Source organism: Telopea speciosissima, chromosome 11, assembly GCF_018873765.1.
Source record: "Telopea speciosissima isolate NSW1024214 ecotype Mountain lineage chromosome 11, Tspe_v1, whole genome shotgun sequence".
Lineage (NCBI taxonomy): Eukaryota > Viridiplantae > Streptophyta > Magnoliopsida > Proteales > Proteaceae > Telopea > Telopea speciosissima.
The window spans coordinates 17,372,876-17,517,054 of NC_057926.1; the positions used below are offsets into that span (position 1 = coordinate 17,372,876).

At 40.6% G+C, this 144,179-nt stretch overlaps 2 protein-coding genes across 2 annotated transcripts; both read right to left on the minus strand.

Annotated features, from left to right (window-relative positions):
* Positions 1 to 1,448: 1,448 nt before the first annotated feature.
* Positions 1,449 to 2,441, minus strand: LOC122644833. Its single transcript, XM_043838213.1, has 2 exons — positions 1,997 to 2,441; positions 1,449 to 1,924 (listed from the first exon to the last, which is right to left on the minus strand). Exons 1-2 carry the CDS (start codon positions 2,439 to 2,441, stop codon positions 1,449 to 1,451), a joined length of 921 nt encoding a protein of 306 aa, XP_043694148.1.
* A 3,100-nt stretch (positions 2,442 to 5,541) lies between these two features.
* LOC122644653 lies at positions 5,542 to 68,022 on the minus strand. The gene is made up of 8 exons (XM_043838040.1): positions 67,724 to 68,022; positions 67,540 to 67,604; positions 67,361 to 67,459; positions 65,553 to 65,600; positions 39,541 to 39,610; positions 33,536 to 33,607; positions 31,620 to 31,754; positions 5,542 to 5,895 (listed from the first exon to the last, which is right to left on the minus strand). Exons 1-8 carry the CDS (start codon positions 67,928 to 67,930, stop codon positions 5,752 to 5,754), a joined length of 840 nt encoding a protein of 279 aa, XP_043693975.1. The 5' UTR covers positions 67,931 to 68,022; the 3' UTR covers positions 5,542 to 5,751.
* Positions 68,023 to 144,179: the final 76,157 nt, after the last annotated feature.

The window sequence follows — 144,179 nt, forward strand, 5'->3', positions numbered from 1 at the left end:
TGGAGAACACATTTGTTCCAAGCCCAGAAGGCATTACCCTATCAAAGGCAGGAGCAGGAGGTATGCACCATATCTGGATCGAATGTGATTCTAATTAGGCTGTGGTTGAGAGCTTCCTTCATCCAAACATCTCATGGCAATTGCAGCAATCATTGCAGGAATTTTGTGTCTCGAGATTTCTTGGACTATTTCCCATTGCTATAGGAATCCAACTCAATATGGGACACTCAATAAAAAATATCGGCTGTTTCAAGGTGTTTGGATGAATTGATTGAGTCTCCATCTTTCATCTTTAAAGAGATAATCTGGGAGATGATCGATAGACCGAGATACAAATTCTCTTGATTTGTTTAGTGTATTTTTTTTTTTTTAGTGAATAGTATATTCATTCTGTTGATTGCATTGCCGAAGGTAGAAGAATTATTCATTTGAGCTTTACTTGTTTTGTGCCATTATGCCTGGACGTTAATCTTATATTCTTTTTATTCTTTTAGGGAGAAAGAATGCTACCTGGTCATGTGCAGTGCGCGGCCCCTGCACCTAGACACAAGTCCGCATAAAATGATCGTCATACCCCCATGGAAAGGCAAAAATGACTGAACGCACGACAGTCATTTCGTGTGGCCCTGTGCGTGGGCCCAAGGGCCATGTGTTGCACTCGACCAGATAGCGTTCTCTTTCCAATTCCTTTAATTTCATATTGCTGACCATTAGCAAAAGAAATTAATATAGTATAATACAATATCATATATTATATTATATTATTCATAATTTATAGTATAAAATATAAAAAAAAACCTTTTTATGAATATATATTATATTATATAAAATATATTGTGTATTATATTATTCATTATTTATTATATTATAATGATATTTTCACTCCCACCTTCGGCATGTCCATTAGCAAGGCGTGAATTTCAAAAGCAAAACAGGCACAATAAAAAACCCTTCATTGTGGAAAACCTATGTCTAGGTCTTAATTGGGTATCCCAACTTAAGTCCTGATTAATACAAGATGGAGCCGCATCCCAAATAAATGAAGTTCTTGTAGCTGCAGCATGCTTTGCTAAAATATCCGCCACCTCATTTGCTTCTCTGAAACAATGACTAATCTTCCATGTAATCAACGCCAAATACTGACTGTAAAACTGCCATCTCTATTGAAAGCACCATGGAATAGAGCTATTTAAGACGCAACTAACCATTGAGGCGGAATCACTTTCAATCCAAAGCCTATCCACTTCCATCAAGGAGGTATGATGCAGCCCGTTAAACAGAGCTTCAAATTCAGCCATAAAATTGCTGTCAATACCTATATAATGTGCAAAACACCGCTGAACATCTCCTTTGTCATCCCTAACAATCCAGCCAACCCCTGACCGACCTGGATTACCAAGGGAGCATCCATCAATATTTAGCTTGCACCAGCCCGGCGGAGGAGGACGCTAAACAACATCAATTATTTTCTGAATCAGGGATCTAGAGATTTTAATTGTTAACTTTCTTGAAAGCAACAACTCCGCCACAAAAGAGACATGCACAGAAACTATAGACAAAAACTCATGTAGCTCCTTGAGAACCGATTTTATAATTATAGTTGTATTGCGATGCATGTTCTCATATCTTCGTCTATTTCTTTCCATCCAAATTTGATATGGCATTAGAATCACCAACGCCGGCCAAACTTTAGGAAGAATTACCCCAGCCTTTTTCCTTTTCCACCATGAGAACAGCTCTTCTATGGAAGGAAAACCATTCCATCTCTGATCAAAAAGCGAAAGAACCGTTGTCCATACTTGACCAGCAAAGTCACATTCTAGAAAGATATGGTTGATGGTTTCCTGACTCTTAAGACATAGCTCACATCGAGAAGCAATAGGTATGGAACGCTTAGCTATTTTCTCATTAGTTGGAAAGTAGCCTAGAAATAAACGCCAACCAAAGATAGAGGAACGAGGGAGCAAACCTTTCTGCCAAACCAACCGCGTCTAACCTTGATGTTGTGAGCTAACATGCATGGTGTCCCACGCAGATACGACTGAGAAAGAACCCGACTCAGTGAGGACCCAGTCTCTAGCATCCTCGTACCTACTAGATGGGAGCCTGGTACGCATAATCTGGTTGCAAATATCCCACAGCTCAGACGATGTTACCGATGGTAAAACCCACTCCCCACTCTCAATGAAATCAGCAACTTTGGCTTTAAGATTCCTTGGTAGCGTTACCCCTGGAGGAAGAAGATCACAACTTCGTTGCCCAGTCAACCACCGGTCATACCAGAAATTTATCGAACCACCATCATCAATCACCCATCTTTCAGTAGAGTTCACAAACTCCCAGCCTTTCTGAAGGCCTGGTAATATTGAAGAAGAAATCACACTTCTTTTTAAGGAGCCATCTGTCACTACAAATCTCCCACGCAAAAAAGAAGCAAACATTGATTACTCAGATTTAATATACCACACAAACTTAGTTAGCGACGCCAAATTAGTCTCTTTCAGTCGTCAAATGCCTAAACCACCTTCCCCCTTTGGCTTGCATACCTTGCTCCAACGAACTGTAATAGCTTTAGCAGAAGATGCATCTCCACTCCAAAATAAAGTTTCAAATCCACTTTTCCATAAGAGCAACCGACGATGCAGGCCATAGAAAAATTATGAATAGGGATGTTGCACATTACAGACCTCACCAACTCCACCCTTCCAGCCAACAATAACAATCTTCCCTTCCACCCTGCTAGTCTTGCCTAAAATTTATGTACAAGAGGAAGAATGAGGTCTTTTTTAACTCTGCCTTTGAAGAGCTCCAACCCTAGGGTACCGAGTGGGAAAAGCACATTCAGGAATTCTCAGGGTATTTTTAATTCTTCACTTTCTTTGCTCCGAAATCGAACCCAAGAAAATTTTACTTTTGTCCATGTTTATTCTTTAACCCGAATAAGCCTGATAGATATCCAAAAAATTCTTTATATTCCTTACGCTTCTCACATCTGCATTAATGAAAATAAACAGATTATTTGCATACAAAAGATGAGAAGGCGTGAAAGTATTTCTAGGTCGGGGAATCCCCTTCACCAATCCTTTTGATCTCAAATCACTCAATCCACGACAAAGAACTTCTTCAGCTAAAATAAAAAGCAATGGGGACAAAGGATCCCCCTATCGAAGGCCGTGCTCCACCCCAAAAAAACCTATTGGACCTCCATTGATTGACACCGACAGCTTTGTAGACACCATCATTTGACGAATCCAATAAATCCACGTTTGGGAAAAACCAAACTTAATAAGAACATCAAACAGAAAAATCTACTCAAGCGTATCATAGGCCTTTTGTATATCCAACTTCAATCCCAAACTACCCCACAGCATTTTGAGAACATCATGTTTGTCAATTCCAAAGCAACACCAATATTGGAAAAAATTATTTTTCCTTTCTAGAAAGCACCCTGCTCTTCAGAGATCAGCTTAGGAAGAAGAGGAGAAAGACAGGTTGCCATGATACAACAACAACAACCATAACCTTATCCCAACTAAATGGGGTTGACTACATGGATCTGAAGAGACCGTGACAGTAATAGAAATAAGAGAAGTAGGAGTAAAAAAGTAAAAAAGCAACAAAAAAGTAAAAAGTAAAAAAAGATAAAATAAAGTTACTAAAGGAAAAAGTCTAAGCAATAATCAAAACAGCATCCTAGGAACATCCCCCGATAAGGGTCGGCTACAAGGGTCCTTGTCCTCCAAACAACTCTATCCACGGTCATACTAGGATCGAACCCTACCAGATGCATATCCTTTCTTCCCAGTTCTGCAATAGTCATTGTAGGCCTGCCCCTACCTCTTTTAACTCCTTTAAACTGAATTTGGCTACTCCTCCTTACTTGTGCATCCATTGGTCTCCGTTGGACATGACCATACCACCTCAAGCGGCTCTCATAGGTTACCATGATCTTAGGGATTATCTTAAAAAACAAATTCCCTAAACAAATAGGACAAAATTGGCCAACTTTCTTAGCATTATCCACCTTAGGAATCATGGTTAAAAAGTTGTTCACTCCTTTAGTAATAATACCTTCACAAAAAAAATTAGATATAGCCAGACATACCTCCGGACCCACAATGTCCTAGCAGACTCTGAAAAACGTTCCTGGAAAGCCATCATGACCAGGGGCGCTGGAAGAGTCCAAATCAAGTACTGTGGATTTTATTTCATCTAGAGAGGGAATAGCGTCAAGCATAATATTATCTTCATCTGAAACTAATTTCGGAATATAAGAAAGCATCTCCTCCGTATGCACTGAACCACCCCCCCTCCTTTAGAAGTTTTCAAAATGAGATGCCATAATGTCACCTATCACAACAGGATCTGAATGTACCACTCCATCATCCGTTTGAAGATTTCTAATAACATTTCTGCGTCTCCGAATTTTAGTAGAAAGATGGAAATAGTTTGTGCAGCGATCCCCACACTTCACCCATCTATCTCTGGACTGTTCCACCCATAACTTCTCCTGCATCGTTATAGCTTTATCAAACTCACCCTTAGCGGCAAGCTCAAGATCAAATAAGGTCCCATAAACCTTCCAATTCAATATGGCCTTGGATTTCCTCAACACACCTGTGAGTACGAGCAACCTCAACATCCACATGGGGAAACACCCCTCTTGCCCAGTCCTTTAAACGATACTTATGACGTTTAAGTTTTTTGGCCACTACAAAGATAGGCGTCCCTATCACAGGAGAGTTCCATGACTCCCGCACAACATCACAAAACTCAGAGTGCTCTGCCCAAAAACACTGCGTACGGAAAGGAACGTTTACAGGACGGGGCTTATCAAAACAAGAAATAACAATAGGCGAATGATCCGAATACCCCCGAGGAAGAGCCCGTTGAGCACTGCCTGGTAATTTAAGAAACTACTCTTATAGAGGCTGCGATCCAAAACTGCTCGGACATTACCAACACGGCTATTGTTGGACCATGTAAATTTGCACCCAGTCGACGGGATAGACCTCAACGAAGCTGAATCCATCATTGCAGCAAATTCCTCTGAAGACCCCACATTGAATCTACCTGGGCCGTGCTTTTCATGCGCGAACAAGTAAGAATTGAAATCACCAATTATCATCCAAGGGCAATGAATCCCTGAAATAGACACAAGATCACACCAAAGCTGACGGCGACACCAAAGCTGACGGCGACAAACCCGCAGACAATGAGCATGCATGCTGCACCACCATTATAAACACCTAGACCCCTCCAACAACTACATACATAGATATATGCTGATTCGACATTAAAACTATCAAAGGAGGCTGTAAATAGTCCTTCCAAAGAAACCAGAGGTTTGGGTGACCATCATCCCTCCGATTATTATGAACAAAATTTAAATTATAACCCATAGAAACGAAAAAACCTTTTAGGACACTTCCCAGGGTCTACCTTCGGTTCAGCCAAGCACAAGAAAATTGGATCATGTTCACCACCGTTAAATATTGTCATAATTAGCTTAGCACTATGCCTCTTGATAAATAATCATGGTTTGTGATTACTGCAGATTTCCCATTTGCAATTTCAATCAAAAGTTACCTAACTACAACTCAGGCTGCATTTCTTTCCCCTTTTGAGGGTTTGTCACACAATTAAGCTACCCAACGTTTTCAATGAAAAAGAAATAAATACACTGTTCTTTCATTGGAAACCTGAACTGTTAAATGTCTCCAATAGCAAAGAAAAGTCTGAAATAATTAGCTACACTGAATTCCGGTACTTTAGAACTTCATTAATATCTAAATCATATGTCTTGCAAATATCAGAAATGACACACTTACTGAGACCATCCTTAGGATCTTGGCCACGAATAAGCTTGTCGAGCTCCTCAGAGGGGTGCAAAACCTATACAAAGGGAAACACAATCTCAATTTTTTTTCCTGTTGGGGGTGGGGGGGTTGGAATAAAACTGGCTGAGGAAATGAAGGATAAGTTATAGTACAAAACACTCTCAAAGTTCTATTTGAGAATAAGAAAATAGTTTTCCTTTCTTACGAGTAGAATGGTTCTCGTGTCTAAAGTGGCATGTGAAGCAATATATGGGTAAGAGATATTGAGAAAGATTCTTGAGCAATTGATAGAGGGAGACAAGCATTAAGGCCAACTAGGGATTTGCTATCTCTCACCTACAATCTGTGTATGGTAAGCCTTTCTTTTCTGTTCTTTTTCATGATATCCCCCCCCCTCCCTCTTCCCTTTACGATAATTGCATGCTCTAGGAAGGAACATACAAGGTGTTGAGTATCAGTATTGGTCAGCGTATTGGGAGGGTGGTTTTAACTTTTAGGAGACGTATCAAAGATATGTGAAGAGACGCAAGATACCCTACAGATACGCCTGGAAACACTTAAAAATGCATGGACATGCGTAGGAAATATGCAAATACTATTTTGAAGCATCATACACCTTAATAAACAATAATTAGGTCTAACCATAGAACGTCAGGTGGTCCAATATACACCACATGGTAAATGAGTTAAGGCCTAAATTTTGTGCATAAGTATTGTCCCGTGATACTCTAATTACTTGCCAATTTTGAACTCAGTCAGAGTTGGTCATGTGGTAGTATAAAACTCATAAAATTCTTAATATTTTGAAAAACAAATGGATGGATAAAAATACAAAGGAAAGATGTCAATACATGGGTGGTAAATGACTAAATTTTACTGTGAAAATTGACATGTAACCAATCTAGACCATAGCCTTCCTATTTAACGGTTAGATATGCCAAGCCATCATTCTATGTGGCACATTAGGCGACAGTACATGGAAGCTTCCATGGGTAGTAAGGACACCATCATCTAAAAGAAAATGCCACTCAAGATCATCTGCACCATCACAATGAAATTGGTAGACCCACCATGCACCGTGATGGCCTTCTATGGAAAGTCCACATGTCATGTCTTAAACTGATTAGATTCCACTCCTCACTAAAGATCCGAGATTACATCAAGCTGGGCTCCCCTTCCCAAGGCTTCATTACAATTAATTCAGGTGGAGCTCTCGATAAGAACAGGTCTGGCCTGGGTGCTTTCTTAAGAGATTGACAGGGAGCCATCTTAGCAGGAAAAGCTACATTGGGATCTTATGTTTCTGAGTTCTGACTTACTTGCTGAGGCCTTAGCTCTAAAAGACAGTATGTTGCTAGCTTGCGTCATAGGTTTTAAGCAGCTGGTCTTCAAATTTGATGAAAGTATTCAACTTCTAAGCCCTTCTACAAAGTCGTTTTCAGATTCTACTCTCTTCCGAAGCTAAAATCAAGCAAAACAATGAAGGAAAATGCACTGTGGATAATGCAAGAATAATCAAATTAGTAACTAATATATTAGAAACTAAGCAACTAGGATTTGACAGGTCAAAGACCAGCCTTGTCAAAATCGTGGGGCAGAATCTTGGGTCTTCTAGAAGGCCTGCTGGGCTGGCTCGATCTGGTCCTGCTAGGTTGGCTCGAGCTGGTCCAGTCCTGGCCCATTAGAACCTGGTTCGATGGGCCAGGAGTTTGGTTCTTCCTCTTCCTTTGGTAATGCTGGCTAATCATGGGATCTACATTAGTGGAGCTCTCGATTTCGAGTTGTTCTGCTTTCAGCAAAAAAAAAAAGGGGCGGGGGTTTACAGGCTTTAAATTGAGACGTCTCTGTGTGTCTCGGTCTATTTAACACAACATTTTTTATTTTTCCTATTTTGTTTTGTACTGTCTTGAATCAGTACCCTATGAATGCGATACATATCAGGCTGATACATATCGATACTTAATTCCTTGGGTACATATTGTGAATTTCTGAAGCAGGTTAAAGGTTGGGATAAACTTCACAGAGTGACAATATAGGTATTCAATACTAATTTAATGATTTTTTCAATCTCCAGTATGGAGCAGGTTTTTTTTCTTTTTTTTTGGATTATTCTTTTTTTGGTGCTACCCTTGGGTGCATTGGTGCGGCAACTAGAAATCAAATGCTTAAGAGAATGGTTACTACAACAACAACAACAACAACAACAACAACAACGACAACTACTCAGCTTTATCTCAATTAAATGGGGTCGGCTACATGAATCCTTATCCTCCAATCAGTTCCATTTGAGGTCATACTTCATACAAGGCCTAAGCTATGCATGTCTTTCCTCACCACTTCTCCCACAGACATTTTAGGTCTACCCCTGGCTCTTTTAGCTCCTTTCTCTGTACTGGTGCATCTAAAGGTCTCCATTGAAGATGGCCATGACACCTCAAACGACTTTCTTGTAGCTTATCATGTATCAGAGCTACTCCCAAATCAGCTCTAATTTGCTCATTTCTTATTTTATCCTTCCCAACTTTGCCACACATTCATCTCAGCTATACTGAGTTTATCTATATGATGCTTCTTAACTGCCTAACATTCCGCACCATACATCATAGCCGGTTGTATGACTATTCTATAAAATTTTCTTTGCAAGTTTTACAAGATTGCATTGATCACACAGCACTCTAGACACACCTCTCCACTTCATCCATTCTATTTAATTATATATTTAAACATCATCCTCTAAATTACCTTATTTATTTATGATTGAGCCCATATACCTAAAATAATCACTTTGCGTAATCTCCCTCTCATCGATTTCACACCTCATTATCCACAATGCTTCTCCTTCATTCATCTAGCATTTTCCTTGTGCTCACCATCTTATTAAACAGCTTGGTTAGCCAAGATAAACCAAAGATTCCTAAAATTTTCCACACTTCTATTGGGACGCCATTTGGACCTGGTGCCTTCGCTACTTTCATCTTCCCTAAAGCTTCTTTACTTCAAACACCCTAATTTTTCATATATATCTACGACATGTGATATCTTGACGCATAATGCAGCCTTCCGGGACACTGTTACTAGAACTGTTTTTCATTTAGTAGGCTGTAGCAATAATCTTTCCATCTCCCCTTAATGTCCTCATCCCTTATTACTACTCTATCATCTTCACTTTTAATATATCTAACATGCCCAAAATCTCTACTCTTCCTTACCCTAATTTTAACTATCTTATAGATAGCTTTTTCCCCCTTCCTTTGTGCTCAGATTGTTATAAAGATCTTCATATTTCCTCACACTTGCTTTCCCACAATCTTCTTAGCTTCATTTTTTGAAAAATTTTATCTTTTTAGATTCTCTACATCTTTAGTCCTTTGCTACGTCTTCAAACTAGTTTTCTTAGCTTTAATGGCTGCTTGAACCTCATCATCCCACCACCAAGTCTCCCTAGAGGAATGACATTTTCCTTTCAATTCACCTAGGACATCTTTAGCAACCTTCTTAATACAAGCAACCATCTCGTTCCACATCATCATCATATTAGTGTGTCCATCATATTCCCACCTTCCTTGTTTGACCAATTTACCAGTAAATGATTTCAAGATAACTCCTTTTAAGCTCCACCACCTTATCCTTAGGCAAATAAGCTCACATTTCTTTTGATTCGGCGTAATGAGACTGTTAACGTGAATAAAACTAGAGCTGAATGCTTGGATAATCAAAGACTGATCCCAAGCTGTATATTTATAATAAAGAATAAAACATTACATGGACAGTATTGCCCCAACATAGCCGACTCTAATAATGAGTCGGCTGTACATAGTAAAGAGAATAATAAAAAGGGAAAAACACTTTACCACTTAGTCCCTTAGTGAACACATTGGCTAACTGATCAGCAGACTTCACAAAGGGAACACAGATGAGTCCGGCTTCGAGCTTCTCCTTGATGAAATGTCGGTCAACCTCCACATGCTTAGTATGATCATGCTGGATAGGGTTATGAGCTAATGGCTGTTTTATTATCACAATAAAGGATCATGGGAAAATGGACAGCAACACCAATATCTTGCAACAATCCTCTAAGCCATAGAAGTTCACAAATTCCTTGTGCCATCGCACGGAACTCTGCTTCAACACTAGACCTTGCCATAACATTCTGCTTCTTGCTACGCCATGTGACAAGGTTCCCACCTACAAAGGAACAATAGCTAGAAATTGACTTTCTATCAGTGGAGCCAGCTCAATCGGCATCAGTGTAAGCTTCAACCTTCAGATGACCATTGGGAGAGAGAAGGATTCCTTTTCTTGGAGCAAACTTCAAATACCACAAAATACGAAGGACTGCTTCCATGTGAGAGGAATAAGGATCATGCATAAATTGGCTCACCAAACTTACAGCAATGGCTATGTCAGGTCATGTGTGAGAGAGATAGATTAGTTTGCCCACTAGTCGTTGATAACGACCCTTGTCAATAGGTTCACCCTCTTTCTCCTTAAGTCGTGTAGTAGCTTCCATAGGAGTATCTGAAGGATGACAACCTAGCAACCCAGTCTCAAACAACAGATCTAAGATATATTTTCTTTGAGAAAGAAAGATGCCCTTCGAAGATCGAGCAACTTCTATCCCTAGAAAATATTTTAGAGTCCCCAGATCCTTTACTTCGAACTCACGGCCAAGGAAGAGCTTCAAATTCTTGATAGCATCACCATCATTACCAGTGACCACAATATCATCTACATAGACTATGAGAATAGTTACCTTGTCACCAACTCGTCTGGTGAACAAAGTGTGATCAGCATTGCTTTGCTTATAGCCTGCTGAAATCATAGCTTTGTGAAATCTGCCAAACCAGGCTCTAGGTGACTGTTTCAACCCATAAAGAGCACGCTTTAATTTACAGACCTTGCCCCTAGTCTTGTCGTCAGAGAAGACTGGTGGAATATCCACATATACCCCTTCCTCAAGCTCCCCATGGAGGAAGGCATTCTTTACATCCAACTGCAGAAGATCACACCCAAGATTTGCAGCACAAGATAATAACACCCTCAAGAGTGTTGAGTTTCGTCACTAGTACAAAGGTCTCCTGATAGTCAATTCCATAAGTTTGAGTGAACCCCTTTGTAACCAGACGTGCCTTATATCGATCCACTATACCATCAGCCTTCTGTTTGACCACAAAGATCCATTTACATCCAACTGATTTTTTCCCTGGAGGAAGAGCCACAAGATCCCACGTATTATTTTTGTGTAGTGCTCTCATTTCTTCCAAGATTGCTGCCTTTCACTTTCCATCTGTAGATGCTTCCTGCCAATTTTTAGGAATTGAAACAGAAGAAAGAGAAGATGCAAATGCACGAAAAGAAGGAGAAAGAGAACTATAATAAACAAAACGAGATATGGGATGCAGAATGCAAGTCCTAGTACCTTTGCGAGGAGCAATAGGTAGGTCGGAAGAAGAAGGCTTACCAGGAGAGGAAGGATCTGGATCTTGAGCCGGCAACTGGATGGGTATTAGTGCTATAGTGGATTGAAGCTGCCCCCCTTTGGTGCCACCCTTTTTATAGGTGATCATATTGAAGTTGTCAATCCTCTTCTGAAACTCACCAACAGTTCTCTGGACTGGAGTCAGCTCCCCCTGAATAGGAACATTAACAACACTCTTTTCCATGGTCTCCCCTTGTAAAAGATTCCCTTCGGATGAGGGGAGAACAGCCAGAGGAGGTTGAGTAGCAATCAAAGAAGGTTGGGCAGCATTTAAAGGAGGTTGGGCAGCGGCCATGGGGGGGCTGGACAGCAGCCGTAGGAGGGTGGGCAGCAGTTGTAGGTGGCTGGGCAGCAGTCGTAGGGGTTAGAAAAGGAGGAACCTCAAAAGACAACACATCTTCACTAGAACTCTCCCCCTGAAGAGGTGGTGAAGAATAATAGGAAAGGGTCTCATGAAAGACAACATCCATACTGACCAAAGTACGGCGGGAAGGGGGATGGTAACACTTATAACTCTTTTGGGTTGGAGAATAACCCAAGAAAATGCAACGTAACCCCGTAGGTTCAAGTTTACCTGGAGATTTTGTATCTCTAGTATAACACACACAACCAAACACTTTGGGAGTCACAATAAAGGAGGAATTCCCCATTAAAACATCAGTTGGGCTACGGGAGTCAGAGACCCCAGATGGTAATCTATTGATGAGATAGGCTGGAGTGAGAACAGTATCTCCCCAATATTGAGATGGAACATGCCTAGCAAACATCAAAGCCCTGGCCACTTATAACAAGTGACTGTTTTTCCTTTCTGCCACACCATTATAGGCAGGGGTGTCAACACAACTAGTTTGGTGAACAATACCATGGTCAGCTAGATATTTTTGAAAGTGGGATTCTTTATACTCAGTTCCATTATCACTTCTCAATATTTTGAGAGTAGCCTAGAATCGGGTTTGGACCATTTTATGAAAATGTTGAAAACATTCAAAAACCTGATTTTTTGTGTGTAAAAGATACACCCATGTATTCCTAGAGTGACAGTCAATAAAAGAAACAAACCATCGATGACCAGAGACGACTAGGACCCCAAACATCAGAATGCACCAATTGAAAACAAGAACTCCTTTAATTTGATAAAGAATAAGTTGAACGTGTCTGTTTGGCTAGAACACAAGCCTCACAAAAAAAGTCATCCTTATTACATTGGGTAACCAAACTAGGAAATAAATGTGCTAAAATTCCTAATGGAGGGTGACCTAATCTAGAGTGCCGTTGGTAAAGTTCAGAAGAAACCAAGGAGTTCTGGTGCAGTGGAGAAGGTATTGGTGGTAGAGAGTGACGACCATCTTCAAGCAGGTACAATCCACCATGTACTTTACCCAATCCAATCGTCTTCCCAGAGCCTAGATCTTAAAAAACACAATGGAAAGGAAAACAAGTTACTCTGCAATTAAGATCATGAGTAATACTACTAATGGAAAGAAGGTTAATAGCAAAATTAGGAATATGTAAAACAGAGGACAAAGGAAGAGAGGAAGTGCAGTTGATGATTCCTTTTCCAAATATGGAAGAAAGGGAACCATCAGCTATTTTGACCTTGTCTTTCCCAGAAGTAGGAGAATAACGATGGAACAGGCTAGAGCAACCAGTCATATGATTTGTAGCTCCAGAATCTATGATCTAAGGATGGGAAGCTACAGAAGCACAATGACCACCAAATGGAATACCTGACTGGGCAAATTGTGAACCTGAAGTACTAGAAGAGTTGGTAGTAGCAGCGGATGTAGTAGAGGCAGCAGCAGCAGAAGTCCTTAGCACACGAAGGAATGCCTGTAGATCGTCTTGGGATAGACCAGTGTCAGTGGCAGGGGCTAAGGTAATAGACTCAATATAATTGGCCTTATTCTTTGGCTTTTACTTGGCAGCCCGCTTAATCTCAAAGCCAGCCAGTTTCCCATGAAGTTTCCAACACTTTTCTTTGGTGTAGTAAGGTTAGTGACAGTGCTCACAAACAACAGTGCCAGGAGTAGAATCACTAAAAGAGGTGCCAATAGGTGCAAGAGTAGCCGGGGCAGCAAACTGGAGGGCTGATCTGTCAGTAATAGGAGGGTACAACATAGCAGCCCTACGGTTTTCCTCAGAGGAGACCAAATCATATGACTATTCAAGTGTGGGAAAAGGCTTATGGCCCAACACCTGAACACGAATCTGGTCATACTCCACATTCAGACCAGCCAGAAAATCATAAACCCGAATCTTGTCCACATGCTTCTTGTATGAAGTGATGTCAGCAGTTGTAGCCGGATGATAATCAGAGAAGTGATCCAATTGCTGCCAAAGACTACGCAAAGTAAGCATAATACTTGGAGACAAATAATTCTCTCTGTGTAGTGTGTAGAGCCTTCTTCCTGAGTTCATACACCTAGGCATCATTGCCAAGTTGCCCGTAAGTTTCCTTGCAAGCAGCCCAAATCTAAGAGGCTGTATCAAGGAGAAAAAACCCATTCGCAAGGTCTGAAGTCATGGAGCTAATGAGGTAGGACATGAGCACTCCATTGTTTGCAAGCCATCTGTCTTAAGCAGCACCAGTCTTAGTGGGCATAATACTGGTGCCATTAATATGGCCAGTAAGGCCACAGCCAGTACTGGCAAAGGAAGCAAACCAAGACCAAAGCAAGTAATTAGTGCCATCCAATTTGATTGGATTAGGAGGAAAAGTATGATAATTTGATTTACCTTGGCCATCACCAATAGAAGTAGTAGTCGAAGTAACTGAATCACCCATAATGACAGCAGAGAAACCCAAATCGCAGAGAGGGGCTGTGGACCTGTGGTGATGAGAAAGCTATAAAAGAAACTCCAATATAATGTCCAGAAATAAGAGGAGAGACTCTGTGAAAGATACTCAGATGTGTCTCCAAGGATCAGCAGCAACAGATAGGTAAATCCCTGAGATCGACTTTTTCAGGGTTTTTCTCAAAACCCTGATTATGTTGAGATCGATTGAGGGAAAAACAGCACCAAAAACCTGTTGAGAGGCTGAAATTTGGATCAAGTGGCCTCGGAGGATTGCTGAATCACCTCCCAAAAATCAGCACCAACAGAGATCAATACCCCAGAGATCGATATTTGCAAGATTTTGGGAAAACCTGGAAAAAAAAAAAATCGATCAAGGAGGAAGGCTTCAAAATTGCTGGCTGGAGATGGAGGCTTGGCTTAAAAACTGCTGCAAATCTTAATCTTCAGTCAGGTGGAGTGATTCCTTGTAGTTGAGATTGAATCAGTCCAAAAAAGAGAAGTCTTCAAATTTCGCAGGCAGGAAGCAAGCCCTTATCGATCAGATTTTAATAGCATGGAATGAGGTGAAGGAGGGCAGCAATTGGATCTATGGATCACCTCATCAGTGCTGCCCTATGTGAGAATGGAGAACAAAAGAGAAGAGAAGGAGATGAGAGAATGAAGAGAAGTGGAGAAGAGGTGAAGAGATCGAGAATGGGGCTGTGGAGAACACTAGTTTGAAACCTGCTCTGATACCATGTTAACAGGAATAAAACTAGAGCTGAATGCTGGGATGATCAAAGACTGATCCCAAGCTGTATATTTATAATAAAGAATAAAACATTACATGGACAGAATTGCCCCAACATAGCCGACTCTAATAATGAGTCGGCTTTACATAGTAAAGAGAATAATAAAAAGGGAAAAAGTCCAGAATACCCCCACGGTATTCTGGCCCATACAATCCAACAGAAACACATATCCATGACTACAACGGTTAGGCTCTCCCTCGGTATAACCTTACAATCCTTACATAACAACCTATCAGACCTTCTAGTTAGTAAGAAAACTACTTGGCTATTATGATGCCCAACTTTGAAGGTACTATATGCTCCTCTCTTTTCAAAGCATGTGTTTACAATGAATAAATCATAATCAACAACGAAATCTAAAATAGAAGTCCCCTCATTCCTTCTCCAAACCATATCCTCCATGTACACCTTCATAGCCTCTACGATCTCTCCCAACATGTTCATTCAAATCACCTCCTATAATAATCTTTTCTCCTTGACTAAAACCTTACACTAATCCATCCATGTGTTCCCAAAATTGTAACTTACTACTTTCATCCAATCCTACTTGGGGCGCATAAGGGCTAACAATATTGACAACCTCTTTCTCCAACACATGCTTGATGGATATAATCCTATCACCAATTCATTTAACATCCATCACATAGTAGAGATTTAGGTTAGGAGAGCAAGTACAAGAGGGGGAAGAAGTTGAAAGACGAAGAAGAGGAAAGAAGAAGGAGAAGAGAATATTTCGTTTGTAATGGTTGTGTGAGAGAGATCTCTCCACACCTATATTACTTCATTAATAGACTTGAGAATATTACATACACCTCCCTAGGGAGGTAAAAGATAAGAAAGGTAAGAAATAGAAAAAATACCCAATAGGGCAACTAGATATAAGACTAGTTCCCAAACTACCCTTATCACATAAGATCTAACAACTCTAACACACATCAATCTTTAAATCTGTATCCAATACTATGCCCAAACCACTTCTATTACTTTTATCCCCACTCCCCAGTGTAACAAAGTTTAAAGTCACCAACTCCTAAGCTTTTTTACCCTTCCATCTAGTCTCTTGAATACAAACTATGTTAATCCTTCTTCTCCTCATAACATCTATCAATTCGAGACTCTCACCCGTTAAAGATCCTATGTTCCAAGATGCTAATCTAATCCTATGATTATGGACAAACTTCTTTACCCGCACTCATCCACTATGCAAGAACCCTTGCCTACTTCTCACTACATCCGGGCACCGTCGCGGTGCATTGCCTACAAGGGTCGCCCTAGCTAACTTTCTCACTCACTATTCACTATAACCAAGTCAAAGTGTAGTGCATTACTTACAAGGGATGCCCTAGCATAAGGTCGAAAATATAAGGGTCTAGAATTCATGTAAAAAGGGTTTGGCTAAAGTTTTTTTTGGTGGCGGCTGCCGACCTGACGTACTAAACCTCCTCCCTTATCCGGGCTTAGGGACGTCAGAAAAATACTGGCAGAGTTTTAATCTATTTGAGAGAATAATTAACTTCTATAAAAGATGAGTTTTAATCTGTCTGGCCTTCTAGCCTTTTTCTTACCTAATTTTCTTTACTTTGGGGTAGGGGGTATCACATTGATCAAACATCTCCATGTTGGGCAACTGAGACAAATTTAGAATTGCATTGTCATTGTTGGCAACATTGTCTCTGTGTTTGGGTGTTGTGGCAGTGTTCCCAAGTGTCTGGGAAGGTCAGACAGTGGCTTAGCAGTGTGTGATAATGTTGTGTGGGTCCCACAAGTTGTTGATGATGTGGTTACATGGCCACGATGCATAGCATGTCACATGATGAAAAATACTTGAGGTCTTGAGGTGGCATAAAATGTGGAGTGGTAATTTTTAAAGTGTGGCTAAAATGGAGGCATTAAAAAAATTGCCAAATGGCGCTGCCATTGTAGCATAACAGCCAGAAATCCATGTCAGCATGTTAGCCCAACAGGATGGCATGGAGTACTGCCACATGCACAGGTTATGGGCAGCTTATTGATGTGCAGGCATAGCCAGCAGCCTCAGGGGACATGTCACCAGCCTGCCTTAAGGCAAGGCACAAGGCGCACAACAACCACAGCTGGACATGGCCAGCGTGCACAGAGGCTCTCACACAAGGGATGCTCAAGACTGGCTTGGTTTCAATTTTTTTTCTAAGTGTTGTCTCGCTCTTAAGCGGTTCAACTTATGGTCTCAAAGAGAGACCCACCATAGTAGCTCTCGGTAAGATGAGAAACCACAGGGTATTAAGTATATGATGTGTTGCTTCCAGAGTCTTCTGGAACGTCAGATGGGTATCCTCAAGCGAGATCGCGGTATCTTCCATTGGTCGAGCGATTTGAGCATTGTGCGCCGCAAATGTACTGAATCGCTATCTAAGGCCAAAGCCCTCTTTGATCCTCACTGTCAATCCTGGTTCCAATCAAGCAGCTATAAACCCATGTGGACCCATGTGGTCTGTTGTTTCAGTGTTTTGATGGAGCATGGTACACATGCATTTGATGACGTTTGGCTGCCCGGCCTATCTCCTGTTTTTAAAGTATCCATCGTCATAGAATCTATCCAGATCCAAGGGCTAAATCAAGCCTGCTTTTTAATTGATGATCCAACAGCTATAATCACAGCCGCTGGACTGTGGGAGATGTTTATGTCACGAGACTTGATTAAAAAGTCATAAATGCCCCTGGAAAGATGCCATTTTGAAGGTTCAACTTCAAATGACCATGTCTTGGCCATTTTAGGTCGAAATTGACCCCGGTTTCTTTCTATATGCTCAGAATTCGAGAACATTACTGTAGCACTTTTGGGAACTTTTGGAGCTGGAAAACAAAGTTTTCATCATTATTTCTTAATTGGGTGCTTGGTGCTACATGCTTTGGTGTTGGGACATCACCGGAGTGGATTTTTAAGCGTTGAAGCATCGCCAGAGGTTGGGATTGTCAGGGCAGTAGTAATCTAGGTTTGCAAACTCTTACTTCTATTGTCTAGGTTGTACCTTAACATATGCCTAGTAGGTGATCGATGTAATGGGGGTTTAAATTTTTTATTTCACATATCGTATTGACTGTCAAGTTGGGGTTTGACAGTGAGGAGGTTGTTGCCCTAGGTAATGTTGTAGCACTATCAGAAGCAGGAATAGAAGTTCCTGGACTGTAGGAGCAGTCAAATTGTTTTGAGTATCAAGTATTGGGTAATATATGAAGCCCAGGGTTGGGCACTACACCATGGATGTAGGCACACTACCAACAACAACAACAACAAAAACAACAAACTCAGCTTTATCCCAACTTAATGGGATCGGCTACATGGATCCAAACAAAACAAAGTATGGAGATCTGAGTTCTAACTAAAAAAGGGGAAAGAAAAGATGAGATAAGAGGGATGGGGGAAAGAGATGAGAAATGAGAAATGGAAAATGCCAAATGAAAGATGGGAAATAGATAGAATTATGAAAGATGAAAGATAGTAAGAGGAACGAGGCACAGCCCAACACGTCAGGAGAATCTCAGCTAAATGGGGTCTGCTACATGCATAGCTGTCATGGTGTCACTGTGAACCAAGTCAGTGGAGGGGTGTTACGTCGATATATCGACATGTCGCCCAATGCCATGGCAATCATGTCGACCATGTTTTATTTTTTATTTTCTCAATTTTTAATGTCATTTAGTATGCTATAATATATATCTTATAACATAAAAAATCAACATGAAAGTGTACTACTAGAAAAATATCAACTAATTATTTTAACCCCACATAAACTGATCAATGCAGCTGTTGAGAATTGAGATAAGTCCTAAGCTAGGATGGAAAACACAAAATCAAAGGACTGGTTTTTAGCAGATTAACATTAAGCTGAAGGGAAAAAAAAACTGAAATTATGGAGTTGAATATGTGCTTGCTGCTGTTGTGTACTTGTGTGTGTGTGAGACTGTGAGTGATCAGTGATGGACTACTGGCTGTCTGGCTATAATAAATCCCTCCCCCCCCCCCCCCGTCTCTCGACTCTCTCCCTGTCTCTGTGTGTGTATGTGTGGGCCGTGTGGCTGTGTGCAAGGTAAGAAGAAGAAAAAATAAAAGAAAACACCTTCTCTGTGACTGTACAAGCCTGCAACTGCAAGGGAAGAAGAAGAAAAAAGAAAAAAAAAACCCGAGAGGACTATGGCTGTAACTGAAATAAATCCCTCCCCCCCCCCTCTGTCTCTCGACTATCTCCCTGTCTCTATGACTGTACAAGCAGTTGCGAAGAAGAAAAAAGAAAAAAGAAAAAAAAACCGAGAGGACTACTAACTGAAATAAATCCCCCCCCCCCCTCTGTCTCTCAACTCTCTCCCTGTCTCTGTGTGTGTAACTGTGTATGTGTGGCTGTGCAAGGCAAGAAGAAAAAATAAAAAAAAACGATACTACTAGTACTGGCTGTAATCATTACCGGAGGCTGGGAGGAGAAGAACTGAAGAAGAAGAGGACTGCCTGGGAGGAGAAGAACTAAAGAACTGAACTGAAAGATCGAGTTACCGGAGGACTGGGAGGAGGAAGAAGAACCAAATTAAAAAATAAATAAAAAATTACTTGCCTGGAGTCCTGGAGGTTGCCGGAGGGGTTCGAACTTTGAAGGAGTGAAGAACTCTCTCTGCCGAGAGTTGCAGGAAGCCAGGAACTAAAGCCAAAGTTGCCGCTTGCCGGAGTCACGATCCTCTGTCTCACGAACTGTTCCTCTGTCTCGACTCTCTCCTTTCGACTCTCGAACTTTCTTTTGGCTTTTGCGATTTCTATTTCCCCTAAATTAGGGTATATGTTTAATGTTTTTAATTTTTTTGTTAATGTGCATTGCAGGTGTTACTTTTCAAGTTACACCTCCAATACACATTAACGAAAAAGCATCTAAGCTATTAAATGGTTTAAAAAAAAAAAGTTTAAGCCTAACTTTTATACATTCAAATGTACAAATATCGATTGATATGCCCATATATCGTGGTATGGCGTCCATGGCGACGCCATGGAGGCCATATCGGTCGATATTTACACATTAACCATGACAGAGCTCGATATATGATTTTCTCCAGCGCCAGGACGCCATGGCGGCACCATGACAACTATGGCTACATGGATCTTAGCCCTCCACCAGGCTCTATCAAAGGTCATACTTGGTACAAGACCTAGACTATGCATGCCCTTCCTCACCCCCTCTCCTATGGTCATTTTAAGCCCGCCCCTAGCTCTTTTAGCTCCTTCAATTGGAATCAAATCACTCCTCCTTACTGGGGCGTCCATAGGACTCGGTTGAGTATGACCATACCATCTTAAAGGATTCTCTTAGAGCTTGTCATTGATCGGGGAAACTTCCAAGTCTGCTCTAATACGTTCATCCGTACTCTCCTTGTTTTTCCACACATCCATCTTAACATCCTCATCTCTGCTACATATAGCTTATCAATATGGCATTTCTTAACTGCCCAACATTCCGCCCCATACATCATAGCCGGTCGGACAACAGTCCTATAGAACTTTCCCTTAAGCTTTAAAGGGATACATCGATCACACAGCACTTCAGACGCACCTCTCCACTTCAATTCTTTGAGAAATGTCATCCTCTATGTCACCTTCTTTATTTATGATTGACCCCAGATATTGAAAATAGTCACATTGCGGTATTTCACTTTCCTCAATTCGCACCATATCAGTGTCCATCATAGTGTGACTAAAATTACACATCATATACTCCGTCTTCGTTCTACTAATCTTAAAGCCTTTTGTTTCCAAGGTTGACCTCCAAAGCTCTAACTTAGAACTAATCCCTTCTTTTGTCTCATCTACCAAAATGATATCATCGGCGAAGAGCATACACCACAGGACCTCATCTTGAATGTTCATGGTTAGATCGTCCATGATAAGCACAAAAAGATAAGGGTTTAAGGCGGATCCCTGATGTGACCCAATCGTAATTGGGAATTCCTTGCCCTGGCCTCCCACAATTCTCACACTAGTCACCATGCCCTCGTACATATCTTTAATTACATCCACATATTCACTCGACACCCCTCTCCTAAACTAGAACATGCCGAATTAAATCTCTAGGGACTCGGTCATAGGCTTTTTCCAGGTCAATAAAGACAATATGGAGATCCTTCTTACTATCTCTATACCTTTCTATGAGTCTCCTCAATAAGAAAATAGCTTCCGTCGTGGGTCTACCTAACACAAAGCCAAATTGGTTCACCAAGATATGAGTCTCTCTTCTCAAACGGGCTTCAATAACCTTCTCCAAAAGTTTTATCGTGTGACTCATAAACTTTATGCTTCTATAGTTATGGAAGCATTAGATATCACCTTTATTTTTGTAAATCGGAACTACAAATATTTCTCCTCCATTCATCTGGCATCTTCCTTGTGCTCATAATCCTGTTAAACAGATTGGTTAACCAATAAATCCCACAACCTTCAAGGGTTTTCCACACTTCTATTGGAATCTGTTAGAAGCCCTGTAAAACTGAATGCTTAAGTGATCAATATGGATCACCAAGCCCCTTTATTTATATTCAAAGAGTTACAATACTCCTACTAGAAATAGGAAAGCTACCCTTGCCAATTCAGATTAGGAATACCTAAATAAGAATCGGCTAAGGGAGAATAAACATAAAAAAAGACAAGTATACCCCTATCGGGTAGAACTACTTATTCTAACACTCCCCCTCAAGTTGGAGCACACATATCAAACATGCCCAACTTGACAAGAATAGGATGAAAAACTTTTCCACTTAATCCCTTAGTGAACACATCAGCTAGTTGGTCAGCAGACTACACAAAAGGAACACAGACCAACCCTTCTTCCAACTTCTCTTAGATGAAGTGCCTATCAACCTTCACATACTTGGTACAATCATGTCGAACAGGATTGTGAGCAATGCTAATGGCAGCCTTGTTGTCACGATACAACATCATGGGAAGACGGACAGGAGCACCAAGATCTTGCAATAAGCCTTTGAGCCATAGCAATTCATAAATACCCTGTGCCATAACACAAAATTCTGCTTCGGCACTGGACCTTGCCACTACGTACTGCTTTTTACTACGCCATGTAACAAGGTTTCCACCAACGAATGAGCAATAGCCAGAGATGGACTTCCTATCAGAGGATCCAGCCAATCAGCATCAGTATATGCTTCAACACGAAGATGGCCATTCGGAAATAGAAGGATTCCTTTTCCCAGGGTTGACTTCAAGTACAGGAGAATTCGAAAAACAGCATCCATGTGAGAAGAATGAGGATCATGCATGAACTGACTTACCATACTCACAGTGACAGCTATATCTGGTCGTGTATGAGATAGATAAATAAGCTTACCGACCAATCTCTGATAAGGACCTTTGTCAACAGGTTCACCCTCTTTTTCTTTAAGCCGTGTAGTAGCTTCCATAGGTGTATCAGAAGGATGACACCCTAGCATTCTAGTCTCAGTCAACAAATCTAGGATGTACTTCCTTTGAGAAAGCAAGATGCCGTTAGAATATTGAGAAACTTCTATCCCTAGAAAGTACTTTAGGTTTCCTAGATCTTTTATTTCAAATTCTTGGCCAAGGAAAGTCTTCAACTTGCTGATCTCATTATTATCATTCCCGATGACCACAATGTCATCCACATAGACTATGAGAATGGTTATATTTTCACCATTCCTTTTTATAAACAGGGTATGATCAGCATTACTCTACTTATAACCCACAGAAACCATAGCCTTGTGAAACCGTCCAAACCATGCACGGGGTGACTGCTTCAGCCCATATAGAGCACGTTTCAATTTACACACTTTGCCGCTGGTATTATCAGATGAGAAACCTAGTGAAATATCCATATATACTTCCTTTTCAAGCTCTCCATGGAGGAAGGCATTCTTCACATCTAACAGCAATTCCCATCCCAGATTGACAACACAAGATAGTAGTACTTTGACGGTGTTTAAGCAACCAGTGCAAAGGTTTCCTAATAGTCGATCCCATAAGTCTGAGTAAATCCCTTTGCCACCAATCATGTATTGTATCGATCCACAGTGCCATCTACCTTCTGTTTCACCACAAACACCCATTTACATCCAACTGGTTTCTTTCCTGGAGGAAGAACCACAAGCTCCCACGTATCATTTCTTTGTAAAGCTTTCATTTCTTCCGTCATTACTGTCTTCCACTTTCCATCTGTAAAAGTTTCCTGCCAGTTTTGGGGAATACAGACAGAAGAAAGAGAAGAGACAAACGTACGAAAGGATGGAGAAAGGGAATTATAAGAGACAACATGAGAAATAGGATACTGAGTACAAGCCCGAATACCTTTGCGATGAGCAATAGGTAAGTCAGGAGAAGAAGGAGAAGAAATGTTACCTGGAGAATGATCTGGTTCCAAGGCCGGCAACTAGATTGGTACTGGTGCTATAGTGGATGGGAGCTGCATGTTTTTGGAATGTCCCCTGTGGATTGTTGGACTGGAGTCAACTCCCCCTAAATGGGATTTTCATCAATAGGATTTTCAGCATTATCTAAGTTCTCCCCCTGGGGAAAATCCTCTCTGTCTTCAATAGGAGGGAGGGGAGGAGCAGAAGGGTCAAGAGGAGTGGGGTCAATATTCGGCTGGTTTTCTACAGGAAGCTCAACCAACACATCTTCACTAAAATTCTCCCCCTGAAGAGGTGTAGATGGATAATAAGAGAGAGCTTCATTAAAGACAACATACATGCAGACCAAGGTACGACGGGTGGGGGGTGGTAACATTTATAATCCTTTTGGGATGGAGAATATCCCAGGAAAATACAACGAAAGCCGGGGTTCAAGTTTGCCGGAGGATTCAGTATCCCTAGCATAACAGACACAACCAAAAACTTTAGGGGGAACGACAAAGGAGGAAGAGCACTGTAATAAAGTAGCAGGGGTTTGTGAGTCAAGAACTCAGGTAGGCAGTCTATTAATGAGATAGGCTGCAGTAAGGACAGCATCTCCCCAATATTGGGAAGGAACAGAATGGGCAAACATAATAGCCCGAGCCACCTCAAGGATGTGGCGGTTTTTTCTTTTAGCCACACCATTTTGGGCTGGGGTATCAACACAACTGGTCTGATGAAGGATTCCATGGGTAGCAAGATAGTGTTGGAACCGACCATCTATATATTCCTTTCCATTGTCACTCCTCAATATCTTGAGAGTGGCAGTGTATTAGGTCTGAACCATCTTACGAAAATTTTGAAAACAGGAGAAGACATCACTTTTGTTATGCATTAAATAAACCCATGTACTCCTAAAATAACAATCAATAAAAGAAACAAACCAACGATGGCCTTTGAGGGAAGGTTTTCAGCTAGGTCCCCAAACATCAGAATGAACAAGATTAAAAGGAGAGCTTCTGTTATTAGAAATAGAATAAGTGGAATGATGTTGTTTGGCCAAAACACAGGCCTCACAAAAAAATCGTCCTTATTACATTGTTTAACTAATGCTATATATAAAAAAGATAAGAGTTCCTAAAGGGGGATGACCTACTCTTTTATGCCATTGTTGAAGTTCAGAAGATACTAATGAGCTTTGATGAATAGGAGAAGGAAGAGGTGGTGGTGAAGTAGGACTCCCATTATCAAGTAAGTACAATCCACCATGCATCTTACCACATCCAATCGTCGCCCGCGTTGCCAGATCCTGAAAAAACACAGTGTGAAGGGAAAAAAGTTACTTTGCAATTTAAATCACGGGTAAGACTACTGATGGATAGAAGATTAGTGCTAAATTTAGGGATATGTAAAACGGAGGATAAGGTTAGAGAAGGAGTGCAACTGATTGATCCTTTCCCAGAGACAGAAGAGAGAGAACCATCAGCCACTCGGACTTTATCTTTACCAGAAGTAGGAGAATAACGATGATATAGGCTGGAGGATCCAGTCATATGATCAATAGCACCAGAGTCTATGATCCAGGGAGAAGAGACTACCAATGCACAATGACCAACAAATGAAATACCTGAATGGGCAAAATTTAAACCTAGAGTGGTGGAAGAACTGGCAGGAGTCGATGTAGTAGGAGTGGAAGCATGTAACATACACCAGAAAGCCTGAAGTTCCTCCTTGGATAGTCTAGTGCCAGTGGTAGGAGTTGTAGTGACAGCCTCAGTATGATTGGCTTTGTTTTTCGATTTCCCACGAACAACACGCTTAGCTTCAAAGTCAGCTGGTTTACCATGCACCTTCCAACATGTGGCCTTAGTGTGCCATAACTTACCACAATGTTCACATTTGATGGCTGCCTTTTCAGATTGAGAAGTTTCAGCAATAGGAGGATTTGACGTAGTCCAAGTGTTTAGAGCTGACTGATCTAGAGGTGTAGTATGGAGCATAGTTGCACGGCGCCGATCTTCAATGTGGACTAAATGCATAGGACTGTTCCAGAGTAGAGAAAGGATCCTTGCTGAGAATCTGAATTCTAATCGGATCATATTCAACATTAAGGCCAGCCAAAAAATCATAAACCCTAATTTTGTCAACATGTTTCTTGTATGCAATAATATCAGTAGTAGTAGTGGGCTGATAGTCAGAGTAATGGTCAAGTTCTTGCCAGCACTTTCGGAGTTCAGCATAGTATTGAGAGACTGTCAATTCATTCTGTTTGGTATCATGAATTTTTTTTCGTAATTCATATACCAGAGCATCATTCCCAACCTGGGAATAGGTATCCTTTGCAACCTTCCATATCTGGGCAGCAGTGTCTAGGAGAAGATAACCCAGTGCAATGGAAGAATGCATTGAATGTATAAGGTATGACATTACCATAGAGTCTTGAGATAACCATCGAGCCTGGGCAGGTCCTTCTTCAACAGGTTTGGGAAGGCTACCTGTAAGGTGTCCTGTGTAGCCACGGCCAACAATGGTCAGGTAGGTAGACCTTGACCACATCAAGTAATTAGTCCCATCTAGTTTAGTGGGAGAAGCAAAAGGAAGGTACTCAGGTCGAGCAGATCCATCTGAGTCAGCAAAAGTCAGATCAGACATGATGTCCAGAGTGTAAAACAGACGGGTTTTGAAATTCCCAAAAATTTAGCCGTCAGAAAAGGCCCAAATTTGGATCGAAATCCCCTCTGGTAGTGAACAAAAAGTCTGCAAAAAATCAGCCACTTCTGATGAGAATAAAAAACCCTAGCTGGGTAGTTGTCAAAATCGAGCAGAGAACTGGGCTTGAATTTCCAGAAATTCCAGCCGTCAGACTAGGCTGAAACTGAGGTCAAGTTTTCCCTCTTGTAGTACAGAACAAGTCCTCAAAATATGAGCTGATTCTGATGAGCCAATAAGAAGCCCTAATTTCAGCAAATTGGGCCAAAAAACTGTTTGGAGAGAAATTGCAGAGCTGAATCTGTCTTTGACTTGATCCAATGCAGCAGTCTTCAAACAGGAAGGGGTGTGTACCAGGAATAGCAAGAACCAATCCAGAAAAAAACAGAAATCGATCTTCAGCTTTTGAGGGAAGAACACGATCTCCAATGGTGGAGGGATTCTGCCGACAGTAGGTCACACCAGTAATCTTCAGTCTTCAATGAGGTCAAGTTGAGGGCAGCATCTAAATCTCCATTAGATCACCTCATAGGTGCTGTCCTGAGTGAAAGAGAGGAGCCGAGAGTGGTGGAGAAGGGAGAAACCAGAAACCATGGGAGGGGGGAAGAAAAAAAACAGAAAAAAACTTTGAGAACTCCTTCCTAGATCAGATTTAGCTCTGATACCATGTTAGAAGCCCTGTAGAACTGAATGCTTGAGTGATCAATATGGATCACCAAGCCCCTTTATTTATATTCAAAGAGTTACAATACTCCTACTAGAAATAGGAAAGCTACCCCTACCGATTCAGATTAGGAATACCTACTAAATAAGAATCGGCTAAGGGAGAATAAACATTCAAAAGGATAAGTATACCCCTATCGGGTAGAACTACTTATTCTAACAGAATCTCATCTGGGCCTGGAGTCTTGCCTGTTTTCATCTTTCTCAAGGCTTCTTTAACTTCCGCCACGCTAAGCTTTCTTACATATCTATGACGTGTGCTGTCTTGCTGAATAATGTAGTCGTCCGGGCCGTTTCTACTTGATCTATCTCCATATTTTAATGGTACAAGCTACAACTTCTGGAGGATTAAAATGGGGGCTTATTTGAAGTCACTTGGGTATGCTGTATGACTAGCTAGGAAGAATGGATACACTTCCCTAACCACAGAGATTGTACTTGAAGCTGAGATGAAAAAGGCTGAAAATGATGCAAGCTTTAAATGCACTCCACAATTCCTTATCTTCAAATGAGTTTGCAAGGGTTGCAGGTTGTGTTACTTCTAAGGAGATATGGGACAAACTTCAAAGTGTGCATGAGGGTGATGACTGGATAAAGGAAGCAAAGCTACAGCACTACAAGGCTCAGTTTGAAGGCTTGATGATGACTGAGGAGGAAACAATAGATGGTTTCAGGAACAAGGGGAAGGAAATCATTAATTCCATCAGAGGTCTAGGTGAGCAGATGAAAGATGTAGTAGTGGTGAAGAAAGTACTCTGGTCCTTGCTAGAAATGTACAATGCCAAGGTCCCTACTATTGAGGAGTCTAAAGATTTAAATGACCAGTAGAGAAAGCTCCCCTTTTCTGACATAAGGGTATTTTACTGCATGATGAGGATTCTACGGCAGTGAATACAATTGTCAACACAAGAACAGAAGCCAACCTCATCTCCGCAGACCTAGTTCAAACAATTAACCTCCCGCGGAAGCAACTTGGCAAGAAAGTTTATTTTCGAGCTTTTGGGCCTAATGCTAAAGAAGAGGCCAATGAAATTGTACAAGATCATTTACAGTTTGGGCCCTTTCACTACCAGGTGCCTTGCCTAGTCAACCCCTTAGCGTATTGTGACATTCTCGTAGGATGACTTTGGCAACGAAAGGTTGGTATTCTCTATCATGTAAACAGAACATCATTAAGTGGAATAAGGAGGACGACTATATCTGATGTTGCCTCACACATTGATAGATATACCTCAACAGTGACAATTCTCTCCTCTTGTTATTCGTCAAACTATTCCCCAGTTATGGTATGGAGTTCCCCGGGATACGTGCCACCTCAGCATCCAGATCACTATGCGATTACACTCCCCTGGCTTGACTGGCTTGACCCAGTCTGGAATCCCATACCAAGAAAAACTAGGTCAAAACCTATAGCTTTTAGCCCACTAGGAATGTTTAGATTTTTTTCTTTAATTGTTTAGCAATCATGGAGTTAAGAGTTTGTTTCAAACTCCTCTTCTTGTCTAGAGTACAAATAGGACTTTGCTTTCACAAGTTGTATATGTAATTAAGGATCGATATTGAGTTTAGAGTTGAATAAATTTTTATTCTACTTTATGTGGTTGCTGTGAGAGCGTGATACCAAGTCTGATCGGTGGCTTCTCTTTCCCCAATCTGTGTCTCGTCTACTGATCTGTTGTTTATCAGGTTGAATTCCTCCCTCAATCTTTTATCTCATTCTTCCTATTGATTCTTGTTCTTCTTCATATTGGGTCTTTATTTCTATTTTGTTTTTCCTTATCTGTTAAACGACAATGCTGGTCTGAGAAGAGTTCGTCGCAACTCCATCAATAAAAATCAGAACAAGCTATGATTGTGGGTATTAGTTCACCACCTTAGGGTGACCTAATGCCTCAGTTTTCTTGATGCAGTACAAGGCCAGCATAGGAAGAGAAAAGGACCAAAAGGGCCAGCCCAATCACAACCTACTTAGGCCCAATGACTTAAGTTATAACCAGCCCACATAGGCCATCGACTTTAAGTTATAAAGAGACCCATACTAGTGTACATATGTTGGTAAAGAGACCCATACTAGTGTACATATGTTGGTAATACTTAAGTCCATCTTTAAGCCCTATTCTGCCTCCTGAGTAGCCACCAACCAACAGCTTTGAAGGAGATATTGTGGCAGATTTTGTGGGCCCATGTTGCTGCCACATATGAAGCATATTTAATTAGCAATATAGGAGTTTCTATTTGATGTGAAGCATATTTAGTTAGTTACTATTTTGTCATACTTTCTATTTCTATGTGCTAGTTTTAGTTGCTAAGCCATTAGCAATATACGAGTCTCTATTTTATGTGAAGCATATTTAGTTAGTTATTATTTTGTCATACTTTCTATTTCTTTGTGCTAGTTTTGGTTGGTAAGCCATTAGCAACATTGGAGTTTGTATTTGATGTTATGGCAACTAGATCTTATAGGAAGTTTCTATTTTCAAGTTGTGAGCTATTTAGTAACAATCACTTCCTATTTTTGTAACCCATACTTCTAATTTTATAAATACAATAGGAGGGTTACTACAGCCCACGATTTTGGCAACTAACCTATTGAGTCTCTTCAACGGAGCAGCACCCTTGTGGTGAATCAAGTGCAGGGACAACCAAGGTGGTGAAACCTTGGAATGGTGGACAGTGAAGCCAAGCCATATCCTAACTTTTCTCTGCATAGTCCTTGTTGCCATGGGAGCGCTTTCACAGTTGTAAACACTTTTGTTTGAAGACTGAGAAGTACTACAACTTGCAGATTGTTTGAAGACTGAGTACTAGAGTTTGCGGCATAGTGCTCTTCCAGTTTTGGTTTCTATTCTTGGTCTATTGTTCCGGCATCCCATCGGCTCTTAAGTTGGGTTTGATCTCTCACTCCATATTCTCCTTCATGCCCTTCCATTCTTCTTTTGTTATTTTATTATTATTCACTCACTCTTCTGCAGATTTTTTTTCTTCAGTTCTCAGCATAGTTGTCATGGCGTCTTGGCACTGGAGGTCTGTGCATATCGACCTACGCCATGGCGTCCTGTCTCTCTTTCCCTCTTCGATTTCTTCTTCCTGCCTCTCTTTCCTTCTTCGATTTCTTCTTCTTTAATTTTTTGTTTCTTCCCCAACCTTAGACCCACTCCCTGCTTCCCAAAATCTCCTATTTTAGCCTTGGTTTAGTAACCTACAACTAAGACATCCACCAGATCTGATTTCAGATCTCACCATTCGGTTGCCAGTAGAATTTTAGGGCTATCTCTCGTTGGAATCGGCAGACCTTGTGGTGTGATTTTGTTCCAGAAATTGCAGGGAGAATCGTCTTCATAAGGAGTTTCCTCTCTGGAACTACTCCAGTTCACCGCCTCTCTGCCTCTCTTTCTATCGTGTTATTGCAAGGTTGAAGAAGACATTAAGTCTTTAAAATTGCAAGTAAGGACAACTTATATTATTTATATAAAACCCCTTATATTCTCTATTGCTATTCTGTTTAACCCATTCAGTTTTCTCTTTAACTCCATTAAATTACAGTTCTGCCACTCCTTTACAACTTCAGATTAATTACAATTCTGGTCGACATGATCGCCATGGCTGGCAACGTGTCGATATATCGATCAGACACCCCTCCACTGACTTGGATTTCCATGACGCTGTGACAACTATGGTTCTCAGTTAAATGTTACCATTCTAACCTATTCTGGTTGCAGAGTTTGGGTCCATATTCCTACCAGTCCAGCCATTGGATGGGTTTCCCCTTTGGATATTGTTTTCTCCTTCATCCATACTATCTTCTACCATAATTTAGGAGGAATCTGTACAAAACAGTTTGTGAATTATTGCTTTTCTTGTGAGTTACTAAATTATGGTATTTCTTAAGTTTCTATTTTCTGTTCACACTTGTTTCTCCTAAACTAACCATCAGTTTGCCTTGATATTTAAGACACATAATCCACCTATTAGGACCTCCATTCGACCTTAGTTTGAACCCCTTCGGTTGGGTGGATTGAGAGATAATCCTGTGAATTTTCTGCCTAATGTTCTAAGTTTCGGTTCACTGCAGTTCTGGTTTTCTAATGGGTTTTCTAGTGTTAACCTCGTCCCAAAACTCATCCTCTCTTAAGTTACAATTCAGCAACTGCAGCTGGCAGCTAGAGTACCGCCAAGTTCAATTTCAACAATTAAATATTATTTTATTAATTGTTATTCTGGGTGATTATCGGTTAGAATACGCAGGAATTTGAGTTTGCAACCCTCAGGTCGTTTGGACTTCAATTGAAAGAGTTATTCCATCTGCAATCCGGCCACCATTGGCGTTTTCATAGTGAGGTTGAAGATGAATTAGATTCTGGAAATTACATGAGAGCTTTTGTTAAATTTACACAAAAGCAATACCTGCTTGAATTTTATTCTGTTTCATCCCCAGTCTTCTTTTAAAACTCCAGTTTAGTCCTTTCCTTAAATTTTATTTTCCAGTTGGCCCCATTCGGCCATTTCTGTTCAACCCTACCAAAAGGGTCCAAACTATTTCAAAATTTACAGAATTGCCACTGCTTTTTATAGTTGGAATTTATTCACTTTGGTGGGCCCAAAGTTACCTACACCAGGGCTTTGGAACCCTAATTTGCATTACCTAGCAACAGACTTATATAATAAATAGCTCACATTCTTTGGCGATTTGGCCTGCCACTTTAATAATCTTTTTCTTCATCTTCTTCCTCCAAACCCCAATGAAGACTTGTAAACAAGAAATGAAAGACATGAACTAAAAAGTAAAGAAATTCCAGCAAGAAAAAGGAAAATGAAGGGGTGAACGGAGCAGGGGTTTAATTCCTTGCACAAGTCTCCCATCTCGATGAGTTTAATTTTCTTAGGTAATTACAAGTGAAAACTCCTTACCCATGATGGACTGAGCAAACTAGGGGTTCCGCAGTCAGAATCATCATCGGAGGTTTCCTTCGTACTGTCATTTGTCAGGGCTGGATTCCCTGTTGCTGAGCCGTCCGAGACTAGTAGAAGAAGCCTTTCACTACCCTGAAAGATCATTTTGAGAAAAATATACTAATGACCTCATTCCGTTCAATAGCATAAAGAGGAACCCAACAACCACCCATTCAAAACAACACAAGAATTTGTTTTTTTTTTTGTTTTTTTTTTTTTTTTTTTTTTTTGAAAAAAAAAAAAAGATAGAGAGAGAGGAGAAGGTTTTTTTTAATTACAGTAACTATTCCGATGCCACCTGCCTCTGGTTCAAGTTCAGTTTACAACTCAACTTTTAAAAAGAGCCCAAACATTAGAGACAGGCTTCTATTTTCAGTTCTCTTATTTCTAGAAGCATAAAAACAGTTGTCATCCCTTTTTCTATAATTTGTTTTTATAGGAGAATTTAAATAGATTTGATTCAATAAGGAGCCTTTTTATGAAGTAGATGTACATTCTAACAAGGGCTATTTTTATAAAATAATCCATGTGCACTTAAGGTTTTCTTTTGGTCCAAGTACATCGGCCTATTATTCTGATAATATAAATGGCAAAAGCCAAAAATGATCAATATTATTATTGGGTACAGAATGAAAAAGTGTCCCACAAAAAAGGGCCTTAAAGTTTGGGTTTAGACTGGCAGAAACTCACAGATACAAGGTTTTAGGGTTCTGGGATCTACCCATAAATTAGGCTAAATTTTAATTGGAAAACTGAGATTAGTAAAATTCCAACCCCCCCCCCCCCCCAAAAAAAAAAAAAGAAAAAAAAAAATTCAGCCTGGTATCTGAATATAAATGGAATGAAATTTCTTCAACCACATAAATGTTTTATATGAAAACCACAATGAAGGTAATTGGACTCATGAGTCTCACAAAAGAAGTTGCAAGTTCTTCTGAAATAAGCTTGCTTGTTAACTCAGAAACATCATTTCATCTCCATTATATTTTAAAACAAGTTTGTTTGAATGTCCTACTTTGATTGAAATACCGATCATAGACTGATATCAGTCTAGTCAAATTCCGATAACATTCTCAAATCACCATACATCGACATGAACTTGGGCTCACTGGAAAGATATATAACTTTTCAAATGACACCCATATTAAACTACACCTTTCAACCCTTAAAACATACATGTGAAAGATTGATGGGGCTACAACTTGCATTTTTAGAAACAGCAAGTACTAGCTAAATAAACTTAAATGGGCTATAAGAAAACATCAATTAAAGACCACACCCATTGAATTATAGTAGCAACCAAATCAAATTCCAATCTAATTACTAATTCTCTTGCATTCAGAATCTAATGGGGTACCAAAGACAAGCACAACGACAGCAAATAAAGAGAGCTATGGGGCTTTCAGTAATACATATGGAAACCCAATATCCATACAAATAACGCCCATGTTTAGGTCCAACATTAAGTGCACAAAAACCACATCCAGACCTAAGTGGACAACATTGGGGCTCTTTGGAAGAACAAGGAAAACCATCTCTCAAAAGCACACTGAAGATCTACACCAAACTAAAAAGGGTCTACGAGCATATGCGAATAAAAGTTACTAAACCAGATGCACACTGCATGACCGCATGTAGATTGAAAAGAGGGAATATGCTGCCTGCGAACAACCAGCTCTTAAATCAATTTAAGAAAACAACTACTACTACTTGAGCAACCTGCACAACAATGCAGCCTCTTTACTTGGATGACTCTTATAACAGGATCTTCAGTTCAGCATCAACATGGGGGCCAAGATGCAATGATGACAGACATCAAGATAAAACATAAAAAAAAATCTACGACTACTTGCAACATCACATTGTTCACACACCTTGAGAGCTCTCCAGTTAGAATATGTGCGGAATAAGACCCAAAAGAATGGGATGTTAGGTAATGGCAGAACCTACGTAAGATACAAAACAAGAAAAGCAAGTAAGAATGGTAAAACATAAGAAAGAAAACCATCATTTCAGATTGTTAGATATGGGCCAGAATACCGTGGGGGGTATTCTGGACTTTTTTCCTCTTTATTTATTTAGTTGTTTGTATGTGGTTTAGTCCCACATTGCTCATGTACATATGTTTATTCTTTTATTACTCTTATAAATAAAGGAGTGCTTGGGGTGACTCAAATCATCCAAGCCTTTCCCTAATTTTAAATCTCTCTACATGGTATCAGAGCTGATTTCAAATTAGGGACCAACCCCATCGATTTTTTTTTCTCCTTCTTCTCTCCTCCATCGTTTTTCCCTTCTTCCCCTCCTTGTTTCTCCTTGGTTCTCCCTTTTTCCTAAGGGCAGTACTACAAGAGGTGGTCGTATGACCTAGTTGCTGCCCCTCCCAACCTCTTTTCAGTTTTTTATGACTTAATTACTGCTCGATAGCTGCTGGACCCTCCCTGCCGCATTGAAGTCTTCAAGGTTTTTTCTGGAGATCAGCCCCTACCATTATTAAAGGCTGTTCTTCACTTACTGAGGCTTCTTCAGCACCTTTTCCAGCACCTATTCAGCATCTCTTCTCCTTCATTGAAGACCTCCACTCCCAATCGATCTCCATCTTCAGGGTTTTTTCCAAAACCCTGACAATTGTCGACTTTGGGTGTGGGGCTGCTTGTTGCTGCTGCACTTTGGTTCTTCTTCTGCCAGGCTGATTCTATAATTACCAGGAGACACTCGGCTGCAATTTTTGGGCTTCTACAATCCAGTTTTGAAGACCTCTCTGAGATCGATACACACTTACAGGGTTTTTTCAAAACCCTGACATCTATCGATCTTGGGGCTGCTGCTGCCCATTGGACCTAAGTTTCTACAGGTTGTTTTCTTCATTATAAAGCACCAATCGACTTCAGTTGCAGCCTTTTATCTGCAGTTCTGTGCCTCACTTGTCCCTTTATCGATTTCCACAATTCAGGGTTTTCTTCAAAACCCAGACAATATCGATATAGAGGTCTCCTTGTGCTGCTGGTTCTGTTTTTTGGAGAGGTGATTCTTTTATTTTGAAGTTTATATTGGACTTATTTGCTGCCAAGTATGGGTGATTCGATCAATTCTTCAGCTACTTCAGATCAGTCACTCAATGATGGTCACAAGACAAAGTACCACAACTTCCCACCAAATCCTATTAAACTTGATGGCTCGAATTATCTTCTCTGGTCCAGATCTGCCTCGTTTGCCATTGCAGGCCGTGGTCTCACCAGTCATATTAATGGCACTTGTGTTATGCCTACTGAACAAGGGCCTGCTCAGGAAAAGTGGCTTGCCAATAATGGTGTTTTGATGTCTTATCTGATAGGCTCTATGACTTCTGATCTACAGCATAACTTTCTTCTTCTGGACACTGCCTCCCAGATTTGGGCCACCTGCAAGGAAACATATGGGCAGCTTGGCAATGATGCCCAAGTATATGAACTCCGGAAGAAGGTCCTTCACACCACTCAGAGTGAACTTTCAGTGTCCAAATACTATGCTACTCTCCGTAGTCTGTGGCAACAGTTTGACCATTTCTCAGACTTTCACCCTACTTTAGTGGCTGATATTGCTTCCTATAAGAAGCACGTGGACAAGATCAGAGTATATGATTTTTTGGCTGGTTTGAATGTGGAGTATGATCAGATCCGTGTTCAAGTGTTGGACCATAAGCCGTTTCCCACACATGAACAATCATATGCATTGGTGTCTTCTGAGGAGAACCGGAGGGCTGCTATGTTGCACTCTCCTATTACAGACAGATCAACTCTTAAGGCTGCTGCCCCGGCCACTTCTGCTCCTAGTGGCAGTGCTGCTCTTGGTGATTCTGCTACAGCGACTGTTGTTTGTGAGCACTGTCACAAACCCTATCACACCAAAGAGAAGTGCTAGAAACTTCATGGGAAACCAGCTGATTTTGAAGCTAAAAGGGCTGCCAAGAACAAGAATAAGCCAAAGACCAAGGCCCATCGGGATCGAGATCCGCATCGCAGCCCTCGCATCGACCCTGGTCTATCCCAGGATGATCTCGTGCACTCCTACGTATGCTAAGGTCTTCCGCTGCTGCTGCCTCTACTACATCAGCTACTGCCAATTCATTTGCTCCTTCAAGTTCACACTGTGCCCGGTCAGGTATTCCATTCGGAGGTCATTGTGCTTCTGTAGCTTCCCATCCTTGGATCATAGATTCTGGAGCTACAAATCATATGACCGGTTCCTCTAGTTTATTTCACAGATATTCTCCCACTTCTGGGAAAGACAAGGTCAAAGTGGCTGATGGTTATCTTTCTTCCATATCTGGAAAGGGAATCATCAACTGCACTTCCTCTCTTCCTTTGACTTCTGTTTTGCACATTCCTAATTTTACTACTAACCTTCTTTCCATTAGTAGTATTACTCGTGATCTTAACTGCAAAGTCACTTTTTTTCCTTCTCATTGTGTGTTTCAGGATCTGGAGTCTTGGAAGATGATTGGATTGGGTAAAGTGCACGATGGGCTGTATATGCTTGATGACGGTTGCTTCTCTCCACCACCATTACATTCTCCGCCACACCAGAACTCCATGGTCTCTTCTGAACTCTACTAGTGGCACTCTAGGTTAGGTCACCCCCCTTTAGGAATTTTAGCTCATTTATTTCCTAGTTTGGTCACCTTTCGTACTAGGGATGACTTTTTTTGTGAGGCTTGTGTTCTGGCCAAACAAACACTTTCAAATTATCCCATTTCAAATAAAATGAGTTCTTTTTGTTTTAATTTGGTGCATTCTGATGTTTGGGGCCCCAGTCGTAAACCATCTATTTCTGGCCATCGTTGATTTGTCTCTTTCATTGATTGTCATTCTAGGCATACTTGGGTATATCTTCTCCACACAAAAAATCAAGTTTTTTCATGTTTTCAACATTTTCATAAAATGGTCCAAACTCAGTTCCAGGCTACTCTCAAAGTATTGAGAAGTGATAATGGAACAGAGTATACAGAATCCCAATTTCAAAATTATTTAGCTGATCATGGCATCCTTCATCAAACTAGTTGTGTTGATACCCCTGCCCAGAATGGTGTGGGGGTGTGGCCGAAAGGAAAAATAGCCACTCGATAGAGATGGCCAAGGCTTTGATGTTTGCGAGGAATGTCCCATCTCAATATTGGGGGGATGCGGTTCTCACTGCGGCCTATCTCATCAATAGGTTACCTTCTAGGGTTCTTGACTCTCGCAGCCCCTCTGATATTTTAATTGGGAATTCCTCCTTTATTGTGCCTCCCAAGGTGTTTGGTTGTGTCTGTTATGCTAGGGATACTCGATCTCCTGGCAAACTTGAATCTCGGGGCCTCTGTTGTATTTTCTTGGGTTATTCTATGACCCAGAAAGGTTATAAGTGTTACCATCCCCCTTCCCACCGTACCATGGTTAGTATGGATGTTATTTTCCATGAGTCCCTTTCTTACTATTCTTCGCCACATCTTCAGGGTGAGAGTTCTAGTGAAGATGTGCCTCTTGAGATTCCTCTACCGGAGGTTCCTCAGGCTGCTGTCCAGCCTTCTTTACCACCACCCACGGCTGCTGCCCAGCCTACTTTGAATGGTCTGGCCATTCCTCCCTCACCTAATGGGAATCCTTTACAGGGGGAGACCACAGAAAATAGTGTTATTAATGTTCCTATCCAGGGGGAGCTGACTCCGGTCCAGAGAACTATTGGTGAATTTCAGAAGAGAATTGACAACTCCAACATAATCACCTATACAAGGGACAGATCCAACAGAGGGCAGCTGCAATCCACTTTAACACCAGTACCCATCCAATTGCCGGCTCCAGACCCGGATCTTTCATCTCTTGGTAACCCCTCTTCTTCTGACCTACCTATTGCTCATCGCAAAGGTACTAGGACTTGCACTTTACATCCCATATCTCGCTTTGTTTCTTATAGCTCTCTTTCTCCGTCTTTTCGTGCTTTTGTATCTTCTCTTTCTTCTTTCTCTGTTCCTAAAAATTGGCAGGAAGCATATACAGATGGAAAGTGGAAGGCTGCAATGTTGGAAGAAATGAGAGCACCACACAAAAATAATACGTGGGATCTTGTGGCTCTTCCTCCAAGGAAAAAACCAGTGGGATATAAATGGGTCTTTGTGGTCAAACAGAAGGCTGATGGTTCAGTGGATCGGTATAAGGCATGTCTGGTTGCAAAGGGGTTCACTCAGACTTATGGAGTTGACTATCAAGAGACCTTTGCACCAGTGGCAAAACTCAACACTATCAGGGTGTTATTATCTTGTGCTGTAAATCTTGGGTGGGATCTTCAGCAGTTAGATGTAAAGAATGCCTTCCTCCATGGGGAGCTTGAGGAGGAGGTATATATGGACATTCCACCAGGCTTCTCTGATGACAGGACTAAGGGCAGGGTCTGTAAGCTGAAACGTGCTCTCTTTGGGCTAAAGCAGTCACCTAGAGCCTGGTTTGGCAGATTTCATAGGGCTATGATTTCAACAAGTTATAAGCAGAGCAATGCTGATCACACTTTGTTCATCAGACGAGTTGGTGACAAGGTTACTTTTCTCATAGTCTATGTGGATGATATCGTGGTGACTGGTAATGATGGTGCTGCTATCAGGGATTTGAAGCTTCTCCTTGGCCATGAGTTTGAGGTCAAAGATCTAGGCTCTCTCAAATATTTTCTAGGGATAGAAGTTGCTCGCTCTTCAAAGGGCATCTTTCTTTCTCAAAGAAAATATGTCCTTGATCTATTAACTGAAACAGGGCTGCTAGGTTGTCATCCTTCAGATACTCCTATGGATGCTACTACAAAACTTAAGCAGAAAGAGGGTGAACCTGTTGACAAGGGTGGTTATCAGCGGTTAGTGGGCAAACTAATCTACCTTTCCCACACAAGACCTGACATAGCAGTTGCTATAAGTATGGTGAGCCAGTTCATGCATGATCCCTATTCCTCTCATATGGATGCAGTCCGTCGTATTTTGAGGTATTTGAAGTCTGCTCCAGGAAAGGGAATCCTCTTATCTCCCAATGGTCACCTCAAGATTGAAGCTTATACTGATGCCGATTGGGTTGGTTCTCCTGACAGGAAATCTATCTCTGGCTATTGTTCCTTTGTGGGTGGGAACCTTGTTACATGGCGTAGCAAAAAGCAGAATGTTGTGGCAAGGTCTAGTGCTGAAGCCGAGTTTCGTGCGATGGCCCAAGGCATTTGTGAACTTCTATGGCTTAAAGGATTATTGCAGGATATTGGTGTCGCTGTCCATCTTCCCATGATGCTTTATTATCACAATAAAGCTGCCATCAGCATTACTCATAATCCTGTCCAGCATGATCGCACTAAGCATGTAGAGGTTGACCGACATTTCATCAAAGAAAAGCTTGAAGCCGGCCTCATTTGTGTTCCCTTTGTGAGGACTACTGGTCAACTTGCTGATGTGTTTACTAAAGGACTGAATAGCAAGCTGTTTCATCCTATCTTAGTCAAGTTGGGCATGCATGATATATATGCTCCAACTTGAGGGGGAGTGTTAGATATGGGCCAGAATACCGTGGGGGGTATTCTGGACTTTTTTCCTCTTTATTTATTTAGTTGTTTGTATGTGGTTTAGTCCCACATTGCTCATGTACATATGTTTATTCTTTTATTACTCTTATAAACAAAGGAGTGCTTGGGGTGACTCAAATCATCCAAGCCTTTCCCTAATTTTAAATCTCTCTACACAGATATATAATCTAGATTGTTAACTGAAGATGAATACTCTGAATCAATAAGGAAAAGACGACAAAGGAAGGACAGATTAAAAAAAATATTTCAGAAGAATTTAAAACAAAATTCAGCAGCTAATCAAATGGTTTTGACACTAAAATTTGCATGAACTTACAGTGAAAGCAGTGGTGAAAGGAAGCAATGTAATAGAACCATAGAAGTATTTCCTGTTAATTATAGTTCCCCTGAAAACCAGATAGTGGAGTACCGCTTTTCAGTAAATTGCAGTTCACCTAAGTCACAACTTGAAGGCATCAGTGAATTGCACTTCGAAAGTCATGACGATATCATCAAATATTAGAGAGAGAGGGAGAGGGATCTAAAAATATAAATAGGATCACGCTTCAAATATTTTGCAGATTCCAAGTTTTACATAAGAAATTGTGATGCAGCTCAAGGAAGAAGACTGATCATACAGTACAGTTCACATATACCGTTCATGTGGTACTGTTCATGAAGATCATTAGTGGGCCCCATATGGACAGATGGCGTGGAAGATATTGAAGCTGCAAAGATCTTTGAGTTTCTAAATCTCTAGTTGCTAATTTCATTGGTTTCTATTTCTATGTAATGCTAATTAGTCAATAGCTAGGCTTAGTGAGAGTTTCTATTTCCAAGAACTTTCTATTTTATTGTTTAGTTTCTTTTTCAAACTTTCCTGGCAGCCAAGCTACTCCCCCACATAGGGAGTTTCTATTCTAGTAATGTCTATTAAACATTATAAATAAAGAGGAAGGGCAACAAGAGCCACAGTTTTGAGTATTGAAAAAAAGTGTCTTCTTTAATGGAGCAGCCATTTTTTTTGTGGTGAAGCAAGAGCGACCCTGATGTAGATCACAAGTCCATATGTACCCGCAGGAACAAGCCCCAAAACCAGCCCAGCAAGGTTGTGGATTCGACTGTTGTGAGAAGCAGCCTGGTTTGATGATGTGGCAAATTTTTGTTGGTTCGATGGAGCATCACCTAAGGCAGCCCCAGCCCAGAGAAGAGCATGAAGAAGGCAGACAGAATTTTCAAAAAATTAAAAAAGTTACTGTTCAGCTGTTGAACATAGGAGGAACTCCCATAACCGATGGCTAATATGGCCTGAGATTCTTTTTTTCTAAAGCTTAACTTCTCCATTAAAATATGATGCCTATTAATAGCTTAGGCAAGGTTACAATGAAATAGAAACTTTCCAAAATAGAAACTTAGGAAAATAGAAACTACTAAATCCTAACTAAAATTAGAAACTACTAGGCTTTATAGTTCAGCCTTCTAAACAAGCAAGGAAACAAAAATAGAAACAAACTAAAATTAGAAACTACCTAACAGACTTTCTAAAACTGAAAATAGAAATTAAACTATGGAAGCTTTAGGGTAAAATCTGTATTATTTTGTATCAAAGCTAAGGAGAGGCAGCTCAAGATCGACGGTTCTTGCATTCTACTTGAAGATTCATCATGCAAGTCAGATTCGACAACTCTACCAAACTCGAGGGCTAGTTTTTTTCAAGATGAGGAGAGCTGATGTAAATCATAAGTCCATATGTACTCACAGGAACAAACCCCCAAAACCAGCCCAGCAAAGTTGTGGATTCGACTGCTGTGAGAAGCAACCTGATCTGATGATGTGGCAAGTTTTTGTTGGTTCGATGGAGCATCACCAAAGGCAGCCCCAGCCCAGAGAGAAGCATGAAGAAGACAGACAGAATTTTCAAAAAAACAAATTACTGTTCATGTGAACAGTACCACGAGTTACTGTTCGCATGACACAGTTCATGTGAACAGTGATTTGGACTGATATGAACAGCTGGTGTGAAGATCTGATTTTATTCTGTTACTATTCTCTTAGTAGTACCTAGTTACTAAATCTATTAGTTTCTATGTTAGTTATTCTTGCATGGGGCTGAATTATAAAGCCTAGTAGTTTCTAATTTTAGTTACCTTCTATTTTAGTTAGGATTTAGTAGTTGCTATTTACTAAGTTTCTAATTTATATTAGTTCTTATTTTAGAAGTCTCTATTTTCTAATGTAAGCTTGCCTAAGCTATTAACAGGCCTCACATTGTAATGAAGAAATAGATTTGGAGATAAGAATTTTCAAGCCTTGTTGCCATCGGTTATGGGAGAAATTCCATGTTTCAACAGCTGGGATAGCTGTGGGTGAGAAAACCAGGGTGAGAGGCCCATTCCCCCCTACCCCCTTTCTCTTCTATCTTCTCTATGTCCCTTTCTTCTTCTTCTTCTTATCTTTTTTATGTTCTTCTACATATGTAACAGAAAGGTAGCAATACAATCAAAAGAGGAGTTGCAGTTTTAATTTGTTCTTTTCATTGTATCGATCCTGGCTGCAATCGATTTTCCCACTGGTTTCCCTGGTTCGAGGTCGATTTCTGCATTAGACCCTAGGTGGTGAATCCTAGGTTGGGTGGTGGTGAAGCCTCCCGGCTCCCACAGGCCTTGGTAGTGAAACTAGGTCATATCCCTCTTTCTTCTTCTTCCATCTTCTCTCTTCTTTCTTCTCCTTCCATCCTCTCTCTTCTTTCTTCTTCTTTTCTACTATTCCGCCAGATTAATGTAGTCCTAGGTTTGAATAGCCAAACTAGGAGCCAAACCAGGATCTAATCTCAAAGGATGAACCAATTTTGGGGTTAAACAGGGAAAAAAATATTAGGTCAGGGTAAACACCCCAATAAACAAAAAATCATATGAGGGAACCAGGAGAACAATGGGAGCTCATATATATTACGTTAGGGAAGGGGCAAGAAATCATATGAGGAAACCAAGAAAACAATGGGAACTAAATCATATGAGGAAACCAAGAGAAAAATGGGTAAAACTAGATCATATGAGGAAACCAAGAGAACAATGGGAACCTAAATATATTAGGTAAGGGATGAGGATAATAAATCATAGATTTTGTTAGCTGAAGATTACCGCCAACCACAACCATAGAGTCAATTTCATCATCAGTCCACTATCCAATGTCACAAACAAAACCTTTCAAATATGTGTTCCGAGACTTCTGTGCACGCCAAAACATTTTAAGCATACAAATACTCCAATATTTGTTGACTAGTAGATGAAGAGAACCTGGATATCAAATTGCTTGATTGTAGAACAGTAATGGAGATGCCATCAAAATGAACCACCCTGGTTTCCCACCACAAGGTGTCAATCGGATCAAACACCGATCCCACCAGCATTGATCAAATACAAGAGAAAAATCTTCAATGGGGAAGAAGAGCAGCAAAAAGCTTTTCATTAACATCAAAATTCGTGTTCAATACTTGCCCCCCCCCCCTTTTACAACCTTAAATAAAAGACTCAAAAATAGACTCCTACACTAAAAAGGAAAAGCCTAACCCAATCTTTAACCTATTAAGTAACCTAAACTGACTAGGAAACTGAAAGACTCAAAACAAAGTCCTAATCCAACCCAACTAAACACTTAATAGAAACATACTCAAGTCAATTAAATTGAACCACTGGTTCAAACCAACTTTGGACCGGTTCAATTAAACATAAAAACGTGAAAATAAAACTAAGTATAGAACTAAAACAGCTAATCTCTGGATTACTCTGCGACCTCCCTCTTCATTTTGTTCCACCAATAGACCTCGCTAAGGTTGCGGTACATCTTGGTACCACCTGGGTGCACCGCATAGGGTGAGTAATGTGTTTCTCTCAGAATAATCTGCTTTAGATTTGTACTGTCTGGCACACACAACCTACCCCAGAACTTCAAGGTTCCATCGGCAAAAACAACAAAGTCAGGCTTCTTGCCCTCTGCTACCTCTGCTCTACTCCTCATCAATGGTGGGCCACTAGTCTGTTCTGACCTGTGCTTGCCGATCAATGTCAGCTGTAATGTCAATGCCACTATCAATGATGTAGGGTATCTCTAAAAGTAACCTCGAGACCAAGTCTCCTCATATCTTCTAACAACTCTGGTTTAGTATTCAGAAATGCTATTGTAATCCCTTGGAATTTCCTACTCAATGCATCAGCTATCACGTTTGCCTTGCCTAGGTACTAACTGATGGTACAATCATAGTCTTTCATCAACTCCAACCACCTTCTCTGTCTCATATTGAGGTCTTTCTGTGAAAATACGTACTTTAGGCTCTTATGGTCGGTGAAAATCTCGCACCTCTCTCCATAGAGATAGTGCCTCCATACTTTCAAAGCAAGCACTGCTGCTGCAAGTTCCAAATCATGTGTTCTACTCATATGACTTTAACTGGCTGGAGGAGTAAGCCACAACCTTCCCAAGTTGCATAAGAACCATGGTTTGAGAACTCGCGAGGTCTCGCCGAGTTTCTCGGTTTCGTGAGATCCCGAGACGAGATGCCATACGCATTCTAAAATTACACTTTCTCGGCGAGGTCGAGATCTCGAGATCTCAGTATTGTCTTGGTACACATTTTTTCCAGGTTTTTTTTAGTTTTAAAAGTTCAATATCTCGCCGAGATCTCGGTGAGATCTCGGTATCGGGTTAGAACATGGTTTTTTACCCATTTTAATTGCCCATTTGACCCATGTGCCCATTTTTATTAAAAGAGGGCAATGGACAGAACTCAGAAATCTCAATAGTTCTGTCCATAGCTCTCTAAACAAAGGGGAAAACACTCAAACAGCTCTCTCCCTCAAATTTCTTCCTCTTTCTTTCAAATCTTGGGTGGATTGCATTGTTTGAAGTGAGATTCAAGTGCTAAAGTGAAGATTCAACTCCAACAATCCAAGAATCATCACCTATTTGTAGGATTCCAAAGTAGAACTCATATTTGGACTTGTTTTTTGGCAAATCTGGGCATGCCATTGTGTTTAAATGGCCTGAAATAGGCTGGATACCAAGTTTCAGACCCAAAATATGTGTAAAACCCACCGAGTTGGGGGTCCGAGTCAAAAAAAAAAATGCAACAACTCGCCGAGATCTCAGCTCGACTCGGTTTCTGGCTTGGCCGAGATGCCACCGAGACCCAAGTCTTAGAGCCTTGACAAGAACGCAACCTGACCCATTCTTTCACGCATCACTGAATATCACTAACCCTTCTGAGCCTAAAGGCAATGTCAATACTAGTGTTGTAGTCAATCTCTGCTTCACCTCTCTGAAGCTCTCTTCACACTCTTTAGTCCATTCGAAACGAACATTCTTCCTTGGCAACTTGGACAAAGGCAGGGCAATACTGGAAAACCCCTCTATAAACCTCCTGTAGTATCCAGCTAACCACAGGAAACTACGGATCTCTGTAACACTAGTTGGTCTACTCTAGTTAATCACAGCCTCTATCTTGCTAAATCCACTGAAATACCATCTTCTAAAATAACATGGCCCAAAAAGTGTACATGGTCCAACCAAAACTCACACTTGCTGAGCTTGGCGAACAACTGATGCTCTCTCAACCTCTGAAGTACTAACTTCAGATGTGTCTCATGCTCTTCTGTACTTTTGTAATAAACCAAGATATCATCTATAAAAACAATAACAAACTGGTCTATGAACTCATGAAAGATCCGATTCATCAAGTCCATAAATGTTGTTGTGGCATTAGTCAACCCAAATGACATCACCAGGAACTCGTAATGCCCATATCGGGTCCTGAACGAGGTCTTCGGGATATCCTCTTTCCTAAGCTTCAGTTGATGATACCCCAACCTAAAGTCAATATAGGAAAAGACCTTAGCACCCTGTAGCTAGTCAAACAGGTCATCTATCCTTGGCAATGGATACTTGTTCTTAATAGTGACCTTGTTCAATTCTCTGCAATCAATGCATAATCTCATCGACCCATCTTTCTCCTTTACAAACTAAAAAGGTGCCCCCCATAGCGATGAGCTGGACATGACAAACCCTTTACTCAGGAGCTCCTGTAACTGTTCCTTCAACTCTCTCAACTCGGCCAGTGCCATTCTGTAAGGTGCCTTGGAGATAGGCGTTGTTCCCAACACAAGCTCTATCGAGAACTCTGTCTCTCTGTCAAGTGGTAGAACCACTAGGTCATCAGGGAATACATCTGGAGAATCCCTAACAACCCCTATGTTTGATAATGCTGGTCCCCTCACCCTTTCATCTACTATGCTGACTAAAAAGCCCTGGAATCCTTGGTAAATCAATTTCCTGACTTGTATGGCCAGTATCAATGGAAACTTAGATGCCCCCAAACCCACTCCTGCATAAGCAAACTCATCACCATTTATGGGTCTGAAGACTACCTCTTTCTCGAAATAATGGATACTGGTATGGTAGGTAGCTAACCAATCCATACCCAGTATCACATCAAAATCCCTCATCTGCAGAAGTACTAAATCTGTTGTTAGGCGTCTGTCCTCTATGTAGACAAGACAACTCTCGTACATTGTGTCCGCCAACAGTACTCCACCGGATGGAGTGGCTATACACAAATGACGGCCCAATAGCGTAGGAGCTATTCTAACCCGCGCCGCAAACGAATGGGATAAAAACAAATGTGCCGACCCTGAATCAAACAACGTATACGCAGGCGGCCCTGAAATGCTTAGCATATCTGTCGTTTTTCCGGTATATAGCTCCGCGAGCTAGGAGCGCATCATCGGGGCAAAGTCCGCAAGGCGAAAACGAAAATAGGATCATCATCATGGCCCTCTTCTTGTTTCTTTTGTTTGTGTCCGGGGAGTTCTGTTTTTTTTTTTTAAGGCTTATCCAGGGAGGGTGGTCGTAGATCAAGGCTTCCCGGCCCAAAAGTCTATATGCCCTTGAATACCGAGAGGAAAGCTGAGGCATCAAGTAAGGGGAGCTAGCCGGCTCGGGCTTTCTTGATCTCAGTTATGGTCGTAGGTTCGATTGGAGATCATAGGAGGGATCCAGAAGTCGCAAAGAACAACTAGAAAGTTATGAAGAGAACCAACAGAAGAACACAATACCTTAGTAACACTTTTAATTTTGATCTACTACTCATCCATAAATTACTAGCATGCTTTAGCTTTTAAAAAATCATTAACTAAAAAGTTAACTTTAACTTAATACAACGTACCTGTCACCACAAAAGGTGAGGCCGGATGTATAGAGAAGACCCTACTCTGTCCTCCGGGCTTTTGATCACCCTGAGTACTCTGAATTATCTAGCTACTCTACTGACCCTATTGTCTCTGCTGGTTCTAATGAGGCTGGTTCTGTTGTACACCCTGACCACTCCATTGTTGTTGGACCCCCTATTGTTGTTGGCCACTCTGACTACCCCTGGACCCCCTATCTGTCAAACTTGGGGCACTGCTCCGGACCTCTCTGTTGGTCCATAGTCCTCTGATGCTTCTGCGGAGAAGCTAATGTGATGTCCTGTATAACCTGGGGGCGCTTTCCCCAACTCTTGTCCTCTACTGATGGAGAACCTCTACTACTCACGTCAAAAATACGTGCTCGTGCGAGTACTTCTTTGTAGGTACTCAAACACAAAGATGCTATGGTGGAACGGATGTGGGGCTACAAACCCTACTCGAATTGACGAGCCTTACGCTCCTCTGTAGCAAACATGTGGGGAGCAAAGATAGAAAGCCCCTCAAACCTCCTCATGTAGTCTGTTAGGGGCTGAGAACCCTGTGTCAACTAGAGGAACTCAACCTCCATCCTCTACCTCAGGCTAACTGGAAAATACTGCATCAGAAATGCCGTTGTAAATCTGGCCCAAATCAATGGCTCCGGCCCCTCTTCTAGTGTCTCGTGAGTCGCCTTCCACCAATAGGCGGCCTTACCCTATAACATGAATGTGGCACATGCCATCTTTTGTGCATCATTGAGTTCCAAGAGCCCAAAGATCCTTTCCATAGTTGTTAAGGCATCTAGACGCCTTTCTCTCGCATTGATTTCTAGTGACACATTGGTCGTCTAGGTGATGCCTTGTCACCTTGGTTCGCCTAGTCACCTTGACAACTATGATCCTCTCCGTCTTGTGTATCCATGTCGGGGGCCATAAAGGATCAGTCCCCACTCCCTCGAAGTCAAAGGGTCTCCTCTTCTGGAACTGCTCCAGTGCTCTGGTCAAATCTGTCCCCTAAGTCTGTGGAACATATTGTATAGTATAGAATACCACCAAATAACCCCGAACAACCCACCCGGTTTGGTTAAAATCGAAAATTATCATATGCCGAGATAGGTATCGATTCAAAGGTCACTACCCTCAACATCGCATGATCCAAAGCTTCCTTAAGCTCCTAGGTGTTGTTTCTAGCATTTTCAGTTAAAAAACTCAACCTATAATCATTTGGACTAAGCTAGAACTTAATGGACAGCAACATTCATAGTCACAGCGGGTGGAATAGGCTGACTAGATGCAGTCGTTGTTGCCTGGGTCTGTGCTGATGCCTGAAGGGCGCCAATCAATGCACGGATAACACCTATTATTACCTGCTGTGGCATAACTGCTGTTGGTGGCGGAGGTGGAACTATACCCTCTGCCCTAGATGTTTGGGGCCAAGTTAGCAAATTCAGATTAGAGAATTATTCGAACAAAGAATTAATTAGAATAATGCGTCTGGTAAATTTAAAGATTCAGCGAAAAAAGCAGACAAAATAAAATTCGCATTCGGATTCAAGAATTATTCGTTTATAAAAATCAAATACGGGCAAAAAGTTCGGATGTTATTTTACTATTTGTATTAAGTATTAACTATTTTAAATCAATTAGCATATTTACATAAAATGTAACTGATATAAAAATTCAAACACAATTTGGACAGAATATTAGCCATTCATCTTAATATCTTGAAATCAGTAAGGAATGTTCTAAATGATATCAAGTATGTCTCTGTATCGTAACTCTTTCAGATTGAAACTTAAAAAGAGTTACTGCTTGAACATAAGGAAATGTTTAGATAGTAACTATTTCCAAGTTTCGACCTAAAAGTTACACAGCTTAAGCCCTACCTGATTCATATTACCATCAAGGATTTAGTTCACTCATATAGTCATACATCACCTATGATGTCCAAATGTCTAGAAGTTTCATAGATCCCCACTAATTGATTCATAGCTAAGTTTAACCTTAACCCAGTCCAAAGTTGTCACCCAGTTTTGATCGAGCATACCATCATATAAAATAAACAACAATAAAAACCAAAAGGGAACATATTAATGCTTCTACAATTCAAATAAGTCAAACAAAACTGTCTAGGGGTTGAGTCTCGCTCTCTAATAAAAGTGTCAATTGCTCCAAATAACAAGTCTTCAGCAACGCATCATCTACACCATCCAACAATCTCTCTAGCTCTCTATCAATGTCCTCAACGCTCTCATCATCATTGTAGACACTTATGTTGTCAAGAATAATAGGCAACATATTTTTCTGTTCAAGTTCAGCCTTCTTTACCATCATCAATGAATTCATCCTGACATAAATTAAATCAGCTAACATCTCTGCTGACAACCTGTTACTCTTTTTTGTCTGTGCAACATCCCAAGCACTCCAATTTCTCTCACGATCTGAAGAACTACATGGTTGGCTTAAAACTCAAATAGCATACTTTTGAAAGATAAGAATATTATCACCTTAAAGAGACCACCAAACTCTTGTCAATGAGGGAAAAATACAAAAATATAAAAATATGTAATTCTAAATTACAAACAATTTTTACATAAAAAAAGAATAGGATAAAAATTTTGAATTGAAAGTTTTTATTACACTTATGAGGATGACATTTTTCATCATTATCATGGCATTTGAAGAAAAAACCATTGAGCTCTTCATTTGGTATGAAGCCAACTGTTCATAAAAATCTCTCCTCTCAGCTTGTGGAACCAATATATCACCAATGAACTTTGTTGCTTCTTTGAAATTAGGATTCTTTTTAAATCTTGGACCATAATAATAAGCAGAGTTAAGAATGGCAACTGTATAGTGAATTTAATCCTAAATGTTTTCATCCCTTCTAATATCAAAGATTTTCAAAATCTGTTCATATCAAATATCTATCTCCTCAAGTTGTTCTAGTACCCCTCTTGCTCTTTCCATTGTCTCATACAAGTACCCCGAGGTAAGCCCATCACCATCAACCAAACGAAGAACCCGAACGATTGGTTCCATAAACCTCAGAATCTCTTTTGACTCAATCCTATATGATTCCGTTTGAATAGTATTCACTACCCTACTTGCTTCAAAAAATCTACAATTTCTTAGACCCCTTCACTCCGCTGATGCAACAAGGAGTCTAAGCGTCCCTTCCACTTCAAACTGAAACATTAAGAAGTTGGAAGCAAATTTGGTCTTACAAGGATACTTCAGATCCTTGTTTGTGAATTGTCTCATCAACTGCAAGACAATGATAGATCTGTACAAGTAATCAATTAGGTCTTTTGCTTCATCAGAAATTTCCTGAATCCATATAACAGTCTCATAACTATCCTTCAACATTAAATTGCTTTCATGAGCAGCACATCGAGTCCTAAACAACCAACGGTAATTTCTTAGAACCATATCAAATGCATTCCCATAATTGGAACTATCTGAACAACATTATTTGAACCAATACTTTGAAACACACCATCCAGAATATCAAAGATAAATGGACCGGTCATTCTAGCATGAGAACACTCCTCTGACTACAAGAAAAGAGGACCACCCGGTGAATAAGCAATCACATTAATAAAAGACCGCCTTTTTAAGTCAGTCCATGGGTCAGACATATTGGTGCAACCAGTTTCCATCCAAAACAACTTTACTTCTCCAGCATATTTGTCAAAGCCCTTTCTTAGTTCAGGGATAATTCTACCACGAAGCGTAGAATAACTTGGAATAAGAAAACTAGGACCATAAAAGGCAGTACACTTCAATAAATTGATGAACGACCCCGATTGAACAACATTGAAAGGAATGTTGTTTTTAATAAATAATTCACAGAGGTTGTTCTCCCAATTTGGCTTATCCATATTAGGTATGGCTTCTTCCATTGTGGATTGCCTCTGACCATGTGAAGTTATAGAAAAGAACTGAAACCAACTCCACTCTCAATAGTATTACTCCTATGTCTTTTATTACTCGTCTCAGAATGAACAACAAGAATGACTTGTACTTGGACATCATCAGCAACTTTTTCACAAGGGGCAACATCATGGCCAGTAACCCTAGCCAAATGATACTTATGCCTAATGACCCCTCCGTAAAATTGTTTTCACAAAATTTACATTTGAAGTGACCATTATCCAACTGGTTACTCCGTAAAATTGATACTTAAGCCTAGTAACCTCTCTGTAATATTGTTTTTCACAGAATTTTGCCACAATTTTTGTTCTTTTCCTTTCAATTTTGTTCTATGGTTCTTACAAAATTTGGTTTCATGTTTTTCATCAAATAGGGAAAATGGTAAGACCAAAAGACAAGTTTTGGCAACATGCTGATCAGTTGGATAATGGTCACTTTAAATGTCAATTTGGTGAAAAACAATTTCACAGAGGGGTCACTCGGCTTAAGTATCAGTTGGCTAGGGTTAGTGGCCATAATGTTGCCCCTTATGAAAAAGTAGATGATGATGTCCAAGCACAAGTCATTCTTGTTGTTCATTCTTAGACGAGTAATAAAAGACATAGGAATAATACTATTGAGAGTGGAGTTGGTTCCAGATTTTTTTTCTATGACATCACATGGTAAGGGAAAATCCACATTGAAAGAAGCCAAACCTAATATGCATAAACCAAATTGGGAGAACATCCTCCGTGAATTCTTTATTAAAAACGACATTCCTTTCAATGTTGTTCAATCGGAGTCTTTCATCAATTTATTAAACTGTACTACCCGTTAGGGTCCTAGTGTTCTTATTCCAAGTTGTTCTACGCTTCGTGGTAGAATTATCCCTGAACCAAGAAAGGGCTTTAACAAATATGCTGGAGAAGTAAAGTTGTTTTGGATGGAAACTGGTTGCATCATTATGTCTGACTTATGGACTAACTTAAAGAGGCAGTCTTTTATTAATGTGATTGCTTATTCACCGGGTGGTCCTCTTTTCTTGCAGTCAGAGGAGTGTTCTCATGCTAGAATGACTGGTCCATTTATCTTTGATATTCTGGATGGTGTATTTCAAAGTATTGGTTCAGATAATGTTGTTCAGATAGTTTCAAACAATGCTTCCAATTATGGAAATGCATTTGATATGCTTCTAGGAAAATACCGTTGGTTGTTTAGGACTCGATGTGCCACTCATAAAAATAATTTAATGTTGAAGTATAGTTATGAGACTGTTATATGGATTCAAGAAATTTTTTATGAAGAAAAAGGCTTAATTGATTACTTGTACAGATCTATCATTGTCTTGCAGTTGATGAGACAATTCACAAACAAGGATCTGAAGTATCCTTGTAAGACCAGATTTGCTTCCAACTTCTTAATGCTTCAGTCCATTGTTGAAGTGGAAGAAAAGCTTAGACTCCTAGTTGCATCATCGGAGTGTCTGGGTCTAAGAAATTCTAGATTTTTTTAAGCAAGTAGGGTAATGAGTACTATTCCAAGGGAATCATATAGGATTGAGTCAAAAGAGGTTTGAGGTTTATGGAACCAATCGTTCGGGTTCTTCGTTTGGTTGATGGTGATGGGCTTACCTCGGGGTACTTGTATGAGACAATGGATATTCGATATGAACAGATTTTGAAAATTTTTTATGTTACAAGGGATGAAGACATTTAGGGTCAAATTCACTATGCAGTTACCATTCTTAACCCTGCTTATTATTGTGGTTCAAGATTTAAAAAGAATCCTAATTTCAAAGAAGCAACAGATTTCATTAGTGATATATTGGTTCCACAAGCTGAGAGGGGAGATTTTTATGAACAGTTGGCATCATACCAAATGAAGAGCTCAATGGTTTTTTCTTCAAATGCCATAATAATGATGGAAAAATGTCATCCTCATAAGTGTAACAAAAATTTTCAATTTAAAATTTTTATCCTATTCTTTTTTTAGGTAAAAATTGTTTGTAATTTAAAATTACATATTTTTATATGTTTGTATTTTTCCCTAATGACAAGAGTTTGGTGGTCTCTTCAAGGTGATACTATTCCTATCTTACAAAAGTATTCTAGTTGAGTTTTAAGCCAACCATGTAGTTCTTCAGCTTGTGAAAGAAATCGGAGTGCTTGGGATGCTGCACAAACAAAAAAGAGGAACAGGTTGTCAGCAGAGATCTTAGATGATTTAGTTTATGTCAAGATGAATTTTTTGATGATGGAAAAGAAGGCTGAACTTGAACAGATAAATACGTTGCCTATTATTCTTGACAACATAAGTGTCTACAATGATGATGAGAGTGTTGAGGACATTGATAGAGAGCTAGAGAGATTGTTGGATGATGTAGATGATAACGTTGCTGAAGACTTGTTATTTGGAGCAGTTGGCACTTTTACTGAGAGCGAGACTCAGCCCCTAGATAGTTTTGTTTGACTTATTTGAATTGTAGAAGCATTAGTATGTTACCTTTTGGTTTTTTATTGTTGTTTATTGTTGGATTATATGATGGTATGCTCGATCAAAATAGGGTTACAGCTTTGGACTGAGTTAAGGTTGAACTTGGCTATGAATCAAATAGTGGGGATCTATGAAACTTCTAGACATTTGCACATCACAGGTGATGTATCACTATATGAGTGAACTAAATCCTTGATGATAATGTTAATCAAGTAGGGCTCAAGCTGTGTAACTTTTAGGTTGGTAGTTACCATCTAAACATTTCCTTATGTTCAAGCAGTAACTCTAAGTTTCAATCTGAAAGAGTTACTATACAGAGACATACTTGATATTTTTTAGAACATTCCCTACTGATTTCAAGATATTAAGGTGAATATGTATTGGGTCTAATCCAATTTGTCAAATTCATTTGAATGGATAATATTCTGTCCAAAGTGTATTCGAATTTTAATATCAGTTACATTTTAGGTGCATATGCTAATTGATTTAAAACAGTTAATACTTAATACAAATATTAAAATAACATCCAAACTTTTTGCCCAAATTTGGTTTTTGTAAACGAATAATTCCCGCATCCGAACCCGAACTCGAATTTTATTTTGTCCACGCTTTTTACCAAATCTTTAAATTTACCAAACGAATTATTCGGAATAATTCTTCGCCTGAATAATTTCCAAATCCGAATTTGTTAACTAGGTTTATGCCTCACCCAGTACTTAAACCCCTACTAGAAAGGGTTGGCAGTCACGGGATCTTACTATTCTATTCTTTACCTTACTTTAAGTTCTCGAACCACTAGGGTTCCGTTTGCTATTCTTTACTTTACTCGAGCATTGATGCTCCTTTACTTTCTTTACTATACTTTACTCGAGCAGTAATGCTCCTTTACAATTCTGTAACAACCTCCACTTCAGGTTCACAATACCTGCAACAATTCCAGAATGGATAGGACAGTGATAGAATCTTTACTATCCCTAAGTGGACATTAAGGGACCCTATACTATCCCTCTCTTTCCTATTGTTGAAATAGACATTTGCAATCTTCAATTTCAGTTCTGTTCTGTATCTTATTGTTACTTATCATGTCATACTAAGGCTACGTTTGGTAACGTTCAGAACAGCGTTCTGAACAGTTCTTTTGTTCAAAAAGAACAAAAAAACATGAAAAAGTGTTTGGCTTTGAGGTTCGTTTTTTCGTTCTTTTAGAACAAACCGGAGGTCTTGAGCACCAAAAGAACGAGAACGATTAGACGGTGTAAAATCAACGAAAACCCGTGAAGTTGGAGAAGGCTACTTGCAATCAAACGTTGGGAAGAGAAGGGGAAGAGAAGGAGCAGCAGAGGGGGAGACCTCTACCTGCAACTCCGGCTTCAAGGTAAGAACTTCAAACCACACACTCTCTCTCTCTCTCTCTCTCTCTCTCTCTCTCTCTCTCTCACAGTCTCTGCAAATCATTTGGCGCATTCTCTGCAACTCTCTCGCTCTCTTCCTCTCTCTGTCTCGCTCTCTCCTTCTCTCTCTCTCTCTCTCCCTCGCAGTCTTTGCAACTCTCTCTCTCTCTCTCTCTCTCTCTCTCTCTCTCTCTCTCGTCTCTGTTTGTGAAGTTCGTTTATGGTTTTGGAAAGCCCAGATCTGACAAATATACTGTTACACACGGTTTTCAGGAATCCGATTGCGAGACCTGGAATTGAAGGGGTTTTTTATGCTTTGACGAAGATTAGAAAGCTGTTGCAGAGATTTGGGGCTTAATCGTGATCCCAAGTTGAAATCGAGGCATTCCATCCAATCGGAACGCGGTTCGCAGTTAAATTTGGGGCTTAATCGTGATTCTGTGCATACCGGACAGTTGCAACGTAATCCGACCACCAGATCTTTATCTCCTCTATTTCCCTTTGTGCCTTCATGTTTATGCGTTGCAGCCATTCTACTATTTGCTTTGTTGAGTTCAGTGATATTGAACTTCTAGTTGTTCTGTTTTGATCTGATTTTTTTTTTTTTTTGGTAATTGGGAGCTTTACATATATATAGTTGATAGAAGGGGGGGGGGGGATCAAACCAGGGAGGGGATAAGATACCAGCCAAGAGACTTGAACTCGAGACCTCTTGGTGAGCATGGGCATGAAGCGCACCACGGCTCACCAACTGAGCTAAGCAGTTGTTGGTGTTCTGATCTGATTTTTGTTTTAAGTTCTCTTCAAACCTATTTGACCAAAGCTGAAATTTGCTGTCTTTCTGGTTATCTCAACTCTCAAAAAGCAGTCGTTGGTTTTATGTCTGTTCCACATGTTTTCCATTTTCCAAAGTAGGTTTTGTTGGGGATCTTTGAATGTGTTTTAATATTTTCACTGGATAAACGGAACCATAGAAAATAAAGATTCATATATAATTTACTCAATGAACTGTGGATATGCAAAGAAACAGGTTCAGCAGTATATGTAAGTGGTGGAGATGGTGGTAGTTGTTTTGAAGGGCTTTGGTTGATGTGTGGCACAGCTCCTCCTTTGAGTTCTTATTCTTCTTCTTCACCTAATTGTTTGGATGATATTGATCTGGGTATGACAGGGGAGAATGGTTCAAACTTGAACTTTTGATTTCTGATCTGGGTACCCTAGGGGGGACTATCATATGATTGCCCTTTAAATTATAAGTTGATTCAACTTCATATCCATACCTTTTCTTCCTTTACTTTTGTCCACTCACATAGGAGAAAGGGGGTTGGGGAAGACAAAGAAATTACTGAGAAAGGAAGCAATGAATGGCAGGTAAGAGCAGGGTCCATCTATGTTATCTCTTAGGACCAATTTCAAAAGGTTCTGACATTGGCACCACCATTTTTCTGTTTGTACTAATTGCCTTTTCTTTGAAAAACAAAAAATTTCTTTACTTCTCATGTCCAAATTAGCCAAGTGCTTCAATTAAGATCATTCAGTCTATGGAATCTCTTGGCTTTCTAGAATCCACAAGAATGGAGAATATAATTTGGTTTAATCTGTTGTGTTAATTCATTGACAACTTGATGGGCCTTTAGCTCAAATTGGTAGAGCACTCGGAACATGAGCATGTTCCAAGAGGATGGTGGTTCGACTCCATCAAGGCCCTCTTTATTCAACTGTTCATAGCATAGTTAGTTATGCCACTAATCCACTCAAGAACCCAATTTTAATGGCATCTTTGAAATTTGACATCTTTTTACACTTACTTTGGTTATGTTAATGAGATATTTTAATTTTATGCTAAGATTGGTAAGAGAAAATGATTTTACAAGTCTTTTTTTGGTATAATTGACAAAGAAATGGCATTCTTGTAATTAATATCAAGTAGGGAATAACAGATTTTACCAAACACCATTTTCGTTCTGAACAGCGTTCTTGAGAACGTTACCAAACGGTCATTTTTCGGTCTCAGAACGCCGTTCTAGACCAAGAACACAAAAGAATGTTTCTAGTCAAGAACGGGCATTCTTTGTTCAGACCGTTACCAAACGTAGCCTAAGCTTTCCATCATAAAACCATACATTTTCATTTCTATAAAACAGTAGAATCATAGGGGTCATGATAAAGTAAGCAATACTGGGAAAACATGCAAGATATGAATAGAATTCCCTCCTCACCTGTCTGTGTATATGTATAATACACTCTATGTACTGTCCTCAATAGTATCTCTACGATCTCTTTGCCATCTCTGGACCAAACTAGACCCCTACACGTCATTTCATAACTATTAGGCTTCTCTTTAATACTCCTGGGATAGTGGAAATGATTTCCCACTGTCCAAACTTGGCCAAATTTATATCTACAGCCCTACTTGGGCATCTAGGCTGCACTGGTCAACTCAATAGTTGAACCAGTGGCCAAAAGTGGAAAATTTATCCCTAAAGTTAGGGTTTTCCCACTCTTTTCCATATAACTTTGTGGATAGTTAACCACTTTCTATGAAATTCATTTCTACAGCATAAAAATTGCATTACACATCTTTTTAACGGATCAAGACATCCAAAAACTACGAATAAATTCAAAAAGCACTTAGGGCTTACCTTTTCTAGGTCGAAACCCTAACTTTATCTTGAATCCTTGATCCTCTCAACACAAATGATGATCCTACGTTGTTTGTAACATGATTCAATGGCTAGACGACGCTAAAATCACTTCTCCTTCAGTTTCCCTTCGTTTTTCCTCTTTACTCTGGTTTATTCGTAAAGCACTCTTTAAAGCACTAGTTCGAGTCCTGCCGGTCGAATGATAGGCTACCGTCTCACCTACTTGCTCTTGTCGGCCAGTCCCCGGTCGACCAGCAGATCAATCGGCATGATCCAGTTGACCGGGGGATCAATTGGCAGATAGACTGGTAGGCCTCTGCCGCCAATGCCTGCTGCAGGTTTTTCTCAGTTTCTAGCCGGTATTTTGGCCATAACTTTCTCGTCCTATATCCGTTGACTCACTTCTTATATGGTAAAGTTGATAATTTAATTACCAACGTTTCTAGTGTTTTGAACTTTCCCAAATTACGACTCTAAGGTTCTCTAAAACTCATGCTTAGTTAACTTTTGACTAAAAGTGTTAAATTTCTATTCTTTGGTCTATGCTGTGGGACACTCGTAGGGTCCATACTCACTGGAGGGTCTTTCTAACTTTACTACATACATGTAAATAGTGAAAATAATCACATTTACCTTTGCTTTCAAAATTCACTCAGTTGGGCTAACTCGCAGCGGATTTCGTCAAAACGAACCCCCGAACGCCTGATAAACCATAAAACTCAATATTATATTCATTTCTGGGGATGGGGTATTACAAAGTCGGCCCTGATTGGCCCTACTTTTGCCAAGGTCGGGCTGGCCCCGATTGACCCAAGCTAGACCTATTTTTTTGTCATTTGTGTCTTGATATGCACATAAAAAAACCGGATAAAATGAGATCATCAACATCATCGTTCTTAAAAGTAATCCTAAAGGCTTAAAGCCTTGAATGTAATATGTAATAATTAATATATAGTTAGGCCCAAGGCTTCAGTTCAGGCCCGCCCTGTGGGCTAAAAACCCTAGCCCAAGCCTTGTCCGGGCTTAAAGCGGGCTCGGGCTCACAAGGCCACACTTACACCTTACCACCACCACCACCATATGGAGTTGGTCAATACGATGATTATGGAGCTGAAAGAGGGGCAAAGTTGGAAAGAGGGGCAAAGTTGGATGTCCTTGATTTTTATGGGGATAACCCAAAGTAGTACTTTAACTAGGTTCACAGTTTGGAGATCTTTTTCAGATGGTACAGATTGACTAAGGCTAGAAGGATCTTATTTGCAAAGGCAAAACTGAAAGGCACAACTTGAGTCAGGTGGATCAAGCCCCAACAACAGAATCAGACTCGAGGCATTTATTTACCATAGTTGTCACGGAGTCTAGGCGACCCAAGGTGTTGGAGGGGATCCAAACCCAAGGCAACACCAACAAGGCGACCAAGGTGCCTGGACGCCTTGGCAATGCCTTGACAACTATGTAAGTCACTACTTGGCCTGAGATGAGTGAAGCCATAAATTGGAGATTCTTGCCTACCGAATACAAGCAACGCATACACCTCAGGTTGGCACAATTGAATTAGGATATGATAGTTGAGGAGTATGTCGCCAGGTTTTTGGCACAATTCCAAAATGGATGGTACCCTCAGATCAATGTTGAATTAGCATTTCGTTGACTGCCTATGATGGAGGATGTTGTATAGGTGGCATATAAGGTAGAAGAAACTCTAAAGCGCCCATACACTCAAAAGACTTTTACAGACACTTTAAAAGTCAGCAACAGTCTTCTCCCCGGGACAAGTCATTCAGCAAACCACATGCTAGTGGTCTATGGCATCTTTACAGCCTAACCAACCATATTCACCCCTCGGCGTGGTTCTGACAAACCTCTTGTAATGCCAAAGGCTTCCATTCAATGTTTTACGTAAAAAGGATACAGAAATATCAATGCTCAGTGCCCCAACCGTTTGGTAGCTTATATTGATATTCTTTTATACATTATGTCCCAGAAGAGCAACTGAATCTTGAGACATTTAATTTAAAGGCAAAGCATAAGCTAGGTGAAGTTAATAGCAATGACAATGACGAGGAGAAAAACCCTTGTTATGTTCTTCACCCTGTTTTTTACCACTCACAAGGTCACTGCAACTGAAGATTGGCGCCGCAGTAGTATGTTCCAGACCTACGTGAAGTACAATAGCCAATTATATAACACGATGATCAATAGAGGTAGTTGTACTAATGTCATCTCTGAAGACGATGTTCTTAAGCTTGGATTGCAGACAAAGCCACATCCAAAACCCCTACAAGGTACAAAGTTACATGGACGAACAACACCAATCTCAAGATCACTGGTAGGTATTTGCTTACATACTTTATTGGTGAGTTCGTGAATATAGTACAATGTGACGTCCTCCCTCTAAAGGTGTCACGGTGTCACATTCTTCTTGTTCGACCATGGCTGTTTGATAAGAAGGCACAACATTGTGGATATGCGAATACCTACTCTTTCAAGCAAGGCAACAAAGACTAGTTGAATCTACTCTTTCAACCAGGCATTTCTTGCTCAAGGACTGATTGAACCTACAAATTCTGCATGGGCTTGCGAAGCCTTCTATGTCAATAAAAGAGCAAAGCAGAACAAAGGAAAGATGAGACTTGTTATCAATTATCAGCCACTAAATGCATTTCTTGCTGATGACAAGTTCCCCTCCCAACAAGGCCACCTCTTCTCCTCCTCCTTGCAGGCGCCACATTTTTCTCCAAGTACCCTACAGATCATCCAAAAACAGCTTCTGCATATCTGATAGTGAATGACATGTGTTGCAAACCAGAATCTGACTAATCAAACCAAAAGTAGAAGAAGAAGAGAAGAGAGGAAGAGATGCCGCAAGCAAGGGGAAGAGCGGCTTGCGAAAGAATAGAATAGTTCTCTCGCAGGCAGCATTCTATTTTAAGTACAAGAAGGTAGTGGGATTTTTTTTACTTCAACATGTTAACTCAGATGGTCACCTTGGTCCTTCTCCAAACTCAACAACAACAACAACCATAACCTTATCCCAACTAAATGGAGTCGGCTATATGGATCCGAAGAGGCTATGACAGTAAAAGAAATAAGAGAAGCAAAAGAAGTACAAGAGGTAAAAGAGAGAAGAATAGGTAAAAAAAAAAGGTCAAAACAGCATCCCAGGAACATTCCCCTACGAGGGGTCAGCTATACGGGTCCTCGTCCTCCAAACAACTCTATCTGCGGTCACACTAGGATTGAGCCCTACCGCATGCATATCCTTTCTTACCACTTCTCCAATAGTCATCTTAGGCCTGCCCTTACCTCTTTTAGCTCCGTCAAACTGAATCTAGTCACTCTTCCTTACCGGTGCATCCAAAGGTCTCCGTTGGACATGACCATACCACCTCAAGCGGCTCTCACGAAGCTTGTCCTGGATTGGTGCAACTCCCAATTTGTTTCTAATACACTCATTCCTTACTCCATCTCTCCTGGTCTTGCCACACATCCTCCTCAACACCCTCATCTCTACTACACTCATCTTATCTATATTACTCTTCCTAACTGCCCAACATTCCGCTCCATAAATCATGGCTGGTCTTATAACTGTCCTATAGAATTTTCCTTTAAGCTTAATAGGCATGCGTTTGTCACATAACACTCCCGATGCACCTCTCCACTTCATCCATCCTACTTTAATTCTGTGGGAAACATCATCCTCTATATCACCCTCTTTGTTAATGGTTGACCCCAAGTATCTAAAGCATTCACTTTGTGGTAGCTCTCGCTCCTCAAGTTTCACCACTTCATCACCTCTCCTGGTTTGACTGAAGTTACACATCAAATACTTTGTCTTTGTTCTGCTTAACTTAAAGCCTCGTGATTCCAAGTTTGATCTCCATAATTCCAGCTTTGCATTAATCCCTTCCATTGTCTCATCTATCCAAACAATATCATCAGCAAAAAGCATACACCAAGGGACCTCATCTTGAATGTGTCTGGTTAAATCATCCATTATAAGTGCAAACAAATAGGGGCTTAGAGCTGATCCTTGATGTAACCCAATTGTTATAGGGAATTCACTACTTTGGCCCTCTACAGTTTTGACACTCGTCACCACGCCCTCATACATGTCCTTGATTATATCCACATAATTACTTGAGCTCCTTCTCTTCTCTAGGACATGCCAAATGAGCTCTCTAGGGACTCTATCATAGGCCTTTTCTAAGCCAATAAAGATCATATGGAGGTTCCTTTTGTAAACTCTAAATATTTCCATAAGTCTCCTTAAAAGGTAAATAGCTTCTGTCGTGGATCTCCCTGGCATAAAACCAAATTGGTTCTCCGATATAACAGTTTCTCTTCTTAAGTGAACTTCAATGATTTTTTCCCAAAGTTTCATGGTATGACTCATTAGTTTTATGCCCCTATAGTTATTGCAGTTCTGGATAACACCTTTATTCTTATAAATTGGGACTACAATGCTTCTCCTCCACTCATCTGGCATTTTCTTTATACTCAAAATCTTGTTAAACAGCTTGGTTAGCCAAGATATCCCTCATGCTCCTAAGCTCTTCCACACTTCAATTGGGATCTCATCCGGTCCCGGTGATTTCCCAACCTTCATCTTTCGCAGGGCCTCTTTAACTCCGGCCTCACCAACTTGTTGTAGATGTCCATGACGTGTGTTGGCTTCAAGACTATTCCTCTCCACTTCTAAATCCATCCTACCGGTCAAGATAGCTCCATTAAGTAGGTAGTAAAAATATTCACCCCATCTCTCCATAATGTCCTCATCTCGTATTAATACTCGACCTTCCTCACTCTTAATGCATCTAACATGGTCCAAATCTCTGCTCTACCTTTCTCTTATTTTGGCTATCCGATAAATTGTATTTTCCCCTTCCTTTGTATTACGTTTTTTATAGAGGTCATCATATTTTTTCGCTCTTGCTTTCCCCACAATTTTCCGAGCTTCTTTTTTGGCCGCAGCATCAGCCTCGTTGGTCCTTTGCCAAGTCTTAAAATGAGCTTTCTTAGTCTTAATGGCTACTTGAACTTCGTCATCCCACCACCAAGTCTCTTTAGGGGCCAAACACATACCTTTTGAAATCCCTAGAACTTCTTTAGCAACCTTCTTAATACAAGTCGTCATCTCAGTCCACATCTCATTGGTATCTCCCTCAAAATCCCACTTTCCTTGTAGAGCTACTTTACCGAAAAATGACTCTAAGAGAACTCCTTGGAGTCGCCCCCATCTTATCTTAGGGCAAACTTGTTTTGCTTTCTTACATTGTCCCGTACTGAGGTCCTTCTCCAAACTCAATGGAGTCGAATTCTTTTTAGAGGAGGAGATTTGATGGCGTAGCACTCTACTGGTTGGACCAATATGACCGAGTTTGGAAACCCAAACCCAGACAGAACCGATCCAACCCGTGTTTTTGTTCTAATAGGGGTTCGTAGTACTTATTTGGGTTTAAGTTGTAGTCTTTTACTTTATCATGTTTTGTTTTGAGAGAGGAGATGGAGTTTGAGTCAATTTGGATTTTCCATTCCGGTTAAATTCTTAGTGTTACAACTTTAAATACAGGTATTGCTTGTAACCGATGGACAGATTTTAAATAAAAGTTGTTATTGAGTTTTCCTTAAAGTGTGGCATGATTCTCTTCCTCCCTGCAACTCTAAGTTCCTTCTTAAAGATCTTTCCTCTTCTCTCACTGGCCCTCCTCCATGAAGCCAGGTCATATCCCCCATTCCCCACTTTCTTCTTCTTCAATCCTCTCTCTTCTTTCTTCTTCTTCCTCTTTTCTGCTGTTCTGTCAGATTCCAGCAACCCATCCCTTTTTCTATCATGGCCAACAGTAGGTAATACCTGTCCTTATGTTTTTAAATTGAACCAGCCCAACCTGGTTGAACCAATGGTTCAATTTAAGTGACTTAAGTCACCCCTTTTTATTTATTGTATTTTCTTTTTTCTCTGGGGTCCACCCTCCCACGAGTTTAGAAAGGAGGTGGAATAGAGTAGCCGGTTAGGAGTATTCATACTCCTAGGCTGAATAGGAGTAAGGCCCTTGGGCCATTATTTAAGCAATGGAAACCGTGGAGCACCTCACTCTCCACTTTTGAAAATTAATTCTACTTTGCAAGCTGCTGTAACTTGTCTTCTTCTTTGAAGATTGTCTTGTATTTGATCAAGGCTGGTGGAATTGGTGTTTGATCCAATCGATACCTTACGGTGTGAAGCCCGGGTGGTTCACTGGTGGGATTGGTGTTTGATCCAATCGACACCTTGCGGTGTGAAGCCCAAGTGGTTCTCTTCAAGTCTACCTTCTAGTTTCAGTTAAAGATTCAATTTTTATTCAAGTTCCTCCATCAACAAGCTGCCGCCATAACTGTTTGCGACTACAAGTTTGGAATCATCCCCATCCCCAATCCTCTTCCCCTAATCCTCTACATCCCCAACCCTAGTTTTCCCCTTTACTATTTTCAGTTTTCCCATACCCTAAATTCCCCACAGACCTAACCAGCCATCAGAACTTCATCATACTTCAACCACAACACCCCCTGCCCATAAGGTAATGTAGAAGGGGTTCAATTAACAACCACTCTATAGTAGGATCAATGACAGGCTGCAGCAGAACATCAGAATAGCAATAAGCCAGAATTAGCAACTTAGGATGTAGAAAGCAAACCGGCCAACAAATGGCTACCAAACTTAGGTTGAGTGGAGGTGATGCCGATCAGGTCCTTTGCTCTAAATTACAGCCAATTCTGATGGTTGAATGTTGAGTTACGAAGAGGACTTGGAATTAGAAACCAATCTGGCCAGCAGTTGGGGAAACCAAACAGAGTCGATTGATGAGCAGGTTGTACTCTCCAGATACTTCGAATATGGCCCCAATAGTTCAGTAGCTGAAGAGATCCGAAGCCTTGAAGTTGCAGCAAAATCAGCAGAGAAACAGAGCTGCAGGGTGCAACAATCTTTCACTTGATTGGTAAACAGCAGCAGCAATAGTTGCAGACACAAGAGACAGCAGCAAGCATACTCGAATGGAAGCAGAGGAATAATAAAGAAGAGAAAATAGAATAGGAGGGAAGGATAAGGAGATTCAGCTCTCACCAGCCAGGATCTCTCAGCCATAGGTTTTTTGGCTCTCAGCCAAGCCTCCCAGCCCTTCATGTCACAGCCATTGGACAAGAGAATCTTTTGCTTCAAAGCAATTTTTTTTCATTCAATTACTCAAATCATGGGGGAATGGCTACAGCAGCCTTACAATTGATACGCAGCTATGCTTGCACCTCAAGTTAAAAGAAAATAGAAACTATTAAAAATAGAAACCTAATGATAATAGAAAGTAGGCTTTATAGTTCAGCCAACATGCAAGGAACAAAAATAGAAACTATAAAATTGAAACTAAATCTAATTAAAAATAGAAATTTAAGCCTACTTTCTAAATCTAAAATTAGAAGCTAAACTAAACTTCTAAATGCCCACACATAGACAAAATTGACATTTCTAAAAAGTCTTCACATGATCTGGTCTTGGACCCCATAGGATCTTCTAATAATATTCCACCAAGGCAAAATAAGGGGTTGTGGCACTGTTCATGTGAACAGTTTTTGGCCTCTTTTTCTTCATGTTTTGTCCTATATCATAAGGAGAACATGATCTCCCTTGCTGCCCATTCCAACCACTGAAACCCTAATTTCCCCCATCTCAAGTCAATTCCCAAAACCCTAAAACTCCTACAGCCCAAAAACCAACCGTCAGAACAGTTTACAAATCTGACCGATTATTCCTCGTACCCTCCTAAGAAAACCATTCAAGTTCGGTTAACTTCTGTCCAGCCAAAACCTAGAAATCCTTTTTTTCCTCTTTTCCAAAATCCAAAACCCTAACCCTAAATTGCTATTAATTCAAATCAACATACTTCCCTCCATTAAAACATCTCAAGACCTTCACTGTTAGATTCCCTTACCTTGACTTGACATAACCCTAACACCAAACCATACTAACCGATACATAGCATATCTTTAAGGTACCGATATGATACCTAAAAAAACTGGTAATAGTACATGCAAGAAACCTCATCCTTCATACATAATCAATTGAGTGCACTTGTCTCATCGTACGTTGTTCTTTTATTTATACATAAAATATATTTTACATATTACTTATTTACAGTGTTTTATGCTTCAAAACTGTATTTTGCATATATCCTAACTATTTCCATACATTTCTTGACCATTTTCATACGTGTCTTTAGCGTATCTTGCATCTCTCCAATACAATCGAATTTGATGTCTCTTCAAATCACCATTCCGATACAATACCCAATACTTTAAACCTTGGGCCTGTGCAACATATTTAGAGATCTAATCAACCCACGTTTCAACCCCATCCAACCGTTAGATACTAAGATATCATACCTTTCTATTTTCTGTCCTGTGATTTCTTAACTTGGATTATTGTGTTTTTGTCTTGTGGGCATTGTGTTCTATTAACCCTATCTTACCTACCCTAGAACACATCAAATTGCAAATGCAAGGATTCTATTACCAGAAGCTCAACATGTTTTAGAGGATGAAGCGAGGATTTCTTAAAAAAAAAAAAAAAGAAAAAAAAAGAGAGTTGTTACGTTGTTACTAGCATTCACCCCCAAATGATCCAAGCTTATAAACCTCAAGAGGAAAGAAAATAATTTACCTCATAGCAATATGTCTTAACCTTCGGCGTACCAGACGTGGATTTAAGCTGCAATGTTTCAAGAAAGTTGTCCTCAATAAGCAAGTATGGGGCTGTAGTCACCAAAAGAAAAACTTCAGAAGAAACGGAACAGAGCTCAAGCAATTTTCTTGTTTCCTCCCCCCCCCCCCCCCTTTCAACCTTCTTCCCGCAGGAAAATAAAAAAATAGAAAATACTACATTAAGAGAAATTGTAGTTGGAGTGTTGGACACATAGTTTTATGAAAGGCAAGTAGACAATCCATAGGCATTTTTTTTTCAGATACTTATTTTATCAAAAGTCAATAGCAACTAGCAAGTTAAGTTGCAATCCAGTTTCAAAAGTACCAAAGAAATTTTGAATGCTTCGTACCAAACTTGATTAAAATATCTAAAAAAAGAGAGCAGAATCAATCAAACCTCACAATTCAAATGGTTCTGAAAACTTGAAACTGTGAAATGCTCAATGCTATGCAACCAGATACCAAGAGCCCGCTTGATAACCTTACGAGAAACAGTTTCTGGTGTTTTTCCATTCTGAGAAACGGAAAAACACCCAAAAACCACTTGATAACGAAGTGTTTTTTGTGAGTGTTTTTGGAAACATAAATCAAAATTTATGCTTCCTGGAAGACTTTTGACAAAACATGTTGGAAATGTTCTGTCGTTTCTCAGCACAAATTGTAAAAACTGTGCCCAATAAAACTATCCAAAATCGATTTTTTCCTCCAACCTACCCCTCTCACAAGCTGTGGGAACCTCCAACGAAGTTCAGATCTCCTCCATCGCTCTTCCCCAGAGATTGAGCGGTTCTCCGCTTCACTTCCATTAACATTCTCTCTGATTTCTCTATAATTTCTCAGTCTCAATTCCTTTGAACAATCGGAGCTCTCTAGCTGAAAACTCTAAGATTATAAACCTTCTATGCGATTTCTATGTAAATCTCTCACAAACTCAATTTCCTTAACCCCCCTTTCAACACAATTAGAGATTTGAACATGAAATCTCTGAGATTCTTGAGTTCAAATTGCAGAAAAGACGATGATTAAACCCTGACTGCGATTTGCGTGTAGTCTTTTCTTGTCTAAGGGTGCTTCAACTATCAATCCCCATCGTTTCGGCTCTCCAACAGGGTGCTTCGGTATCTGTTTCGTCAGCAGCTCAAAATCCTCGTCAGTCCACTCCTTTTCCTCTTCAACCACAAACTCATTATCGTTACATGCAGGATTCCCACTATTTTTCTTGAATTTCTTCTCTGAGTTGTTAACAGTCGCAACCACCGGTGATAGTGACGAACAGTCGCAACCACCGGTGACGGTGACGAACAGTCGCAACCACCTGTAAGAATCAAAGGGTTTGCGATTTGGGGAAGAAGCTCTCCGATTCCTTTTGTTAATTAACCAAAAAAAAAAAAAAGGGTTTTGGTTGTTTCCAAGAACAGGTTTACCAAGCAGGTCAAAAACGGTTTCTCAGCACAGGTTTCGGAAAAAACTGTTCTGCTATTTCTCAGCACAGTTTCAGAACAGAAACAGCCGTAAGGTTATCAAGCGGGTACCAAGTTTTCATACATTGCCTCGAAATAGCTTCAACAATATATTTTAAAAAAAAAAAAACGGTGACTAAATCACAGGGATATGCTGCGAGCCTGCATGTGCTAAAACCTGGCCTAAACTTACAGTTCTCAACTACTAGATTTCATGAAGGACATCCGTGAGTAGTTTAACAGAGTTTTGAGAGAGCAAATACCAAAGTAAAATGCCCTACACTAAGCAAGTGTAACCGAAACAAACCTTTTCGGATAGGTAATTTCAATCTTCGTAACATCCTTAGAAATGGATTTCAACAAATACTCAGAAGGTTTAACACCAGACAAAAGACGCAGTCCCAAACTACATAGAAACGCAGATAATATCAGCAAAGTGGAATCTGTACTATGTCAAATTCGAAATAATAGACCCTAAAAGTTTACCCATGTATCTTATTTTTTAAACTTCCGACAGGAGCGCTCTCCAAACCAATCCAAGCTCGATTCATCTGAAAACGCAAACACAACTCACATCAATCGTTCAAACTACAAACCCTCTTTTCTGGCCGACAACTAGGGATTGAGGGGGGTGTTAACCAACAAACTCTTAGTCAATGTGGAATCTAACCTTATCAGAGATGAAGTCGACAACGAGTTCGGCATTCTCATCCATTGGTTTCCCATTAGAGGATATTTTCTTCCAAAGATCTCTCAAAGTGGGAGAAGCTTTAGCAGAAGGGGATTCCGACCCAATAGTAATAGCTGAAGGATTAACTGATCTTCCAAAACACCAGTTCCTTCCTTTGATTGGAAAAACTATCAATCGAGCATTCATGATTATAATAATACCACAAGAAGTGACAAAGATTGAAGATGAAGCGAGGCGATAAGAAGAGACACAAGAGACTAGAAATTCAGTCTAATGCGAACATTGCGAAGTGAAACCTAAGCAACTGCAACTCTGTACGAAATCGCACAATTTTCTGAAGCGATAGAGAGATCCGTACAGTCCAATTCCACTGCATGTACGGTTAGCAGTGGGTTACCGTTTTTGGGCACACAAGAGGACGCGGATTTCTAAAAGACAGTGTGTGGCCCATGCGCCAAGGGAGAGAGGAGCGAATGCGAGCATACGCTGAAGCTCCAACAGAGTCCGGATCATATGGGGACCTAATTAGTGTCCCTTTATATATAGAAGGCGACATCTGTCCCCCCTCGTTCACTCAAGGAAACGGCCAACAGACGAGGAAGAACCATTATATGATTTTTTTTTATGTTTTTTTTTTGGTGAGACCATTATGTGATATTAAAATAAAGAAAAAGAATGTTACCCGATCACGTGGTTCCTAGGCCAAAACATAGGATCATACCAAATTATCACTCAGCCCCAAGTGAATTAAAAAAAAAAGGTTAAATACGCATAACCCCTTGTAATGCACCCAATATTCCTCGTACCCCCCTAAGCTTTTGATAAGTCCACGTACCACCCCTCAATATTCCACATACCCACCCTGCTTTACCCCCTAATGCCATTTAAGTCCATACCAGGTATTAAATGCTAAAAGATGACCAAACTATCCTTTCTTCTATTTTTTTTTAAATTTGAAAAGACCTAATTGCCCTGATCTATTTGCTAAAATTTGAAAAAACCAAAATGCCCTCATCTTCCCCAAATCATTATCTTCTTTTGCATACCCACCACCACCACCATCACCCACCATTAACACCATCACCATCCCACCGTGAAGCCCCACCTCACTGTCTCTCCTCCCCTCCTCTACTTCCTCCACCTCTCGCAGCCGCTCATCACTCCAAGTTACAACCATCGCTGGAATGAAGTCCGTCGGACCATCAGCCATATTTATAGCAATTTTGGATCTCCCGTCAACGTGGGTGAGAAGATGTTCCTTACTGTGCTCAATCTTATCATGAATATGTTATGGGGTGGCACAATCAAGGGCGAGAAGCAACATAGCCTTAGAGTTGAGTTTCGGCAAGTCGTCGCCGAGTTTTTTTTAAATACAACGTCTTCAAATCTTCAAAGTGCTTAATGCCTTTAGTCTTCAAGTTATAACTACCAGGTCTTGAAAAGTCTTTGAGCAATGTTCTTCTTGTATGCTTTTGTACATTTGTATACACTCCCCCTCACTTAGTGCTATGCTTCAAATTTAAACATAAGCATTAGACCAAGGATGGTCTTATTTGTTATCATCAAAACATCTATGTCATCATGGAGATGACAAGGAGTGTATAGGGTCATTTTCATTTCCCTAACATTTAATCATTATTGTTGCACCCTTGGCTATCATTGAATATTTTGTAATTAAAAAATTTGTCCAAACCTTATCGGGGGTATGGTGGGGTAGGTTAGATGGTCAAGTCCTTGAGAGAGATACTTTGTCAATCCATGTCCGGTTGTCATCATTTTTGGGGGGGTTGACAAAATTCAGGGTTATACAGTATGCACAATATTGAAGATTGTGAAGTTGCCATGCAGTCGTTCCCACAGAAGGCACCAACTGTTACGATAGAAAACTGTCTACTCGTTGATATGACCTGCATCGATCGTCGGATCTGTAGAATGCAAGAAAGAGGTCACCGTGAGAGGGCCAGAGCAGATTCTGATGGGGACTCTCTGAGCCTAGGTTAATTCTCTGGCAGTAGCAAAGAATTGCTGAGTGAAATCACATGGATTAGAGATTTTTTTTTTATACTTGCTTAATGGAGGCTTTATTTGTAGTGTAGTACTTTGAGTGGCGAGACGGTTAGCAAGAGTCCCTCTTTGGCACGTCATCTTTCCAAAGTAGTAGTTTTCTTTAGGGAGACAAGATAATTATGGAGAATCTAATTATGAGAAGTTTCTATTTTCCATGGTAATTGTCACACCCCGAACCCACCCCTAGGAGGATTCGGTTAGCGACCCGGATAACCTACAGTATCCGCCAATCCTCCAAGGTCCAAAAGCAGTACTTACATATCACAAACCACATAAAAAGGGGTAGACAGATAATAAAAAGTATATCAGAGTGCAAAAGAAGACTTGAACTATCCATAGTTAGATTATATCATTTATAATAAAATCCCAAAAATCTATGTTATACCATATACATATCCATTTATGGTCAAAAGTACAATATCCTAATAATTACATTTCTGAAAGAAGGAAATTAAATAAACACAAAATTGTCAGAGAACTGCAAGATAAGGAAGATCTACAGTTCCATCAACAGCTTCATCACCCATTGGTAAATCAGTACCTGCAAAACCATCTAAAAAGAAAGATTACATAGGGTGAGTTCCACTGAGCCCAATGAATGAATAATAAGTCATGCATGCAACTGTAACACAACATGATCCTATATGTATGAGATCCAATTTTATTCTCTAGTCCACCTAACATCAAAACTAAGTTACTAGGTTGATGCTACGATAACAACTCAAGCATCTTACACGGCTTCTTCTGCACCTCACCGCACCAATGCCTCAGCTATTACCTTGGGAGCCCGCTCAGGTTATGGCATAGCATACCACCCATTGGCAGACCCCGATAACCATAGCCTACCCTAACCTGGGCAGATGACAACCTCCTCAGAATTAGGGAGCTATAATTACCCAACACCTGTACCCCTGTTGGTAAGGGTTGTAGCACCAGGGTGTGATATTTTTAACCTTATGCATACTATATGGCATAGTACGAGGTATACAGTGCTCCCACATCCCATACTATGACACATCATACCCCTCGTTTCCAAGTTGACTACGACATCTAATCTATCAATTTTATTAGCATGCATTCCAACCACATCATAGTATGTCAACATTTCCTTTTATTAGCTCCATATAAACAAAACAAAAATTTAAGAATGATGTAACATGTTAAACTACAACAACATAATATAATAGAAGCATTTATACTCCTACATGTATGGTGTATTCCCACTCACCTTGTCACTTATGCAGTTGTTTGAACGAGTTGGTTTGAGAATCGTGTTTCGATATGCTTTGAAGAGTGAACAGGTCTATCCTACATTGGTCATAACAATTTTGTATGTTAGATAGGGCTATGAGTTTTAAACTCAAAATAAGCTTGACAGCAACTCTGATCAGAAGGAGTGGTCAACTAGAGACACCGAATAGAGGGTTCAGTAGCTAAGTTTAAAATTTTCCTGAGAAAACATTCTCTAGTCGATAGGAGTAGTCGACCAGAGACATCGACCAGAAATTTCGTAGCAGCAAAATCAAAGGGAAAAACAGGGGGTTTTGGGTGGGGGTTTAAGCTTGGATTCACTCAATTGGACTCAGAGATGATGTCTAACCACCCAATTATGTGATTAGCATGCCAATTTGGTCAAGGGTGATGTGAATTTAGTGAATTGGAGATGGAATTAACATATATGTATGGAAATGGGGTTCCCAACTTGTCACTTCCTACATGCAGGGGTTTAGAGGATTCAACCTTAACCCAAAATAGGATATGTACCTAGTTCTAGGTTTAGGTAGAGTCTGTAGCAAGAAATTAATGAGCAATTGAGCATGCATGTACAGGATTTGGCTTCTAAATATACTAAGTTATATAATTTCACATACATGCACGTTGGAATGAAGAGAATTTCTAGTTAGGTCAGCAATTACATCTAATCCTGGGTTTAGGTACGTATTGAAAAAAAGGAATTTGTTTAGGTTTAAGATTTTACCTTAAGATTGAGTTAAATTTCCACACTTGATTTCCTAACACAAGCTGAACAAGGGCTGGAAAGCTTGATTCAGCAGGGGTTTTGTGAAGAAGGGCTTTGAACACCAAGGAAAAGAGAGAGAGAGTAGCTCTTCTTACCTTAATTTCAAAATCAGGTATGGCCTCTAGCCCTCTTCTCTTCTTTTCTCTCCTTCTTCTGATGATTGTAATAGTGTAAAATGGGCCCTACCTTTTAGTTGAGTTTAAATAGGAATAGGTTTAAGGGTCTGTTTGGATTGGGTCCTTATTGTCAAAACTGTTCATTTAGCCAAAATCGCGTACACAGGTCATTACGCGGGCCCCGCCTACCAACATTATCGAGGAAACACTTCTATTAGGTAATTGGGACATGACAACAAGATCCCCGACTCATGACACAGGGCCACACACTCTCAGGATAGGGATTTGACAGTACAACAGCTTTGTGTGAGGATCCGTTCCCGCTACATCGCAACACGTAGGGTATACTCCTCGATGGAGAGAAGGAAGGAGTCTTCTCAATGTCAATTATCAAGGGACGGGGGTCATGCAATCATATTGAATGGAGTCACCACCTAGGGTTAGGGCCTAGGACCTGATTGGTGTAGCCCTGTGAAGGGCTACACAATTCTGTTTGGTCTGGTCAGAGATTCGGGGTAAGTGGTCAGGTTATGAGAGTAAGAAGGTAGGCACCCACCTCTCCCAGGTAAACCAGTCTTTTTACTAGATGCTTGTTTTCAAATAATGATGCATAAACTGCTTAAATAAAACTAAATTACATTATAATAACTATGTACACTACACATGAATATTTAAAAGTCTACATTGTGCCAAAATCAATGATTAACAATAGAAATATATACCTGTATGCTAAACTAATGCGATTATGAAAAATGCAAGATGGAAAGCACCCCCTGGCTCAAGTGTAGACAAACGACTGACTTTGTCCTCTGTCAGACAAAGTCAGTCGTTTGTCTCCACTTGAGCCAGGGGGTGCTTTCCATCTTGCATTTTTCATAGGGGGCTTACGAGAATTGTATTGGGGTCATTTCGATAGAATAACGGCATCACAACGTTTTGGGAGCTGGACACTTGATCCCTGGATGAAAACAACTATGCCATAAGGAAATTTCCAAGGATTGGGCAAAAAATGGTCGAAGAAGTCGGGTTCGGATAACCTGAACTTCGGACAAAGGAACAGGGCTTGAAAGCTTGGAAATGGGTTGGGGAAGGCCTCGAAATAAAGGAAATAGGACTCTGGGAAGGCGAAAAGTTGAAAAAGGGAATTTGGAACACCCCTCTCCGAAAAACTGGGATGTTCCAAATGAGGGGGGAGACCCTATATTTATAGGAAACAAATGCCTCTGTGGTGCTCCCGGGGTGTGTCAGGCCTTGTGTAGCGCTGCACGACAATGCTGCGCTAGGCTTACGGTGTTGCAGGTCTACGCAGCGCTGCACTGGCCCGCGGCGCTAAGCGTGCAATGCCTCGCAATGGCTCAGGTTTCTATGGTTTTTCTCCCTTTTGATTGTTCATGAAATTTTCTGTCAAGGGACTCTGCCCCCTACAGCCCCGACAGGGGGCTGCTTGCCCCCTACAACCCCCATGACCCGCTAACCGATTATCGGGACCATTGTGGTTGGGGAAGGTGAGCAGTACCTCCTTCAACATTTGGTAAAAGGGTCTTGTAAATTATTTTTAGGGATATTGGGGGTGATATAGCTCATATGTGTAGTCACCTCATTTTATCTTTCCCCCTAGCGATTTCCTGTAATGATGCTGAGCACCTTCAAGGCCTAGAGCCGGTGTATCTATGGATGTAGCGTCAGTGTGCACTGCCCGAATCCGTATATCGATCATCTTTTCCCCTTGTTAGAGCCCGAACCAGAGCCTCCAAGCCCTCCAAGACCCCCTGGAAAGACTAGCCCTGACCCAGACTCCTTGGAACCAGCTTGGCCGAGCCCAAAACCTGGCCCAAATAGCTCAAACCTTCCCTGTCGACACTGGAACCTGGATCGACACTCAAAGGCCCCAAGTCGACACCAAGCCCACCTACTATCGACATCAAACCATGCCCTTTCACTGTCGGACAGAACATCTTTACAGTCTAATTAGCTTCGACACTCATAATTCAAATTTCAACAACCAAACACCAAACCCCGATATCAAGTACTGTTCATAGACAACCACATAATGTCGACCTCACCCCACTTTGATGTCGACTCGAGCAATTTCAATGTCAAAACTTTGTAAATCCGAGAAGCCAAAACTTGCCCTGTTTAGCTTCGATTTCAATTCTTTTAACGATCAAGGCTATTTTTGGCATTTTGGATCCTAATCTTAGCTCCCTTAGGCCCCAAGAAACACTTCCTAAGGTAACTAAACACTTGCCACCCATCCATTGGTCCTTACCTTGACTTTACACCCACCGTCGATGCAAAGACACCTCCTTTTGATGATCTGGATTAACCCAGCCATCCTTGCACAAATTTGGGAGTGCACACACCCCTCTACATATATAAATACACCCTTCTCATGTTGAGGAGGATTACTTGGTCAGTACATAAACTCTACTTGAAGCCCCCAGTTCATACTTACCTCTCTATTCAAGAGCTTCGAGTCCTTAGCTTTGGCCCTCACTTGGCTTTAGCCTATTTCCCCCTTTCACCACTTGAACACCACAAACCTCCACTAGAACCCCAACATAAAAGCTTGGGAACATCAATCCGGTGATCTCGATGCTTGGCCAACAAAGTGTTTGAGTACAAGAGACAAGAGAAGCCTTACAAGCGGCGATATTCCCTCAACGTAAGAATCTCCTGAGTTACAAAAGGAAAACCTCCACACCTTCGCTTTGATCTCCTTCTATCAGGTTGGTCCTTCATTCTTAAGCTCTATTTATTATATGCGGGTTTTGCTTTCCAATCCCATTTTGCATCATCGGAGGAAAGTGATCCCATCTTTCTAGATGGTGATCATGTACTCCTTTGTTTATTTCACTATTTTTCTTGTCATAACTCATGTCATGCATGTCTCCATGATCCCCATCCCCTATAGTCCAAGACTCCCCTATGTTCACATTCAAATATTGCATATTCTCTCTTATGTTCTCTATTGTCTTCATATCATGCATTCAGAATAGGTTGTCTCCTTTATTTTCATATAACCATAATTCTACCATGCTCAAATTAGTTAGAGTCAATCATACTTAAGTTATATAGGTTTTAATTCCTTTATGTTTTTACATTCGTGTATACTAACTCTTGCCCTGCAACCGAACCTCCGGGTATGTGCTTGTTATTTCCCCCTTTGTATTTTACTCTCCTATAATTTTCCTATATTTTCCATTCTCTTTAAAGCATGTTATGACCTACCCAATTGTTCCCGACAATAGGGAGACCAAAAAGTTCAGATGGACTGGGGGTGCATAATACCTTCCTCGAAACTTAACTTGATTCGTACCCAGACCAACAAACCATTTGTTACCAAAAGGGTGTAGCATGAGAGTCATTACATTTATAATTTTTGGGTCCTAGACCCTCCTCTAGATGGTGACTCCCTACATGCATTTCACCTCTTTCTCTCTCTTTTCCCACGACAATAGGGATGAGGTGAAGGACAAGTGGCGATCCCCTGCCATGCGGCCATTGTCCTCACAGTGTGTGCCGGTAAGAGTCCTTGGGGGGGACGTTGTCAGTCATCCATGTTGCCTGGGGTGGTGACAAAATTCAATGTCTACACTTTCGTTGATTGGAGTGGTCAACCAGAGTCATCGACCAGAGTGTGTTTCTTGCTGAAACATAGCTAGATCACCCCCGGTTGTTGACGATTTCGTACTCTAACACACCCAACATGATTCCCTGTCACACCCCCATCCCGATGAAAGATATTTTACAGCAAAGGGGGTGACTGGGATGACAGATGTCATCCCAATACCTACCAGGATCACATATATAGTGTCACGAGCCACAGTCCACCCTGTTATCAAGTCATGGTAACAGCGGGGAACACATCCAGTAGAATAAATCGTTCCAATTTCAGAGTTAGCGAAAGTGAAATTCATTTAAATCATGTGAATATAGAGCATCGGTTCTCTAATGATAGCACATATTACAATTGCAATACCTCGTACCATCTATTTATCTCCATATATTTACATATAAAGTTTATACATGAATGAAGATGAGTACAGAAATAAATAAATAAATCATGCCACTAGGGCATCATTCTTGGGTGTACATTGACATCCAAGTCTCATCCACCGGCTCCGCATGATTTGCATCCATAGGTGCTCATTAAGAGATTACCTGATATCAACTAAAAAGGGGTAGTGCAACGGGGTTAGCTCCACAAGCTAGTGAAAGAGTAAAGGGGAATGCACATACACATAAACATACAATTTCAAGCAAGTCATGATGCATATTAATGTTAGATTCATTTTTCACCTAGCACACAAATTCTAAGTCAAATGTATGCTATTGTGGTAACTCGGGAGACACTGAGGATCACTTAACTTATCTCCCCAATGAAACCTCAGTTATCACCAGGGAGCCTACGCCGGTAGAAGCCATCAGACCACCCAGTGGCAGACCCCGATAGCCATCACTACCCCTGACTTGGCCTCTTTCTCCCACAGGCAACAGGTGCTCAGACTATCAAACACATAAACCCTTGCTGGTAAGGGTCGTAGCATAAAGGAGCAAGAATCCTAACCACAAATATACTACATGTAAGTCCTATCGTCCCGAGAGGTATTCCGGGTGCATCAACGTCCCATTCCATCTAGTATCCGGGTAATAGCATGTCATGACGCATACAGATCAGGATGCCAATTAATAAGTTTCATAATTAAATTTAGGGTTCTGGTACCGGTACACCCGGCACCGTAACCCGATACAATAGTGAGAACAATATCACATCACATTCATAGCAGTTCACATTTGAGACAAATAATGCAATGCGCAAAATGCTTATATTTCATATAATAGCATGATAATTATTGCTTAATATATATATTCAAGCCCAAACAAATCACCCAAAACCCACTCACTGAACTCGGGTGTCACTCGACATGGTTGATATGAATATCATCGGTGCACCTTCTATCCATTGAGTTGGGTAGCCTAAGAATACAAAAGCAAATGTTTAAAGATGTATAGAGGGGTCCTATGTTATACCCCCAAAGTTATAATTAAGTTTCAGCCAAGATAGCATGGATGGGCTCAGTGACGAAAGGAACAGGGTGAGTCTGTCCCTGACTTCGTTCAGGCCAAAAGGTCAAAACACGAGGGACGGATCCACGGATGGAACTACCACCTGGATCCATTCCTGCATCCGTTCAAACCCTAAGACACACCCGAGAGCAAATGGAACTACGGACAGAAGTGCCTTATGAATCCGTCCCTACATCCGTTCGATCCCTGAGACATTCCCGAGAGGGAATGGATCCGCAGACGAAGGTATTAGAGTAAATTTGTTCCCGCATCCGTTCAAATCTAGTCACTAGGATACACTGGACGGACTGACGGATGGAACCACGACGGTGACTCCGTTCGTGCATCCGTCGGAGTTCTTTCTGAGATTTCTTAGGGTTTTTCCCTCCAGCTTGGAACTTGGAGTTCACATGGCACTCAGGGTCATGGAGGGGTGTCCTAGGTCTCCCTAGGGTCACTAGAACCTAGGCTTACCTCATGGATCCAAGATCACATAAGGGTTTAGCTCCATTTGGTCCAAGGGTAGGGTTTGGTGGTTTAGAACCAAGGAATCAGCAACAATGGCTGCAAAGTGGTTGGTAGGAACCTACATTAGGGGTTGGTCTTCACCATTAGATCCCCATTTAAGGGCTAAGCCTCACCTTGAGTCCCAAATGGAACCCTAAGTTAGCTCAAGCTCAAGGAATCTACTTGAAATCAAGAATGTACAAGGAGAAGAGGAAGGTTCCAAGAGTTAGAGCTTACCTTGGTGAGTGGAGCTCCAATCCCAGCCCTAGCCAGCCTTGAAGATCCACCTCCTCTTCCTCCTTCTCTTCTTCTCCTTCTTCCCTTTTTATTCTTTTCTTTAAGCCTTGATCGAGCAATAGCCAACAGGAGGGAAGGTAGGGCAGCCAACTCCTTTGGCATGCCTTCCATCTTCTTCCCTTCCCCTCTCATTCCTCTTCCTACTTCTCTTCTTCTTCTTCCTTGTCTCTTCTCCTCCACGGTTTGTCTTGGAGGGGGAGAGATAGGAGAATATGAGGCTATGCCTTATCTTTTAAGGACAAAAAGGGGCCTTAGGTCTTGTTTGCCTATGTATCTCTAAGACACAAGATGGTCTTCTAGGTTTAAATGAACCTTAGGGCCTATTTGGCCAAGGTCACCACCTAATTAGTCTACTTAGTTAGGACATGTTTGGGTCTACCCTAAGTCATATAAAGGCATATTAGTCTTTAGGATTTGTTTGGTTCAAACTAAAATAGAAGAACTCATTATTTATTTAAGTTGAGTCTTATGGGCCCACTTTTATGGCCCAACTAACCAATTGAAGGTAAGGGTGAGAGTCAATCTTGTCCGAAGGTCTAGTTATGGTGTCTGGGACACGGGGATGTGGGTCCCATAAGAAAATAAATCAAAAGGGCCCGTAACAACACAGACGGATCCACGAACTGAACCAGTCTAGTGAGTCCGTTCGTGACTCCGTTACTGCTGTCAAGGCCCAACCCTTAAGGAAAGTTACGGGGTTTTGACCCGTACTTTCAGGTATTCGAGGGGACACTTCTAAGAAAATTTTAAGTTCAAGGTCACAGGTATTGATCACTGCCATCATGGCATTACCCGTCGGTAAAAGTCTAATTTGACCCGGGGTTTTAGGATATATTTCGAGTGCGGGTGTAACATTCCCCCAACCTTAATAAAAATTTCATCCCCGAAATTTGATGCGTCTAAAGGTCTCAATGGGTGAGGACTGTTAAATAATAACACCACTAATCACCCACTACACGGAGTAAGTCAGGGACCTAGTCAAGGCGGGGCAGTGCCTACATGACATGGCAAGTCAGGACTTACACTTCCTCTTCCTTATAGGGTCGCATTACCATAGGGGGTGTGGTTCACAGTACCCTAGGGCCCAATTGGGTTAAGAACCGATAATTACAATATCCAAGGGAACATAGGCCCTCACATACTAAGTTAAGCCACAAGGAACAGAAGGTCCCTCCGATCTTCTAGATCAGGTCGGTATTACACTCTAGTCATCCTCGAGTTATAGGATTTAACCTTATATAGTCCCCAACATAGGGTTCATATTTGAATGCTTTTACTTCGGGTTATTTCATTACCTAACCTAACTTTAGAATGATTTGGAATATTGATGGAATCTCCTATTGTTCACTCCCAGTGCGGAGGGAACGCATTTGGTGATCCATTACCCCATTCATATCTGTTGTTGGAGAAGGTCTTGTTATATCCTTTAGTTTCAGCCTTTACAACCTTATAACTTACAACCCGGTCAACCCATCAGAGAAAGTCTACAATGGTCCTCTTTTGAAAACTAAACAATCCTTTACTAGTTTCGGTCTAAACCAGTTCTTTTAAGCGGGCCTTATTTATTAACCTACCCGGTCACTGTCAAATTCATTACCCACTAACCCACGACTAACTTGACCAAGGTCGGGGCTTAAACTAGCTATCATAGTAAGGTCAAGGCAAGGCCACATTTGTAGTGCAAGAGAATTAGTCTAGCCACACTCTTAATAATTTAAGGGATATATTTATTTTATTTTAAATTCACACATATACATAAGTATGAGTTCAATAATTACATTCATATCCCTAAGAATGTATCCGCCATCAAGGTTAATTCACAAGGGTAGCCAAGTCTTAGGTACGGTATCCCAGGTCATTTAGGAGTTCTAAATAAGACTTGAGACTCCATCTATGAGTCTAACTAAAAGTTTGGATGAACCAAGCAAAATTTCAATTAGAGTTGTCACTAGCCTGTGAGGTGTCACGAATGACCTTCGTTTAGACAAGGTCTCTATTGATCACTCAAACTAAGCTATTCGAAACCAGCCTATTATCCCTCTTCTTCTTGTCTGACTACGAGTTTAAATCCTATACACCCCATTAAAAGTTTCTACACCGCATAGGTTTAGGCTTCTCACAAAATTTTGGTTCGTCTGATCACGAAACTTAAGGATTTCTCACCCCTAAGATGCTCCCTTTCTCTTTTAAGTGGGGTGAAAGCCGTAGCTCTACTAATGTTTGTCACCATTGTCCACTGGCCAGTCCGGCTGATGTAGGCCCTAATATTTAGACCTCAAGGCATTCAATTAGATTAAACAATAACCACGTATGGGTCAAACAACATGGGTGTTTAAACTAGGGTATAGGCACATAATCATCAAATATAGGTGTGACCAAAAGGTCTCAAAAATTTGGGCTCAAAATCCTAAAAGAAAATAGATGGACTCATGGATGGAATCTTTGCTGTGAGTCCGTTTGTGGCTCTGTCATAAAATAGGCAGGACGGACTAGCGAACGGATTATGTAACGTGAATCTATTCATTCGTCCGCTCTCAGAAGGCTTGGTTTGTTAAAAATACCGAGACGAACGGAACTACGGATGGACTCATGAGGGTGGATCCGTTCGATGTTCCGTGCAGTTCTAGAAACGAAAATTTACAATTTTGTGCTGGATGGATTCACGGATGGAATCACGATAGGTGGATCCGTTCGTGCGTCCGTTTGCAGAATTTTATAAAAACAGAGCCACGAGTTTTTCAAACTCATTTTGGCTCCAAAAGAGAAGGATACAACCGTAGGACAAGGGTTCTTTAAGGGACTTCTGTTCTTTGGCAAGCCAAAGCCCTTGGATCGATCTCCTCCAACTCAAAGTAAGGGTTTCTCCCTATTTCTTCCTTCCTTTTTCTCTTTCTTTCCCTTTCTAGGGTTTTGGTTTTGTCTTTTCATTTTCTTCCCTTTCCCATCGATTAGGGATAAATATTTCAAATCTTGGTGTATATGATGCCTTAGATTGCATCCTCTTAACTATGTGAACATCAAAACCAAGCCAAAATCGATTGAGACTAGGGTTTTTTTTTTTTTGGTTGAATCAAGCTCTAATCGATTGATGACATTATGTTAGTGAATTTTGTATGCATATTGTGTCTTTTTAAAATTCTTTTCAAGGAAGTCTAGAGATTAATTGTTGAATTCACCATTTTTTGTTGAATTACATCTATTGTTTCTAAGTATTTGTTGGGATAAAAATCCTTAAATCCTCAATACCTTGGGAAAAACCTCAAAGGCATGACTAATCCTTTATATGCCCTAAATTATCATAGAAAACATTTCCACTGACACATCCTCAAGCATATCTCCTTGTTCATGTGGTTGTTAGCACAATCCCTGAAATTCATCCCTTTCCCTTTCTCTATATGATAATCAATTCCTTGTCTCTTGTTGGGGTATTCATTTAATCAAATTACTTGTTTGATATTTGATTAGGGATGTACGGTAGCCAAAGTATAAATTGCCCCTATCGATTTCATTCCTTCATGCCTATGCCCTAGGATATATATATATATATGTATGTATATGTATGTGTCTTATCTCTTTTCCCCCAAATTAATCATATTTCCAATGGTAATCATGTCTTATCTTTTCATTATGTAATCTTCTCATCCAATAGTTTCCATACCACATAGGCATTTGCATTTGTAATTTTACTCACCAATCATATTTCATTTATTTCAATTTGGTTTACTATTGTTGTCTTTTGGGTGGTGTCTTGTGTGTAGAAAAATACCCATGACTCCTAAAAGGAAAAGGGAGTTAGTTGTAGTGCCAGCACCCCCTATTGCCTACAATGTGGGGAGGTACATATCGGCGGAGACCGAGGGAATCTTTCGAGAGCACCTTCATGACAGAAAAATCTTGGTGGAGAGGGACATGGTGGTGGAGGAATTGGTTGCCTTCAAAGTGGGCACCAGGTTTGACAGGCTGAAATGGAATAGCAAATTGGTTGCCTTCAAGGTGGGCACCAGGTTTGACAGGCTGAAATGGAATAGCAAGTTGGAATAGCAACTTCCCGACTTTTATTATCCTACATTAGTTAGAGAGTTTTATTCAAATTTGGTGTTGGTTAAGGAGGATGAAGAGGGCGTTAGGTTGACCTCTTTTGTGAAGGGGGTCACAATTTCTTTGAATGAGGTGGAGCTGGGGATTCTTTTGGATATTTCTGCAGAAGGAGATAGGGTCTTTTATGCCCCAGGCAGTGATCCCAATAGGTGTTTGTCCCTAGCAGACAGTCAGAAGTTGTTCAGAGCACTCACAAATAAGAAGTCTGATGAAAATGATGATCTTTCAAGGTTTCCTCCTTCTCAGTGGGTTCTCACCTTCATAGCCAAGACCAACTTGGCTCCCTCCAAAGGACACAACACTCAGCCTCCTTTGATGGCAGCAACACTGGCATACTCTCTTTATACTGGCCAGCATATATGTCTCCCATATGTAATCATTCAGCACATGGCCCATGCGGTGGCAAATCCCCGTCGCAAGAACACTTTACCATATGGTAGACTGCTTACTCAAATTTTCCTGTACTTTGGGATAGACCTCGATCATGAACCCAAGGAAACAAGCTCCGAGAGGCCTTTTGGGTTTAATGCCATACAGAGGATGGGGTTGTATAGTAACTATGACAGTTCCGGGGAGTAGGTCAGATATGGTGAGGGTGGAGGGCCCGAGAGATTGATGAGGAGGATGATGACATTGAGTTAATGGGATCCAGACCATATGCTCCATGAACTTTTGGTGCTCGAGAGGGAGGTGGGAGTGATGTTCTGTTGGCCATCAGGCGGATGAACCTGAGGATGATGGAAGGTTTTGAAGATGTCAAGAAGCAGTTCTCCTCTCAAGGTCAACGTCTCGAGAGAATGGAGAAGGAATTGAACTACATCAACACCTTTCTCGGCCATGGTGGTGGTGAGAGGATTGATGGCCGCGATGGCATGGAGGATTAGCCCACTTCTCTCCCAGAAAATTTGAAGTTGTTTTATTCAGGCTTTTTATTTGCTTGTCTTTGAGTTGGGATATTGTTGGAACTATTTTCTTTTAGCTTTTCTTTGTTTTCTTACTGTTCTCTCTTTTTTTTTGATCAGTTGATTTGGGAAGTTTGGTAGTGGAATTGTATCTTTTTGGTTGGGAAGGATGGAATTATGTATTTTGAGTTGGGAAGGACACAATTGCCTTCAAGGAGGAATTTGGAACAACTTGGTAGTTAGATTTGGTTTTACATATATATATGTTTATATATTTACTTATTTCCCTCATCTAGATCATTTTTTGACAATTGTGGGTTGTTAGTTGTGATTGCCCATGTATCACTCACTTAGGACCTAACAAATCACTGTCACAGTTATCACTTAATAGCCTATGTTTCAAGTCCTAAATTCCATGTTTGCCTATTATGTTCTAGGTTCTCAATTTCACCACAATCAGTCTTCTCCTATATCTGCATACACTTATTTATGCTCTTGAGGCTTTTAATTTAGAACCTAGTTGTGGAGGGTAAATCAAGAGGTTACGCCAGACTGTGGTCGGTGCAGAGCATCATTGCTCGATACCACTCTGTCACGCCCCCATCCCAATGAAAGATATTTTACAACAAAGGGGATGACTGGGACGATAGGTGTCATCCCAATACCTACCGGGATCACAGATACAGTGTCCCAAGCCACAGTCCACCCTGTTATCAAGTCATGGTAACAGTGGGGAACACATCCAATGGAATAAATCGTTCCAATGTCAGAGTTGGTGGAAGCAAAATTCATTTAAATCATATGAATATAGAGCATCAGTTCTCTAATGATAACACATAATACAATTTCAATATCTCGTAACCATCCATTTCTCTCCATATATTTACACATAAAGTTTATACATGAATGAAGATGAGTATAGAAATAAATAAATAAATCACGCCATTATGGCACCATTCTTGGGTGTACATCGACATCCAAGTCCCATCACCCGGCTCCGCTTGATTAACATCCATAGATGCTCATCAAGAGATTACCTGCATATCTACTAAAAAGGGGTTGTGCAACTGGGTTAACTCCACAAGCTAGTGAGAGAGCAAAAGGGAATGCACAAACACACAATTTCAAGCAATTCATGATGTATGTTAATGTTAGATTCATTTTCCCCCTAGCACACAAATTCTAAGTCAAGTGTATGCTACTGTGATAACTCAGGAGACACTGAGGGTCACTTAACTTAGTGCCCCAATGAAACCTCAGTTATCATGAGGGAGCCTATGCTGGTAGAAGCCATCAGACCACCCAGTGGCAAACCCCGATAGCCATCACTACCCCTGACCTGGCCTCTCTCCCCCACAGGTAATAGGTGCTCAGACTATCCAACACATAAACCCCTGTTGGTAAGGGTCGTAGCATAAGGGAGCAAGAATCCTAACCACATATATACTACATACAAGTCCTATCGCCCCGAGAGGTATTTCAGGTGCATCAATGTCCCATTCCATCTAGTACCCGGGTACCAACACGGCACGGCACATACAGATCAGGATGCTAATTAACAAGTTTCATAATTAAATCTGGGGTTTCAGTACCGATACACCCGACACTGTAACCCGATACAATAGTGAGAAAAATATCACATCACATTCATAGCAGTTCACATTTGAGACAAATAATGTAATGCGTAAAATGCTTATATTTCATATAATAGCATGATAATTATTTCTTAATATATATATATTCAACCCCAAACAAATCACCCAAAACCCACTCACCGAACTCAGGTATCACCCGGCGTGGTTGACATGAATCTCACTGGTGCACCTTCTATCCATTGAGTTGGGTAGCCTAAGAATACAAAAGTAAACATCAAAAGATGTATAAAGGGGTCCTATGTTATGCCCCCAATTTTCAGCCAAGACAGCTCGGACTGAAGGAACAGGGTGAGTCCATCCCTAACTCCGTTTAGGCTAAAAAGTTAAAACATGAGGGACGGATCCACAGACGGAACTACCACCTGGATCAGTTCCTACATCTGTTCGAACCTTGAGACACACCCGAGAGCGAACAGAACTATGGACAGTAGCGCCTTATGAATATGTCCTTACATCCGCTCGATCCCTAAGACATTCCCGAGAGGGAATGGATTCACGGACGGAGGCAACAGAGTAAATCCGTTCCTGCATCCGTTCGAATCCAGTCACTGGGATACACTGGACAGACTGACGGACGAAACCACGACAGTGACTCCATTTATGCATCTGTCGAAGTTCTTTCTGAGATTTCTTAGGGTTTTCCCCTCCAGCTTGGAACCTGGAGTTCACAAGGTACTCAGGGTCATGGAGGGGTGTCCTAGGTCTCCCTAGGGTCACTAGAACCTAGGCTTATGTCAAGGATCCAAGATCACATAAGGGTCTAGCTCCATTTGGTCCAAGGGTAGGGTTTGGTGGTTTAGAACCAAGGAATTAGCAACAATGGCTGCAAAGTGGTTGGTAGGAACCTACATTAGGGGTTGGTCTTCACCATTAGAGTCCCATTTAAGGGCTAAGCCTCACCTTGAGTCCCAAATGGAACCCTACTTTAGCTCAAGCTTAAGGAATCTACTTCAAATCAAGAATGTACAAGGAGAAGAGGAAGAGACCAAGAGTTAGAGCTTACCTTAGTGAGTGGAGCTCCAATCCCAGCCCTAGCCAGCCTTGAAGATTCACCTCCTCTTCCTTTCCTTCCTTATCTTCTTCTCCTTCTTCCCTTTTTCTTCTTTTCTTCAAGCATTGATTGAGCAATAGGAGGGAAGGTAGGGCAGCCTGTTACATCTGTACCCAGATTTGCTATCAAATAATAATTTCTCTCTCCTATGATGTGTAGATTCTACTGTCGTGTATGCTGGAGAGTTGTTTTCGCTTGTGGTCAAACCTAGCCACAAGATCATTGACCAGTTCACGGGCCAACCTATGGAGGAGAGGTTCCTTAACTAGCAGTGGGGAAGATTTATCGATGATGACTTCATCAATCATCCTCCTAGCACGAGTCCACGAAGCGAGGAGTACCGAAAGACGTTGCCTGTGTCCCCACGGCTAAACACCTCCTTTGACGATGAACTTAGTATCGCGGTTGGGAAACTATTCGGGATCTCGAAGGACACATCTTGACGGTCAAGGTGTAAGATACTGACCTTGTGAATGTTACTGTACCCTCCCCTAGTTGACCTTGAAGTGTGGGCCAAAGCCAGATCAATTTCCTTATGTTTTTGCCCTTACAGCAGCAACGGACGCACGAGCGGACTCACCAAGACTGAATCCACCCGTTAGTCCGCCCGTGCTGTCTCGGGCCCCTGTGTGTTTTCCTTATATGGGACCCACACCCAATGCCTCGGGCACTTTATCTAGTCTTTTGGACGAGGTTGGTCTCATCCTTGATCCCATTGGCTGGTGGGCTTACCTTTTGGGTGGACCCATTAGATTGGTAGACCTTTTAATTGAGTTTTGACCCTTAAAGCCCAAGCTAAACAGACCCTAAGTGGGATATGGTATAAGACTAAGACTTAGTCTTTAAGCCTCATTACTTTATTGACCTACCCAAAACGTTGGAGACTTGGAGCATTTAAGACTTTGGTGGAGAAGAGCTTGGAGGGGCTGTGGAGGTGGAGGATCATCCATATATCCAACCTTGAGGTAAATGACCTCACCTACCTCCCTCTCTTTTCCATTTCTGGGTTTGGAGATCCCCTTGGGATCGGTTCCAAGCTTGGGGGATTCTCAGGAAAACCCAATAAACCCTAGTTAATACTCCCTTTGAGACTCACATTCCCTTTCCTTAATGCTTTCATGGCTTGGATGACCCAAATGCTGTTCAAGCATTTGAAACTTAGCTTAGGTTTGGGAAGAACCCTGGAGATGGACCCAAATCCCTTAAATCCCCTTACCTCCTTGAAGGACCATGTGTGTTGGACCTCCAACGAAGGTCTGAGCTCACCTCCCCAACCCTAGGACCCCTATGGATCCATGAATGAAGGGTTGGAGATGATAATCTTTGCAGCTTCCAAAGGTATGGCAGTGAACGAATGACCAGACTCACTGTCGTGCATCCGCTCATTAGTTCGTTCAGCCTAACTTGGCTGTTTATTTTGGACGAAGCCACGAGCAAACCCACCTAGGTGAATCCATCGGTAGCTTAGGTTACTCTCGGGTGTATCTCAGGTTTTGGACGGATGCACGAATGGATCGACGTTCTACGTTCGCCCGTGAGTCTGTTCCATATATTTTCTGGGTATGGCCTGGATGGATCCACGATCGGACTCACCTGGCTGACTCCGTTCCTTTATCCGCCCCTGCTGTCTTAGCCCAAACTTCAATTAGGTTATGGGGACCCTTTGTGGGACCCACCTATACACTTCTAACACTACCTTCATGCTTTCTTAAACTTTAGAATTTGTACGGAAGTACGTGTACTAGAGCAAACCTCACCAAACGACAAGCAAACGAACTGTGATTGGGTTTTGGGTGATGTTTGGACTTGACATATACATATTTATAGATACAATCATATGGAATATAGAATGATTTTTATGCTTGCTTTCATTCTTGACATGTTGCATTTTGCATATAAAACCATGCTGGATATGATTTGATAGGATGTTGATATAATGCTTTACATTGTTATATCGGGTTACGGTGCCGGGTATACCGATGCCGAAACCTTGAAGTTCTTATTATTATATTCATTTCTTGCCATCCTGGTCTGTATGCACCGTGCCGTGCCGGTACTCGAGTGCTGGATGGAATGGGACGTTGATTCACCCGAAATACATCTCGGGACGATAGAACTGCATGTAGTATATCTGTGGTTAGGATTTATACTCCCTTATGCTACGACCCTTGCCAACAGGGGTCTACGTGCTGGACAGTCGGAGCACTTGATGTCTGTGGAGGTGGGAGAGGCCAGGTCAGGGGTAGTAACGGCTATTTGGGGTCTGCCACTAGGTGGTCTATGGCTTTTACCGCCGTAGGTCCCTTATGATAATTGAGGTTTTACTGGGGCGATAGGATAAGTGACCCTCAGTGTGTCCCGAGTTATCATAGTAGCATACACCATGACTTAGACTATTTGTTAGGTGGAAAATATATATTTAATATTTCATGTATCATAAACTATATGTGATTGTGTGTATGTGCACTCCCCTTTCCCCTCACTAGCTTAGTGGAGCTAACCCCTTGTGTACACAACTTTTTAGATTTTGATGTAGGTGATGAATATTTGGCCGGCCTAGATGTACAGTCGGCAGAGTATGATGGTATTGGTACAGAGGAGCCTGGGTACGTGTCAGAGGGACATGGTGAAGGTTGCTCCTATGATGATTGTGCTTATGGGCACTAATGTTACTTTGGGAATTCCCCTATCTTTTGATTCTTTTGGGGCATTATACCCATTATAAACACTTTCTGTAATAACTTACTATTATTTTGAGTAGTTATGTCATGGTCAGCTGGTGTCAGCAATAACTATTATATTATCACCTAGACAGCTGAACATACTGTAACTGCTTCTGTAATTAATGCTTCTGCTCTTTATAACTATTACACCCGCACCCCAAATATACCCAAATACCCCGGGGCAATTTAGACCTTATCTAAGGGTAATGTCCTATGACTATGGTCAACACTGATGACCTTGAACTGGAAATACCATAGAAAGATTCCCCTCGAAGACTTGGAAGTGTGGGCCAGAGCCCCGCAATTTTTCTTGAAGTTTAGGCCATGGCAGCAGTATCGGAGTCACGATCGGATCCACTGCTGGTGAATCCGATCGATAATCCACCCGTGCTGTCATCAACCTTTTTGGTTTATTTTCCTATGGGACCCACATACCCGTGTCTCAGATACCCTAATTGGACTCTTGGACCATATGAACCCCTACCCTAACCATTGATTGGATATTTTGGACCATGAAGTGGGGCCCACAAGGCCTAACTTAAGTAATTAATGGGTTTTATACACCCTAACCTAAACCAAACAGACCTTAGAGGGTAATTAAGTCCTATGGACTTAGGGTGCAACCCAAACAGACCCTAACTAACTAAATGGACCTAATGGTCTAAGACTTGGACCAAACAAGCCCTAGAACTTAACTAAAACCCATTTAAGGCCTAAGGGATTAATTACATTCTAGAGATTAAATACATTCTAGGGACCTAAACCAAACATGGCCCTAAGGCACATTTTAGTTATTTATGGGATGAGCTCTTTAGCTCATTCCCATTTCTCCCATTTTCTGAAACCGGACAAGAAGAGGAAGAAGAAGAAGAAGAAGAGAAGGGAAGGGAGAAGAGAGAAGGCGGCTGCCCTCTCCTCCTACACCTCATCTCCTTCCTCCCCTCTTGCTGTTCGGAGAAGGAAAAGAAGAAAAGGAAAGGAAAGAAAGGAAGAAGGAGAAGAAGAAAAGAAAAGGAAAGGAAGAAGAAGAAGGAAAAGAAGAAAAGAAGGAGGTTAAAGAAGGGGGCTCACCTAGCCCTAGGTTTTGGCTCTCCATTGGAGGTAAGTGACATCTCCCATCTCTCCCTCTCCATTTCTCTAATTTCTAGTTTAGGTTTGGGATTTTGAGATTGGGAATAGCTTGGGTTCCACTTGGAACCCAATGCTCTTGTGTTGGAGCTTGTTTTTGGTTCCTTTAGGTGCCATTGCATACCCTTAATCCTCCCAATGGTGTGTTATACAACCTAAGCCATGAAAACCTAGGGATTGCATCCAAAAACCCAAGATTGGGTTGAGAAATTGGATATAAACCATAGATGCCTTAATGCTTTGTGCCATTAGGGTTATTAGGACCCTATTGAGCCTTAGAAACCATCCCTATAAGCCCTTGAAGCCATTAGGGGCCTTGGGAACCAATTTGGATGAAGTTCGGATTTAAAAAACTCAGTTCTGTTGCGAGCGGACTAAGCAGCGGACTCAGAATTGTGCATCCGCCCATGGATCGCCCACTTGGGTGTGTCTCGGGTGTGTCTCAGAGTTCGACTGGATGCACGGGCGGACTCACACAAACAGAATCCGTTCGTGGATCTGCCCGCAGTTTTACAGCATGACCACTGTTTAGTATTTTGACCATAACTTCGTCTATACATATCGTATCTACGTGATTCAAGTTGTTTTGTAAAATAGACTCAAAGGGATACATTTTATATGAAGAAACCGTGGACCCAATCTAAACATAAGACCCTAAAAAGTGGGCCCAAACCCAGCTAATATATTTTGACAGTAACTTAGGAACATGGTTGTAATCCGGTGACTTCGCCCACATTGTGGCTGCTTATGTAAGACTTAATAAATCTTATTGAAGGTTAATTACTACCTAAATTACCCCCTAAATATATTAATTAATTGACCTATCAAGGTGCCAAAGCCTACCCTTAATGCCCTCAAAACCCTCTTGCTGTCCTAAGGGACTTGTGACCTCAACCTAGATATGAAAAATCCTAAGGAGAGACTAAGCTATGGAATCTCCCAAGACCAATGAATTATATGAGACATTATGCCCTTAGGAAGGTTTAGGACACCCTCCCCTTGCTCATGAGGTTGTTGGATCTCAAGAAGAAGGCTGGGAATCAGACTGACTTAAGGATTTAATTTTTAAAATTTCTTGTCTATAACACTTGGGGCTCCTCTTAGGACCCGTCCACACTTTCTAACCTTATGTTTCACGTATCCCTAGGCTATCTAACCAGTGCGAAAGAATATATATCAAGGCAATTCATACCAAACACCTCTATGAGTGGGTTCTGGGTGATTTTGTTGGGTTTGAATATTATAATATGCAAATCTTAAGCATGTTATTATATAAATATAAGCATTGTGCGCATTGCATCTGTTATCTCATATGTGAACTGTTGTAAATGTGATAATATGCTCACCATTGTATCGGGCTATGGCGCCGGGTGTGCTGGTATCGGAACCCCACTTTATTTAATTATGAAAACTGTTATATGCCATCCTGATCTGTATGTATCGTGCCGTACTAGTACCCGAGTACTAGATGAAATGGGACGTTGATGCACCCGGAATACCTCTCGGGATGATAGAATTTGCATGTAGTATACCTGCGGCTAGGATGCTTGTTCCCTTATGCTACGACCCTTGTCAACAGGGGTTTATGTGTTAGATAGTCTAAGCACCTGTGGTCTGTGGAGGTGGGAAAGGCCAGGACAGGGGTAGTGATGACTATCGGGGTCTGCCACTGGGTGGTCATGATGGCTTCTACCGGCGTTGATCCCCTCGTGATAATTGAGGTCTCACTGGGGCGATAGGATAAGTGACTCTTAGTGTTTCCCGAGTTATCACAGTAGCATATACTTGACTGATAGAATTGTGTGTTAGGTGAAAAATGAATCTAACATTTGCATACATCATTCTGATTGATATTGATTGTATGATGTATGTGCATTCCCCTTTGCTCCCTCACTAATTAGTGTAGCTAACCCCATTGCGCAACCCCTTTTTAGTTGATATGCAGGATGTACCACTCTTGATAAGCACCGTTGGATGCTAATCAAGTGGAGCCGGTGGCTGTGACTTGGATGTAGGTGTACACCCAAGATTGGTGCCCTTAGGGTAATTATTTATTATTTAATTTCGGTATGCATTCCATAATCATGTATAAACTGTATGTTTATTTATAAGGAGAGTAGTGAATGGTTACAAATATTAAAACTATACTATGTGTTATCATTAAAGAATCGATGCTCTATAATTTCATATGATTTAATTTAATTTCACTTCCGCTATCTCTGTATTTGGAATGGTTTATTCCATTTGATATGTTTCTTTCTGTTATCAAAAGGTGATGACAGGGTGGACTGTGGCTCGGGACACTGTATCTGTGATCCTGGTAGGTATTAGGATGACACGTGTTATCCCAGTCACCCCTCCTATTTTGGTAAAATATCTTACATCGGGATGGGGGTGTGACAATAACTCTGACAATGATTGAAAATGTTTATTTCTTTTGCTCAAATGTATCTATTTGGGTGGGCCCTTGGGCGGTGACTATGCGCTGGGACACTGTGTCGTTGATCCTGGTAGGTATTGGGGTGATGCATGTCATCCTAATCACCCTCTTAACTGTGCTTATGATATAAGCTTGGAATAGATGCGTGACAGCGTGGTATCAGAGCGTGATGCTATGCATCAGACATGGTTCACCAAGGACTCTTGATTTACTCTACACAATAGGGTTTGAATTAAAAGCTTTAACAGGCATAATTGGAATGTATGCGAAACATCGGAAGAGGACTAGTTAGGGAGCAATCCGGAAACATAGCAAACAATAGGGACAACATGAGAGTTAAAGAGTTAATATATATATATATTCATGTAAGTTCTATACCCCTCTAGTTGTCTGTCTCAAACCTCCTGAGGAGGCGAGCAACCATATAAAAACCCAAAAAGAGAAAGTTCCAAAACTCCAGCCGGCAAAACCATAATTACATGATAAAAAAAAAAAACAAAAAAAAGAGAGAGAAGAACAAGTAAACAGCAAAATAAAACATTGTTCCTAAACTTTCCACCAGACCACAAAAGAAATTGAAATTAAGAAAGTCAACAGAAACTCCATCAGACTCGGGGTCTAATCCCCCATCCCATCATCACTGCCCTCCTCTCCCTCATCATTGCCTTCATAGTATAGATATGCATTTATGTCATGGATGTCCTTCTCCATTCTTTCGAGGCGATGGTTGTGAGAGGCAAACTGTCCACTGATACCTACAAAGCCATCCAACATCTCTGAATTTAGCCTGGCCAGGTTGAGGTTCATCTGATCTAGGGCATTTATGATTACACACATCTCTGAAGTTCCAGAACTGGAAGCACCAGCAGCATACTGCACTGGACCCTCTCCCTCATCCTCATCACTAGCCTCTGCACCTGCATCCCCACCACCTGCTGGGACCACTGGCTCTCCATCGCTATATGTGTTGACTACAATCTTCATGCGGTCCAAGGAATTCTTTCCAAGTGGTTCCTTGAAGCTTTCACATGGTGGCTCATCACTCAGGCTAACCTGAAAATACTGGAAGATGCGAGTCAGAAGCCTTCCTTAGGGAAGGGTTTTCTCAATTCGGGACTTGAATTGGACTTGCTCCATATGCTTGATGATGGCATAAGGCAGACTTATCTAGTTCCCCTGATGTAGACAATACCCCAAAGTAGCAGACATAAGAGAAGGCTCGGTGTTATGCCCTTTGACCGGCACCAGGTTTGACTTGACTATCATGGTCAAAATCCTCTGAGAATAACCGAAATCAGTTAGATTTACCCGACTTTCGTGCTTGTCATTGGGTAGGATCTTGTACAGGTGTTGGTACTCTGCCAAAGACATACAAGACAAAGGATCTCTCTTAGACGGATGATATAATCGAGGCCTAAGAGAACTGACCCCTAGGATTACCCCCAACTCTATCTCATTGAATGAGATGTTGACTCCCTTCACAAAAGTGTTGATTCGAAGCTTCATCCTCCTACTTTTTATAAGTTGATCCATGACTCTATGTTCCCGGCTACCTGGATACGGGATCTCGAAAGGATCTTTGAGGTGCTACCGTGTAGTGATCTCGATAAAATTTGATGTGCTACCTTTCAACTCCGGGGTGACGCTGATATATGGTGGCGTTCCTCGAAGGATCATTTCTGGGTCAAATACCCCAATGCGACTTGGGCTCAATTTAAGGAAGCTTTTCTTAAGAACTACTTTCCAAGGAATTTTTGAGAAAAGAAGGAAATTGAGTTCATGAGCCTCAGTCAGGGATCCAAGTCGGTCCTTGAAGATCAACAAATCTTTAAGGAGTATTTCTACTTTGCTCCAACCCATTTGAAGACTGAGGACGTGAAAGCAAGAAGATTTGAGAGAGGGCTTAGAGCCAGTTTGAGTACTTCGGTGGTACTACACAAGTACCCCACCTATGCAGAAGTGGTTGAAGCCGCCAAGCTGATAGAAGACCAGCAGAGGGAAAATTATCGGGCTATACAGGCAGGCAAGAGGCCAATGCCATCTCATGACTCTAGGGGACCCAACAAGTTCCAGAGGAGAGGGGCTTATACCAATGCAGTCCCAATTCAGTCCCAGAGACCTGATGCGGCTCAAGTACCCAAAGTTGTACCTGCTTCTCATTATGGGGCTCAGACTTTTATTTGTTACAACTGCAAGGAGTCTGGCCATATGGCCTAGGATTGTCCACAACCACAACAATCTGGTTCATGGCCAGTTGTGACTTCCAAAGTACCCCCAGCAAAGACTGCTGTTCGCCCGCTCGTTCCTTCTCCAGCGAGCAAGACTCAGGGGCGAGTTTATTCTGTTACTCATGAGGAAGCCCAATCTGACTCTGATGTTATCACAGGTATTATACTCAACCACCTTAATAAAATAAGTTATGTTGAGTTTATCGTGTTTAGCTATTCGGTGTTTGTCAGGCATGATTTCTGTGTGCTCCTTACCTGCTTATGTGTTATTTGATTTGGGGGCGTCACACTCTTTTGTATCCCCTTCCTTTGTCGAGAAATTACCAATTGAATCAGCCAGAATGGAGCAAAAGTTGACAGTTAGTACGCCGACTGAAAGTAAAGTAGAGCTTGACCGGTCCTTCAACTCTTGCCCAGTTCGAGTAAGCGACCATGGGCTTGAGGCCAGTTTGATCCTTCTAGATGTGAAAGACTTTGATATCATTATGGGAATGGATTGGTTATCCACACACAGAGCTAGTCTGATCTGTGCAGAGAGGAAGATACTCTTCCGGACAGGAGAGGATAATGAGTTTGTATTCAAGGGTAACAAAAGTAAGAAGCCTAAGAACCCAATCATATCGGCTCTCCAAGTTCAGAAACTCTTAGCACAGGGTTTCCAATGTTACTTAGCCTCTGTAATGGATACTGAAGCCAAGGTGACACCTATAGAAGAGATAAGTGTTGTAAGGGATTTTCCTGATGTCTTTCTAGAAGACCTCACACGGTTACCATCGGATCGGGAAACGGAATTTATGATTGATTTGATACCCGGTGCTGCTCTAGTATCAAAGGCACCGTACAAAATGGCCTCATCAGAACTAAAAGAACTTCAAGAACAGCTAAATGACCTACTAAAGAAAGGTTTTATTAGGCGAAGTGTTTTCCCATGGGGCGCACCTGTGTTGTTCGTGAAGAAGAAAGATGGTAGTATGCGTCTGTGCATTGACTACCTTGAACTCAACAAGCTTACGATCAAGAATCGATACCCGTTGCCCAGGATTGATGATCTATTTGACCAATTGCAAGGTGCAAGGGTATTTTCCAAGATTGATCTTCGCCCGGGGTATCATCAGCTAAAGATCAGAGGTAGTGACATTAGTAAGACCGTGTTCAGATCACGATATGGACACTATGAGTTTCTGGTCATGTTTTTTAGGCTAACCAATGCCCGGACAGCTTTTATGGAGTTAATGAACAGGGTGTTTCATGATGTGCTGGATAAGTATGTTATTGTACTTATTGACAACATCCTAGTCTACTCCAAGAGTGAGGAAGAACATGCTGACCATCTTCAATTCATGCTACAGCACCTGAGAGAAAAGTAGTTATATGCTAAGTTCAGCAAGTGCGAATTTTGGTTGCAACAAGTGGCTTTTCTAGGTCATTTGGTATTTGCAAAGAGTATTGAGGTTGACCCCGGCAAGGTACAGTCGGTAGTTAACTAGGAGACACCTAAGAATGTAGCAGATATCCACAGTTTCCTCGGTCTGGCAGGTTACTATAGGAGATTTATTAAGAACTTTTCAAAAATCTCTGCTCCTATGACTTGACTGACCTGAAAGGGAGTGAAGTTCGAGTGGTCAGATGAATGCAAAAAGAACTTCCAAGATCTGAAGCAACGACTAATCTCGGCTCCGGTACTTACCATTCCAAATGGCATCAGAGGGATGGTAGTCTATTGTGATGCGTAAAAAATTGGCCTCGACTGTGTTCTGATGCAAGGTGATAAAGTGGTAGCCTCTTCTCGTTAGCTGAAGGATTATGAGAGGAATTACCCGACTCATGATTTAGAGTTGGCAGCTGTGGTCTTTACTTTGAAGATCTGGAGACATTATCTGTATGGAGAAAAGAGTGAGATCTACAGCGACCATAAAAGCCTCAAATATTTCTTTACTCAGAAGGAACTCAATATGAGACAGAGGCGTTGGCTGGAACTCATGAAGGACTATGATTGCACCATCCATTACCACCCGGGTAAGGCGAATGCTATAGCGGACGCTCTTAGTCAAAAATCCCAGACTTTATCCATCACATCCTTAGCTGTCAGTGAGGAGCTTGTAGAAGAAGCCAGAAGGATAGATTTGGAGTTATTGGTAGAGGGTGTTACACTAGCCCTAACAGCTTTATTGGTATAATCAACCTTGGTTGAAAAGATTCAAGCAGCTCAAGCTTCAGATGAACGCTTTTAGGAGATTATTGAAGCTATCTAGGGTGACACGCAGCGAGATCTGGATTTTACATTGATAGACAGCGGCATTCTCATGTTTAGGGATCACCTATATGTGCCTAAGGACGATCAGCTAAGAAAAGAAGTGTTGTCAGAAGCACATGAATCTCCCTACTCGATTCACCCAGGTAGTACTAAAATTTACCTGAAAGGACATTACTGGTGGAGTGGAATGAAAAGGGATGTAGCTAAATTTGTGGTCCGGTGTCTCACTTGTCAGCAAGTGAAAGCAGATAGACAACGACCCCATGGCCTTTTACAGTCATTGCCCGTGCTAGAATGGAAGTGGGAACACGTCACCATGGACTTTGTCACAGGATTACCCTGTACACCTAGGGGTGTTGATGCTATATGGATTATTGTGGATAGGCTGACGAAGATGGCTCATTTCATCCCAATCAAAGTCACCTATTCTATGGATAAATTGGCCCACTTGTACATTGATAATGTGGTTCGCCTACACGGAGTTCCAGTTAGCATTATTTCGGATTGGGACCCCAGGTTCACATCCAAGTTTTGGGGCGGATTCCAGAGAGCTATGGGTACCCTATTGAGTTTTAGCACTACCTTCCATCCACAGACCGACGGTTAGTCAGAAAGGACAATACAGGCATTGGAAGACATGCTTCAAGCTTGTGCCGTTGATATGTAGGGCAACTGGGATGAGCACATCTCGCTTATCGAGTTCGCCTATAACAATAGTTACCAAGCTACTATTGGAATGGCACCCTTTGAAGCTTAGTATGGGAAAAAGTGCCATACTCTATTGTATTGGGACGAGGTAGGTGAGCGGCATATCCTTGGGCTGAAATTGATCCAAGCAACCTATGAGAAGGTGGATTTGATCCGCGAGCGAATTAAAGCTGCCCAGTCTAGGCAGAAGGGCTATGCAGACCAAAGGCGAAAGGATCTGGAGTTCCTTATCGGTGATAAAGTATTCCTTAAATTGTCGCCTACTAAGGGCGTAATGCGGTTCAGCAAGAAGGGCAAGCTAAGCCCGAGATATATTGGACCTTATGAGATTCTTGCAAAGATTGGACCGATGGCTTATCGGCTGGCACTTCCACCATCCTTGGACAGCGTGCATGATGTCTTCCACGTGTCTATGTTGCGAAAGTATGTACATGACTTCAGTCATGTTCTATCTCAGGAACCACTAGAGCTGGCAGCAGATATGTCTTATAAAGAACAACCTGAAAAGATCTTGGATAGCAAGGTGGTAAATCTCCGCAACAAACTTATTCATTATGTAAAGGTGAAGTGGTGCAACCGCACAGAAGAAGAAGCCTCCTGGGAAGCCGAGGTGGAAATGCGAGCAAAGTACCCTTCCCTTGGATTCCTGCAAGGTACGACAATTTCAGGGATGAAATTTTTGTAAGGTGGGGAGGATGTTATATCAGCGCCCGGATTTACTATTAAATAATAATTTCTCTCTCCTATGATGTTTAGATTCTGCTGCCGTGTATACTGGCAAGTTGTTTTTGCTTGTGGTCAAACTTAGCCACAAGATCATTGACCAATCCACGGGCCTGCCTGTGGAGGAGAGGTTCCTTAACCTACAGTGGGGAAGATTTATCGATGATGACTTCGTCAATCATCCTCCTAGCACAAGTCCACGAAGCAAGAAGTACCGGAAGGCGTTCCTAGTGTCCCCACAGCTAGACACCTCCTTTTGGCGATGAGCTTAGTATCGCGATTGGGAAACTATTTGGGATCTCGAAGGACACGTCTTGACGGACGAGGGGTAAGATACTGACCTTGTGAATGTTACTGTACTCTCCCCTAGTTGACCTTGAAGTGTGGGCCAAAGCCAGATCAATTTCCTTATGTTTCTCCCCTTTCAGCAACAACAGATGCATGAGCGGACTCACAAGACTGAATCCACCCGTTAGTCTGCTCGTGCTATCTCGGGCCCCTGTGTGTTTTCCTTGTGTGGGACCCATACCCTATGCCTCGGGCACTTTATCTAGTCTTTTAGACGAGGTTGGTCTCATCCTTGATCTCCTTGGATGGTGGGTTTACCCTTTGGGTGGACCCATTAGCTTGGTAGACCTTTTAATTGAGTTTTGACCCTTAAAGCCCAAACCAAACAGACCCTAAGTGGGATTTGGTGTAAGACTAAGACTTAGTCTTTAAGCTTAATTACTTCATTCACCTACCCAAAACGTTGGAGACTTGGAGCATTCAAGACTTTGGTGGAGGAGAGCTTGGAGGGGCTGTAGAGGTGGAGGATCATCCATATATCCAACCTAAAGGTAAATGACCTCACCTACCTCCCTCTCTTTTCCATTTCTGGGTTTGGAGATCCCCATGGGATCGGTTCCAAGCTTGGGGGATTCTCAGGAAAATCCAATAAACCCTAGTTAATGCTCCCTTTGATACTCACTTTTCCTTTCCTTAATGCCTTCACGGCTTGGATAACCCAAATGTTGTTCAAGCATTTGAAACCTAGCTTAGGTTTGGGAAGAACCCTGGAGATGGACCCAAATCCCTTAAATCCCCTTACCTCCTTAAAGGATCATGCGTGTTGGACCTACAATGAAGGTCTGAGCTCACCTCCCCAACCTTAGGACCCCTATGGATCCATGAATGAAGGGCTGGAGGTGATAATCTTCACAGCTTCCAAAGGTATGGCAGCGGATGAACGACCGGACTCATTGTCGTGTATTTGTCCGTTAGTCCGTTCAGCCTAACCTGGCCGTTTATTCTGGGCGGAGCCACGAGTGGACCCACCTAGGTGAATCCGCCCGTAGCTCAGGTTGCTCTCGGGTGTGTCTCAAGTTTTGGACGGATTCACGAGCAGATCCACGTTTTGCGTCCGCTCGTGAGTCCGTTCCATATATTTTCTAGGTATGGCCTGGATAGATCCATGATTGGACTCAACTGGCTGACTCCGTTCCTTCATCCGCCCTTGCTGTCTTGGCCCAAACTTCAATTAGGTTGTTGGGACCCTTTATGGGACCTACCTATACACTTCTAACACTACCTTCACGCGTTCTCAAACTTCAAAATTTGTACGAAAATACGTGTACTAGAGCAAACCTCATCGAACGAAAAGCAAACGAACTGTGAGTGGGTTTTGGGTGATGTTTGGGTTTGACATTTACACATTTATAGATACAATCATATGGAATATTGAATGATTTATGTGCTTGCATTCATTCTTGACATGTTGCATTTTGCATATAAAACCATGCTGGATATGATTTGATAGGATGTTGATATGATGCTTTACATTGTTATATCGGGTTACGGTGCTGGGTATGCCGGTGTGAAACCTTGAAGTTCTTATTATTATATTCATTTCTTGCCATCCTAGTCTATATGCACCGTGCCGTGTTGGTTCCCGGGTGCTAGATGGAATGGGACGTTGATGCACCCGGAATACCTCTTGGGATGATATAACTGCATGTAGTATATCTGTGGTTAGGATTTATACTTCCTCATGTTACGACCCTTGCCAACAGGGGTTTACGTGTTTGATAGTCAGAGCACTTGATGTCTATGGAGGTGGGAGAGGCCAGGTCAGGGGTAGTAACGGCTATTTGGGGTCTGCCACTGGGTGATCTATGGCTTCTACCGGTGTAGGTCCCTTGTGATAATTGAGGTTTCACTGGGATGATAGGATCAGTGACCCTCAGTGTGTCCCGAGTTATCGCAGTAGCATACACCATGACTTAGACTGTTTGTTAGGTGAAAAATATATGTTTAACATTTCATGCATCATGGACTATGTGTGATTGTGTGTATGTGCACTCCCCTTTCCCCTTACTGGCTCAGTGGAGCTAACCCCCCGTGTACATAACTTTTTAAATTTTGATGTAGGTGATGGATATTTGGCTGGCCTAGATGTACAGTTGGCAGAGTATAATGGTATTGGTACAGAGGAGCCTGGGTACGTGTCAGAGGAACACAGCGAAGGTTGCCCTTGTGATGATTGTGCTTATGGGCACTGATGTTACTTGGGGATTTCCCCTATCTTTTGATTCTTTTGGGGCATTGTGCCCATTATAAACACTTTCTGTAATAACTTACTATTATTTTGAGTAGTTATGTCATGGTCAGCTGGTGTCAGCAATAACTATTATATTATCACCTAGACAGCTGAACATATTGTAATTGCTTCTGTAATTAATGCTTCCGCTCTTTATAACTCTGACAATGATTGGAAATGTTTATTTGTTTTGCTCAAATGTCTCTATTTGGGTGGGCCCTTGGGTGGTGACTATGCGCTTGGACACTGTGTCGTTGATCCTGGTAGGTATTGGGGTGATGCGTGTCATCCTAATCACCCTCTTGACTGCGCTTATGGCATAAGCTTGGAATAGGAGTGTGACACAGCCAACCCCTTTGGCATGCCTTCCATCTTCTTCCCTTCCCCTCTCATTCCTCTTTCTACTTCTTCTTCTTCTTCTTCCTTGTCGCTTCTCCGCCACGGTTTAACTTGGAGGGGGAGAGATAGGAGAATATGCGGCTATGCCTCATCTTTTAAGGACAAAAAAGGGTCTTAGGTCTTGTTTGCCTAAGTGTCTCTAAGACACAAGATGGTCTTCTAGGTTTAAATGAACCTTAAGGCCTATTTGGCCAAGGTCACCACCTAATTAGTCTACTTAGTTAGGACATGTTTGGGTTTGCCCTAAGTCCTATAAAGGCATATTAGTCTTTAGGGCTTGTTTGGTTCAAGCTAAAATAGAAGAACTCATAATTTATTTAAGTTGAGTCTTGTGGGCCCACTTTCATGGCACAACTAACCAATTGAAGGTAAGGGTGAGAGACAATCTTGTCCGAAGGTCTAGTTATGGTGTCCGGGACACGAGGATGTGGGTCTCACAGGAAAATAAATCAAAAGGGCAAGTAACAGCACAGACGGATCCATGAACGGAATTAGTCTAGTGAGTCCGTTCGTGACTCCGTTGCTGTTGTCAGGGCCCAACCTTTATGGAAAGTTGTGGGGCTTTGACCCGTACTTTCAGGACTTCGAGGGGACACTCATAATAAAATTTTAAGTTCAAGGTCACAGGTATTGACCACTGCCATTGTGGCATTACCCGTTGGTAAAGGTCTAATTTGACCCAGGGTTTTAGGATATATTTCGGGTGCGGGTGTAACATTCCCAGTCTTAAAGTATTAAAATAACAGTTAGGATTCATTAACTAGGGGTACTTACCATGAGCTGTACATTTGGTAGTGGACCTTGCAGTTGCACGGGGATGGTATTTACCATCGCACTGGTATGTAGGTCCCCACCAGCGGGATTACTTCGTTAAATTCAACCACTGGGTCACTACACCATAAGGTACCAGTGGATACAGCTTCGGGTTCTGGACCCACAACAAAAAATCCAAATTAGCCCGAAATTTTGGGCATGGGTATAGCAGTTATGGGGTGATTCCCTTTCCTATTTGGGAGCTGAGTCCTTGGTGTATCAGATCTTCTTGGTTGTTAGGATGCGGCAGTGCTTGTTTCATATTTTGACTAGGATTTCTTTTAGTAAGTGCTTGATTCGGAGTTGGTTTCTATTTCGGGAGTGATGACCTGACAATGAATTGGAATCTTTCTCCAATTCCTCATTCTCTTCCATGATATGTCAGGTATCGTACCACGAGTGGAAGGTGCATTTTACCCGTATCAGTACTTATGTAAACCTAAAAGTGGATTGGACTGAACCCAATAGTTGCCCAATTACAACACAATACGAAAAAGCCGGATTGAAACTGAAACGACAACTTAATAGACCAAAACCAATTCAGCCTGACTAATTGACTCCCTTAGCTCAGGTGTTGACGTCTTTCCTTTATGCGTCCTTAATTAATGTTCCTCTGCACCTTGGTTTCTAGAATAGGTATCAGATCAACCAGAATGGTAGGTCTGGATCGAAACCGATTCCAACCAATCCGACACATTGATTCTGGGGCTAATCCACGTCATGATCGATCTAGATCCCAATTCTATGTTTATAAACCCTTCTCCACTCTCATTCACACCCTCAATCTATAATATCCACACTAGTCATGAATATATTGACGCTAAAAATTGACTTTGTTTTTTTGTAGTTTTTTACATATAATTAGGGGGAAATTATCATGATCTGCGTCATTTCCTGCCCAGTCCATTTTCCCAACTTCCTCTAATAGGGGGAGTGGAGCTCACCTGGGCAGTGTGTTCGGACAATGGATAGGGTGGTCATTTTGCACCCTATTAGAAAAATTTGGGGAAATGGTCCGGGTAGAAAAATGAAGCGGATAATGATCCTTAATTAGGTCTATTAGGGTGCGTTTGGTTGCGTAAATCTTTTGGATGTGGTCTGATTGTGGATGGTCATCCACTTGAGTTACCGTCTGTTGAATCGTAATTCTAGAAAATAAACTGTTTGGTTATCATGATCCTGCGATGTGATTCTTCCTGAAAAACTATTTGGTTACCCTGAGTCTGTCAGTTGGATTCACCCTGAATCTATCTGAAAAACTGTCTGGTTACCCTGAGTCTGTCAGCTGGATTTACCCTGAATCTACCTAAATACTAAACCTTACATTTAAAAGTATAAAACACATTAACAAAAAAAAAATACGATTACCATATTAATGTTCTCAAATAATTAATTAAATCCAATTACCAACCAACCTTATATAACCTAAAATTATTAATATGCCATTGCTATGTGTGAGTGTGAGCTTAGGTGTAGGGGCAGCAAGGGGTGGGGGTGAGTGTGTGCTCAGGTGTAGGGGCAGCAAGGGGTGAGGGTGACTGTGTTAGTGTTGTGTTCAGGTGTAGGGGTAGCAAGGGGTGGGGGTGAGTGTGTGCTCAGGTATGACAACATAGAGGGTATGACTCAGTATGACTCAATAGCTTTCATTTAAGTAAAACAAAAGTTCAGATTCCCCCAAGCCTCACCCTATTCTGATGGGTAAATCAGTTCACTTCAAGATAAGAAATTAAATAAGAAGCTACTGCTACATGAGAGTCGTGATGGAGTCGAACCATCATCTCCTGGGAACAAACCCAGGTGCTCTTCCTTTTGAGCTAAAGACTCACCTACCTACATAAACCATGTCACAAAAACATATAGCAACTGAACAAAAGCGAAAAAAAAACATTTGAAGCCAACCCACAGATCCAACATCATTTATTTTTTGCTGTTCTTCCTTATTTGTTTTCTGCTATTCTTCTCTGATGCTGCCAACCAAATAAACAGGATGACAAAATCACATGCAAATACAAACTTTCCTAAATATATCCAGCCAAAATGATAGATATAAGACATTCTGTGTATGTATAGGTATACGAGAAATAGATATAAGACATCCCTGCCTACACCTGACTAAGAAATAAATATAAGACATCCTGTGCATTGGCATCAAATCTGAATGGCAAAATACAAAGTGATAAGTAACATTCCATGCTCCCCTTATACAAAATAAGTTCTTGATTTGTAGACGATAATTAACACCAAGAAAAAGATGTCTTTATCTATGGATGATAATAAACATTGCTCCAACAGAAGCTCCCACACCAAGCCATAACTAAACTTTTAAATGACAAGAGCATAGTTAGAACTCTAAAAACTAACTTATATACATAATGCATGCTTATGTCTAGCTAAGCTAAGCCCTGATGCTTAAAAACTACTTGCCCCAAAGATCTACAAACCCATAAAAGAAACCATAATCATTTTGAACCCTGTTGGAGTCCCCCAATCAAAAGCTAATCTCAGAATAATCAGAAATTTGTCCAATTAGTCACAATAAATTGGTGGGTACCTCATGGAATTGTGAAATGGTTGAAAAGAAAGAAAAGAAAGGCTCCACCCCACGAGTGCAAGGTTTGAGATATGGCAAGTGAAGTCATCAGCTTACGTCGACTTTTGAATGGTTTTTTATGAAAAATCACTAGCATCTTTCTAACACTCTATAGATATCTCACTTGTCTTTATTGCAATTTTCTGCTTTGAGGCTCCTTTTCTTTCTCACTGGCTTTACAGTTCAATGTACAAGAGATATCCAAAGCTGTACATGATAGGGTAAAGAAGAATCATGTTTTGGTATCAAATGAATGAGCTAGTCATTCCCCTGATCAGAACTATAATCATTCTTGGTGTTTGAAATGGAAAAAAGAAGCTTCTGGCTAACTAATTATCAGATCCAACACATACACAAACAGAGAAAGCAGATAAGCATCTAATTATTAATTGTGAACATATACTAAACAAACAAATATACCAGGCCCATTTGATTAAATTTTCATTAAATTTCTACCTATTTTCTATCTAGAGCCACATTTCATGACTTTGATCTCTATCACATGATTCAGCTCACCGTGGGAACAAATCTTGAAAAAGAAAAACAAACACACTACTAAAGAGGGAAAAAAATGCACAAAGGTAAACACCAAAATCAGAGAACTGGGTTTTCTTCTTCGTCTTTTCTTGGGCTCTTCATTCTCGGGGTGTTTCTTAGGGTTCTTGATTTCAAAAGATTTCTTTTTCTTTTCCATGGAAGAAACCCTAACCTAAGGGTTTCGTTTCTTCTTTCTTGATTTCAACAGATTTCTTTTTCTTTTCCATAAAAGAACTCCCTGAAATCTCAAGGTTCAGAGATTCAGAGAGAGAAGGAGAGAGACTCACCTTCGTGGAAGAGAGAATGGCGTGAGAGGAGGTCCAACAACAGAGAGGAAAGCTGATGCAGCACCGTCTCACACCTTCGTGGAGAGAATGGCGTGCAAGGAGGTCCAGCAACAGAGAGGAAAGCTGATGCAGCACCGTCTCACACCTTCATGGAGAGAATGGCGTGCAAGGAGGTCCAGCAACAGAGAGGAAAGCTGATGCAGCACCGTTTCGCACCTTCGTGGAAGAGGGAATGGCGTGAGAGGAGGTTCAGCAAAAGAGAGGAAAGCTGATGCAGGACCATCTCTCACCTTAGTGGAAGAGAGAATGGCGTGAGAGGAGGTCTAGCAACAGAAAGAGAACGCAGGTTCAGGGCCTTCAGGCCATGGAAGATGACGACCATTTTTCCCTGATTGAAGCAAAAATCGCGATTTAAGATCGTTTTTCGATTTAGGGCAGCAAACTTATGATTCAAAGTTGAATGATGCTATTTATACTAAGCCTAGAATTTGTAATTCATATCTGAGTTCACCTTTCTGAGTTCACCTAAAAAGATAAACTCAAATATGAATCATGTTTAGTGTAAAAATAGGAATCATGCAATTCTTGTAATCCATTGGAATTAGGCAACCAAACGATTTTATTACTTTAGAATTGTGATCCAACAGAACACCGTTCTGTTGATTTACGCAACCAAACGCACTCGTAATGTTTTGACCCATTCTATATCTAGATGAGCAACTTACTTCCCTCGTCAAGATTTTCTCCCGTCTTCTTTTCTTCTTCATATTTTACAACATTATATGGATCTTAATTCCTACTAATTTATTCCAATGCGCGTAAAAAATTAAAAAACAAAACAAAACTATAAACTAAACTAAACTAATTAACTGCTCCAAACACAAAATGGCCGTCATTACTTTGACTGCTAAGTATGCAATGGGGTGATAACACCTGTCCATAAATGTCCCTCCACACATTCTAAATGACATTGGTTGGATTGTTGGAACAAGTGTCATCATCTAACCTTACATATGATCCGGTCTTATTTTCTCATATAATAGGAGATTCTCCGAGTAAAGGTAACAATTGACTAAAATAACCTTTACTACCTACAACCAAGAGGCATCATTTGTCAAAGTGGGACCAGTACTAGATCACCTTCTTCCCTCCTTCATGGCCAAGTCTTTCTATATATAAGATCTTCTTCTGTATCAATAGCAGCAGCAATCAGTTGTTGTGGTTAAACAGAAAGAAAAAGAATTTTCTTTTCTTTCATGGCCATGGGCCTCTCTTACATTCCAACTTATTCTTCTTGTTCATGTTCAAGTCGCCAGCAGAGCCAGGGTAGGGGTAAGAGTTGCAGGAAAACGAGCTTCAAGAAACGATTTCTGAAGATGGTAAAGCAACAGAAGACACGAGTTTATATTCTCCGACGTTGCGTCTGTATGCTCCTGTGTTGGCGTGCCCATGCTCTCTTCGATGATTGATTTGGATTCCTCTTAACTTCCTCTTCCCTTTCCTCACCAATTCAATTTAGGGCATCGATCTTCAGTGCCCTTGACGAAGCCGATCAGGCCACAGAACTGAAGTCATCGATCGAGGTGCTCGTTTTGAATACTAATCTCTAATTAAAGATTTGTCTTCAAAAGTTCAAATGGATGGATGGATCGATCGAGGAGAATTCTAACTTGGAAAAGCTTCCGAAATTGAACCGCACTTGAGAGGATTAAAATCCGGACTAACACAGGTAATGGTAACTATAGGATATCATCCATCCACCATGTACAGACAAAGAGGATCCAAACCCCAATTCAACAGTCACCGTAAGCCCACACAAATGGACACGTGAGATACCTACTGAGTAGTGTGTAATTGAAATACTCAATAGTGTTTGATCATAAGCGGCTAATCATGATTGGTTTATACAAGTTCTTGTTCTACTTTTTTTATGTTTCTTCTTCTTCTTCTTCTTCTTCTTCTTCTTAGAGAGAGAGAGAGAGAGAGAGAGAGAGAGATAACGTCGGGGTCAATGGGGATGTTGTTGGATATGAATGTCCATCAAACCTGGTTTGTTCTGGTTCAGTTCGATTTATTTTTTATTGAATATACATTTTGATTTAATATTATCACATGCGATATAAATTTTTTGAGCAATGATTGTCCTTAAGTTCACACTTAAAATGGTAATCATGAGAAGGATTTGGGCTGGACACCCTTATCATATTGTCGTCGCATTGGGTATGTCTAGACATGTTAATGTCAGACTACGAATGCGAGTGCCCATGATGATGTGCATTGGTAAAGAATCTACATGTGTCGATTCCCTCATGTATTACTGCCAGATGTATGTTTGGGATAGACATGTGTCACCGAGACTAGTACCTGAGAGGGCCTTATCACTACAAAATGTGAACGCATTCTTTGGTTCATCAGTGACTAAGGTTCACTCCCCCTCTAAGCACCTGAACTCTCTCTCCTCTCTCTTCTCCATTGCTCTCTTGCTCTCTTGCTCTCTTTGAGTTGTGAGGTTTTTAGGGTTTTGGAAAACCCTGATTTTGAAAAGATTAGATCTTTTTTTTTTGGAGAAGATTATTGTTTGGCTTGGGGAATCTTCGGTTGCATCAAGAAGATTCAAAAAGGGCTTTCTTGAAGTGCTCGTTGGGAGAAGAACCATTATCTGGAGGAGGAGCAACACTTGAGACTCTCCAATTTGGCGAATCTTGATGATTTCATTTTTTATCATTCATTACAATTATAATTATTTGTTATTCATGGGATGCAAAAAAAAAACCCGAATCGATCTCTTTCCATTGCGCATTCGGGTATGGGATGGTTTCCTTTTTCCATGTGATAGAAAGAGATGGTCTGTTCTCTTCTTGCCTTTACCTTAATTCTTATGGGATCAAAGAAGAGATCGGTGTAACAAATATTTTGTTAAACCGATGTTTTTGATTGGTTTTTTATGGTCAACCATGGAGATGATCCCATGATTACCTACTATATGTGTACGAAAGTATCAACAGGGGTGAAATTTACACCTTTCATAGGGGGTGGGACATTCATTTAACACCTCCTTTGTGTATGGTACATAGGTTAATCTTGCCTTTCTAGGTTCTTTTTCCCTAATAAACTGTAAAATTTTCAAAAACCTAGAAAATGCTGGTGAAAGAAGTTCATGGCTTTTAGAGAACCTAAGAATCTACCATTGTTGATATGGCTCTGCGACTCTGTTTTGAGCATGAACTCATCAATGACATCTTCATCAAAGACTATCCATGTCGATCCCATGTTTCGGTTTTGAGTTCTGACCTTTCTTTCTACATCATTGAGGAAAGGTTTCAAAGGCTAGAGCTCGCCAAGTTCAAAATCTTCCATGTCTTCCTACAGAAGTAGTGGATGCTGCTAGAGTTGATCAAACCATTTTGAATGATAAAGGTCATGAGGGCATCCACCGCTGCTAGTTTAGAAAACAAAAATGACAAAAATACGTGAATAATATCATTTTAAGGAAATATGTATAAAATTTTAAGATATAATGTTGAACTTGATATTTTGTACAAAAATAATAATGAAAATACCTAAAACTTAGACTTTTGGGGAAATATCATCCCCTCCCTTTAAGTTTCCTTAATATCAATCCAATAACCAAGTTTTGAAAAATGATAATGTCCTCCTCTACTTTTTAAAGATTCTATCAACCGTACCCTAAGTGACTAACTCTGTTAAAACAACATTTGCAAAGACGATACTAACCTCGTCTCTACCCTCAATTCTTTCTTTTTTCTTCTTCTTTCCTCTTCTTTCTTCTTCCAATAGCCATGGTCACCACTACGGTTGTATCCACTACCACTGCGGTGGCCACAGCTGTATCCACCACCGCCGCCCTCATGATGTCCTTGCTGTTCTACTCTCTCTCTCGTGTAACTCAGTTGAGCGATCTGAGGTTGAGCTCGTTAATGGAGTCTCCGATCTAAGTTTTCGTTCTTCGGCGAAACCAGGAATCCAAATTTTGAGCTGAGCTGATGATCTATATTCGTATTTTTAGGGAATCTTCAAGTCTGCTATGAGACATTTGCTTTGCTTTCTCAGATCTACTTCTCTCTTAGCTAGTGAAATCAAAAGGCTGTTCTCGGAGCTAATTATCTGATAGTAAGTTTTAGAAGCAATTGAAGGTTTGGTAAACCAAGTATCAATGTCGTATTCATTTCTTGAAGAGGTTCTAGAGCATGTTTTTTTGTTTATTCATTCCTATAAGGACCGAAATGCCATTTCTCTTGTCTGCAAGTCCTGGTATAAGATTGAACGGTGGTGCAAGCTGATACGAATTATGCAGCCCCTATACTGCTGGATCAAGAGACAGTTTTACACAACACCAAGAAAGCCATATCTGCTATTGAGATTGATGCGATGAGTCAACAAGGGAGGAGAAGCCACAGGAGAGGAGGACAGCTAGAATCAAGAAGATGCCCACGTGGACTAAAGATTACCATATGTGTTAGTTGTTAGTTGTGGTTGTTAGGAATAAGTGACAAGTGGAAGGCAAGCTGTTTAGAGTTAGTTAGAGGTTGATTGGAGAGTTATAAAAGGTTTACGTTTGTAGAGAAGGGGGAAAAATATAATCAATGAAATACTTTTTCTTTTGGAGTCCTCTGAAACTCGAATTCAGAATTTCTTCACTTTCCCCTGTTTTCTCTGTTTGAATACTTAACATTGGTGCTTTCATTTCTTCATCTTCCACTCATGGTGACGGTACAAGATCCAACGAGGCTTGATGATAAATGGAGAAAAGACACAGATGACAAGTTAGATAAACTCACTCAAGCTCGCATTCGTTCATGCTTGCTACGGATGCCAAGATTGAGGCGTTAATAAATCACTCTCCAACCATTGCCGCAAATCCCTCTCCAGCGCCGCAAATCACCTAGATGATAATCTGCAGCAATCTTCTCAATTTCATTCTCCACGATTTATGCGATTGGATGTACCTAGGTTTGATGGTACGAGATCCTACCGGATGGGTATTCAAGATTGAAAAATTCTTTGATTTCCATTCCACTCCAGCACGATCAACGGTTTGCTTACGGCTTCGTTCCATTTGGCAATCAAGTGGCTTAATCAATGGATGGAAGGGGTTTTACGGGCTTTGACACTACGATTTGGTCCTTCCCTATTTGAAGATCATAGAGGAGCACTTGCTAAATTGCAACAAACGTCTACGATTCTTTGTTTATCAAGAACATTCAAAAGGCTCTCTTATAAGGTAACCGCCTTTCGAGACTTTTCTCATCAGTTTTTTTATATCCGGATTGAAGCCGAGTTGAAACGTGAGCGTTAATTGCTCAACTGTGTCATTATTACATGCTATGGCCTTGGCACGATTACATGAGCAAAAATTCCATGATTACAAGAGTTCTTGGAGATCTTTATCTCCTTCCATTACAATGGTAGTTCTGAAATTTCTCCTACGATCACACAAAACCACTTCCATCTTCTCGCTTCTAAGACCTTACCATCCGGAAATTGTCTCCAGTGAGATCAAAGCTAGAAGAGACAAAGGTCTCGCTATTATTGTGATGATAAGTTCATGCCGGACATAAATGTAAAAATAAATTCATGCTTTTAGTTGGGAAGATGATGAATCTTGCGAAACAAATGAATTATTCAGACAAGAGGATGAAATCGTCGCTAATCGCTTTATATGAAATTAGTCGCATGCTTTTGTCGGGCAATTAAGTCCTAAGACTATTCGATTAAAAGGAATTTTCACGAACATCGGGTTCAGATTCGATAGATAGTGGAAGCACTCACAATTTTATTCAAGAGAAAGTAGCTCTACGATTGGGATTGCTCATTTATCCTTGCAAGAAGTTCAGGGTCTATGTAGGCAATGGCGAGTTCTTCTTGTGTACTCAACGTTGTAAATCAGTTCCTCTATTGCTACGGGTCATTTTTCACTCTGGATCTCTTTATTTTACCTTTAGAAGGTGCTGATATTGTATTGGGTATCCAATGGCTTGAACTTCTTGGTCCCATTCTTACCGATTATAAAATGCTTACAATGAAATTTGAGTGGGAGGGTGTTAAGGTTCAATTGAAGGGAGAACCATGTATTAATGGAGATCCTTTGCCAAGAAAGCAGCTACACCAATTATATTGTACTAAAGGCATCGCATCTCTCTATCATTTGAAAATTTCTGTAGATTCACCACCATCCAAGTGCTCATCTTCCCATTGAGGTACAATCCTTGTTACGTAAATTTGATTCATCTTTAGTTCTCCAACCGAATTACCTCCACACAGAGAATTTGATCATCAAATACATCTACTTCCGGGTTCCAAACCATTCTTGTTAGACCCTATAAATATCCTCACTTTCAAAAGGGTGAGATTGAGAAATTGGTCTCGAAATGCTCCAAGCAAGGAATCATTCGAAGCAAGACAAGTCCTTTTTCCTCCCTGTGTTGTTAGTTAAAAAAAAGATGGCGGGCGTTTACGTATTGATTACAGCACTTAATAGCCTCACGATCCGTGACAAGTTTCCAATCCCTACTATTGAAGAACTTCTAGATGAACTACATGGAGCTTGTGTATTTTCCAAATGGACCTCGGATCGGTTACCATCGATTCGGATGCGGGAGGAGGATATTTGTAAGACTGCTTTTACGCACTCATGAAGGCCACTATGAATTTGTGGTTATGCCTTTTGGGTTAACAAATGCCCCGTCTACCTTTAGTCTACCATGAATCATGTTTTTAAACCATATCTCGGAAAATTTGTCATAGTGTTTTTGATGATATTCGATCTATAGCACCTCGGTTTCGATCATCTCAACCACTTACATACTATCTTACATTGTTTGGCTACTAATCAATTGTTTGCCAAGCTGTCCAAATGTTCTTTTTGCCAAACTAGTATTGAATATTTGGGACATGTGGTTTCTCAATTTGGTGTTCAACCCGATTCAAGCAAGATACAAGCCATGGTGGTGGCGAGTACCTCAAACTCTTAAACAGCTAAGGGGTTTTTGGGGCTGACTGGTTATTATAGAAGATTTATTCGCCATTATGCTTCGATTGCCGCTCCTCTCACAAATCTTCTTAAGAAAGACGCCTTTGATTGGACCGAGGACTCACAACTTGCATTTGATACTTTGAAGATGCAATGACTACGCTCCTGTACTTGCTTTTGCCATGTTTTTGAAACATTTTGAAGTAGAGACTGATGCATCCGGTGTGGGTGTTGGTGCTGTTCTCGTCAAGAGGGCCACCCTTTGGCCTTTTTCAGCAAAAAGTTGTCTAATCGAATGAGAAGTGCTTCGCATATGTAAGAGAACTCGTATGCGATTTCACAATCAGTCCTCAAATGGCGACATTACCTTCTTGGACAACGGTTTCTTATCATTAGGATCATAGAAGTTTGAAGGAGCTCATGAATCAAGTGATTCAAACACCGGAGCAACATCATTACTTAAGCAAGCTTTTAGGCTTCACTTATAAAATTGTATACAGACCGGAAAACAAAATCGGTGGGCGATGCCTTATCCGAGCTCCTGGTTTGGAAGAGAGTGTTCTTATGTCTGTCTCCACTATACAATCGATTTCCTGGACCTTCTTATGAGGGAAAATTTGGTTGATCCAACAATAGTTTCTCTTCACAAACAATTGCAAGAAGGTAAGTTGCTTGGTACTGGTTATGAAGTTAAACAAGGTTTATTGTATTTCAAAAATCGAATTTGTCTCGCTCTACATCGGATCTTCGACAAGCTATCTTGAAGAGTTTCATGATAGTCCTATTGGCGGACATCTTGGGATACTCAAAACTCATAAACGTATCTCAACTTCTTTCTATTGGCCCACTTTGAAGAGAGATATCACTCGCCCATATTACAAATTGTCTTGTTTGCCAACAAACTAAATATAGTACTTCAAAACCCGGGAGGTTTATTACAACCGTTACCTATTCCACATCAGTGCGGGACGATATAGCGATGGATTTCATTACGGGGTTACCTACATCACGAGGCTACTACGTAATTTTGGTAGTGGTGGATCGCCTTACTAAATTTGCACATTTTGGTGTGTTATCTCGCATTTCTTGCTCCCGACACCGCTGACTGTTTGTGTCCATAGTGGTTAAGTTGCATGGTTTTCCTAAGTCCATCGTCTCGAGATAGAGATCCTATATTCATTAGCCATTTGGCAACAGCTCTTGAAGTTAAGTGGAACCACTCTAAATATGTCTTGACTTATCATCCCGGTCGATGGGCAGAGGTACTTAACAGTGTTTAGAACAAGTATCTTGGAGTTTTGTCCACACACCAAGCCTACACAATGGACTCCTTTCCTTCCATGGGCAGAATTTTGGTATAATACTTCCCATCACGAGTGCTATTAATATGACTCCATTTCGGGCTTTATATGGCGAGCACCTCCGCAATTCCAACTTATATTTCTGGTTTTTCCAAACGGAAGCCGTGGATCATGAATTGCAAAATAGACATCATTGCTACATCAATTAAAGGTTAATCTTCTACAAGCTCGTCGGATGAAAGAACAAGGCGATACTCATCGCAAGGAAGTCCATTTTTTGAAGGGGATTGGGTATGGCTCAAGCTTCAACCTTATCGCCAATTATCGGTCTCAAGCGATTACATCACAAGCTAAATAGCGATTCTATGGCCCTTATAAAATTTTACAAAAAGTTGGCCATGTTGCTTATAAACTTGACTACCTCCAGCAAGTCGGGTTCATCCCTGTCTTTCATGTATCCTTGCTCAAGCCTTTCAAGGGAGATACTTCGGAGAGTGCACAACATCCTCTTCCTCCATTAAGCCATTTGAATCACCCTGTTCATTCTCCTTTGGCGGTGTTAGCTACTCGATCAATCTTGCGTAAAGGCACCTTGCAAAATCAGATTTTGGTACAATGGGACCACTTCCACCGAGGAAGCCTCTTGGGAAAATTTGGAGGAGTTTCACTCTCAATTTCCTACCTTGAACCTTGAGGACAAGGTTCATTTCAAGCGGATGGTAATGATACAATTATGCAGCCCCTATACTGCTGGATCAAGAGACAGTTTTACACAACACCAAGAAAGCCATATCTGCTATTGAGATTGATGCTGATGAGTCAACAAGGGAGGAGAAGCCACAGGAGAGGAGGACAGCTAGAATCAAGAAGATGCCCACGTGGACTAAAGATTACCATATGTGTTAGTTGTTAGTTGTGGTTGTTAGGAATAAGTGACAAGTGGAACGCAAGCTGTTTAGAGTTAATTAGAGGTTGATTGGAGAGTTATAAAAAGGTTTACGTTTGTAGAGAAGGGGGAAAAATATAATCAATGAAATACTTTTTCTTTTTGGAGTCCTCTGAAACTCGAATTCAGAATTTCTTCACTTTCCCTGTTTTCTCTGTTTGAATACTTAACACAAGCATTGGATCTTCATCGGTAACTGTGATGCCGTGAGTCCGGGGATTACAATAAGACGGTTTCCTGAGCTCCGATCTGTGTCATTGAAAGTAAAACCTCAATGACAAAGAGGGAAGGAGACGTTACTTCCAGGAGATTCTACAACCGTTGGGCGACGAGTGTGCCGATGACCCGAGAGAAGAGGCAGGTGGAATTCAAGGAGGGAAGAGAACGAAAAAAACAAGAAGAAGAAACTAAAAATATGAGGTATATCGGTGGCCTGCCTCTTTGCCTTGTCTCGTGCTTCGTATTGCTGGGTTGTTCTTCCCAAAGTCGCATTGCAGGGAACAGTATAACTCTAAATCAATCAGTCAGAGATGGGCAAAGCACAGTTTCTTCCGGTGGAACATTTGAATTGGGTTTTTTCAGTCCCACCAATTCTGACAACAGATATGTGGGGATTTGGCACAAGAAAATCTCTGTTCAAACCGTTGTTTGGGTTGCAAACAGAGATGCTCCGATTACAGACGCATCTGGTGTTTTGAAGATCGATGGAGATGGGAATCTTGTCCTTCTAAATCGACCGGAAGCTGTGGTGTGGTCCATGAATGCATTCAAGGTAGAGAACCCAGTTGCCCAGCTCTTGGATTCGGGGAATTTCATTATCAGGGAAGATAAGGATTTGGGACTAGAGAGGAGGGAGAGACTCCAAGAGGCCGAGAGGGTGTGAAAGAGTGAGCATCAGAATCTTCAATATTTGTTTGATGAAGAAAAGAGCACATAGAAAGAATGAGGAGGCAGCAGTGGCGGCTGGTGGTGCTGGCGGAAGAAGAAGAGAGGGAAGAAACGCAGAGATGAAGATGAGAAAAAGGGGCTTTGGGGAAAAAAGATGAAAGAAGGGTTATTGGAATGTAAAAGGTAAAATTGGAATTAAATTATATTAAGCGTAATTTGGGGTTTTAGAAAAATTGGATATGCCCACGTCATCACTTAATGACATTTTTTAATAGTTAGGGTATGATTGATAGAATCTTTAAAAAGTAGGGGATGGCATTATCATTTTTCAAAACTTGGGTATTAAGTTGATATTAAAGAAACTTAGAGGAGAGGGGGATGATATTTCCCCGATAAAGGTCATGAGGGCATCCACTGCTGCTAGTTTAGAAAACAAAAATGATAAAATACATGAATAATATCATTTTAAAGAAATATGTATAAAATTTTAAGATATTATGTTGAACTTGATATTTTGTACAAAAATAATAATAAAAATACCTAAATCTTAGACTTTTGGGAAAGCACTGGAGAATGAAGTGCTTAGAGAAAGGTGCAACCCTCAGAGGTGCTAACTGTAAGGTTATAATAATTTAAACCAATATACAAATGACCACAATTAAATAATCTCCTATCAACTAATACCATCCTATTAATTTACACATTTATCAGAGTGTGTCACATAGCGATACATTAACATGGATTCTAAAATGAAATGCCCTCCCCATGGCAAACACATTTAAACCTTGTATGTGAATTTACACAATTACCCTTAAGGTAGACTCTCTAGTCCTATACAATATCATTCAACACGGCTGTTGCACAATGGTGTCCTCTCCACTATACAACAGCAAATCCCCGTCATCATCCCATAAACATTGAACAAAGGGGGTCCCCAGAGGGGTAAGCTACAATAGCCTAGTGAGTAAAGTCTACCCTAAAGCATTCTCATCAATCACATAACCATCAATTTAATAGTTATAGACTACATCTTATTTAGAATACATCAATTTGGCCAAAATCTTAATTTCTTTTATTCTCTTTCAATCATGTATTTTCTTTGTTTCAATCGATACCATTCCCACACTCACGGTGGGATGGCCTCACACTATAGTCACGTACACACTTGTGACGCCATATCATACAAACCCAATTGGATTACCATATCTACACTCATGATAGGTGGCCTCACAATAATGTCATAATCAATTTCCATCATTACCAACTAAACACAACCGAGGGTAACACACATATAACTTCTTTACTTTCATAGTTGCTCAATCATGGTGCTATGGCTCACATCACTTCACTTCCACACTTCTTCACACTTCTCTTCTCATGCCGATGTTCATGCGGCCTTCATGTTGATCCCCCACCATCCCCTATTGAGTGTGATCAACCACATTATTGTATCCTTCGTTCCGCTTCCTCCCTACTAAATAGGTACACCATAAGTATCCTCTCACCCCATAACTGGCCCTAGGTAATCTCATAAATATCTTCTCACCCCATAACTGTGAAATAACTTAGAGGGGGTTAATAGATTATTACTAGTGGATTTTGACTCTTTTTCGATTGCTTCTGAATTACAATGTATAATGCAGAATTATATTATGACAATTCACAATAAGTAAATGATCAATTACATAACTAGAAGAGACACAATAATTATTATGTTTCAACTTTGCAAGTCTACATCCACTCTTCTCAACACTTGAGAAAATTCTATTAGTATTTTCCTTTCAATACAATAAGTGGGAAAATATCATATTTACAAACATTTTTCAAGGACAAGAGGATCCTTTGCAATCTTCTGAGGATAATAGAAATCCAATATTTTAAGGATAAGAGAATCTAATCTTTTGACAATAAGAGAATCCAATCTTTTAAGGATAAAATGATCTTTATAATAGTCTAAATACGGTCTAGACTAGTACAATGTAATCTCTTAAGGATGAAAGGGTCTTTGCAATAGTCTAAGTACAGTCTAGACTAGTGCAATGCTTGCTCTATTCTAGAGTTCACTAACTTAATAGATAAAGAACAATTACAAATAGAAAGGTAATATATTACCTATCAAGGAGTCTGACACCTTAATAGTTTCATGGTGTGCCTCACGGTCTAGACTAATACAATGCAATCTCTTAAGGATGAAAGGGTCCTTGCAATAGTTTAAGTATACTCTAGACTAGTGAAATGCTTGCTCTATTCTAGAGTCCACAAACTCAAGAGATAAAGAACAATTACAAATAGAAGGTACGATATTACCTATCAAGGAGTGTGACTCATAAGCTTTATGCTTCTATAGCTATTAAAATTTTGGATATTATCTTTATTTTTGTAGATCGGGACTATAATGCTTCTCCTCCATTAGTTTGGCATCTTCCTTGTATTCATAATCCTGTTAAACTGTTTGATTAACCAATAAACCCCACAACATCTTACAGATTTTCAGACTTCAATTGGAATCTCATCTGGGCCTGGTGTTTTGCCTACTTCATCTTTCTCAAGGCTTCATTCCGCCACAATAACCTTTCATACATATCTATGACATGTGGTGTCTTGTTGAATAATGTAATTGTTTGGATCATTTCTACTTGACCTATCTCCATTTAGTAGGTCACAAATATACTCATTCCATCTCTTCACAATGTCCTCAGCCCTTACCAAAACTCTTCTGTCACCACCCTTTATACCCCTCACTTTATCGAAATCTCTACTCTTCCTTTCTCTCATCTTAGATATCTTATAAATAGCATTTTCCCCTTATTTCATGTTTAGGTTGATATAGAGATTCTCATATTTCTTTGCCATAGCTCTCCCCATGATCTTCCTAGTTTCGTTTTTGACCTCATTATATTTCTTTTTATCCTTTGTTCCCTTAGTCCTTTGCTAAGTCTTAAAACACACTTTTCTTAGTCTTAATAGCTGCTTTGATCTCATCATTCCACCACCAAGTATCCCTAGGGGCCTGACGACTACCCCTCGCTTCCCCTAGCACATCTTTAGCAACTCTCATAATACAAATCATCGTCTCATGCCACATCGCATTGGTGTCTTCTTTAAAGTCCAACTTTCCTTATTTGACCACATTATCAGTAAATGTCCTTAGGTACTCCCCATTTAATCTCTACCACCTTATCTCAGGGTGCATAGGTTTGCTCCTCTGCGTCTTGGCACTGAGACACATATCCAGGGTCACCAGTGTTAGAAAAACAATGCCTAGAATGGTGATTTTGCAGAAGAAAAATGAAGAGAAAGAGAAGAATAAGCACAAGACGGGATTTATGTGGTTCATCCCTAAGAAGGAAGGCTACATTCACGGCCGGCGATAGAACAATTCCACTATTTTTGTGAAGCAAAATACAAATCCTCATCCTCACATCTCACTCAAAGAGATAACAACATTATATAAGAAAATCCTAACCTATAAAGTACAAGACTACCCGTACAGACCCACCCAGTCTGGTTCAGACCTGAACCAACATATGTCAAAATACATATCAAATCGAAGATCTCGACGAGCCCTACGATGTTGACATATGCACTTTTTGGCCATTCTGATGCGTTTCGAAGGTTAAACGACCTGCCGAAGAATCACCATAACACTTTCTAGACTGAGATCAGGCTTCACCAATAACAACCAGTCTATGTTGGGTTGTTAGGCTCTCCCCAGGGATAACCTAACAATCCTTACACAACTTTTTTCCTGCCCTTCTAATTACGAAGAAGTCAATTTGACAAGTATGAATCCCACTTTTGAAGGTAACTAAGTGTTCCTCTCTTTTTTTCAAAGAAAGTGTTCACAATGGATAGATCATAAGCTACCACAAAGTATAGGATTGAGGTCCCCTCCTCATTCCTCTCCCCAACCCCGAAGCCTCCATGGACACCTTTATAGCCTTTATAATCACTCCCAATGTGGTCGTTTAGGTCACCTCCAATAATAATCGATTCATCCTGGCCAAAACCCTGCACTAAATCATCTATAACAAGGGCATACCCAGTACACGAGCCTCCCACCATTGCGGGGTTTGGGGAGGGTCACAATGTACGTAGCCTTACCCCTGCTTTCATAGAGAGGCTGTTTCTAGACTTGAACCCGTGACCATCTGGTCACAATGGAGCAGTCTTTACTGTTGCACCAAGGCCCACCCACTGCACTAAATCATCCATGTGGTCCCAAAATTGCCACTTGTTACTTTTATCCAATCCAATTTGGGATGCATAAGCGATAACAATATTGACGACTTCTTTCTCCAACACTAGTTTGATGGATATAATATTATCACCCACTCTTTTGACTTCCAGTACATAAATTCTTTAGATCTTTATCCACTATTATCCTCACTCTTTTTGTATTACTTTGGTCTCCCGCATACCAAAGTTAGAAGTCGTCCAACACTTTAGCTTTGTTAACCTTTCATCTTGTCTCTATGGATACAAGCAATATTAATCCTTCGTCTCCTCATAACATCTATCAACTCTAGGCTCTTACCTGTTAAGGATCCAATGTTCCAGGAAGCTAATCCAATCCTATGTTTCTAGGCTGGCATAATTCCTCTTACTTGTCCTTGCCTACTTATCACCGCATTCGGGCATTGACGCAACGCGTTACATACGGGGGACGCCCTAGAAGAAATAGGATGAAAAGACATGAGATCAAGAAAAAAAAGATAAAATACAAAAGGATCCATGCAAAAGGTGATTAGCCGAATATACTAAAGTGTTGGTTGCTAACCTAATGCATCACTATAGGAAAATAAATTTATTAAAAAAATACAAATAATGAGTTCCCAAGTATTAAATATAGGGATAAGAATATAACCAAGACAAAGAATCACTTAGGCATCAGAAAATGGAAACCACACGCATAGTATATAAGACATACATACTGAAAGATATTTCAATTCTTCCAGGCAGGTTACTCAAATAGCAGCTAACGAAACAATCAAGCAAAAATGACAGATGAAACAGATGAGACAAATAATGAAACAAAACAAATGAATGCAATTAATTAAATAAAACAAATGAATGAAAAAAATGAAATATCTATGAAATATCTCACATCACACAATAAATTAAAATAACCTCGTGAGATCAAAGGCCAATAAGTGCCAAACAGCATGACGACAAAGCAGAAAATCAAAGAAGATATAAATAAGGTTATCTAAGGAATGCAGAGATAGCACAACATGTCTTTATAGTACACTAACAATAAGGAATAGAAGCAAGCAGTGAAAAAGCAATACAAGGGTGCAACAGTGTAATAGAACAATAAACAACAAACATGATATTAGAATAATAGAACAAGGTATTAGGAGTAGCAATGTAGTAGAACAATATATCTCAAAATAAGGTAATAGAAAGGGATAATATAAAGTAAAATAGGGTAATAAAAAAATACATAACAAACAAAAACCCTTCACAGCTGTAACAGGGCCAATGATTACCAGAGTTCAACTGGTACAGAGTCAAATATGGTTTATCGAAGAGGCAAGGTAGAGCTGACCAGGTTTACCGGAAAGGGAAGCCATAGTTAATATATTGGGTTAAACACGATAGCAGCCAAAAGAAGACAACTTAGTGGTGTCCTGTACTGAAGTTGAGGCATGATGGCTAATGGCCGGGTACAAACTATGGTTGGGTGTGTGGGAAGTTGAGGCTCATAGAATTGGGGGTGTGGTGGAGGAGTGGATGGGAGAGAATCGTGGGTTGAGGGAACTTGTTTGTGAGAGGCAAAAATGAGTATGGAAAAGCTTAGAGTGAGAGATTCATTGTTGATAGTATAAATGGCTGTGTGAGAGAATCAGGGCTTGGGGTGAACACTACGAGAAATCAAAGTTTATGTGGGTGGTGGGGGAGATAGAGAGATCCTCAGAGGAGGTGTATGTGGCTGTGGGGGGAGATGAGAAAGGGATAAAGATTGGAAATCGAGGTTGAAGAAGATATCGAGCACAGGGGGAAAGACTCAAGATCTGTGAGAGACGAAGTTAAGAATGGAGAAGTGAATCTTGGGTTTTGTGGTGATAGTCGAGCATGAGGTTGAGATAGGATGAGGTTATGGATGATGGTGAGGGTGTTATCAGCGGTAGGGGGAGACTTGAGATTGGAGAGGTGAGTTATGGATTTGGAGGCGAGCGAAACTAGGGTGAGGCTGTGGGGTAGAATCGTGAGTATTTGCTAGGCTACGGAGAGGAATCATGGGTAAGGAGAGGGAATCTAAGCTGATGTTATGGCGTAAGCTTGAGGGTTTGGAGCAAGGGGATCGTAGGACGGAGAGAGAACTGTGGAAGGAGGTAGAGATAGTTGGGGGGTGCTGTGACATTTACCTAGTCTAGGGTTTTCATCACTGGATTCCACTGAGCAATCAGGCCTAGTAGACCTAGATAATGATCCGCTGATGGAGCAACAGGGCCTTCAGAATGAGCGAGGAGCTCACCGGTATGGACTGACATGTGTAGCCAGTCATGGATCAGCTGGTGCTCCTTTCACTATAGTAGGTTCTAGTCCTCTTGGAAGTGATCCGAATGGGTTCATTGTGATTGTGTGGATTTTCTCGGGTCTTTCTGGGAGAGCTATGGCCTTTGTTCTGGGAATGGTGATCAATCCATATCGATGAGGGTGGGATGATCTAGTGTGAATTTTTGCCTTTTCGAGTGCGATCGGTCTCTGTGACCGGTCTTGGTTTGTCTTCACTGGTAGGGCTTGTGCTCTAGGTGGTGGTACAAAGTCTGGCGACTGTGGGGGCAATGTTGTTGTCACCTGTTGCCAGATGAGTCCTTTGACTAGTTCATTGGTTTTTAACATCTGAAGTTGTAGGTCTCTGAATTGGGCATTCATGACTGGTGCATTGGTCTTGGAACTAGGGTGCCAGCAGTGGTGGCGACAGTTGTTCCTCAAGTGGCCTGTCTTCGCCAGTTGGGCCTAGAGGCACTATTTTTGGTGGTGCCACTAGCAGGGGAGCGCTTTCCCGATGACGACGAGAATGTGTGTTGGGTGTTTTCTCCCGAAAAGGTTGAGATGTTCCTCCCCATCCCCTTCTTTTTCCTCTATGGGAGGTTTCCAGTGGCGGCAAATTCCTCCTTGTGCTATAAGTAGCACGGGTTGATCTTGCTATTGTTCAGGTAGAGTTTTCAAGTTGGTCAGATGTTTGATAGTCATTCCCACAGGCGTCGCCAAACTGTTGCGTCAAGAAATCTCCACCAAGAGTCCTCTTGGGCTCGGACCTACACAAGAGAACAAGATGGACACCAGAGAGCCGATTTTCACTAGTAGGGGACTCTCCGACGCCTAAGTCTGATCTCTTTTAGCAACAATTGAGAATAGTGAAGATGGTTTGTAAGAGGTTATACCTGGGGGTATATATAGCGTTTAGCTAAGGAGTAGGCAGTTCATACGAGAGTGCCAATATGGTAGTTTCTATTCTCTGTGAGAATGTTTCTGAGAGAGATCTCTTTAGGAGCGGGTTCCTTTCTTTCCTTTGTTCCAACTTCCTTTTTAGTAGTTTCCATATGGGAATGGAAGAATACATGGCTCTTGAGGCCGTACATGGTGTTCTCTTCATGGGTCTGGATCTCGGGTCGTCGTCCTTTGATGACGTGGTGCGATCCTATTGGGTGATTATATTTTTGGTATTACACTAACCTTGAGACAACCTTAACAAAGAACACCAATACTAGAATGGTAGATAGAGCAATCAGTCTTCCCTGCGAGGCAAATACTTGGAATGTTAAAAGTAGTATTCAACTAAATCTAGAATGTAAATCAAGGAACTATCCTTACATATATCATATCCACAGCTTCAATTGTATTAACTCTACCCCCCCCCCACAAATATGATTGTTTATAGACTATGTATAGACTACCCATCTCAAGAATGAGATTAGACTTGCACTCACTCTAAAACAAAATCCTGAAACAACAACGAAATATACTATTTCTTTTTGGTTTTTTTTATTTTGGGGGGGGGGATATATAACAACTTTGATAGCTTTGTATATATAAAATAACTGTGCCAATATCCCTACAGATAGGAAATCTTAAAAAACATATTTAACAATATGAACTGAAGGTATTAGAAAGTAAAAAAAACTCTTCCTAAATGGATATTTATGATTCTAGACACAGGGATCCAACTTTGATAGAACCTCATGTTCATTGATCACATTCATTGTAGAAATTTCCTAGCTATAAGTTTTCACAGGTCATTGCTTATGCATCAACCCGGAAGAGCAATTCAGTTGTGCAGAGAGAGCTCACAGTTCGCACCACCGTTGCATGGACAATACACGGGGATCATTTAGAGGACACTTTTTTTTAGTTAATTTAAGGAGAGGATAAAGAAGAAACAAAACATGAAAATAATGGTATTTATGTAATAACAGCAAGTGGGACTTGATTGTAAAAAGAAGAAGAAGAAAACTAAATGAATGAGTTGTAAGATATTTTTCTAATTTCTTATTGGTTGGTCCAATTGACCAAATATCCCAACGTTCATGTTAGTTACATTTTGGATGTTTAGTTTCCTATTTGTTAGGGAATTCCTATTTATTAGAGATTAATACGTTATGGGATAAAACACTCTCCTACTATCCATTAATATCTAGCCGTTATGGGAGGCTAGATATTAACTATTTAATAGGGAGACTTAGGTCCCCTCTCTACCTCAATACGCACACTCATTCCCATTGACGAGTGAGCATACGGATAAGGCAAGGGAGAGAAACCTAGTTCCATTAAAGTCTTATGAGATAAGTACCGTTCACCAATGATCCATTAATTCCAGGAGAGCTGCCTGAAGCCATTGATGTCGTTGCTTGACGTTCCTTTCCTTAAGACGTTAATGGAGCTAGGTTTCTCTCCCTTGCCTTAATTGTATGCTCACTCGTCAATGAGAATGAATGTGCGTATTGAGGTAGAAAGGGGACCTAAGTCTTCCTACTAAATAGTTAATATCTAGCCTCCCATAACGGTTAGATATTAACGGATAGTAGGAGAGTGGTTTATCTCATAACGTATTAATCCCTAACAAATTGGAATTCCCTAACAAATAGGAAACTAAGCATCCAAAGTGTAACTAACATGAATGTTGGGATATTTGGTCAATTGGGCCAACCAATAAGAAATTAGAAAAATATCTTACAATCTTCCACTTGGACCATTTGACCAAACTGCAAATTCTCAAACAATAACACTTGAATTTAACATAATGTCCCGTTCATAGGTCACACAACAGAAATACCTTGAATGAACAGTTTTATTAATGTGAATCATGGCGGTTATATGTCATTTATATCGATATACTCCCTTCCATAATTACTACATCAATAATTCCATTCAAACCGGTGCATAAAAGGGATAAACACAAATATAATGGTCTAAAATAATAATATCTCACTCATATCAAGATAAATGTGCACATAATGATAGAGATGAGAAACATTCAGAAACATCAATAATATGATCGATCAAATGAGAGAGTGTCTATTACAATACGTGACCAATACATCAAACTCTTACAAGACCCATATCTGATACAAGATCTATAAAGAGTTTAGGTGCCAATGCTTTGGTCAACTGATTAGCAATCATCAGATGTCTTTATATGAACTATAGACACCTCTTGTTTATAAACGACTTCCTTCTCAAAGTTTCACTTCACTCCAATATGCTTCGCTCTACTAGAATACTTGTCATTCTTTATTCTTGACGACTTCATGATGGTGTCGACAACCCGAAGCTCTGAGATAAAATTCCGTAACCAAATTGCCATAGATATGGCCTCAAACCATGCCATGAACTTTGCTTCCATGGTAGAAGTAGAGACATAAGTCTGTTTCTTGGATCTCCAAGAAATTGCCCCACCAGCAAGTAGAAAAATATAACCTGATGTAGACTTCAAGCTGTCGAGGCATCTAGCACAATCAGAGTCTGAATATCCGACCACTTCCAACTAATCTGATGCTCTGTAAATAAGCATGTATTCTTTTATTCTCTGTAAATAACGTATCACCTTTTCGCTGCCACCCAATGATCCATACCAGGATTACTGACATATCTACCTAACATTCCTACAACATAGCTAATATCTAGATGAGTATAAATCATGGCATACATAAGGCTCCCCTACAACAGAGTAATAGGGAATATCCTTCATCCTTTCTTGCTCCAGATCATTCTATGGGCCCTCACTCAAACTGGACTTATCTCCTTTAATTACAGGAGCAACACTTGATCTGCAATTCTTCATACCATATCTCTCCAGCAATTTATTGATACAAGCTTTCTGTGACAGCCCAAGTAATTGGCAAGATCTATCGCAATATATCTTTATACCGATCACTAACGAGGCCAAACCCATATCTTTCATTTCAAAATTACTAGAAAGATATGATTTTGTATCCTTTAACAAACTAAGGTCATTACTGGCAAGTAAGATATCATCCACATAAAGGACCAGAAATATTAACTTGCACCTACTGACTTTCAGATATATACACCTATCAAAGGTGTTTTCAACAAACCGATACTATAATGTGGTTGAACTTGAGATACCACTGTCAGAAAGCTTGTTTAAGTCCACAGATGGATTTCTTTAATCTGCACACTAGACCTTCCTTTCCTTGTTTACTAAACCCCTCAGGCTGGTTCATGTAGACTTATTCCTCCAAATCCTCATTTAAGAATTCAGTTTTCACATCCATTTGGTGAAGCTCTAAATCATAATGAGCTACCAAAGCCAAAATGATTCTTAGTGAGTCCTTCTTAGATACAGGAGAGAAGGTCTCATGGTAATCAATGCATTCCTTCTGAGTGAAACCTTTTGCAGCTAGTTTGGCTTTACGTCGTTCAATATTACCCTTCGAGTCGCGCTTAGTCTTAAATACCCATTTACAATCAATCCCTTTGAATCCCGAAGGTAGTTCAACGAGCTCCCATACATAATTGTCGCTCATAGGCTTCATCTCATCTTTCATGGCATCTATCCATTTATTGGAATCATTATCATTCATAGCCTATGAAAAACTTAAAGGATCATCCTTAATTCCTATATCAAACTCAGACTCCTGGAGATACACTATGTTGTCATTCAGAATTGCAAACCTCCTGACTCTCTGAGGCCTTCCTTGTAAATCCAATTGAGGTGGAGGTAAATCCTCAGTGTTCTCAGTGACAACATCCTCATGAAGTGATACATCCTCTGTATTTTATTGTTCCACAAGATCATCACTAGTGATGACTTGTGGAAGAACAACGCTATCATGATGTACAAGAGCTAGAAGTATAACCCAGAACTCATCAAATACCACATTACGTGGTTTATCACTCCCACTAATGTCGCCATCCTCCAGGAATCTAGCGTTGATGTTTGCACAATCCTAATATTGTGTGAGGGTGCATAAAACCTAAATCCATTTGACCATTGACAATAACCAATAAAATAACAACTTATGGTCTTAGGGTCAAGTTTCTTTTCATGCGAATTATACAATCTGGCCCCTACAGGACATCCCCATACATGCAAGTGTCTCAAACTAGGTTTCTTTCCCGTTCACAACTCATAAGGAGTTTTAGTAACTGACTTACTGGGAGCCCGGTTCAAGATACACATGACTATTTTTAAAGTCTCACTCCACAAATACTTGGATAATGTCGAGTTGCTCATCATGCTTCGTACCATTTCTTGAAAGGTACGATTGCCCCTTTCTGCAACTCCATTTTGCTCAGGTGTACCGAGAAGTGTATATTGGGGAGTAATACCCTTCAATTTGAGGAATTAGGCAAAGGGTCCCTCACTTTGTCCTACATCTGTATGTCTACCATAGTATTCAACCCCTCTATCGGATCTCTCAACCTTGGTCTTTTTATCTAACTTATTTTTTACTTCAATACAGAATATCTCAAAGACATCCTTAGCTTTAGCCTTTTCCTTTAGTAAATAGACAACAATATCGAGAGAAGTCATCGATAAAGATGATGAAATATCTTTCACCAGTAATATAAGGATCAAATGGTCCACAAATATCAATGTGAATTAATTATAGAAGTGCATCACTCCTTATAGTAGCCACTTTATTCTTTTTAGTGTGCTTACCTTAATGCAATCTATGCAAGTTCCAAATTCAATGAAGTCTAGTGTATGTAGCACACCTTCCTTTACTAACCTTTCTATTCTAGGTCAAGAAATGTGACCTAAGAGCCTATGCCACAAGATTGAGGAATCATCACTGCTGGATTTACTTTTAGATTCAACATTTACATGCAGGGCAAGAAGGGATTTTTCATAATCGGAGTCTAAGTTCAGTTTATAAATATTTTCACATAAATTTCCAGTAAAAACTAGAACATCATCTTTATAAACATTCAAAATCTTATTTCTAAAATTAAGATTAAAACCCTCATAATCAAGTCTGGATAAAGAAATTAAATTTTTAGACATAGAAGGGACAAAGAGAGTATTCATCAACTCCAGCTGGTATCCGGTATCTATAATGAGTCTATAAGTACCGATTGCTCGAACCTCATACTCTATCTAGTTCCCCATGTAGACAACACTCTCACTTGAACTTGGTCTCCGGGTTGAAAGGAATCCCTGTATGGAATTTGAAATATGCATGGTAGCACCAGAATCAATCCACCATGTGTTACAAGGAACATCAATAAGGTTGGTTTGAAAACAAACAAGGATAGAATTATTACCCTTCTTTTTGAACCAAGCTTTACGCTTCTGACAATCCTTGCGAAGATGTCCCGCCTTCTTGCAGAAGAAAAATTTTAGTTTGTCAGGATTTTTTTCCTTGTTTTCATTCTGTGGATTGACTGTCTTCTTCTTAGGTGCAACTTTAAAGTTCTTTCCTCTCTTTCTTTTATGTGCTACAAAATTGGCCACTTGTTGTCCTCCAACTTGTTTCAATCTCTGCTCTTCCTGAACGAGTTTACTTTGAAGCTCATTTAGATCACAGTCATCATCATTTGTGTTACGATGGATCTTGAATGGTTCAAATTTATCAGGGACTGATTGCAGAATCATCTCAATAAGGATTGGTTCATTCATTTTCTGGTTCAATTTTTCTAGTTGTGCAGCCAAGTTTCCATTTCATAGATGTGCTGGGGTATGCTACTGCTGCCATTGTATTTCATGGTCACTAATTTGGCCATGAGAGTACCTGCAAGAGACTTGTCTGTTGAAGCAAATCGCTTTTCAACAAAAGCCAGAAAGGTCTTTGCATCGTCAGACTCATGGATTGATCCTTTAATAGTCTTGGCAATGGTCTTCTGGATGAACAAGAGGCATAAATGGTTCGATCGGGTTCATTTCTCATTAAGAGCTTTGTCAATTGGTGTACTATTATCAGTGAGATTAGCAGGTTTTGCAATGCGGAAGCAATAGTCATGATTAATGGCAGCTAGATAGTAAATTAACTCCTAGTGCCAATCCGGATAGTTTGAGCTAGTAAGGATAGAGACGGTATTAGGTACTATCATAGGTGATGGTCCCTCTGAAATGGAACAAAATACATGTTTACTATCAATAATGCTTTGAGTTTCAGTAATACTAGAACTATTAATTCTAGAAATGAGTAGTTTATTATATCATTACAATCTATCCTTTGGGATCAAGACTGTAACACACTAGTGGTTCACTTAAAGGATGTTGGAAGTCATCCTTAGGGCTAGACAATCTATCTATATAGTCAAACTAAGATGTATACCTTTGGATATTCCTATTTTAGCCTAACTGTTAGACTAATGATTTTAACATAATGCCCTAAACAATTTTTTATTTATTAATGTGTTTCTTTACTTATGTCTAGGATTAACAATTAAGGGCATCACAACCAAGAGGAATGTGTATCTTTGGATATTCTCATTCAACTTAATTATATGTCCAAATACCCTAAACTAGTTGCATTCTTGTTTGAGATGTTTCTCTATAATATTTAAGACTAAACATAAATAAATCAATATAATCAAGAGAAGTGTGTGCCTTTGGACACTCTCACTAAACTCAACTATATGATTTTCATTGATGTCCTAAATAGTGTTTTATTGATGTCATTTCATTAATAATGTTTAAGTTCAATTCCCTTGAATATTTTCATTATATGTTTACTTTGGTAGCAATTTAATCACTAAGTTCTTGGTTTTATCCCCTAAGTTCCCAACATCTAAGTGTATGTGACATCAATAAAACTTAATTTATCATCCTAAGTCAAATTACAACTAATCATATCATTCAATCATATTAAAGTGTTCTAAAAAAAATAGAAATATAGAAACAAACGGACTCAGAATGGGATTCAAAACGATAAAGATATCGCAACGGAAGTGATTCTAATAAAGTTTCAATCATACAGAAACAAAATTAGAAATTTAAATAAATAGAATCCATAAACTGTTTATATCATAAATGATTTCATCAGGCATAAATAAAAATCAACATAAACAGAGACAAATTGATTTCTTGAAACAGAAATAGAAATCATAAACAGAAACTAAAACAAACAGACTACTTTAATAAACAGAAATCATAAATAGGAATCAGAATAAAAAATAAATACAAACCAATTTCTTCTCTTATTTCTGTTTCTAATTTTTTTTTTATTCTGTATCGCTAGAAATTCCTGCCGGCGGCAACCAAAATCCAGTGAGTCGGCCGACAACCCGAAGGGTCAAAATTACAGGTTATTAGGTCGGGTACTGGGTAACCCAATAACCCGAACCGGTGACCCAAGCGGATCATCCCAGTTCGATTCAATTCAATTGGTTTGACCGTTTTGGTTTATACTGAACCGAACAAATGGATTCCAATAGATCATGTATGAATGGGCTAAGGCCCATTATGGGCTTTACAAAAAAAAAAGCCCAATATGTGTTTTAAAACACAAAGAGACCCATAAGGAATGGCCCAGCAGATTTGTTAACTTATTCTTTAATATTTCAGAAACTTAATGGACCTAAAGGTATAAAACAATTACCAAAATGACAGGGTCATATCCCTGTCTTCAACCTTTAGCCAAAATGTAACAGAATCGTATCCAAAAAATTAGGCGCATATTGCGGCCTCACCCAGTGATGCACCGATCTCCATAAACTATGGCGAAGGACTGTGAAACTCTAGCAGCCTTTATGCCAGAGTTCAATTGCCAGAAAAACAACTCAAAAAATTGCTTCTCTATTCAGTTATCATCGTCCCTGCTTCTAGCAGTTTTTTTTTTTTAATCTACAGGTCACCTATGAGATCGGCGACCGCAACAGAAGACATGGGGCTGGTGGACTACGGAACGGGGTGAGCACCATTGCCATCTCCCTACAGTCCCATAATGGTAGCCTTGGCTGTAGATTTATGGTGGCCATGGCTGCCTTCGTAGGTTTTTTTTTTTTTTTTTTTCAATTAACACAGTTATGGCAGCCTGGGCTGCCCAGAAATTTTTTTTTAATAATAAGTTGCAGGTGCCCAAGGCTTACAGCATGTTCCTTGAAAAAAGAAAATTTGCCTACAAAGGTTTTGCCATTAGCCCCTTTGCTGGTTCACAATAACGGCAGCCTCGGCTGCTGTTAATGGCGGCCTTGGCTGCCCAGAAACCTTTTTTTTTTCATAAAAAAAATTCTGCAAGTCTCTACGGGTAAACAATACCAAGAACACCATAATGGAATCAAGAATGCATAATGCAGAAACATGGCTTTGACGCCAAGTGTAGGAAATAAATCCCCTCTATATACACACATAAACAAGATCTTGCCGTATACATTGATGAATCACAAACATAAATGGGTAAGAGATAAGTACCGTTCACCAACGATCCATTAATTCCAGCAGAGCTGCCTGAAGCCATTGATGTCGTTGCTTGACGTTCCTTTCCTTAAGACTTTAATGGAGCTAGGTTTCTCTTCCTTGCCTTAACCGTATGCTCACTCATCAATGGGAATGAGTGTACGTATTGAGGTAAAGAGGGGACCTAAGTAGGGCTGTAAACGGATCGGATTCGACTCGGATAGTGCTATATCCGCATCCGCATCCGATTAGCTATCAGAAGGATTCGGATAGTGCTAAACGGATACGGACACGGATACGGATCGGATATTTTATTTGTTTACATGTAAATATAGCTTTTCGGATAGCTATAGGCTATCCATATCCGCATCCGTTTAGCTTTCAGACGGATTCGGATAGTGCTAAACAAATACGGACACGGATACGGAAACGGATTTTGCCTATTCATTTACACTCCTAGACCTAAGTCTCCCTATTAAATAGTTAATATCTAGCCTCCCATAACGGCTAGATATTAACGGATAGTAGGAGAGTGGTTTATCCCATAACGTATTAATCCCTAACAAATAGGAATTTCCTAACAAATAGGAATCTAAGCATCCAAAGTGTAACTAACATGAACGTTGGGATATTTGGTCAATTGGGCCAACCAATAAGATATTAGCAAAATATCTTACATGAATGTCTTTATCTGACTGGCCTCATCAATTCATTCCCATGGTTGTGGGAATAAGATCTCTGGAAAAACCCAAAACAAAAAGGGCCTCATAAAAAAAAATTACCAATAAACATTCTTATATGATCTAGGCCCCCTACTCTCTCTCCAACCAAAAAAGTAAATATGTAAACTGTGGGGCTAACAAGTTTGTTAGGGGTGAGGTTGACTGGTGTTCTGTATATGTTCCACTCAATGTTTGGATGAGGATGAAGGGTCTTACTGTCATGTGGGGTTTGTAGCTTTCAATTGCTATCTCTTTGGATTCTTGTGGATAAAACAAACAGCAATAAAGGACAATCAATGAAGAAAGTTATAGAGGTCAAACAACGTTTTCAATTCAAGAGCTCAGCAAGGACTTGAGTCGTAAGAGAATGTTTGGATACTTTAAAAAGGAAAGTTGGGCCTTCAATCTCCTGGCCAATTTCTAGCTCAGAGTTTCCTAGAGTTTTTTTTTCAACATTTTATGACCTCAAATGTCTAGGTTCTTGACCTGTGTTGGCCCCTAGATGTAAGGCTAAGCTTGAGCAGATTTTGGCCCAGCGCATTTAATTAATATTTTTAACTTAAATACTGCTTGTTTATCTCATTGTGGACATCTTACATACATCATATAAGCAACTAATTTGAATCTAATAGAGATACCAATTAGATGGTGACCAGACTCCAGAGAAGTTACCTATCAGCTTCTCAAGCTCTCAATCCAACCATTACTTCATTAAATATGCTATAAACTCGTAACCCAGATCTTAGATCCCGTACTCCAAGCAAACATGACAGAAAGCTTTCTAAAAATAAGAATGCAAAACATCAAATACAGAAATCAGTCTCTTTGGTCGTGGGCTAATGAACAAGGAAGGACAAGAAAACACAGTCTCCTAGAAGATTTGAAAAGAGACAATATATAGATGAGATAGATTGATTGTTTTTTATTTCTCTTTTGCTTTTCAGACTCTTGTTGTTGTGATCAGAAAAGCAGGAATGTAGAATTTGTTTGTGGAACTATGATTGTCCTTAATTCTTTACCAGCATCAAATCAAAATAGAGTATAAATGCCAAGGTTCAAAATTACACAACAAATATAGTGATAGATCAAAATATAGATAGAAATACCGAGATCTCAAACTAGAAATTTCCTTGTGAACAAAATCAGAGAAGAGGAAGAAGGAAATGAGAGTACCTTCCAGAGGTTCGGAGAGATGAGAGCTTCGGAGCTTCTCAAAGAGACAACCATTACCGCTTTCTCAGAGCTTCGAAGCTTCTCATTGAACCAGCACCAGAGACATTAGGGCTTCCGAGGTTCTCCAACGCTTTCAGAGATTCTAATATTTCAATCGACAAAACAACACAGCAAAGTGGATAATTCTCGGGTTTTGAATTTACTTGTGTTTTTGGTCAGGAAATAAAAATTGCAATTTTATTTTAAAAGTGAAATTTATTCTTCATGGGAAAAACAATCCCCTGACAACCATACACCTAAAATTATTTCCCTTGGAAAAAAAATTTCACTTTACATCAAAAATTTGCGTTCCCCTTGCAACCAAACAAAGCCTCTAGTTTCCCTTTTGCCAAAGAAGAGAACTAACTAGCACTCCACCCTCTTTCTTTCTTCTCTCCCCCAACCCAACAAAAAGCCCTTTTCTTCTACTTTAACCCAAACATTTATGTCATTTGCTTTGAAAAAGAAAACAATGTAGTACTATTTCATGGAACAAGGGCATATTAAAAAATAAAAGGAATCATTCCCTATCTTTGAAGGCTGAGAGCTCTGACCTCCTTTGCCGGTGTCCTTATTCTGTCGAAAAATACAGATAGCTGGTGGGACGATTTTGATTGCAAAAAAAATATAACAACCAAGATATAAAATCAAAGCATCAATTCTAGTCCTGTATGATTGGCTCTGATACCAAGTGTTAGATTAAATATTTGGGACAAAACCCCGATCACAAACCATATAGAGAAACCTAGAACACGATGTAGTAATTCACATAGAAGATTGAGCATACCTTACATCGTTTGTATGTTGAAGATGATTCGATATAGTTCCCAATGATCTTCTTCTCACTGGTTATAGATCTTCCACAACACCTCAGACCTCTTTGTTTGTTCTCTATCTTTTGTGATAAAGTGGAGAAGAATGGAATAAAGGCTGCGGGGACCCAAAACATAGTATATATAATATTGTCCTGACCCTAAACCCTAAATCACAATTGGTTGGACCAATATATCTCTAAATTGGAGAGTGAATCGAACTGGTCTGTGCAACTTGGTTCTCACTAATTAATCAACCTAAATAATTAATTAAGCCCATAATTCTTACATGTCTACCTTTATGTTTTGGTTTATGATGTCATGATGAGAAGATATAGTTTGTTTGGATTCAATCGTTCAAATAGATTGCATTGCGAAGGAGTGGAAGGAGGAAAGTCTTCATGGCAAAGATTACGACATTCATGGTGGGAGTAACACTAAGATTCCCTTTTTAGATCGCAACAAAGTTAAAATATCTCTTGTGCGATAATTATGCTAAGAGCTCCCATGAAGCTTTCTCACTTTTGTGCAAGTGTTCCTATCAAGGTATTCTGGCATTCATTGTACTGCTTGCTTTTATCACATAAAGATTGTTATCCATTGTGTGTGTTTTGTTTGTTTTTTATTCATAGTTGATTTCGGCCATGTTGTTATTTTTTTATTTTGCTTACTTTCATGTACTTGGAGTTGGATGGAGTTGGATGAGAGATATTTTTTGTAACATGTCAATGTCCAAAATGAACTTTTGGTCTTCATAATGCTCACAACTGGCAGGCAATTAGGTCCTATAAAAAGGGCGTACCTATTGCACGAGACTCCAGCCACTGGGGGTCTTGGAGAGGGCCATAATGTATGCAGCCTTACCAGGCTGCTTTCGCAGAGAGGCTGTTTTCAGACTCAAAACCTTGACCACTTGGTCACAATGGAACAACCTTACCATTGCACCAAGGCCCACGCTCTAAGCAGTTAGATCCTATGCTTCCTGGGTGTGTTTGGTTGCGTAAATTTGTTGGAGTTTGTATTGATTCTGGATGGTTATCCAAGGAGTTACCATCTATGGATTTGCTATTTTAAAAAGAAAAAAAAAAATTGTTTGGTTATCATGATTCTATGACGTGAATCTTCCTGAAAAACTGTTTGGTTACCCTAAGTCTATCGATTGGATTCATCCTGAATCTATCTGAAAAACTGTTTGGTTGTCCTGAGTCTGTCAGTTGATAAATATTAGTTTTTTAATTAATTATTAATTTTTATATTAAATATTAATTTTTAATTAATTATTAGTTTTTATATTAATTAGTAGTTTTTTAAATTAAATATTAATTTTTTAATTAAATATTAATTTTTTATTAAATATTAGTTTTTATTTAATTGATTATTAGTGTTATATTTAAAAAAATAAGCATAATATTTAACTAAAACTGGTATTTTATTTAATAAAATATAAGATTTTATTTTGTTAATTATTAGTATTTTATTTAATTAAATAATAGTGTTTTATTTTAATTAAATATTAGTGTTTTACTTTTTAATAAAATATTAATTATTAAAAACATTGCTTCCAGGTTGAATCATGATATTTAAATGTACTATGGAATCAGGTGATCCATATGTGAGTTCACCTCTTAAGGTGAACTCTGGAATGAAGCAACATTAGTACAAAAAGTGGAATCAGGTGGTTCTCTTAGTTCTGTGAAATTACACAACCAAACAGTTTTAATAATTGAGAATCACGATGCCACAAAATTAACATTTGTGGATTTACACAACCAAAAACACCCTTAATATTCACAATTTTGTTGTTGTTCAGAGGTTGTTGTATGAATTATAAAAGAACCAGATATTTTCACTGTTAGGAAGGCATACCTTATATCGATATTTTTTTAACTATGACTTGGCCCAACCACCTAGTTTGGATAACTTTCTTCTATCAAAGCATCATTAATGTGTTCTCCCAAAAAAAATTTGACAAAAAAGAGGCAAACCCCATGTAAAATCTAAATTCTGTTGATGGAAGAGCAGAAAATAACTCTCCTGACAGCTTTATGAAAACAGTTTCAATTGTTGTGTAGTTTCACATCCCACCTATAGAATAAGCTAGCCTTTGTATTCATTAGTCGATGGAGAAAGATAGATTGCACCTTCTTATTCCCCTACATATTATAAGTACCACGGTCCTCGGAGGGGGTTTCCTTAGCCTTATGTGTCACGCTTCCTTCCCAATAAAGGATAAATTACAAGAAAAATGGGTGACTGGGACGACAAGTGTTATCCCAAAACTACCAGGATCACAGATACAGTGTCCTGATCCACAGCCTACCCGATGTCAAGACATGATAGTGTCAGAGTACGTAAGCCAATGGAATAACTTAATCCAAAAAGAGATCAAAGTCAGCGGAAGCGTAAATCATTTTAAAATTGAATGATAAAAGGTATCTGTCCACTAATGATAACATATACTGTAGCTACTATCTCTCGTAACCATCAAGTAATTTCCATCAATTTATACATGGAGTCCGTACATGACTAAAGATTTATAAAAAAGTAAAGATTTAAATCACGCCACACGAGCACCATTCTTGGGTGTACATCGACATCCAAGTCCAAGTCACTGGCTCCACTCGATTCGCATCCATATGAGCTCATCAAGAGATTACCTGCATATCAACTAAAAGAGATTACGTAACGGGGTTAGCTCCATAAGCTAGTGAAAGAGCAAGGGGAATGCACATACACACGAACACACAATTTAAAATCAATCCATGATGCATGCATATGTTAGATTTATTTTCCACCTACCACAAAATTCTAAGTCGGGTATATGCTACTATAATAACTCGGGAGACACTATGGGTCACTTAACTTATCACCACAATGAAACCTCAGTTATCATAAGGGAGCCTACGCAGGTCGAAGCCACCAGACCACCCAGTGGCAGACCCCGATAGCCATCACTACCCCTGAGCTGGCCTCTCTCCCCCATAGGCAACAGGTGCTCTGACTATCCAACACATAAACTATTACACCCGCACCCGAAATATATCCTAATACCCCAGGTCAAATTAGACTTTACCAACAGGTAATGCCACGATGGCAGTGGCCAACAGTGACCTTGAACTTAAAATATTATTATAAGTGTCCCATTAAAGCTCTGGAAGTACGGGTCAAAGCCCCGCAACTCTCCTTGAAGTTTAGATCCTAACAGCAGTAACGGAGTCACGAACGGACTCACTCGACTGGTTCCGCTCGTAGGTCCACCTGTGCTATTACTTGCCCTTTTGATTTATTTTCTTGTGGGACTCATATTTCTGTGTCCCGAACACCATAACCAGACCTTAAGACGGGATGAACCCTCACCCTTACCATCAATTGGTTAATTGGGCCATGAAAGTGGGCCCATAAGACTTAATTTAAATAAATAATGAGTTCTTCTATTCTAGCTTGAACAAAATAAACCTTAAGAACTAATATGCCCTATAGGACTTAGGATAGGCCCAAACGTGTCCTAACTAGGTTGTGACCTTGGCCAAACAGGCCTTAAAGCCCATTTAAACCTAGAAGACTATCTTATGTCTTAGGGACACTAAGGCAAATAGGCCCTAAGGCCTCTTTTGCCTTTAAAAGCTAAGGCAAATAGGCCCTAAGGCCTCTTTTGCCTTTAAAAGCTAAAACATAACTTTATATTCCCTTATCTCTCCCCCTCCAAGCAAACCATGGAGGAGAAGAGACAAGGAAGAAGAAGAAGAAGAAGTAGGAAGAGGAATGAGAGGGGAAGGGAAGAAGATGGAAGGCATGCCAAAGGGGATTGGCTGCCCTACCTCTCCTCCCCCTATTGCTCGACCTAGCCTTGAAGAAAAGAAGAAAAAGGGAAGAAGGAGGAAGGAGGAGGTGGATCTTCAAGGCTGGCTAGGGTTGGGATTGGAGCTCCACTCACCAAGGTATGACTTAACTCTTGGTTCATCCCTCTTGTCCATTCTTGATTTAAGTAGGTTCCTTAAGCTTAAGCTAATCTAGGGTTGCATTTGGGACTCAAGGTGAAGCTCAGCCCTTAGTTAGAGCTCTAATGGTGATGACCAAACTCTTGTAGATGCTTCTATTAGCTGCCTTGCAGGCATTGTTGCTGATTCCTTGGTGTTGAGCCACCAAACCCTACCCTTGGACCCAATGGAGCCAAATCCTTATGTGATCTTGGATCCATGAGGTAAGCCTAGGTTCTAGTGACCCTAGGGAGACCTAGGACACCCCTCCATAACCCTGAGTGCCATGTGAACTCTAGGTTCCAACCAGGAGGGAAAATCCTAAGAAATCTCGGAAGAGAACTCTGACGGAGGCACGAGCGGAGACACCATCGTGGTTCCGTCCGTCAGTCCGCCCAACGTAATCCCTATGACTGGATCCAAACAGATGAAGGAATGGAATGACCTTGTTGCCTCCGTCCGCGGGTCCACTCGCTCTCAGGAATTTCTTAGGGATCGAACGGATGCAGAGACGGATTTAGAAGGTGCTTCCGTCCATGGGTCCGCTCGCTCTCGGGTGTGTCTCAGAATTTGAACGGATGCAGGAATGGATCCAAGAAGAAGTTTCATCTGTGGATCTGTCCCTCGTGTTTTGACCTTTTGGCCTAAACGGAGTCAGGGACAAACTCACCCTATTCTTTCCATCCGTGAGTTCGTCCGTGCTATTTTGGTTGAAACTTGGTTTTAACTTTGGAGGCATAACATGGGACCCCTCTATACACCTTTTGGCGTTTGTTTTTGTATTGTTAGGCTACCTAACTCAATGAATAGCTGGTGCATCGGTGAGATTCATGTCAACCACGCTGGGTGACACCCGATTTTGTTGAGTGGGTTTTGGGTGATTTGTTTGGGATTGAATATACATATTAAGCAATTATTATCATGCTATTATATAAAATATAAGCATTGTGCGCATTGCATTATTTATCTCAATGTGAACTGTGCTATGAATGCGATGTGACATTGTTCTCACTATTATATCGGGTCACGGTGCCGGGTATACCGGTACCGGAACCCCATAATTTAATTATGAAACTTGTTATTTTTCATCCTGATCTGTATGTGTCGTGTTGTGCTGGTACCCGTGTACTAGATGGAATGGGACATTGATGCACCCGGAATACTTCTTGGGACGATAGGACTTGCATGTAGTATATCTGTGGCTAGGATTCTTATTTTCTTATGCTATGACCCTTACCAGTAGGGGTTTACGTGTTGGATAGTATGAGCACCTGTTACCTATGGAGGGGAGAGAGGCCAGGTCAGGGGTAGTGATGGTTATTGGGTTCTGCCACTAGGTGGTCTGATGGCTTCTATCGGCGTAGGCTCCCTTGTGATAACTGAGGTTTCATTGGGGTGATAAGTTAAGTGACCGTCAGTGTCTCCCGAGTTATCACAGTAGCATATACTTGACTTAGAATTGTGTGCTAGGTGGAAAATGAATCTAACATTAGCATGCATTATGAACTGTTTGAAATTATTTGTGTGTATGTATGTGCATTCCCCTTTGCACTCTCACTAGCTTGTGGAGCTAACCCCATTGCGCAACCCCTTTTTAGTTGATATGCAGGTAATCTCTTGATGCACACTTATAGATGTGCGAATCAAGTGGAGCTGGTGGCTAGGACTTGGATGTCGATGTACACCCAAGGATGGTGCCCTAGTGGTGTGATTTATTTATTTATTTCTGTATTCATCTTCATTCATGTATAAACTTTATGTTTAATTACAAGGAGAGAGATGAATGGTTACGAGTATTGAAATTGTACTATGTGTTATCGAGAACCGATGCTCTATATTCACATGATTTAAATGAATTTTGCTTCCGCTAACTCTGAATTTGGAATGATCCATTCCATTAGATACATTCCCTGCTGTTATCATGACTTGATAATAGGGTGGACTGTGACTCGGGACACCGTATCTGTGATCCTAATAGGTATTGGGATGACACTTGTTGTCCCAGTCACCCCCTTGTTATTGTAAAATATCTTCATCGGGATGGGGGCGTGACATAAACCCCTGTTGGTAAGGGTCGTAGCATAAGGGAACTAGAATCCTAACCATAGATATACTATATGCTAGTCCTATCGTCCCAATAGGTATTCCAGCTGGATCAACGTCCCATTCCATCTAGTACCCAGGTACCAGCACGGCACAACGCATACAGAGCAGGATGACAATCAATGAAATTTTATAAACATTCCTGGGGTTCCGGTATCGGTACACCCGGCACCGTAACGCGATACAATAATAAAACAATTAACATATCCACATTCGAACCAGTTCACAATCAAGATAAATAATACAAATGTGCAAGATGCTTATTAATCATATAATAACATGATAATGAATATTTAATGCATAGCAAACCCAAACAATCACCTAAAACTCACTCACTTAATTCGGGTATCACCCGACGTGATTGACATGAATCTTATCGGTGCGGGTTCTTTCCAATGAGTTGGGTAGCCTAAAGATGCAAAAGCAAGTGCTAAAGATGTATAAAGGGGTCCTATGTTATGCCCCCAAGGTTAAAGTTGGGTTTCAAACAAGACAGCATGGACGGACACTCAGACGGAAGCAACAGAGTGAGTCCGTCCTGGCTCTGTTCAGGCCAACAGGCCAAAATAAGAGGGACGGATTCATGGACGGGACCTCTCTATGAATCCGTTCATGCATCCGTTCGGTCCCCGAGACATTCTCGAGAGAGAACGGAAGCACAGACAAAAGCAACAGGGTGAATCCGTTCTTGACTCCGCTTGAACCAGTCACCAACATACACATGATGGATTTACGGACGGAACCACGACACTGGATCCGTTCGTGCATCCGTCGAGGTTCTTTTCGAGATTTCTTAGGATTTCTTCCCCATCTTGGAACCTGGGGTTCACATGGCCCTCATGGTCATAGAGGGGAGTCATAGGCCTTCCTAGGGTCACTAGAACCTAGTCCTACCTCATGGGTCCAAGGTCACACAAGTATCTAACTCCTTTTGGTCCAATATAGGGTTTAGGATTTAGAATCATAGAACAAAGAAATGGCTGCTCATAGGCTAAGTGGAGCTAACATTAGGGATTGGTCTTCATTAATGGAACCCCATTAAGGGTTAAGCTCCACCTTAAGTCCCAAATGGAACCTTAGGTCAGTTCCTCCTTAGCAAAACTCATCTAAACCTAAGAATAAATGGAGAAGAGGGAGGTGTAATAGGATGGAGGCATACCTAGGTGAGTGGAGCTCAAATCTCAGCTTCAGCCAACCTTGAATATCCACCTTCTCCTCTTTCCTTCTTCCCTTTTTCTTCTTTTCTTCAATCCTTGTCCGTACAGCAAGAGGAGAGGAGGTAGGGTAGCAAGACTCCTCTTGCTTCCCCTTCCTTTTTCTTCCTTCCCCTCACATTCCTCTTCCTTTCTTCTTCTCCTCCATGGTTTGGCTTGGAGGGGGAGAAATGGGAGAAACTTGAGCTGAGCCCTCTTTTTATTAAAGAAATGGTCCTTAGGGCTTGTTTGCCTAGGTCCTCCAAGGCTAAAAATCCCTTATTTCAAGTTGGGCCTTAAGGCCTGTTTGGCTAAGGTTACAAACCCTATTAGGTTCAATTAGTTAGGGCACGTTTGGCTTAGCCTAAGGTTCAAAAAGGTAATTTAGTTTTATGACTTGTTTGGCCTAAGCTAAGTAAGAGAAACCATTAATCATTTTAGTTAGGTCTTGTGGGCCCACTTTCATGGCCCAACAAACCAAGAGAAGGTAAGGGTGGGAGTCCATCTTGTCCGAGGACCTAGTTATTGTATCCGGAACATGGGGACGTGGGTTCCACATGAAAATACAACAAAAGGGCAAGAAATAACATGGATGGATCCATGAACAGAACCAGTCTGGTGAGTCCATTCGTGACTCCGTTGCTGTTGTAAGGGCCCAAACCATAAGGAAAGTTACGGGGCTTTAACCCACACTTCCAGGACTCCGAAGGGGATATGTATAATAAAATTTAGGGTTCAAGTTTTACCCATGGTGGGGTCCAATCGCCCATCAAGGTATGAATGCAACCCTCGAGTTTACGCTTTTCTCCTCTTGACTGTTACAGTCCAAGGTCATAGGTGTTGACCATTGGCATCGTAGCATCACCCGTCAGTAAAAGTTTAATTTGACCTGTGGTATAAGGGTGTATTTCGAGTACGGGTGTAACATTATGGCTACAGGATTTGCCTTTCATGGGTTATCGCGTATTATTCTGATACATCATCATGGGGATTGAGATCATGCGTCATACATAAATGGAGTCGCCACCTAGGATTCGGGCCTAGGACCCAATGGTTGTAGCCCTATCTGAGGTGAGCGAAAATGGGCTACGTGATTCCGTATGGTCCAGTCAGAGATTATGGGTAAGTCGTCAGGTACCAGCGTGGGAAAATATTAGCACCCCATCTCGCCCGGTTGAACCTGTCTTTCTACTAAATGCAAGATTTCAAAAATTCTTCCTTAATAATATATCCTATACCAACATACAAGGCTAGATTATGATGCACTAAACATTACAAAGAAAGGAAAAAAAATTAATTACTATGTATACTAAAGTAAACAATTTTAATGGTCTATATTGGGCCAAAAATAATATGAAGGAAAGAGATAGATACTTGTCAAGCAATAAAAGAAATGAATGAAAATGTACCAAATGCAAAATATGCAATGTCCCACAGCTTAGGTGGAAACGGATGATCGGCTTGCCTCTCTCTTATCGGACAGAGTAAAGACTATATGCGATGGGTTTCATTAGTCAGACTTTGGACAGAGCAACAGTTGTATAAAGGATCCTCGTTATCTGTATACAAAAAGAATAGCGACTTGTAAAAGGGCTTCTTGTTACCCATACACGAATGGAATAATAGTTATAAGAAGGAGGTTTTCGTTACCCATATATAGACAGAGTAACGACTCACATGGGAATGGGAGCACTCGTTCTTCAAGTAGGGTAATCGAAGGATCTACCCATAAAATTTGGAGGAAGACTCAAAATCGCTCAAATGGTTCGAATGGAGGGGCAAAGGAGGGCCAAAAATGGGCTGGGACCCTCTCCTTTCACTATTTCTTCCCTCAAAATGGGGGAGCGGGACCCTCTTATTTATAGGAGTACCCCACAAATCGCAGCGCCATGGAGATAAACTCCACGGTACCGTGGATGACATCACTAAGCTGACGTTGTCCTTTTTGGTGGCGTTGTGGAACCCTTTACCGGAATTGTCGTGGTCGAAGAAGGTGACCCGTACCTCTTTCAGCATTCGGTAAAAGAGTCTTATAAGTCATTTTTAGGGATGTTAGGGATATTTGGCTTAGATGTAGGGGCAAGAGTCCTTCTTGAGAGAGATACCGATGTCTGTCTGTGTCCTGTTGTCATCATCACCAGGGGGTGACAAAATTCAGCGTCTACACATCAATTATATTATGTCCATCAAAATAGGCTTTGCAATGCATGTTTGTTATTCTATTAAACTGCTTCATTCATGTTTGACTTTTTCTGCTGTAATAAAACTCCAGATTGATTCTTATTGTTCTATTTTTCTATGTCAGTGATGTCTGCTCAAGATGAGGTTTTCGTTGTTGTCAAGTGCCTAATACTTGGGGCAACCAACTATCTTGTGAAGCCATTACACACTAATGAACTATTAAACCTATGGACTCACATGTGGAGAAGAAGGCACATGGTTTTTGTTAGAAAAACAATGCCCAAAATGGTGATTTTGCATAAGAAAAACAAAGAGACAGAGAAGACAATCACACAAGATCAAATTTTAAGTGGTTCACCCCCAAGTAGGAAGGCTACATCTACGATCGAGCGATGGAACAGTTTCACTACTTCTCTGAAGCAAAAATTACAAACCCTCAATCTCACACACTCTCAAAGAGATAAGAACAATTTATAGGAAAACCTTAACTCAGAAAGTATAAAATTGCCCCTAGAAGCCCAAGAGACCTGGCAACCTGGTCTGGTTCAGACCTGAACCAAACATATGTCGAAATACATATCAAATCAAAGATCTCGACGAGTTTTACAGGAGTCAAAGCCGACAGCATTGATCTATGCACTTTTGGGCCCCATTGTTCACTGGGTCCTTGGGGATCTTCAATGCTAAAGAAATGATATAGTTCAATAATCTGATTGTTATGTTATTAATAATTCTCTCTGTTCATCGCCTTGGGGTGTTTGACAGTGGTCTCACCCATTGTCCTTTCTCCATTACAAAAAATATTAGTTCACCAATATTTATATGACAAGATGCCTATTTAGTTGGATATCCTTAACATCAAATACAATTCTTTTTACATTGTAGTCAAGATAAATGATAAAATACTTTTTTCAGTTGCCCCATTAATCACTCATTTAGGATTGATCAGCATTTTCAGCATGAATAGGAAATGTTAGGTTGTTATTTATCATAGCAACCCCTGTGTTATCCACAAGAAATCATGGATATTGTATTGTGGCAACCCCAAGGATATCCCTTTGTTCCTAGCAAAGCATATCCCTCTTAACCTTACTTGAGGAG

Coding starts and splice junctions, on each gene's coding strand:
- LOC122644833 (XM_043838213.1), bottom strand. CDS start 2,441: ATGTTTGCTTCTTTTTTGCGTGGGAGATTTGTAGTGACAGATGGCTCC. Junction 1,925..1,996: donor TGTTAGCTCACAACATCAAG/GTTAGACGCGGT, acceptor GTTTATTTCTAG/GCTACTTTCCAACTAATGAG.
- LOC122644653 (XM_043838040.1), bottom strand. CDS start 67,930: ATGAATGCTCGATTGATAGTTTTTCCAATCAAAGGAAGGAACTGGTGT. Junction 67,605..67,723: donor TCGACTTCATCTCTGATAAG/GTTAGATTCCAC, acceptor TTGCGTTTTCAG/ATGAATCGAGCTTGGATTGG. Junction 67,460..67,539: donor TTAAAAAATAAGATACATGG/GTAAACTTTTAG, acceptor GTTTCTATGTAG/TTTGGGACTGCGTCTTTTGT.